Source organism: Leiobunum rupestre, chromosome 11 (assembly GCF_980474605.1).
Source record: "Leiobunum rupestre chromosome 11, qqLeiRupe1.1.hap1, whole genome shotgun sequence".
NCBI classification, from domain to species: domain Eukaryota; kingdom Metazoa; phylum Arthropoda; class Arachnida; order Opiliones; family Sclerosomatidae; genus Leiobunum; species Leiobunum rupestre.
Window position 1 is genome coordinate 17,021,166 of NC_143394.1, and position 144,179 is coordinate 17,165,344.

The 144,179-nt window shown below is 35.6% G+C and overlaps 3 protein-coding genes across 7 annotated transcripts; 1 reads left to right on the top strand and 2 right to left on the bottom strand.

Moving 5' to 3' along the window:
• Positions 1 to 23,700: 23,700 nt before the first annotated feature.
• Positions 23,701 to 26,631, top strand: LOC149921860 (metaxin-2-like). The gene is made up of 8 exons (XM_090162925.1): positions 23,701 to 23,893; positions 23,966 to 24,013; positions 24,073 to 24,192; positions 24,254 to 24,330; positions 24,389 to 24,520; positions 24,585 to 24,710; positions 26,217 to 26,293; positions 26,354 to 26,631. The coding sequence occupies exons 1-8, from the start codon at positions 23,848 to 23,850 to the stop codon at positions 26,532 to 26,534; spliced, it is 807 nt and encodes a 268-aa protein (XP_090019051.1). The 5' UTR covers positions 23,701 to 23,847; the 3' UTR covers positions 26,535 to 26,631.
• Positions 26,632 to 29,115: 2,484 nt separating this feature from the next.
• On the bottom strand, positions 29,116 to 79,027 carry LOC149921861 (cuticlin-1-like). 2 transcript variants are annotated; one of them, XM_090163514.1, is made up of 10 exons: positions 78,797 to 79,027; positions 65,624 to 65,706; positions 61,817 to 61,868; positions 40,535 to 40,740; positions 38,697 to 38,833; positions 33,288 to 33,436; positions 33,141 to 33,222; positions 32,646 to 32,808; positions 32,398 to 32,575; positions 29,116 to 31,905 (listed from the first exon to the last, which is right to left on the bottom strand). In XM_090163514.1, the coding sequence occupies exons 2-10, from the start codon at positions 65,666 to 65,668 to the stop codon at positions 31,682 to 31,684; spliced, it is 1,236 nt and encodes a 411-aa protein (XP_090019640.1). In that variant the 5' UTR covers positions 65,669 to 65,706; positions 78,797 to 79,027; the 3' UTR covers positions 29,116 to 31,681. The 2 variants fall into 2 exon arrangements, with proteins under 2 accessions (XP_090019640.1, XP_090019641.1); XM_090163515.1 differs by lacking the exon at positions 78,797 to 79,027 and adding an exon at positions 66,234 to 66,270.
• A 21,548-nt stretch (positions 79,028 to 100,575) lies between these two features.
• LOC149921862 (uncharacterized) lies at positions 100,576 to 102,572 on the bottom strand. Of its 4 annotated transcripts, none has more exons than XM_090162774.1 (4): positions 102,496 to 102,572; positions 102,103 to 102,255; positions 101,484 to 102,028; positions 100,577 to 101,413 (listed from the first exon to the last, which is right to left on the bottom strand). In XM_090162774.1, the coding sequence occupies exons 2-4, from the start codon at positions 102,253 to 102,255 to the stop codon at positions 101,053 to 101,055; spliced, it is 1,059 nt and encodes a 352-aa protein (XP_090018900.1). In that variant the 5' UTR covers positions 102,496 to 102,572; the 3' UTR covers positions 100,577 to 101,052. The 4 variants fall into 4 exon arrangements, with proteins under 4 accessions (XP_090018898.1, XP_090018900.1, XP_090018899.1 ...); XM_090162773.1 differs by having other exon boundaries at positions 102,429 to 102,539; XM_090162775.1 differs by lacking the exon at positions 102,496 to 102,572 and adding an exon at positions 102,313 to 102,417.
• Between the last annotated feature and the right edge of the window lie 41,607 nt (positions 102,573 to 144,179).

A 144,179-nucleotide genomic window follows, 5' to 3' on the forward strand; every position in this document is an offset into this window, starting at 1 on the left:
GGTTGGATGAGAGACCATGTATTTCGAATTCTAGGATTGATTTGGTTGGATGAGAGAGCATGTATTTTGAATTCTAGGATCGATTTGGTTTTATGAGAGAGCATGTATTTCGAATTCTAGGATCGATTTGGTTGGATGAGAGAGCATGTATTTCGGATCCTACGATCGATTTGGTTGGATGAGAGAGCATGTATTTCGTATCCTACGATCGATTTGGTTGGATGAGAGAGCTTGTACTTCGGATCCTACGATCGATTTGGTTGGATGAGAGAGCATGTATTTCGGATCCTACGATCGATTTGGTTGGATGAGAGAGCATGTATTTCGGATCCTACGATCGATTTGGTTGGATGAGAGAGCATGTACTTCGGATCCTACGATCGATTTGATTGGATGAGAGAGCATGTATTTCGAATTCTAGGATCGATTTGGTTGGATGAGAGAGCATGTACTTCGGATCCTACGATCGATATGGTTGGATGAGAGAGCATGTATTTCGAATTCTAGGATCGATTTGGTTGGATGAGAGAGCATGTATTTTGAATTCTAGGATCGATTTGGTTTTATGAGAGAGCATGTATTTCGAATTCTAGGATCGATTTGGTTGGATGAGAGAGCATGTATTTCGGATCCTACGATCGATTTGGTTGGATGAGAGAGCATGTATTTCAGATCCTACGATCGATTTGGTTGGATGAGAGAGCATGTACTTCGGATCCTACGATCGATTTGGTTGGATGAGAGAGCATGTATTTCGGATCCTACGATCGATTTGGTTGGATGAGAGAGCATGTATTTCAGATCCTACGATCGATTTGGTTGGATGAGAGAGCATGTACTTCGGATCCTACGATCGAATTGGTTGGATGAGAGAGCATGTATTTCGGATCCTACGATCGATTTGGTTGGATGAGAGAGCATGTGTTTCGAATTCTAGGATCGATTTGATTGGATGAGAGAGCATGTATTTCGAATTCTAGGATCGATTTGGTTGAATGAGAGAGCATGTATTTCGAATTCTAGGATCGATTTGGTTGGATGAGAGAGCATGTATTTCGGATCCTACGATCAATTTGGCTGGATGAGAGAGCATATATTTCGGATCCTACGATCAATTTGGCTGGATGAGAGAGCATGTATTTCAAATTCTAGGATCAATTTGGTTGGATGAGAGAGCATGTATTTCGAATTCTAGGATCGATTTGGTTGGATGAGAGAGCATGTATTTCGAATTCTAGGATCGATTTGGTTTAATGAGAGAGCATGTATTTCAAATTCTAGGATCAATTTGGTTGGATGAGAGAGCATGTATTTCAAATTCTAGGATCAATTTGGTTGGATGAGAGAGCATGTATTTCGAATTCTAGGATCGATTTGGTTGGATGAGAGAGCATGTATTTCGAATTCTAGGATCGATTTGGTTGGATGAGAGAGCATGTATTTCGAATTCTAGGATCGATTTGGTTGGATGAGAGAGCATGTATTTCGAATTCTAGGATCGATTTGGTTGGATGAGAGAGCATGTATTTCGAATTCTAGGATCGATTTGGTTGGATGAGAGAGCATGTATTTCGAATTCTAGGATCGATTTGGTTGGATGAGAGAGCATGTATTTCGAATTCTAGGATCAATTTGGTTGGATGAGAGAGCATGTATTTCGAATTCTAGGATCGATTTGGTTGGATGAGAGAGCATGTATTTCGAATTCTAGGATCGATTTGGTTGGTAGAGAGAGCATGTATTTCGAATTCTAGGATAGATTTGGCAGGATGATAGAGCATATATTTTGGATCCTAGGATCGATTTGGCTGGATGATAGAGCATATATTTCGGATCCTACGATCAATTTGGCTGGATGAGAGAGCATGTATTTCGAATTCTAGGATCGATTTGGTTGGATGAGAGAGCATTATTTCGAATTCTAGGATCGATTTGGTTGGATGAGAGAGCATGTATTTCGAATTCTAGGATCGATTTGGTTGGATGAGAGAGCATGTATTTCGGATCCTAGGATCGATTTGGTTGGATGAGAGAGCATGTATTTCGAATTCTAGGATCGATTTGGTTGGATGAGAGAGTATGGACTTCGGATCCTACGATCGATTTGGTTGGATGAGAGAGCATGTATTTCGGATCCTACGATCGACTTGTTTGGTTGAGAGAGCATGTATTTCGAATTCTAGGATCGATTTGGTTGGATGAGAGAGCATGTACTTCGGATCCTACGATCGATTTGGTTGGATGAGAGAGCATGTATTTTTTGATCCTACGATCGATTTGGTGGGATGAGAGAGCATGTACTTCGGATCCTAGGATCGATTTGGTTGGATGAGAGAGCATGTATTTCGGATTCTAGGATTGATTTGGTTGGATGAGAGAGCATGTATTTTGGATCCTAGGATCGATTTGGCTGGATGAGAGAGCATGTATTTAGAATTCTAGGATTGATTTGGTTGGACGAGAGAGCATGTATTTCGGATCCTACGATCGATTAGGTTGGATGAGAGAGCATGTATTTCGGATCCTACGATCGATTTGGTTGGATGAGAGAGCATGTACTTCGGATCCTACGATCGATTTGATTGGATGAGAGAGCATGTATTTCGAATTCTAGGATCGATTTGGTTCGATGAGAGAGCATGTACTTCGGATCCTACGATCGATATGGTTGGATGAGAGAGCATGTATTTCGAATTCTAGGATCGATTTGGTTGGATGAGAGAGCATGTATTTTGAATTCTAGGATCGATTTGGTTTTATGAGAGAGCATGTATTTCGAATTCTAGGATCGATTTGGTTGGATGAGAGAGCATGTATTTCGGATCCTACGATCGATTTGGTTGGATGAGAGAGCATGTATTTCAGATCCTACGATCGATTTGGTTGGATGAGAGAGCATGTACTTCGGATCCTACGATCGATTTGGTTGGATGAGAGAGCATGTATTTCGGATCCTACGATCGATTTGGTTGGATGAGAGAGCATGTATTTCAGATCCTACGATCGATTTGGTTGGATGAGAGAGCATGTACTTCGGATCCTACGATCGAATTGGTTGGATGAGAGAGCATGTATTTCGGATCCTACGATCGATTTGGTTGGATGAGAGAGCATGTGTTTCGAATTCTTGGATCGATTTGATTGGATGAGAGAGCATGTATTTCGAATTCTAGGATCGATTTGGTTGAATGAGAGAGCATGTATTTCGAATTCTAGGATCGATTTGGTTGGATGAGAGAGCATGTATTTCGGATCCTACGATCAATTTGGCTGGATGAGAGAGCATATATTTCGGATCCTACGATCAATTTGGCTGGATGAGAGAGCATGTATTTCAAATTCTAGGATCAATTTGGTTGGATGAGAGAGCATGTATTTCGAATTCTAGGATCGATTTGGTTGGATGAGAGAGCATGTATTTCGAATTCTAGGATCGATTTGGTTTAATGAGAGAGCATGTATTTCAAATTCTAGGATCAATTTGGTTGGATGAGAGAGCATGTATTTCAAATTCTAGGATCAATTTGGTTGGATGAGAGAGCATGTATTTCGAATTCTAGGATCGATTTGGTTGGATGAGAGAGCATGTATTTCGAATTCTAGGATCGATTTGGTTGGATGAGAGAGCATGTATTTCGAATTCTAGGATCGATTTGGTTGGATGAGAGAGCATGTATTTCGAATTCTAGGATCGATTTGGTTGGATGAGAGAGCATGTATTTCGAATTCTAGGATCAATTTTTTTGGATGAGAGAGCATGTATTTCGAATTCTAGGATCGATTTGGTTGGATGAGAGAGCATGTATTTCGAATTCTAGGATCGATTTGGTTGGATGAGAGAGCATGTATTTCGAATTCTAGGATCGATTTGGTTGGATGAGAGAGCATGTATTTCGAATTCTAGGATCGATTTGGTTGGATGAGAGAGCATGTATTTCGAATTCTAGGATCGATTTGGTTGGATGAGAGAGCATGTATTTCGAATTCTAGGGTCGATTTGGTTGGATGAGAGAGCATGTATTTCGAATTCAAGGATCGATTTGGTTGGATGAGAGAGCATGTATTTCGAATTCTAGGATCAATTTGGTTGGATGAGAGAGCATGTATTTCGAATTCTAGGATCAATTTGGTTGGATGAGAGAGCATGTATTTCGAATTCTAGGATCGATTTGGTTGAATGAGAGAACATGTTTTTCGAATTCTAGGATCGATTTGGTTGGATGAGAGAGCATGTATTTCGAATTCTAGGATCAATTTGGTTGGATGAGAGAGCATGTATTTCGAATTCTAGGATCAATTTGGTTGGATGAGAGAGCATGTATTTCGAATTCTAGGATCGATTTGGTTGAATGAGAGAGCATGTTTTTCGAATTCTAGGATCGATTTGGTTGGATGAGAGAGCATGTATTTCGAATTCTAGGATCGATTTGGTTGAATGAGAGAGCATGTATTTCGAATTCTAGGATCGATTTGGTTGGATGAGAGAGCATGTATTTCGAATTCTAGAATCAATTTGGTTGGATGAGAGAGCATGTATTTCGAATTCTAGGATCGATTTGGTTGAATGAGAGAGCATGTATTTCGAATTCTAGGATCGATTTGGTTGAATGAGAGAGCATGTATTTCGAATTCTAGGATCGATTTGGTTGGATGAGAGAGCATGTATTTCGAATTCTAGGATCAATTTGGTTGGATGAGAGAGCATGTATTTCGAATTCTAGGATCGATTTGGTTGAATGAGAGAGCATGTATTTCGAATTCTAGGATCGATTTGTTTGGATGAGAGAGCATGTATTTCGAATTCTAGGATCGATTTGGTTGGATGAGAGAGCATGTATTTCGAATTCTAGGATCGATTTGGTTGAATGAGAGAGCATGTATTTCGAATTCTAGGATCGATTTGGTTGAATGAGAGAGCATGTATTTCGAATTCTAGGATCGATTTGGTTGGATGAGAGAGCATGTATTTCGAATTCTAGGATCGATTTGGTTGGATGAGAGAGCATGTATTTCGAATTCTAGGATCGATTTGGTTGAATGAGAGAGCATGTATTTCGAATTCTAGGATCGATTTGGTTGAATGAGAGAGCATGTATTTCGAATTCTAGGATCGATTTGGTTGGATGAGAGAGCATGTATTTCGAATTCTAGGATCAATTTGGTTGGATGAGAGAGCATGTATTTCGAATTCTAGGATCGATTTGGTTGAATGAGAGAGCATGTATTTCGAATTCTAGGATCGATTTGGTTGGATGAGAGAGCATGTATTTCGAATTCTAGGATCAATTTGGTTGGATGAGAGAGCATGTATTTCGAATTCTAGGATCGATTTGGTTGAATGAGAGAGCATGTATTTCGAATTCTAGGATCAATTTGGTTGGATGAGAGAGCATGTATTTCGAATTCTAGGATCAATTTGGTTGGATGAGAGAGCATGTATTTCGAATTCTAGGATCGATTTGGTTGAATGAGAGAGCATGTATTTCGAATTCTAGGATCGATTTGGTTGGATGAGAGAGCATGTATTTCGAATTCTAGGATCAATTTGGTTGGATGAGAGAGCATGTATTTCGAATTCTAGGATCGATTTGGTTGAATGAGAGAGCATGTATTTCGAATTCTGGGATCGATTTGGTTGGATGAGAGAGCATGTATTTCGAATTCTAGGATCAATTTGGTTGGATGAGAGAGCATGTATTTCGAATTCTAGGATCGATTTGGTTGAATGAGAGAGCATGTATTTCGAATTCTAGGATCAATTTGGTTGGATGAGAGAGCATGTATTTCGAATTCTAGGATCAATTTGGTTGGATGAGAGAGCATGTATTTCGAATTCTAGGATCGATTTGGTTGAATGAGAGAGCATGTATTTCGAATTCAGGATCGATTTGGTTGGATGAGAGAGCATGTATTTCGAATTCTAGGATCAATTTGGTTGGATGAGAGAGCATGTATTTCGAATTCTAGGATCGATTTGGTTGAATGAGAGAGCATGTATTTCGAATTCTAGGATCGATTTGGTTGGATGAGAGAGCATGTATTTCGAATTCTAGGATCAATTTGGTTGAATGAGAGAGCATGTATTTCGAATTCTAGGATCGATTTGGTTGAATGAGAGAGCATGTATTTCGAATTCTAGGATCGATTTGGTTGGATGAGAGAGCATGTATTTCGAATTCTAGGATCAATTTGGTTGGATGAGAGAGCATGTATTTCGAATTCTAGGATCGATTTGGTTGAATGAGAGAGCATGTATTTCGAATTCTAGGATCAATTTGGTTGGATGAGAGAGCATGTATTTCGAATTCTAGGATCAATTTGGTTGGATGAGAGAGCATGTATTTCGAATTCTAGGATCGATTTGGTTGAATGAGAGAGCATGTATTTCGAATTCTAGGATCGATTTGGTTGGATGAGAGAGCATGTATTTCGAATTCTAGGATCAATTTGGTTGGATGAGAGAGCATGTATTTCGAATTCTAGTATTGATTTTTTTGAATGAGAGAGCATGTATTTCGAATTCTATGATCGATTTGGTTGGATGAGAGAGCATGTATTTCGAATTCTAGGATCGATTTGGTTGAATGAGAGAGCATGTATTTCGAATTCTAGGATCAATTTGGTTGGATGAGAGAGCATGTATTTCGAATTCTAGGATCAATTTGGTTGGATGAGAGAGCATGTATTTCGAATTCTAGGATCGATTTGGTTGAATGAGAGAGCATGTATTTCGAATTCTAGGATCGATTTGGTTGGATGAGAGAGCATGTATTTCGAATTCTAGGATCAATTTGGTTGGATGAGAGAGCATGTATTTCGAATTCTAGGATCGATTTGGTTGAATGAGAGAGCATGTATTTCGAATTCTAAGATCGATTTGGTTGGATGAGAGATCATGTTTTTCGAATTCTAGGATCGATTTGGTTGAATGAGAGAGCATGTATTTCGAATTCTAGGATCGATTTGGTTGGATGAGAGAACATGTATTTCGAATTCTAGGATCAATTTGGTTGGATGAGAGAGCATGTATTTCGAATTCTAGGATCGATTTGGTTGAATGAGAGAGCATGTATTTCGAATTCTAGGATCGATTTGGTTGGATGAGAGAGCATGTATTTCGAATTCTAGGATCAATTTGGTTGAATGAGAGAGCATGTATTTCGAATTCTAGGATCAATTTGGTTGGATGAGAGATCATGTTTTTCGAATTCTAGGATCGATTTGGTTGAATGAGAGAGCATGTATTTCGAATTCTAGGATCGATTTGGTTGGATGAGAGAACATGTATTTCGAATTCTAGGATCAATTTGGTTGGATGAGAGAGCATGTATTTCGAATTCTAGGATCGATTTGGTTGAATGAGAGAGCATGTATTTCGAATTCTAGGATCGATTTGGTTGGATGAGAGAGCATGTATTTCGAATTCTAGGATCAATTTGGTTGGATGAGAGAGCATGTATTTCGAATTCTAGGATCGATTTGGTTGAATGAGAGAGCATGTATTTCGAATTCTAGGATCAATTTGGTTGGATGAGAGAGCATGTATTTCGAATTCTAGGATCGATTTGGTTGGATGAGAGAGCATGTATTTCGAATTCTAGGATCAATTTGGTTGGATGAGAGAGCATGTATTTCGAATTCTAGGATCGATTTGGTTGGATGAGAGAGCATGTATTTCGAATTCTAGGATCAATTTGGTTGGATGAGAGAGCATGTATTTCGAATTCTAGGATCGATTTGGTTGGATGAGAGAGCATGTATTTCGAATTCTAGGATCGATTTGGTTGAATGAGAGAGCATGTATTTCGAATTCTAGGATTGATTTGGATGGATGAGAGAGCATGTATTTCGAATTCTAGGATCAATTTGGTTGGATGAGAGAGCATGTATTTCGAATTCTAGGATCGATTTGGTTGGATGAGAGAGCATGTATTTCGAATTCTAGGATCAATTTGGTTGGATGAGAGAGCATGTATTTCGAATTCTAGGATCGATTTGGTTGGATGAGAGAGCATGTATTTCGAATTCTAGGATCAATTTGGTTGGATGAGAGAGCATGTATTTCGAATTCTAGGATCGATTTGGTTGGATGAGAGAGCATGTATTTCGAATTCTAGGATCAATTTGGTTGGATGAGAGAGCATGTATTTCGAATTCTAGGATCGATTTGGTTGAATGAGAGAGCATGTATTTCGAATTCTAGGATCGATTTGGTTGGATGAGAGAGCATGTATTTCGAATTCTAGGATCAATTTGGTTGGATGAGAGAGCATGTATTTCGAATTCTAGGATCGATTTGGTTGGATGAGAGAGCATGTATTTCGAATTCTAGGATCGATTTGGTTGGATGAGAGAGCATGTATTTCGAATTCTAGGATCAATTTGGTTGGATGAGAGAGCATGTATTTAGAATTCTAGGATCAATTTGGTTGGATGAGAGAGCATGTATTTTGAATTCTAGGATCAATTTGGTTGGATGAGAGAGCATGTATTTCGAATTCTAGGATCAATTTGGTTGGATGAGAGAGCATGTATTTCGAATTCTAGGATCAATTTGGTTGGATGAGAGAGCATGTATTTCGAATTCTAGGATCAATTTGGTTGGATGAGAGAGCATGTATTTCGAATTCTAGGATCGATTTGGTTGGATGAGAGAACATGTATTTCGAATTCTAGGATCAATTTGGTTGGATGAGAGAGCATGTATTTCGAATTCTAGGATCAATTTGGTTGGATGAGAGAGCATGTATTTCGAATTCTAGGATCAATTTGGTTGGATGAGAGAGCATGTATTTCGAATTCTAGGATCAATTTGGTTGGATGAGAGAACATGTATTTCGAATTCTAGGATCGATTTGGTTGGATGAGAGAGCATGTATTTCGAATTCTAGGATCAATTTGGTTGGATGAGAGAGCATGTATTTCGAATTCTAGGATCGATTTGGTTGGATGAGAGAGCATGTATTTCGAATTCTAGGATCAATTTGGTTGGATGAGAGAGCATGTATTTCGAATTCTAGGATCGATTTGGTTGGATGAGAGAGCATGTATTTCGAATTCTAGGATCAATTTGGTTGGATGAGAGAGCATGTATTTCGAATTCTAGGATCAATTTGGTTGGATGAGAGAGCATGTATTTCGAATTCTAGGATCAATTTGGTTGGATGAGAGAGCATGTATTTCGAATTCTAGGATCAATTTGGTTGGATGAGAGAGCATGTATTTCGAATTCTAGGATCAATTTGGTTGGATGAGAGAGCATGTATTTCGAATTCTAGGATCAATTTGGTTGGATGAGAGAGCATGTATTTCGAATTCTAGGATCAATTTGGTTGGATGAGAGAGCATGTATTTCGAATTCTAGGATCAATTTGGTTGGATGAGAGAGCATGTATTTCGAATTCTAGGATCAATTTGGTTGGATGAGAGAGCATGTATTTCGAATTCTAGGATCAATTTGGTTGGATGAGAGAGCATGTATTTCGAATTCTAGGATCGATTTGGTTGGATGAGAGAGCATGTATTTCGAATTCTATTATCAATTTGGTTGGATGAGAGAGCATGTATTTCGAATTCTAGGATCAATTTGGTTGGATGAGAGAGCATGTATTTCGAATTCTAGGATCAATTTGGTTGGATGAGAGAGCATGTATTTCGAATTCTAGGATCAATTTGGTTGGATGAGAGAGCATGTATTTCGAATTCTAGGATCAATTTGGTTGGATGAGAGAGCATGTATTTCGAATTCTAGGATCAATTTGGTTGGATGAGAGAGCATGTATTTCGAATTCTAGGATCAATTTGGTTGGATGAGAGAGCATGTATTTCGAATTGTAGGATCAATTTGGTTGGATGAGAGAGCATGTATTTCGAATTCTAGGATCAATTTGGTTGGATGAGAGAGCATGTATTTCGAATTCTAGGATCAATTTGGTTGGATGAGAGAGCATGTATTTCGAATTCTAGGATCGATTTGGTTGGATGAGAGAGCATGTATTTCGAATTCTAGGATCAATTTGGTTGGATGAGAGAGCATGTATTTCGAATTCTAGGATCAATTTGGTTGGATGAGAGAGCATGTATTTCGAATTCTAGGATCAATTTGGTTGGATGAGAGAGCATGTATTTCGAATTCTAGGATCAATTTGGTTATCTAAGAGAGCAATCATTTCGGATAATAATATCGCTTTTCGTGTGCCATTGAAGCATTTACTTAAATTGTAGTAAAGCTTTGGGTGGATTAAAAAGTCCTGTATCGGATTCTAGGATCGCTTTGGGTGGACTTAGGAAGAATTTACTTCTTGATTCTAAGATATCTTCCTGTGCACTAAGGAAGAAATTATTTAGAATTATAGAATTTCTTTGTCTGGTCTAAGAAATGATTAATTCCGGGTAACTAGGATCGCTCAATGTGGACAGCCTCGAAACGCTTTTAAAGACGGGAGGAGGAGAAAATTAGACTTTTATTAAATAGTGACGTGTGAGAGAAATGAGAGAATTGATTTCCAAATCGGATCCCGCAAATAATAAGAATTAATATTTCAAAATTACTTTTATATTTTTCTTTCTCAGGCGTTGATGCCGCGTTGAAGAGCCGTCATATCACTCAATAATTTCAGCGTTTTTAATTTACATACTTTGGGTTTATTGCTCGAGCTGGGGTTACGCCAGAAGCCAAACATGCCGAGAAAGCGTAATTTGCAACTTTAGAACTTCGGGCTTCTCGCGATTTTCCCCTGAGACAAGTTCTTCTATTCGGAGTTGCGACGAACCGCAGGGGCAGAGATAGCATCGGTTTGAGTGAAATTAGAAGTGATTGCGATATGTTGAGGGGAGACTTTTGTGTACAAAAATGTCAACGTCGAAAGAAATTTTCCATCGCTTTTCGCTTTTAAGAAATATTTTTTTGAGTGACATATAAGGAAAGGGAAGAGTAATTATCTTTCATACCTCGGCAAAATATACAGGGTGTTGCTTTCGCTGATTTTCACTGATTTTGTTTAATTTCGGAGGATAAGTAGACCTTTATGTAACTTGAAATTTCCCGAAAGAAAAAGTTTCGACGGGCTTTAGTTTTACCATGGCAATCAAAAATGTTTTTGTTTACTTAAAATCTTCTTCAATTTATGGAAATTAACATCGAGAAATCGCAGATTTTTAGGGTTCCCCCTTTGAAAAAATTTAATATATTAAAAAATCAATTATTTAAAGAAAATTGTACATTGGGTAAATGCGTGAAAATTTGAGAAAAAAATAAGCAAATTAAGTAAATACAAGTAAATTTGATTAATATTATTTAAAATGGGTAAATGCATGTACATTTCGGTAAATATTAGTAAAATTAGGATAAATGCGTGTAAATTTGAGAAAAAAATAAGTAAATTGAGTAAATACAAGTAAATTTGATTAATATTATTTAAAATGGGTAAATGCATGTACATTTCGGTAAATATTAGTCAAATTAGGGTAAATTCTTGTAAATTTGAGAAAAAATAAGCAAATTGAGTAAATACAAGTAAATTTGATTAATATTATTTAAAATGGGTAAATGAATGTATATTTCGGTAAATATTAGTCAAATTAGGGTAAATGCGTGTAAATTTGAGAAAAAAATAAGCAAATTGTGTAACTTTTCCATTTGAGAAATTTTACGTTACATAAAAGTCTACTTATCCCCCGAATTTAAACAGTGGAAATCAGTCGTCTTCTTGCCAGTTGCCGGTTAAGAAAGGCCAAATATCTAGTGCTTTTAGCGGAAAGATACTAGCAGGAATTTCCGGTAAATCGGCGGCTGGATTTTCGAGTTTGGCCTATTTTCGGTTGAATTTCTAAATTATTCTACGAGTGTCGTGTTATATTATATTAATTAATTTTACAAATGTCTATTGCGTAAATTTTAAAGTGATCAATAAATATTTAATGTAGATTATTATTTTTAAGCTTCATTATAGCGTATTTTTAGTATTATGTTCATAAACAACCATCAAATCACATGTTTATATACGGCAACGTGGTAATCTCGGCATCACCCGTTCTATACTTACCCTGGACTCCCAAACGGAATTTATTTTGGTATGCCTCACTAAAATTAAATAATTAAAACTGTTTTTCAATTTTATCTATGTTCATTGATTAATTATTGCTTTGAATTATCACGCTATAGACAGTACTTTCCAAAATTATATAACGCGCGCAGGTATACTTAGAAATTCAATCGTAAAAAGGCCAAATTGGAAATTGCCATTCCGATTTACCGGAAATTCGTGCTAGTATCTCTCCGCCAAATGCACTGGATATTTTCGTTTATTCCCATTCGACCGAAATCCCATTCGACCGAAAGAATTTTAAAATGTAGCCCAATTGGCGGGGTGATTTGGTATTTTATTTATAAGGTATGTACTATCGAAGATCCATGTTTAGGTTAGGTTAGGTTAGGTTAGGTTAGGTTAGAGTTGGTTAAGTTTACTATTTCAGTTTTGGTTCAGTCAAATAAATGCATAGTACAAAGAGATTAAAATGGCATCGCTAAATTCATAGCAACTGCATCTAGTAGGGAGAGTGCTACTTCATTTTGAGATTTCAAAGGATTCTCGCGGTCTTTGATTGCGGTTGCATACCTTAAGTTCATTTCAGCGTATTTCTTTGACATTTGTTTTGGTGGTTTACCAACATCCAGATCCAGTTTTAAGCAGTGGTATTCGACTTGCAAATCCTGTAGTATTTGAAGAAATGGGAAAAAAGCTGGTTTTGTGTTGAATTTGTTGTTAATTTTATGGTGAAACCCTTCCAAGTGGTTGTTAGTCCTCAGCGTATACTTTGAAAAGTGATCCCACATGGAGCGGGGATGTTGGCAGCGTTCGGTCGAATGGGACACATAAAAACCGCACGTTTCGGCGGAATTCATTCGAATGGGACACCTCAAAAACCGCCTTCGGTCGAATGGGATTTCGGTCGAATGGGACTAAAGCGATATTTTGCCTGCATCTGAGTAAAGAAGGGCTTAAAGGTTCGTCTACATAGACGAAACACTATTCGCTTTACTTGTGTACCACAAAAAGTCCTTACCATACTGGCTGCCAAACGCGAATAACGCTACCTAGTTATCAACAACAACCAAAAGATGGCGTAGCGATAGTTTTCGGTCGCGAATACTTCAAGTACTGAGAACAAGAGACTCCCCGGCCACCTGAATTAACGGCTTTAAAAGTCGCTTGATGACTTAGGTGCCTTGGGTATTAGTCTAGCTGATTATTATTAACTCTCTTTGTTGGCAGAATTATTACCAGAATATTTTTAAACAAATTTCTGTTATGGCCAATGATTTTTAAATAAATTTGGGTATTGCATACGATTTGCACACGCACTTACTAAAATAACATCTGTGGTGCAATTTTATAGACTTTTGTTATTACAAAATTAATAAGTTTATATAAAAAAGGGCCGTTTTAACCGTAGCACTCTGTATAGTCTCCTAAGTCGGGGGGTCTTTAAACTTATATTAGAAATTGAATATTCATTATAGCAACTTAGAGGATGGTTTGAATTTCAAGTTCCTTTACACGATGGATAAAATGGCAGATAAGCTTCAAATCCGTTTTCCCACTTTTGAGTCATATCACATTTTCAAAGCCTGGATGGATTCAAAATAATTTTTATAATTTCCCAATAAAAGACATACCCCTACTAAAAAACGTCAGTAAAAAATACCAGTAGCTCATTAGATGTTGATGGCTCATCTCAAATGTGTTTAATCTTAGATTACTTTTAAAATTAAACCTCCTAACCACCTAGACCCCTGATATTTAAAAGTGCGGGGTGATCTGATGGGTTCGCGTACTGTCCGGGTTTCTTCGGGATTTGACAGATTTCATCGAGCGGTTGAAATGGCCAAATGGGAGGAGGCTTAGACATTTCAAGGTCGTTGCTGTGTTCTCATTATAGATGAACCTTGCCAATTTTCTTTGAAAGTAACGATGATTCCGCTTTCTAGATGGCGCTCTACGAAGATGGATCAGCCAAGCGGTTATTAATTATATTTTCACTACTATCAAAAGTAACGTATTAAGTAAGTATGATACGACCTATTCCATCAACTTAATTTTTTTTTGATAGTCTGTTGTAAATCACATTGGGGAGTGACGATTTTCAGTACTACTATAAGTAACAAAATATTATAAGTAATACACGTTCTATTCTACCAACTTTTTTTTTAAATGATAGTCTGTTACAACAATAACCATGAAAATCGTATTGTGGGCTAAAGATTTTCAGACTTATAATAATTAGTATTACACGTACTATTCTATCAACGATAATATTTAAAAAAAAACACACACACACACACACACATACTCATCATAACGTAGACTAAGTACTGTCAACTCTATCCGGTAGCTGTTACCAGTCTTTGGATACGATTTCCCAGAAATCTCCGCTGAAAGCCTTTTTTTGAGTTTTTTACCTAGCAGCCAAGGCCTATTAGAAAATTAAACGCTTTCATTAACTTGTATAGTTTTCTGTATTTCTTAGTTTTTACCTCTCCGATTGGACAAAGTCCCCTAGGAGGGGCTATAGAATCACCGTGTCCGTGTGTGGGTTTGTCTGTGTGTCTGGCCTGCGAACGCGTACGCATTTGTGTAGCAAAGTGTAATCACTGCGTACGCAGCTTCCCGGAATTTAAAGGTTGGCAAAACCACCGTGCGGCGGTTTCAACTCACAATGTCAGTTATATTGTAAATTTCGTTATTGTAAGGTTTATGTGTAGTGTGGGAATGTTGAGTTTGTGCTATTGCGGTTATGGGTGTTGAGTGTGTGTGCGTTTGCTATGTATGTCTTAGCTCCTACTTCTTATAATTGACTTTTGGGACAAACCGAGTGCTGAGCGTTATGCAACCTCTCAAGTTCCAATGGCATGGTTTCCACCAATTGTTTACGGTAATCGTCTTAGTTTCAATTTGCGATAGCATCGGGCGGGATTCGAACCCGAGCCCTCCTGCATGACAGGCGAGTGTTCTACCACAGAACCACCGATACATATTACAGTTCAAAGAAAATTATAAGCTCAGCTTAAGCAGAAGCGTTTATTACAAATTAACAGAGTATTAAATTTCGGTTTTTATTAAAATAGAACGAAATTTCGTGTTAGATTTAAATTATTGCATCGAAGATATTCTAATGTAGCGTCTTCTCTGTTGATTAAAAAGAATGCGCCGCCCAGGTTTTGAACCCGAGCCCTTCTACATGGCAGGCGAATGTTCTACCACAGAACCACCGATACATGTTACATTTTTTTGAAAATTATAAACTCAGATTAGCGGGAGAGTATATTAATGGTTTTTAAAGTCTACATTTTTTACGTATGAAATTTTAAAGGTCAAATCTTGTTTTAGCGCAGTCAGCAGAGATAAGAGGGTTAAAGGGTAGAACCTGTGGGTTTTTTGTTATTTATTTACGGGTTTTATTATCGTCTTTAAAAAAGTTGTAATAATGCAAAAGCGTTTATTTAACGTGTATTGATGTAAGAGCGGTCGTTTCGTCAAGTGGCTCTCTGTGAATTGTTGATGGTAAGGTTTTTGCTTCTTGTTAATACATTTGGTGTGGAAATTTGGATATCCACGATTCCTAAGGCAGTCATTTATTTCCTGGGTGTGCGACTCATTATATGATATTGGAAATTGGACGGCATTGGTCTTTTTCATGCGGTATGTGTCACAACGTCAACAGGAAGTCTACGAGTCGTCCACTATCAGATGTCGAATATAGCTATTCTACGGTATCTTCATGAAGGGCGAGTGTTGAAATAAAATGAGCGTTAATGATGCGGCAAGTATTTCGTAAGCGAGAAAAATAGATATAGATATAGATATTTCTTTCATTAAAATTTGCTTCGTATTATATTTAACTGATAAACTTGCAGTGGCGCCGATCCCATGGGGGCGGCGGGGCCGAAGCCCCCATTGGTAAAACCGCCGATGTTAAAGGCCGTTTACTTTTAAGCATCCGTAGCAAGAAAGTGTTGCCAGCAGCCTCATTCCAAGTTTATTAGTGAGCTTCGGCCCCCATTTACTTGTTCTGTAAATAGGGTTAAATTCAATTGTGTATTGTTTTAGTACGTCTAACTCGCTGTTGTAACTACTTAATTTATATTATTCTGAATCAATTAAACTCGGTTGTTTCGTCTCAATTATTTTAATTAAAATTAAAATTTTATACCGGGCGGGATTGAACCGGGATTACGTTTTTAGTAAATAACTCTGAATTGCGGAGATATCTTTAAGGGTTATCTCGAGAGATTAATATCACTAGGGACAATTCTTCCGGGGAGAGGTATATTTTGGCTTGCCAACTTGTTTCTTGTATACCATCATCATACTCAAGAACTTATAATTAATATTTTTTTTAAAGTGCCAAAAGCTATGCCGATCTATTATTTTTAGCGAAGCTTATAATTGAGACCGTATCGCCATCTCTAGGCGAATATAAGAATCGCGATTTAAAATGATTTTCTTGACAAGTTAATTAGAATTGTAGAATCCCACTATAATTAGTTTATTAAACATTTAACACTTTAAATTAGGCACTAGCTAAACGTAAATGAATAGATTTTACGGACGATAAATGATGGAAAAAGGAATTATTTCGTTTATTGGAGGATCTTGGGTAGTAGATCGAGTTACCGGGCCATAAAGGTAGACATTTTTTTTTAATGTAAAATACATTCTTGGCTCACACTAACATAAGAAAACAATTAGACTTTTTTGCTAAGGCTGGGTACAAGACGATGAAATATTAAGCATAAGTTATTTTAGTACAATAAGATTTTAATTTTTCTCTTACAAGTTAGTACCACCCAAACATATTTTTCTTCGTCGTGTACCGTGCTCTATCCGAGTATCCGTCAAAACTACAGAGATTCGAATTTTCATGCTATGATGGTCAAAAACCCAAACTTAACCTTATGTAATCTAACCTAATCTTTTCCCAACCTAACCTAAATACTTGTTGAGGTTAACGGTAATAGTTAGTGCAGGGAACTGTTGGCTCGCGTGGCATGTAGGGCTTTCCACCACCCTCCTACGCATTGTAACCCAGCCACCTGAATTAAAGGCTTCAAAAGTCGCTTGATGACTTTGGCCTAAGGTGGTGCCTTGGGTATTAGCCTAACTGATTATTATCTAAACTATGTTAATCAAAACTAGGCCTAGCTATCGAAAAGATACAAGATGACGTAATCCGAAGCAAATGAAATAGCGAACCATTGCCAAGTTTAGTAATATAAAAATCCTAGGTTGCAGCGTTGTCAACCTATTCTATAATTATCATTTTATACAGAAACGTTTTTCGGAAATTAACCTACTGAACTAGTATTCCTATTTGACATAATTTAAGTGACCATTGTACTTGTGAACAGTGTTAAAAAAAGTAAAATGTACAAACAAATTCTAACGATATTATATGTTTATGTATATCGCACGAGAAATATGCCAAAAATTACGATAGAGCTTGTTGGTACAAACCAACGGTTTTGAAAAATAAATTGAAATAAATTGACAACCTATTTTTTTCTCACGATGATAGAAATCGTTAAAAAAAACTGGGTAAATTAGATTGTTTTAACTGTAGCGTGTCCTTGGCTGTTGCCAGATCCCCCGACAGAAGCATATACGTGACAGAACTTTATGTAAAGTAAGTTAGTTGAACCCCTAACCCCGAGGGCCATTTCTGGGTATAATAGACCCCAGCGCTCGGGGTGTCAGGTTAAAGAAGATTTTTCCACCCGAAAAGGAATTACAAAGGCAACAGTCATGAAGGAGAGACAGCTTGAATATCGGAATTCAAAAACAGATGCGTCTCGTGTCAAAAGCGCTAAAAGTATTTCTAAAATAGATGGTTTTGTAATACCGAAAAGTGGGCACCTTTTTTGCACGTTCGTCCCCTCGAGGTAAATTTGACGCGATATCCTTTTGAGAAACTCCACGTCGCTTGTCTTGACAAACTTTTGGGGGAACTTAAAATTGAAAGGCTTTTATGCATTTGTAAAATGTCTTTTGTATATTCAGTACGTTATTCGTCGACCCCTTGTCCAAATTTCCCAGATAGGTTTGATATTGAAATTGAAAACCGATATGACATTTTTACAATAGAGCTGTAAGGTGCGAATAACTATGCAACGTTACAAGGATTGAAAATTCCTCCATAATGGTGGCACGAGTATAATGATTTGTATAGTCATGCAAATCATTTCACGAGTTTCATTTTATCGGTATAATATAGACTTTATTTCGGGTCCAAACATGGGGGCCACTAACTTACTTACGCGCTTACTAAGTAATGATTGTAGGTGGTAATTTTGATAAATTTAGATCATGCTCCTACAGCGACCAGAAAGTTTGTGAAGTGCGTATAAGCAAAATCTAAAATGACAATCACTTCTAGCTTCGGTTAAAAGTGGTGAAAAAATTAAGTGGAAAATTTGTTGATCCATCATAATTATGGGAGTTCGGATAACTTTCGTAAAAAAGACATTGTATATAGTGAAATAACGATATCTCAATGTTGTGTTATTAACTAATTATTCCATTTATAATATTTGTCTATTTTGAAAAATACGTTGGTCACCATATATTAAATATCGACTTTCTGGATGGTGAGTTAGAAAATATCAAAGGTTTAATTAAGACAGTGTTATGTTGCGATTCGATAATTTTTAACAAAAAAAAATCCCAATAGACGCTTCAATAAAACATTTTCAAGGATATTGATAAAAAGTAATATTTCCGAGAGCCAGAACTTTTAAGTTACTGTTTATATAGTGCTTGTTGAAATAATGGAAACTGTTCACTTGTACAGTTTGCAATCAGTGTTTCCTTTTAACCATATAGCTTTTTTTGACATATTAAGGCTTAGCAAAAACACGATGTTCTCTTTACAGGTGAAAAGTTTCCATTATTTCAATCAGCACCAAATAAACAGTAACTAGCAATTAATTCTTGGCGATTTCTTTGAAGATGTTTTTATTCAAGCGCCTATTACTTGAAAAGCATTTAAATTTTTAATTAACCTTAATTGGTTGTTTTATCGACGATTACCTGGCAATTGCAAAGACTTTTAAAAATAACGCATAGTTTTTAACTCTAAGCCACATAATATGTGGTCATTGGCGAAACATACTATCATTAACTCAATTAGAATAACAAGGGTCATATAATATAGGTTGATTATATTAATTATGGCATACAATCTGCATCGAGCGAATCGATTCATTAATGTATCAAATTATATTCAGTACTTTACCAGGGCTGCCAGAAAATCTTTTTGGTATGACGCCCAAATTGTTAAAAAAATCGCCCAATTTCTAGCCCAACTATAAAACAAGGAGTTTCAAACTAGCCCAAAATTCAACCCAAATAATTTTGGGAAGTAGCCCAATTTACCGCCCAAAAACGTAAATATTTTAAGAAAAAGCCAAAAGTTTAAAATTTTCGTTTAAAATTTAAGGAATATTTAGATTTAATTGAAAATATTATAAAACATTCATTTTCAACAAAGACTTGAGCGGAGCGAGCTACAAATCCAGTGGTTAATTAGGCTTAGATTAATTATACCCAAGTAGAGAAAGAAAAGCGAGATAAATAATTTAGTTTACCAAAAATTACTGTTTATTTGGTAAAGATAAAATATACAGCTAATGCTTATCTTTTTTGAAACTTGCCCTATGTGGCAATACCGCAATGGATCTTAAGCCTTTCAAGTTCTGTTTTTTAGCAGATAATCCACTCTTATTGTTAATTTTAAAAGGCGCGCAATATTTAAACCCGGGTCAAATATTATACCATCTAATGATTTAACTCGTGACCCGGCCACATACGTCATTCCAAGGGCAAGCTCCCCTTTTCCCCCAACTCCTTTGGCTTCCGACGGACAGCAATATTTTCTCTAGAGTCGCTTTCCGAAGCTCCCTTTTTCCTTTCCCCCAATGCGCGACGGACAGCCAACAGTAACTTTCCTGGCAAGTTTCCACAGTGGGTGGGGTGCATTTGGCCGACTCCTCATTTGACCGACTTTTCATTTGGCCGACTGCTCATATGTCCGAATGCCCATATGGCCAACAACTCATTTGGTTGAGTTTTCAGTCGGCCAAATGAGCTCGTTTGGCCGACTGCTCATTTCAACGACTCTTATACTCTAGCCTGTCATTATATATGTCTTTAGTGTTAGGTTGACTTATAGAACGAGCAATGTATTCTAAGTATTGGCGCCTGACGGCGCCGCGCACTCACTTCTCTCGAGCGCTGGGGGGGGGGCGGACCGGTGCCCCCCAGCCCCGTTCTTCATAACCAATCTGGGCCTTCTAAAACGCGACCTAGAGCACAGTACCTAGCCAAACGCACCTAGTATCGTCCAAATGCCAAATGAGCACTCGGCCAAATGAGAGGTCTGCCAAATGAGAAGTCGGCAAAATGAGTAGTCGGCCAAATGAGTAGTCGGAAAATTGAGCAGTCGGTCTAATGCACTGTCCATTTGTCCTACTTTTCAGTCGGACAAATGTGCAGTCGGCCAAATGGACAGTCGGCGTAACGTGTATTTTGTGGTCGGCCAAACGTAACTCTCCATCCACAGTGAGAGCTTCGTTCAATTACGAAGTAACTATTTTAGGGAGTTTTGTTTATTCAGGTTTGCCACACGTTAGAGAAATCAGAGAAAAGTCAGGGAATTTTAAGAATTTATAAAAAATCGAGGAAAAATCAGGGAATTCAATTTTCTCTTGGCATTTTTTAAAGTAATTTTACTCTAGATCTATGACAAATTTGATGATTATCATTTATTTTCTTGAAAGTTTGGCTAATTTTTAAACATTGTAATAACCTTTTCACTGAAAAATTTTGTCCTTAAAAAGTCAGGAAAAATCTCTTAAAATGGTCAGGGAATACGAATCTAAAAATTTCGGGGCAACCCTGTTATTGATGGACGAAAATACCAGATTCATCATTCGTAAATGGAACTGTTAAATTTTAATAGACTTGGTGGAGGGATAAATTGCGAATTTTTTATAACAAGTCTTGATAATCCAAACCCGACGTATAAAATGCTTTCTAACAAGTCTAATCCCATGCAATTCCTAAACTAAAAATAAAAACGAGGTAAGTCGAATACCGAAGAGATGATGACTCTTAAGTTCCAATCGCAAATATGAAAATGACCTAAAACCGTATTCGGGTCTTTCTTTATCCCCTCCCCTATTTACCAGCACCCTAGGCTATATAACTATATTAGGGTCTTTGTATGTAGAAATAAGCAATAAGGAAGGCAGTTAAGGGTAAAACTAAACACGCACCTGCACAGAAAAATGCCACTATAAAAAATGTATTATATGTATAGACCCCATGGAGAGCCGTCTAGCTAATAGGAGTAAAAACATAATTGCAGACGATAGTTTTTCAGAAAGAAATAATAAAGAAGAATAAATCAATTGCTAAAACTAAATTCTATCCCGAAGGTCAAAGTGAGGAGTCGATAGACTAGCCCAAAAAATCGCCCAATAGCCCAACGATAAATTTATCGTGAATGACTGTCGAAAGTAGCCCAATTGGGCTGGAAAACCGCCCAACTGGCAGCCCTGTACTTTACAGCAATCGATATGACTCCAGAGACAAGAACGTTTTAGTGTAGGTATCGCCATCTGGGGAACCAAATTTATAAATATCACAACATTTATCTCCAAAATGTTTTATTTATTTTAAGTCCTAAGAATAAAACAAGACTAATATTTGTAAAAAATTAAGTTTACAACTTTTAATTTGAATTGTAATTAATTAACTTCAAAACATTTCAATCGTTTTTAATAGGTAGAGCCACCATAGAATATAAGTTTCAATTAGTCAACTCTATTAAATTTAATTAATTATTGATGTAAGCTTGTCTAATAAGAAAATGATAATATTTCCTTTAAATTACACGCATGAACTTTCCAATAATGGCAAAAGGTGGCAGCTAAAACTAACTAAGTGCATTTCAGGGGGAGATTTGAATTTTAAAACGACAATAGCCTTCAATTTACAAAGCGCCACGAAGCGGCAAACGTGATAATCTCATAAACTATAATTGTATTTTGTGCTTTATGGTAACCAGTTACAAAGATTTTGTAAACTAAAATCATAAGTTCATATGTCAAATAATACTGTTATAAGAACTCAGAGTAGTATTTGATTATTTATTTATATTACTTATTTTATCTTTAATTTCTACCTGCTTAATTTAATCGCTTATAATATCTAAACCGTTTACCGAATTAAAAAAAATCGGGTGTTCAATAGATTTCGAGTTGGCAAAAAAAAATATTTGAAAATTGAAAGTACCGAAATTCTGGCCGAATTTGCTAGAATTAAGGTATATTGAAAATAAATGTAGATCTACGATAACTTTAATAAAACAAGAAATTTATATTCTCATATTTATAATTGAGAGGTTTTTTTGTATTTTAATTTGATCGAATATGAGCAGTACTTCTAAAAAACTGAAAGGTCGCGTATCAGCAGACGCAACTAGCTGTCAAAACGATGGGGAAAGCAATTGTGGGATACAAAAAACGTTGCTCAAAGCGTGAGTCGTGACCAGGGCATGAAATAAGCACAGGACACTGGACATTGTCCGATAAATTTTGCAAATGTCCGATAACTTTTCAAAATTTTAGGGGGGTCATTGGACATTTGTGCGATAACTTTTTCAATAAACTGGTAATGTTTTTTTTCTAAAAAATAAAAATATTAACAATTATTTTACAAAAAATATGAGGAAGTTCAGAGTTACTGAAGATGATATTTGATAGTTTATTCTGTAACTGTGAGTCTGTGCTGTGGCTGTGCTAAATAGAGAGGGATGGCCACCTGGCGGGTAGTGGCGGCCCGGGGATCCGGTGACCAGGGAAGATGTGTTGAAGCCTCAAGTGCAGAAGCAGAAAGAGGCTTCAGCATTATGAGTAATATAAAAACCAATAAGCGCGTTAGTATTTAAGTCAATGTATGACTATTATTTGGCATGGTCCTTCCATAACAGATTTTCAGTCAGAAAAATTTATTACACAGTGGTACAAAGAAAAAGGAAGAAGACTTGCTTGTAAAAATTAGTTCCTATATTTATCAAAACTAACTTCGCATAGATCTCATTTTAAATAAATATTGAAATTGTTTTTCAAGTGTTTTTACTAATTTTTTTAGGGGGGGGGGGTGTCATTGGACAATGTCCGATAAAATTTTTTAAATGAGGGGGGGTCACTGGACAAATGTTCGATAACTTTAATTTCTTATTTCCTGCCCTGGTCGTGACAACGTAGTTTAGCCATGGGCAAACTACATCCTAGGAGGTGCAGCGCCACCTAGATTCGTTTCTATCGCCAATCAATTTTATTAGATTAAAAAAGATTGCTTATTGCATTAATTTGGTTGGTTACGTTCGAGTCTGAATTAAACGTGAAAGACTGAGTTTTAATAGTGAATAAAATATTGGTTTAAATTCCCAAATTTCTATTCATTGGTATTATTAATATAAGGATAGCGAAGAGTTGTACAGTCATGTTTATATTTTATTTTGATTAAACACCTATTATTTCGACTAACTGACACACTTGTGTGAAATGTAATTATAGACTTATGGAACACGTTCGACTGTCAGCCCAAAGAAAAACTATAAATAATCACGCTAGATGGCAACAATTTATGTCTTCTGACTCTTCTCTCCTCCAAGATTGGACGAGTTTTAGTGGCAATCCTAGGACCTGGACCTATATACACAAATCTCGACCAATTTTTAAGATATTAAATTAAAAATAACTACCTTACTACTTAAATAACCATGCCAAGTGTTCTTTTGACTGAATCAATAGCAGTTGAACTTGGAGGTAATGTCTAAATACTATTAATTAATTTGATATTAGGCTATTATAAAATTTCAATGACAATGTATATTACAGTATCAGAACCATGGCCAGATGACGCCCAACTTTATCAACCCTTGGAAGGTTTCTGATATTTCAATAAATTTTATTAAAATGAATGTAAATAAACGTTTTTCTTTTAGCCGAACAGATTTTGCTTCCAGATCGTTCAGTTTGTTTGAGTGTGCAAGCATTTCTTAAAATGTGTTCCCTTAACTTTAGAGTTGAAATGAGGGCTAACTCGGAGGAAATGTCTCCGTCTGGTATGGATTATTTAAATACTGACTCTCAAAATTTAGATAACTTATGCGTTAATTGTATTAGGAAAGGTTCCTTTTATGAAATGTGGAAAGTTCGTTATTGCGGAAATGGATCCCATTGTGGCTTTTGTAAAACATAAAGTACAAAATGAATTTTAAATTCTTAACTAACAATTGTAAATAGAACTTATAATTTTAGGGAATTTTATTGAGCAATCACCTAGATTCTTCTCAAGGGGCCGATATGCGGGCATATATGTCTCTAATTAACGCAGTTTTGCACAACGCTGAGCTTTACATCACATGGAATCATAAAGAAACTTATAACGAAGTATTTTTAATTAGCGACATTGCAAATGTATTTACATTTTACTAATCTTATTTTGATTTTTAAGATCACGAAAATGCGGCATGGTTCAGTATATCCTTGGCCTTTACGTCAATTTTTACGTTGGAGGAAACTTTATCTTGTTAGATCTCAACTAGCTTGCTTAGATTGGCTAAAGAAAAGCACTGACGAGGCTAGTATAATTTTATGTATATTTTACTATTTTGGGGGAAATTTCAGCTTAGAAATGAGACACATTCTAAATTATTATGACATATTAGAGTTAATAAATCTCGTACAGTATTTGTGTAAAATTCCAAAATAGTAGCTCTTTAGTAAGGTCGTAAAGAAAATAGTTTGTTAATAAATACCAAATAGATTACGCCAAAAACCAAATGTTTAATCCCAAAAATTCAGGTGTAAATAGCCATTGGTTGCAATTGAAAACGGCTATTTCATTACCAAAATTTAAAAACATTGTAACTCTAACCAAAGTTAATGTAGAGCTTTTACCCTAGATTCGAAATCACTGCCTTGAGTATAGTCTGTAGCGTTTACCTATTTCTTGCTGTAACTCAGAGTAAATTAGCTTCATAGTTACCATGCCCATTACAGCATCTATAGAAGCTGATTTTTCGGAGGTGTTTGAGTGGAAATGGATAATAAGTTCGTTTCGAAACTGACAATCAGAAAAAACTGTTTTCGAATCTTGGGTACAAGGTATAAATCTGTTTCAAACATTTTCTTATGTATAAAGGGATGATCTATCTGTGGCTGCGTTCAGTAACTCTCAACGAAGTAACTGAAAAACTATTTTTGTTGAGACCGTTGCTAACGTGATGTAGGATTTTGTTAAACACTTTTTACGCTTCTGCGACGTCACGTGATCGAGGAGCAATGGAAAAACCTGCTCTTACAGCCAATGACTTTGTTGCTCAATGGACGGGCAACGTGATGACAAAACCGGAAGTCAAAAAACCCCTTCAGCATTAAACCTCTGACTGTTGAGCTCAGCGCTGTGCTTTTTTAGAGTTACTGAATGCAGCCTATAATTAACTCTTATTTTATCATACTGATAATAGATTTAGTGATTTTAAAGAGAATATGTATACAGTAATTTGTCTTAAAAAAATATTTTGATTTAAAAATATTGTAACCTCAAATTGTTTTTTAAAGTTACGATATTTTTTATTTTAAAAAGTAGAGTAATTTGGAAGTAACCATATTTTTAAATGAAAATTTCAAAAGTGAAAATATAGATATTTGGTATTTTTAAATTATGGGAAATTGTTTATAATACCCCTCTTAATTATTTGAAATGTTAATTTAATTAATTTGCGGTATTCCAAAATTTTTTAAAAGGCTGCAAAACATCAAGGTTCATTTTCTCGAAACTTGAGTGACTACTTTTTTACTCTTGAGTAACGATTTATACCTGAAGTTTCAAACATAAAATATTAACATAAAAGTAGAATGAAAATTATGAAATTTAACAAAAATTAAGAGTTAAAATAGGCTACATTGTTTAATGTTAAATTTGGATAGAAATAGACTGATATTTGAACTTAAAATTCAAAAGGAAGTAAACTGATATTTGAACTTAAAATTCAAATGAAAAGAAACTGATATTTCAACATAAAATTTCAATGAAAATAGAGCAAAATAATAAACTTTTTAATTTAAAATTCTTTCATTCTAGGTTTATACCGAAGTTGATATGTGTTGTCACGCCTTATCAGAGCGTCTTGGATCACAAAATTATTTTTTTGGTGACAGGTAAATTAATTTATGAAATTACGATAAAATTTTAATTTTAAAACAAGTTTATCCTCACAGACCGACCGAACTTGATGCCCTGGTTTTTGGCCATTTATTTACACTACTTCAAACGCCACTACCCGACAACTCTCTATCACGAATTGTGGAGCGTTATGACAATCTAGTCAAATTATGTGCCAAAATTGAGCAAACCTACTTTCAGCATAGCATATTTGATTTAGAGTCCGAAGAACGGTAGAAAAGAAAAAAACTATTATGTAGATCTGTATTAAGTGTATATTCTAGTAGTGAAGGACCAAGTATTGAATTTTAGTCTTATTCCAGGAATATATTAAAATATACTTTGTCAAAATTTATTTCTTGACTGCCTATTTAATGAAGTGCTAAGTTGTGCTGTAAGAAATAACAGCTTTAAATAAATAAAAGTTGTTATTAGGATAAACCCTCTCAACATAAGCTGATTTACAGAGAGGTCCGCTATATTTTAACTATCCAAACATTTCTTTTAGGATTTTTGTCTAATAGTAATTTATTTTACATGAGCTTCTCTACAATACTTTATAGTATACTTTATTTCAAAGGGTAGTTTATTTCATCGGCGACAATTTTCTACTGTAAAACTATATTAGTTCTCAGAGCCTAAAATGATGGGTAGTTCTGGCAGATTTGGGCTGTGTAAAATAATTGTAACTACTACCTAGTTTCTTTATGCAGCTATTGTTGTTTCATTTAAAAAGTTGTTAAAATATAAAATAATTCCAAGGTTCCAACTGCTTTTATAGCTCATTGAAATTATGTTTTGGAGATTTAGTTTGTATACATTTTTTTGGCAGTTCTAAAAAATCCCTATTTGAGCCCCTGTTAGTTCTATATTCTAATATTTTTTTGATATTTGTAATGGTAAAAGAGTGCACTAATAGACCAAATACATACATAGACTGGAAGGCTCTATGGAGTAGAAAGTTTTGTTTAGTTTTAGTGGCCGCCTTGTTTTCGAGGCGTGAATTTTCTGAAACAAGACGTTGAGTCGTTGATTTTACTAGGTTGCGCGTGAAACCGGATTAGTTAGTTTCTGGGTCAGTGGCGTAGCCAGGATTTTGGTTGGGGGGGGGGACACATCATTGAAAAAATATATATATTTGTACATACGACCATACGTTTCGGGGGGTGCCCCCCTGGCTATGCCACTGTTCTGGGTAAATGTTAAAATGGGTAGGGAGCCTTCGACTCGACGTACACATTATTGCGCTTATAAATCCTGTAAAAATGCTAAGGCTAAACAAATAGTTCTTTTTATAAAATAACCTTGGCCAACTTGTTGAAATGTTGCCTCCCCGCTTCAGCTGTGGATCCGTTTTCTCTCCCACTAAAGAGTTTAGGAACTCATTCTTAGGCATTGGCTGAACTATTCCAGGGCAACATTTCAACAAGTTGTAAGCGTAAAGACATTTTACAAAATCAACTATTGGAGTTGGGTTTTTCAAGTTTTCAAAAGAAAAAGAAGGGTAATTCAAAATAAAATTTGGTTTTAGTTTTATAGGCTGCGCTGAAATCCACGTAAATTTCTTTCAGGTGTAATATTTTGAAATTATTTAAAGATTCCCTTAATGTTTTTAGTATTAAATAATTTTAGTTATTTTTTTCATCGAAAAACTTGATTGACACCTTAAGAAAACCCTTTTCTTGGTTCCGAAATTATATAGTACTGTGTGACCAGCTTGTTATTTCACGCCTCGAAAACAAGACGTCGCGTACAAAACCTGTTAACAACCTTCACTGATAGCTTTCCAGTCTATGTATGTAATTTGTCTATGAGTGTACTTTTACGAGCGTATTATTATTGCAATTTAAGGGTCCCGTCACTGGCACCTCTTAAAATAATTAAAGCGTCCCCTAACTTCGGTTGGCAAATACGGACATGCAATCACGATTTGTCATGAGTTCCTGAAACTGTCTATTTCATGAAAACATCTATTACTGAAAGTGAAAGTCCATACGAAATCCCATTGGGATAATTTTTTTTTATATTTACAATGTGGTGTCGGCCCGAGGCCTTAGACACCATCCCATTGGGAGAACTATGTAAGCTTAGTAACGTTTCATAGGGTTAAATCCAGGTTCTGATCATAGATATAGGAAACGTATATAAATGTCTAGATAAAATATTTCAAAGGGAGTGAATACGGAGGTGACAGCTAGCAGAAACGCGTAATTTCTGCAGGCTATCCTTATAAGGCGCTATCTATCGGTAAGAAAGCTCGTGCTATCGTCGCGAGAGCCATTGTCTCCTGCTTAAAAATTATACTAAAAGTCACCAACAGATGGTGTCTAAAAACAACGGCCTGCGGAAAGGTCAAGCACTTAGTACTAAAATGCTGAGAGAGCTCGCGCTCTTGGTCACGTGCCTTCCTCGGTGTCTGCTAGGTGTCAATTCCGTATTTTATGTTAGGCTTAGACGCCCCGAAATTTATCTAGACCTTTATATACATTTATTATATCTATGGTTCTGACATGACTAAAAATTTATCATTTTCGTTTTTTAAATGTTCTTCAAAACTTGATTTTTGGATTTGGTTTTCCATGTTACCTAGCAAGTTATAATAACCGCACCGCCATCTATCACCTTTAAAAAAAACTATTAGGATGGTACAAAGGGAAGCCAAATCTGACATCATGATCATAGGTCACCGACGTCACGCTAAGTACCATTCTCGTCTGCTTGTCAGCATACTTATGTTAATTGTGCTCCTAGGGTAAAAAGAGTTAATCGCAATTTAGATGAATATAAATACTGAAAAATCACTAAACAAAATGTTAATAATAGATTATTTTTATTGTTACAGAGCAACGGTTTCGCAATTGAAAATTGAAATTAAAGTAACAAATGATAATTACGTTCAAATAATTAAGAGCTATATTTAATTTTCACTGGGTCATTAAAAGTAAAGTTTGAAAACTAGAAAAAAATGGCAGTAAAATGTGGCAGTGACAATTTTTTTCTTTAAGCCTGACCCTGTTTGAATGTCCTCATTATCATAAATTAATTGGTTCTAGTCTATGGCAGAAATATTGTATAAAAAAGCGCGCGATTTTTAAAAATTAGGCGAAAACGTGCAATTGGTTAAATAGTTAAAATAAATTAACGTACATGAAAAAAAAAACGTTTAACACAACCAAAAAAATTGTTTTAGTTTTAAAACTCTCCCACATTTTGGGCACATTATCCTAGGCCTAAATCCCTTTTTTTGGAAAAAAAATGGACGGTAGAGCATTCTGGCGAAAAATTTCGATTTCGCGTCACAAACACAAGGCAAAATGACAATATATTTCGCTACCAGTAAATTAATCTATGAACAAAATTAAACAAAAAAATGGATTGTGGGGAATTATTACAATATTTCAACCTAATAGCTGCCTCATTGGGCTTGTTCTACTTCAAAATAGTAGGACTTGTGATTGATTTAATCATAAAAAAATATACAAATATTAGCGAATGTTAAATTAAAAAGAGATAATAGAAAGGCCTTCTCACTATCCATTGTCTGATTTGTTTTTGTGATCACCACCCAAATGACTCAGCGTGTCCATGGACTACTAGCTGTTTTGTAGTTTCTGGACACTTCAAAACAGACTTTCGTTTTAAATTGCTGTTAGTGTAGTTATTTGACTTGGTTTTTGGTGTTATAAACGTAAAATCACATTCTTAACAAAATACAAATTAATGATTTCAGATAAGTTGGTTTGATACAAAACGATCCAATTGATATCGGTGTTCTGTTAAAAGGGGAAGGTTGACAACTATTCAACATTGTAAAATGTAGACCACTAATCCTGTCTAGTGATTTTAAACAATACGATGCCACAGACGATATCCACCTTTTTTAACAGGGCTTCCAGGAAATACAAAACGCCTAAATATCAACCAAATAATTTTGCATCCTTAAAACCATAAGTAAATGAACCAAAGTTATTAAATGTTTTTCCCCTAAAAACTGGGAAGGTTAATTCCCGGCTGACAGTACTTTTTGTCACCGAAACATTCCACTAGATAATTTTTTAAATTTTCGTAAAATTTCTATCTAACAGGACGAGAAATAGGGTAGTACGAAGTTTCTCATAGATTTGCACTGGTGCTGTGGACATTTATTTAAGGTTTACGGTTTTTTACTAAGGGGAAACTACAGACTTTATAGTCCCGGTAGATAGAAGGTTTATGGTAATTTCACGCTGCCATCTGTTCGAATAATTTTGGATTATTTACATTTGACATCATTTAAACTAATCAAATTTAAATAACAGCAATATAAAACGAAGAGTCTGCATTTGTTTTGTTTCAATCGGAAGTATTTTGAAAATTCATAATATAGCGGAGTTATCAATTCAACTCATTAATTTTAAGCACCGGTAAAACCTCAAACTTAGCAAAACTGACAAAGGTTTTAGTTTATAATTATCACCATCGCGTTAATCGACTTTTTTTAGGAATTATGTAAAACTTTCAAAAGAGAAGAATTTGATTAAAAAACCTTTTTTGCAAAGAACTTTTTTTAGTAAAGTTTTGATTTGATACATAAACGAGTAAAAATAATAACGCGAGAATGAACATTGATATTTTTGTCTTGGCACCAAAGGAGTTTCTACGAACAGGCAGTCACGAGATCAGAATCACTATAAAATGTGTAGTTTTCCTCCGAAATTAATTTTCATTAAATGGAATGAACCAACAAACCGCGTTCGAAAAGCCAGGAAGAATATTCCTAACTGGCACACGTGGAATTTTGAAAATAACGCAGATGACCAGGTTATTATCGAACTGTTGGTTATCATAGTCGAATTATAATTAGGGGCTATTAACCTGCGTCAGCTGACGTCACGATACAAAATGGCATTCCTATTTTAATTAGTGACTGCCCATTTCAAAACTATTACGTTTTTTAGCTGACAGAGCTGTACATTCGTGTGAAAAGCAACGCGCTGATGGTCTGTCAAATTAAACAATCAGTTAACAAAATTGTGAATATTTAATTGGTGTTTAACCTCTTGCCAGTAGTAGAATGTTGTATGTCTCCGTAGAACATTAAATCGATTTAAGTAGAAAATGTCTCAGTCCACAAACTCCTCGGTATTTCGATTTTTTTCTCAAAAATTGCACTTTTATATGTTATTATACTTTTATATTAATATTAAAAATATTCGCTTCGCAAAATCGTTGACGCAAAAAAAACCGGGGAGTAACTATTACACGCACCAACTTAATTTTTTTTTCGTTTTCCATTGTCGTATCGTTTGAGCTCTTTCGCGGAGAGTCTTAAGAGAACGACATTTGTCCATAGTCTGTCATAACTCCGAACAATTAAAAAACAAGGAGCGGTAAGGGGAAAACTACTAATCTCGACTGTAGGCGTGGTTGGAGTAGGGACCGGAGTAGATGGAACTACCGGAAGAACTGGCACCCTTCCTTCTGCGACGCCTGTGAAGTATGCAAGCTACTAGCAACATCACCGCCAACATCAACAGGACCCCGGCAATGGCAATACCGATGGCGAACTTCTTCGTTGAGACGCAAAAGTCGTCGTCGGACTGTTTAGTTTTCGAAGTGACTGCTTCTTCTACACAAAAATTAAAATCAGATTTGTGGAAATGGTTGTGATAGTAATCGAACCAAGCCAGGATATGTAACTAATTATTCTTTGGTTTACATAAATTCGACTTATGTTCAGTCTTTTTGTTTGTAGGTTTTAAAGCGCCAGGTAGAAGGTCGGTTTTTTGAATATAGTTAAGGGAACCTATGTGAGCTGAGTATTTTTCAAAATACAGCAATGTTATAAATATAACAATATTGTAATCAACGGGATATAGTTATTTCACTGTAAACAATGGTTTAGTTAAAATTTTTACTGATAACTGATTCCCTGGTTCAAGAAAAATGTGGTTCAACCGTCATATATTCAAACTCAAAACAGGGAGTAATTTATAGAATGGTCTACTGAATTATAGATAACCATCTCAGAAAAATTAAAATGGGAAAGAATTGTATTTGAAACTTCTAAGTACCAGCAGAAAAGACAGAAGTCGAATATAAAAACTAATTGAGCACTCACCCTCTCCTTCGGAATTCTCAGCTTCGTTGACGTAAAGTCCGGAATAGACCTCAATACTTAAGTCCTTAACGTCCTGGTCAAGATCCCTGAGTTCCTTTAAGTTACCGTCCTTTTCAACGTCTCCGGCCTGACGTTTTCGCCTTCTGAGGTTCACTCCGTTGGTGTCGCAGTCCGGAGGCTAAGGAATCAAACCGTGGGTTACAATTCAGCTAGGAACTGAATTGTGTTTTCATAAAAACTGTACTAACCACATCGTCGCAACCTCCGCCGGCCTTGAGACACAGTTTAACATTGCACTGGTAGTAAACTGAGGCAGTGTAGGGAAATTTGTGGGCCTGAAAGGAAACTGTAGCCAAGGTTTTGTTGTGGCTGTACGAAAACGGCCCGAGAATGTCCTGATCAACTGGACACCTACGGAATTAAATATTATATTTATCAATTTCCATACATTCGGCCACAATTAAAATTGATTCAAAGGAAACATTCCACGGTTAAGAAAATAACAATAGGGAAATAATTAACAATTAAGGGGAGGAAATGAAACTTCATTCAAGACAGCAAACATTAACCCAATAATTCAAGACATCAGACATCAACCCGACAATTCAGACATCAGACATCAAACCTATCATTCAAGACTGCAGATATCAACTCGACTATTCAGACATCAGACCCCAAACCGATAATTCAGACACAAAACACTAACCCGACAAATAGAGACAATTATAGTAAAAATTACATACCCATCAGTATTGATGAGTGGTTGTTCACCCCAGTTCAAACCATCTCGAACCATACAGTTTGTCACCTTCATCCCATAAACCTCTGAAGAGATATATCAAAAATTAATTAGATTAATTACAAACTTGAGGATTTCATAATAATCTAACCTTGATAATCAATTTGAATGGACAGGGTCAACTGATCTCCAATTTTCACATTCTCGGCCACATAACCGTCGTCAGCTGAACCAATGACTATCTTCATGACGCAAGATGGCATGGGCGCAGTGGCTACCAATGGCGTCGTTCCTAACATACTGTTCAAAACAAAAAAATAATCGACCATAAGCAACGCAAGTTTATACGACAGTTAACCGTTTTAAAATTAGCTTACAGGTAAACAACCATTTAGAGCGAAGCCCTTAACGGTTCGATTTTAAGGCTATTATTTATACCAGATGGCGCCAATTTAAACATTTGGAGGGTAAGGGAATAAATACGACATTTTATGTAACAACCATAAAATTCGCCATAATAAGAAACCCAAAAAAAAATACATTTCGCGAATATTAGATAATTTAAAATATCTACGTTTCAGTCTGTTGGTGCCATCTAGTAAAACATAGGGTATTTAAAAATCGACCTCTTATGGCGTTACTCCTGAGAAAGGCTTTTCTCACTTGTCACATCCGTAAAGGTCTATTACGACTTCTTAAATAAAAATGTAAGTTGCTATACACTCAAAACTCAAACCTAATAATTGCAGGTCATTCCACCATATGGGTGGACGACGAAAGAACTACAGGAAACAATTTCACGAAAAAATTCCGTTTTAAAGAGCAGTCACAGATATTATTCAAATTCCTATTGTTTGTAACGCGTTACGATTCAATGCTCCAACGAAATTTTCCAAACAGTAAACGACAATGTTTTGTTGTTGTCAGGGTACATTGCCGACATTTGAACTTAAGACAGTACCGGTTTCATTTACCGTTTAGCGGAAGTAAATTATTGTTTACACACGACGCCAAAAAAAACCCGCAACTTGGTAAAAGCTTTAATGAAACACTCTTTAAAAAATTTCAAAGTGACATTTTTTTGTACAAAAAAATTCTATTAACAACGGTACATTTCTAACCCTGAGACTGTCAAGTACATAATCCCTTGGATTGGAGACGTTTTTCAACTTTCCGAAGATTCGAACCGAAAGTACTATTACCAGTCACCCGAGACGGTAATGGATAGGAAGAGAGAAACCAGTTTAAAATAAAATTACAAAAATCCCGCAAAGACCTTCACTGAACTTTCCTTCACTCTGGGTCGGCCACCGAGTCTCGAAGACCCGCGATTTGACCAAAAAAAAGGATTAAAAATTTTACATTCCGCGAAGGATTTAAAAAATATAAAGTTCCCCAATTTAATTTAAAACGACTTTTGGAAAAATACTTTTAATCAACTCAAAGAAAGTTGAAAACGCACGACTGCATCGGGCACAAAATATGCCGGTATCAGGACATTTAGTCTAAATTATGACTGAAAATATAATCTTAACCTGAAAGGGAAGTTAAACCATTTTGGTGGTCACTGTTTTTAGAAATAAATGCTTTTAGATTTTTCGGTTATATTATTTTGTAACATTTATAATAACTGTTTACGAACATAATTTTTGATCTAGCGAATCAATATATAACCAAGTAACTAAGACCAGAAGTATCCATTAGTGAAATATTCGGAGGTTCGATGTACATTCGAATTTCACTGTGCAAGCAGACACAGAAATACGTGTGCATATTTTGGCGATGTAAAATGTGAAACATTGAGTAAGGATATTTACTTATTTATATAAATGACGTATTTATCCAAAACGCTTTTATTACATTTTCACGAAGGTACATCAAGCGATTAATATTAGTAGTCTTAGGAAATGGATACTTATTTCATAAAATATATATTACTCTTCTGCTAAGAGTAATATATTTTACTGTCTAGTGCATAGAAAATGGGATTTATAAGCAGAAACCTTTGCCAATAATGGCCTAACGGAGCTAGAGGTCCTCTAAATATCAACAATATACTAAAACTATACCAATGGAATAAAACTTGTTGACCAGACTACTGATGAAATAAATACTTTTTGTCAAGACTACTGATGGAATAAATACTTTTTGTCAAGACTACTGATGTTATAAATACTTTTTGTCAAGACTACTGATGGAATAAATACTTTTTGTCAAGACTACTGATGGAATAAATACTTTTTGTCAAGACTACTGATGGAATAGATACTTTGTGTCAAGACTACTGATGGAATAAATACGTTTTGTCAAGGCTAACCGATGGAATAAATACTTTTTGTCAAGGCTAACTGATGTAATAAATACTTGTTATTAAAACTACCAATGGAATAAAATTCAATAAATAATTGTTGTTAAAACTACCAATGGAATAAAATTCAATAAATACTTGTTGTTAAAACTACCAATGGAATAAAATTTAATAAATACTTGTTGTTAAAACTACCAATGGAATAAATACTTGTTGTTAAAACTACCAATGGAATAAATACTTGTTGTTAAAACTACCAATGGAATAAAATTCAATAAATACTTGTTGTTAAAACAACCAATGGAATAAATACTTGTTGTTAAAACAACAAATGGAATAAATTCTTGTTGTTAAAACTACCAATGGAATAAATATTTCTTATTAAAACTACCAATGGAATAAATACTTGTTATTAAAACTACCAATGGAATAAATACTTGTCGTTAAAACTACCAATGGAATAAATACTTGTCGTTAAAACTACCAATAGGTATTAGCCTAGAAAAAAATTAAATAAATGTACTGTTAAAACTACCAATTGAATAAATACTTGTCAAGACTACTGATTTAATAAATACTTGTCAAGACTACTGATTTAATAAATACTTGTCAAGACTACTGATTTAATAAATACTTGTCAAGACTACTGATGGAATAACTTGTCAAGACTATTGATGGAATAAATACTTATCAAGACTACCGATGGAATTTATTTGTTGTCAAGGTTACCAATGGAATTTATACTATTTGTCAAAGACTACCTTCCAATGGAATAAATACTTTTTGTCAGGACTACCTTCTAATGGAATAAATACTTGTTGTCTGCTTGACCTCTAATAATCAAGCGACTTCTGCGTGGGTCACGACGCCACTAGTGGCGAAAGTTTGTTCTTGAATCCAGTTTAAACTTTGTCCAATTTCGTATCGTCGAAAATCTATCAACATTTGGTTCACCATAATGAAAGGTGTATAAAATAAGTTACGCAAAAGCTTCTGTAAAAGTTTTAAATAAGCCACCTTCAATTTTCGCACCCATTTCGGCCCCACCACAGATCACCATTTGAAAACATTCCGGTGGAATCAGTTTTGACTGACCGTGGCTTTTAAAGACCGAAAATGGGAAATACCTCATTCGCTCACTTTGTTGTTAGCTGCACAGATTTGTTAGGGGAAAAGATTTTCCCCTCTCAAGAAGTTAATGTGAGTGAACTCAGAGCGAACGACTCTTCTGGGCTTTTACAAAATTTACAAGGATGTTCGGTGGATATTCTTCAAGGACGTCCGAGGTAAAATTCATTGGGAATACAAAACAACCTTGAGGGATAGAAAAAAGCAACTGGTAGGGCCTGTGAGACTGTCGGGATTTTTTTGATAGCTGGGAACTCGCGATGCGCATTATCCTTTATGTTGTGTCTGTCTAGTCTAGAGTGCTTAATTTTCTATGAAAATGCAATACTTCTTAAAGAATGAGATTCATTTTAAGAAATTCTACGTTTTTACTTTAAATAAAAAATATTTACGCTTAAAATGCTAGTCGTTAGCTGAAATATTTATAATTAATATATATATATAAATATTTTCAGTTTGATTTTTACTTAAGTTTTGAAACTAATTATATTCATTTTTATCTGAGCTAAGAAAAATTGATAAACTACAACACTCATTGATCTGAGCAAAGGCAGTGATGTATTAAAATACATTCATTTCTATCTTAACTAAGCAAAATTAATAAACCTAATCTCTTCTTTGATTTTTGATAGAAGTTATATGTAATAATTATATCGTTTGATATTAAATATGATAATTATATAATTTAATAGTAGCTAATATGGTAATTATACACTTTGATCTTAGCCGAAGATAGATATCATAATTCTGCACATTGATATTAGCCGAAGATAGATATCATAATTCTGCACATTGATATTAGCCGAAGATAGATATCATAATTATGCACATTGATATTAGCCGAAGATATATATAATAATTCTGCACATTGATATTAGCTGAAGATAGCATAATTTTGCCCTTTGATATTAGCCGAAGATAGATATCATAATTCTGCACATTGATATTAGCCGAAGATAAATATCATAATTCTACACATTGATATTAGCTGAAGATAGCATAATTTTGCATTTTGATATTAGCTGAAGATGGCATTATTCTGCGCATTGATATTAGCTGAATATAGCATAATTTTGCACATTGAGCTAAAAGGTTTTACGAATGAAATGCAAAGAAAAAATACGAGTACTTTCACTATGAATTTAACCAAAAGAAATGTGATCTAAAAATGCGTGTATTTTTGGTTTTATTCCAGCTAATAAAAAGGCCTATTCACGAATAAAATATGGTAGATCTAAATTATTGAATCACACTGAACATGTCGAAATATTCCAACAGCCGGATACGTGCTCCAAAGAAGTTCTTGAAAATCGAAATTGATAAATTCAAATGAATATTTATTGGAATCAACCACTCCGTACATCCGGGTGTGCGAGAAACGTAGTGGGCAACGGAGCGAGATGACGTCACCTTCACGTCCTACTATTTTAGTATCTTTTCTTCGCGCGACTACCTACATTACTCACCACCTACTAGTAAAGTCGAAGGCAAATCGAAACACCGCCAAAAACTGTATAAAATATCCGATGACTAGTCAATGTTAAATTTCCCATTTTTGAGTAGGCGGCGCTAACAAAATGGCTTCCACAATCGACCAAGGCTTATAAGAGTTACGATACAAAACGTAGGAGTAATTTATAAAAGAAGTCTCGCTGGATCTTTTCAAAATAAAAACCAGTTATAGTCTTCAATTCGAATCATCTATCTTTTATAGTCTCACCAAAACATTCCTGCTGGAATTTCTATCGCTATTTCGAAGAGGTCCGATAGACTAGCGTCTCCTCCGGGACAGTATAGAACCGCAAATTCCGCCCCCCTTTCCTCTATCTATCATTTAAAACTCCCCCCCCCCTTACCCCCTTCGCCGAAATTCGCTTGATGTTAAATCCAATAAAAGTAAATAAAAAACACTATGTACGAAAATGAACAGAAGGATTTCGCTTTAGAAATTGGGTTGCATTCCCCTTCAGCTCCCCCTCGCTGCTGCCATTTTACAAATACTTTTAAATAAAATATCGACGAAGAAATTTCTAAAGGGGAAATTCCCAGCTTTTTCTAAACAAAAAAACTATTATTGCGCCCGAGAAATTCCACAAAAAGCGGATATTATTTTAGAACGCTTACCTAACGTTAAAATTGTTCGTGATGGTCTTCTCTTTCGTTTGGTAGCGACATCTGATGTGATAACCGCGACCTTGGTTGGTTACCAATTTCCTGTGTGGCTGGATTACGACCGTGTTGAAATATTCCACACCATCATCCTAAAACAAAAACAAAAATCAATTTAACTTCGCTACCATTCGAAAAGTTATCATTACAGTGCGGAATCTTCTTCGCTAGCTAATTTTCACTGAAGGCCAAAGCGTTTTTAAAAACTAAAATTATCCGGTGAAATAAGTACAAATTGTGAAATCGGAACTATTAGTATTATTTACAAATACTACTATTAACAATTTTACTATTTACTGATGCGTTTCCATCGGCGGGAATTTCGAATTTGACCGGTTTATGGTTGAGCTACAAAGTATATTCGCGAGCGTTATAAATTTCTTGAAAATACCGACTATTGTGTTATATTTCAAAGTGATAATTAATTAATTAACATAGATAAGATTTAAAAACAGTTGTAATAATTTATAATTAATACTCCAAGTGAGGCATTCCTAAAAAAAATCCGTTTGACCAGTCCAAGGTAAGTATAGAACGGGTAATGCCGAGATTACCTCGTTGACGTACATAAACGTGCGGTTTTATGATCAATTTTTTTGAGAATAATACTAAAAATAAGCTATAATTAACCTTCTAAATATAAATCTACATTAAATATTTATTGATCGCTTTGAAATTTACGCAAGAGACATTTCTAAAATGGATTAATTAATATAACACGAAACACGTTACACGTGTACTAATCTTTAGGAATTCAACAGAAAATAGGCGAAATTCGAAATTACCGCAGCCCGTTTATCGGAAATTCGTGCTAGTATTTTTCCGCCAAATGTACTAGATGTTTGGCCTTTCTTAATCAGCAACTTTGAATAATTGAAAACGATTCACTCAAGAATATTTTGGCTTTGATTGTAAAAAGGATTAGAAATTAATCTACTGGTCTCTACAATATTCAAAACTCTTAAGTACTTTTAAAGATTTTTCATTTGGGAGTAGTCACTTACGTATAATCAAAAAAATAAATTAAGTGTTCAAATCGGATGTAGTGATGACCAAAATGACAGAAAATCACGTAAAATTTGTGTTGGTTCATTACAAACACTTCTCAGGGTTTCCACAATATTTTCAGATTCTAATTCCCTGACTATTCCCTGTTTTCACTGACCATTTTAAGAGATTTTCCCTAACTTTCTAATCACAAAATTAGACTTTTAAGCTTTATATTTACTTCTATCAGTAATTAATTAATGTATATTTACTTATATTTCAGTACAAAGGTTATTGCAACGTTAAAAAACCTTTCATAAACAAAATTTGTCCCAGATGTACAGTAAAAATACCTTCAAAAAGCGTCAATAGAAAACTGAATCCCCTGACTTAATACAAATTCTTAAAATTCCCTGACCTTTCCCTGACTTTTTAGGCTCATTTTTTAATGCCCTGACTTTTCCCTGATTTCCCTGACGTGTGGCAACCCTGCTTATTGCTTTTCGAAAATGAATAAACAAAGGTACAAAAGGTTTAAAAGTGAAAAGTCCCTGGCATCTAGGAGCAAGGAGAACGCTACCCGTCAAAAGTCGTGGATTTTCTTGTGTACATTTTTCATTGGCTAGAAGCTTTAGCGCCTGCTACCGTTGGAAGGGGAAAATTCGGAAATTGTCTTCCCCCCGCCCGTAAAACGTTCAGCGTAAAGGCTCGTGACGCTCGTCCAATGAAATTCGTGTTTGTTGCTCCAGCTGGCATTTTTCGTGCAAAATAAAATGTCTTTCCCATCGGGATCTTCGGGCACTTACCACGTCTGTGCTCATGGTGTTGCACGACCTCAGAGGCAGGGTGTAAGTGACGTGGGACCCCGCGTCCCTGTACTCGACCATGCAAGTGGAGTTCTTGGAAAGGCCTTTCGGATAAATCATGCCGTTGAAATTGGCCGGAGTGTTGACTGTGACCTCGATGTTGTTGCTGTTGCAGTCGATGTTGATGTCGTTCACCATCTGGTGTTCTGTAAAAGAAAAGAAAGGAACCGTTCATTAGTATTGCTTTCGATATATTTTCCGTTAAAAAATATTTAGTATAATCAAAGTATGCAGGGGCGTAGGAACGTTCTAGAAGTTGGAGGGGGCAAGGAAAAACGAAAAGGGGTCTGGAGAATGGTTTTGAATTTTTAATGGAGTGTAGCTTCTCCGAATGCATGTGTACTTTTTACTACTTTGTAAATTGGCGGGAAAAGACTGAAATTTAAACACAGTTGAGGTTTTATAAGCTTTATATGCTTTTAATGTGAGAATTTGAGCCTTTTGAAGATTTCAACTGACCAAAAAGTTGGAGGGAACAATAACACTAGTTGCCCCTCCCTGCAAAATTCTAGGGATGGGCATTGCCCCCCCCCCCCGTTCCTACGCCCCTGGAAGTGATTTCTTCCTAACACTCGCATCATTGACAAATCACTAGTACCAGAAGCATAAGTTATCTTAAAAAAAAAACTTCAGACAAATTATCATTTGGTAAGAGATATATTAGTGGCACGAAGTTCTGATATTGTTTGGTGTAGTTGCGAAAGATTAATACATTTAAAAAATGAAATGGAGCTTCTACAATGGGGAGCGCTTTTAATGGTTAACTATTCTAAATCGGAAAATCGTCCGCTAACACGCGCTACAACTTGTTGAGAACGTAACTAGCACCAGTTACCCTTAGCTTCTGTTAACCCTGGTGGCAGATATGTAAATTTAAGTGATCAAACATAAATATGCTTAAAAATCATTTAATTGAACTTTAATTACATGTAAATTTAAACAAGTTCCCCAAATTTCTAGAATAGTTTTTCTAATAAGACCAAGTCCAAAGAAGGTGGTTCTAAAGATGACCTCTTAGAGGTCGGCAATTATTTAAAAGTGTCCCGACCAAACAATACCAGTTTCCTTAAATGGCGTAAACAAAGATTAAAATAATTTCGCTTTGAATTTAGTGAATATTGTGTCTGGGAATTTAGCCTTCGCGAAAACGCGGTCAAAGACTATTAAAAGACGGACTGAAACGAGAGAAATTCTAGTCAGTGGATTCCGAGAAGACGAATGGAGATTCGCGAAAAGTTACAAAACTGAGATCCCCAAAGGCGAAGCGGATAAATCTTGGCAAACATTGGAGAACTCTGGAAAGGTCATTACCATTCGCTCATATCCCGGATTCTCGCGTAATTACGTAATGAGCGAAACAAACTATTAAATTCATTATTCAATTATCAGGCTTGAGGGGATACGCTTGTTTTTGCCTCGGAAAAGGTAACCTTGCTCGGCGCTGGGGGAAACTAAGAAGGAAGTTAGCCGACTTCCCCATTACCAGTTCCTCGCTACTTATCAAATAAAACAAAAAGGAAAAGTCAAAGGTCATCGGAGAAACGGAAATTGTGTTTAAGAACCTACTACGAGAGGTGATGTAAGTCCTTAACGAAGACGTGGTGGCGTTTGCGATAATCATTAATGCGCGAATCGTTTAATTTAGGTTAGTTTAGAAAGACTAAACTAATTTTTACCGAACTAAAAGCTTACGTTTTACTTAGAATGACTATAATAATGTTAATTACATAAATTACAAATATTTCAAGCTATTTAAATATTGCTACAAAATTAAATAAATGTATTATTTAGGTTAGTTAAAAATAACTAATTTAATTTTTACTTAACTAAAGTGTATTGCTTATTTAGAATGTTTTTTAACTGCATTATACAGTAGTGATTAGTTAAACATATTTCAGGTTATTTAAATTTGGTCAAAGTTTTCATCATCTTCTAATAATACTCGATTTTTAATTAAATTTCTATAAATTAAGTTTAAATATTACAATTGGTAATCAAATTTAATCACTATAATTCAAGGATGCCCGAATCGGCGATCTTTAGTAAAAGACGATTTTGATCTTCAAAATGACAATATTGACCATCTAAATGTTTATCTCGAAAATATACTAAATTCTTATAATACAAAAATAATAATAAAAGGGCGATCTCGAATTCTCGACCTTCAAAATGGATATTTATTAAATTCGAGATTTGGGCAGTGTAAAAACAATAAACGATTAAATACGTTATTAAATTTAATTTAAAAATTACGTTTCTATAATATATTTCAAATTTAAATAAAAATATATAAAATTTGAGAAGATTTCAGTAATTTTAGTAATTAAATATCTTAGGACAAAATTTTTTTAAGTCTTGTTTATTACGTTTTCTAATATTACACTTCAATGAACTTAACAAACGAGTATTTTTAAATGATAACGATAAACAAAAACCACCTTTTCCGTGAAATTAACCTTAACAACATCCACATTGCGATCTAATACCCCAGTACCCACAAAAAGACAAACTTAACCTCGGTAACTTCGTGAACTTTAAAGAACTACTAACTTATAAACTTTGACGATATTTTATTATATTGAAATAACTCTGGTACTATAAAGCTTCAGATAAAATAACGCAATTTAGAAGGTTTAATACTAAAATGTGACACTATCTTATTTTCCGGAAAAAAAATTGAGATAAAAAACACGCTCTAGGCCTAATCTGTATTTGATGGCTATCCTAAGAGATGTTGAGCCATGACAGCGGCTCTTTGGGATAACTTGACCCGTACAAGGAACTTTGTTCGCTATGATCCGAAAAAAAAAAGGATTTTTTTTCTGCCCACAAAATTACAGTATTGGTTGCCTCTGCCATAAACGCGAAACGACGATCTAGCGAATGGGGCAAACCGGTAAACCTCTAAGTGGCAGAAATGAGCCGAGCTGCACGTTACAGTCTACATTTCACGGTTTAGGGAATTTTAAAACCAAAATATATGTATTTTCTTAGGTGGTTTGTGGGATGCTTTATCTAATTTATATTTCATCTTTAAGACTTCATGAGTCAAAACTAGTAATTAAATTAGGATAAAATAATTATAGGTTTATATAATTTATGGGTGATGTTGCGTGATAAATTTATACATCTGACGATGGAATTTTGTCTATTAAAAGTAATTAACGAATAAGTAATTAGGAATTATCACAGAACCTATTATTACTGATAATTAATAAAAGAAAGAAGTATTGTAATTTGTGTTTAATTGATTCACCCGAGGGTATAGCTATTTTAATAAAGTCAGCAAAAGTTATCAAAGGCTACTTTGTTAGAGAAGATTTATGGATACTTCTATCCAAATATCTGCTTAAGCATTTGCCAAGGCCTAACTCACTAGGGCGAGGAGACACTGAAACTAGTTTTGGGGGAATATACAATTAAACAGTAAAGAGTTCAAGTGCACCATAATGGCGGAATAGAACATGGCTGAGCCAAGTAAAAGCTACAAAAAAGAGTGTATTTAACTTTCACAATATTGATGCAGTACTTTACGTTCGTAAACCACGATATTATTGCACTAATGCCACTTGGATGGCTGGAACCAAAAACTAAAAAAAGGCTTCTACTGCGTACATCTTACGTGGGTAAAGCGTGATACCAAAAATTGCATAATAAGTCACGATATCATTTTTTTTTACCACAAGTTACGACGCGCAAAGTTGTACTTTCGAAGACCATTAATTTATAAAAAAAAAATATTTTCTTTTACAGATTTTGCCCTAACCCGGTAAAATATATTTTCTTTTAAAGCGAATATTTATTCAACTAGAAAGGTTAAGTTTTTTTTGAGAGAAAATGAATTTTGGGCTCCCTGATGTGACCGTGATCTGTATCTGCACCAAGACCTACCCTCCACCGAAGATTCCTAACTTGTGATATTGTTTTCCCGCTAGTCACCCGGAACGAAATCACCAGACTTGCTGTTGAACAGCGCGAGTTCTTGTTCGTGTCAAAAGGACCTACTATAGTGCCTTCTCTACCGGCATTAGCCGAAATTAATCACATTCATTCAAAGTTATTTCCCATATTTATCAATAAAACAAAATTTCCGGCGAAAACTAAGAGTTCACGACCCAGTTATTTTAAAAATACATATACGACGCCCTAAACGTTTTATATTATGCCCTTTTGATTAAGTGCAAGAACGTACGGTGACGGGGAAAACTACGTGTCATAATCTGCTCAAACTGAAATAGAGAAATGGTGGTATTATCTTGTTCAAAGGAAGTTCACCGGGGGGCGTTCTACCTTGGAGGTACTAGCTTCAATGTCACGCTGCAGTTTAAGCAGAATCTGCCACGTAGTTTTTCCCACACCATTTAATTTGGAAACAGTGGCGTAGCAAGGCGGGGGTGGCACTTTTTCGGGGCGGTTTTTTCATATGAGCTATCCCTGGAAATAGGTAAATGAAATCTGGTGTACCTTGAGAGGGGCGGCACACTTTGGGAAATTGAAAGTTACAAATGTACTGAATTATTAGCAGAAGTTATTCTTGGTGCCATTAAAATCAGGTTTCTAAATTTAAGTCTTGGAATCAAATTCAAATGTTTTCCATTCAAATACATTTGAGACATGAAACATTGATTTACGATGGCATAAAACATTTACATCTCTAAAGTGAACTTATATTTTTCGTTACTAAGATGATTTTATGGAAAGAACTATTTTACCATTTTTTTAATCTTAGGTAATCACGTCATAATTTTACTTGAAAAAGCTTTTTAGATATTTATGTTATTTCGTATATCCTAAAAATCCCTCACATTTTTCGCTAGCAACAATTCCTCGGGCCGTGCCACATTCCACAAGTCGATCTTGGAAGTTTTTATCCTAAAGACCTAAACTGTATAACACCAAAAATAACCCCATCTTTTGATACAGCCAGACTATATTGTAGTTTAGCGAACTCTTCCAAATAAGATATTTATATTAATGGGTATATGGTAAATCGTACTAAAAAGAGCATACTAGCATCACATTTCGGTTCCTTTCTTTTCTCCTTGGCTACATCATTTTAGAGAATAACAACTATTGTTATACCATACGATATAAAACCACCTGAAAAAATCGGTAACTACTAAAAGGCTCAAAATCGTTTTTCCAAATTACCCAAGAAAGCCCCTGCCCTCTCCATCTTTTAAATTTCCCTGGATTTGAAATCGTGAGTAATTTCTCTAAGCGGAAACGATTTGCCCATTTTCTAAGCCAAACATTTCTAGCGACAAAGAATCGTTGAAAAAGAGCAGTCAAAGCTTGAAGCGATGTTATGAAAATGATATCGAATGAGCTATCTTGTTTTAGGGAGACAATGGAAATCGTAATAGTAACTTTCCCCGCTTACAAATGACTTCCCGTTCGAGTGGAATAGTTCTTTTTATAAAATAACCTTGGCCATCTTGTTGAAATGTTGCCTCCCCGCTTCAGCTGTGGATCCGTTTTCTCTCCCACTAAAGAGTTTATGAACTCATTCTTAGGCATTGGCTGAACTATTCCAGGGCAAAATTTCAACAAGTTGGGCAAGCGTAAAGACATTTTATAAAATCAACTATTGTCTTTCTGACGTTTCCAAGAACGGAGAGATCAGGGCCGTTTTGGTTTTGAAGAAGAGAAAGTTGTCTCTTTAAAAAGGCGAATAGCAAGTCCAGTGCTTTGGGTTTTACGTATTTTAAGAGAGTGATTTCCACAAAAACAAAATTATTTATGGTAACCAAAACCTGAACGTCATGGAACGTTAACCGTTTTTGAATGAGTTGCGAATAAACGCTGAATGCTTTTTTGTTTTATGGAGCTGTTATGTTTCAAATCGTCTCATTTTATGGAAATCATTTGTAACGATATTACGGTTGCATTAAATTCAAATTGCTTTTAGGGTTCAATTCTAAGGGTACTTATAGTTTAAATGAAGGTTTTTGTTACAGGCAACCAACCAATTATTTTGTTTACTATGGGTAAAAGCATAAGTCTATAATATTTTTATATAAGTGTGACACTTCCTATTCTTCATATGGAAAAGTTTTACTTAGAGCTATTCGCAAGACAGACTGCATTACGGGCTTCGTCGCGGTTTTGCGTCCGCTTGCTAAGCGTCACACGTAGCCTTTGACAGCGCCTCGCTAGGGGGAGATTTTCTTCTTGTGATGACATCACTCCGTTACTAGCTCTCAGTAAAATATTCCCCAAAGTGACAAACTTATAGAATAATATTATAGACTTATGGTAAAAGTCTTTAAATAGTGGAGCTAAATTTATTTCCAAAATAAATATCAGCTCGGCTAATACCCAAGGCACCACCCTACGCCTAAGTCACCAAGCGACTTTTGAAGCCCTTAATTCAGGTGGCCGGGTTACAATGCGTAGGAGGGTGGTGGCAAGCCCTGCATGCCACGAGATCGAGCCAACAGCTCCCTACACTAACTATTACCGTTAACCTAGACAAGTTTTTATGGAAGGGGAAACCGAAGAACTCGGGGGAAAACCCCTTAAACCAGTGGGGAGAGAACTTGCAAACTCAACGCAGAAGGAGTTGTTCCGAGTTTTCACCCAGTGCCACAAGCTGGGATCGAACCCGGCTCCTCTTGCTGCGAGGCGAAAGTGCTAACCACTCCGCCACCCCACATCTTAAATCAGTTAGGCCATTAATTTTAGTGGCCTGACTTTAACCGGTGCCTATAAGTTGCAAGATGACTTAATTTTGTACGACAGAATTTTTTTCGAAATAAATTGAAATTGAATTGAGTAAGAAACATTAATTTATTTATTTTTCAATTTACGTTATTGCACTATTTATAGGAAAGCAACATTCTTGCCAAACATTATTCGCTAAAACAGTTGCACAACGAGTTGCTCGGTTATGACCGACGCTAAACGCCATTATTTAAAATCTAATAATTCTCGTACATATCCTTTGCATTGAACAAAACCTAAATGAAAAAAAATTAATAATAACATCATTTATGAACATAATTTGACCGTAGAGGCATTTTTCAGAATTACGGGCAAGAATTGGATTTAAATGGAAAAATAATAAGTACAAATTAGTAACGTACTCCACATTCATTGTTATATTTATTAAATGTTTCGATTACTTAAGAAATATTCCAATATAAATAGCTCGAAAAAACTTCCTTATTAAGATTAGAAAAAGAACCTTCGCAAAAAACCGCCCCTGACAGCTGAGAGGCTCATCATTCTAAATTAGAGTAATTAGCTTTTTCTCTTTTCCGAGATCTTAAACACTTCGCGGTTCACTATAAAAAATCCTCAAGAAAAACACTTCCATTTTAAGAAGTTAGTAATCTATCCGTCAGTGAAAGCTAAACCCACCGACGTTACTAAAGAAGATATTTTTAAAAAAGGGTATTTTTATAATAGCAGCGAGTAAGCCCTAAATGGCATAAGCATAAAATAAAAAACCGTTATAACAAAGCGTGATATATTTAAGGGGAAATAATTCGCATTTCCTTAGATAATAAAAAGATACGTAATGGGGGGGGGGGGGTATAGGGGTAGAATATAAAAACAAAAGATTTTAGAGATGAGAGATATTTCTCAATTTTTTCCATATCCAAGTTTGGGCAGTACAATGAACCTCGCCTAGTTGGTATCCGCCACCCGACTGTGCGGACGAAACCAGTGAGCCGGGTAGCTAATACCCAGCCTCAGTTCTCAGGTGACTTTAAAAGCTGGAGCGAGTACTGAGGCAGGCTCTCCGATCCATGGCCTAAGGGTCCTTTCACTTACCACCTTGGAACATTTCGTCACGCAAGCTTGCAAACAACAGTACGCGCCGTCACACCCCGAGCGAAACTAAATATGCGCGCGGACCGAGGCTTATCCCGCTATAGTGCACGCCCTGCTACCACGATTAATGAAACCGAAATTCCTTTCGATCTCGTTTGCCGGATTGATATCTTTTGTTGATGTTACGCCGAAAGTTTTTTTTTACGGTTCCGATTGGACACTTTTAACAGCGGTCAAGGGCCTGCCCGCTTAATGGAGATTACGAACGTAAACCGTTGGAACCTATCCAAATACTAATAGACCTAAAAGTAAGAAAATGCCCTATTCCTACCATTAGTTACACCCGGCGAAATAATTCGGATTCTTAGGTTCCAAACGGAGTAAAACCAATCGATTTGACCGCGTATCAACCTCTCTATAACATTAATCGCGATAATTGGGGTTCAGATCCCCATACCACGCAAACATGAAGCCTTCCATATCCATTACTATTTTACGTACAATGCCCTCCTTGTCAAGTAGACAATTTGTCTACAAATTTAACTTCAGCAAGCGTAGTTGAGACGAAGATATATTGCTTTGGAAATAGACCGTTTTGAACCTCCGAAAACCAAAATGAACAGCTTTCAGAAGCCCACAAATCGTTACATAATTTGTAACATCATTAAAATATATTCGCGTGTTTCATATTTACGATACATTATTACTTTAGGGGTAAGACTACAGTGGTCATTGTCTACTTTCGCGCTATTTCAAGCTGAACTCTTTTAATTTTGTATTTTAACTTATAAAATTAATATTTAAGTGTAGAACAGCCTCTTGTTTAGTGACTAAAATAATTTTGTCAACTTTAAATTTAAAAGTAATTAAGTTATTACGTTTTACTTCGGACCCCCGGAGCTAAACAAGTTGGGCAAGCGCCCAAACTACCCTTTAGTTAGAACCTTATATCTCGTTAACTATTAATATTAGAATTATCAAAATTATTTTAAGCACTAGAAGAAGGTTCAGCCTAATAAGAAAAATATAATTCAATTATGTAATTGCTAAAACAGAAACGTTCAGCTTGAACGAAAAAGAGACTTTTATTGTATTCTTCCCCCTTAAATTATTTAGTTCGTTAAAAAACCCAAACAAAGTGTAAAAATTAACAAAATAAAATAAAAATATATTCTAATTTAAATTAGTTCATTACATTACCAGTGAAATAACTGAATATAAATATAAATTACCCAAATCAAACTAAATTATATATTTAGTTTTGCCCAAATGAACTATTAAATACATATTCTGTAAAATCACTAGTTTAGCTGCACTTTAAAAAATTAAAAACGTTGATATATCCTTATAGCGTTGCTAAGAAATGAATGAATGAACTCGGGAGTTTGAAATGCGATATAGTAACCTGGCGACATTCTAGCCCCCAAATTAAGAAGATGACTAAGACGAAACGAGCCCGGTTGACGCGTTTATTTAACGTAACAGGAAACTCAAACTGATTAAATCAAAAACCCGCATTTATTAAGTCTTAAGCCTCGGCCCAGTAGTCAAAGGTTACGATTCTTAACAGGGGATCATAACAAACGTACCGGTTTCCGCCAAATGAAATGCCGGGACGCGAAAAAAATAATAATCAATTCCCCCCTCCCCAACTTCCACTTTCCCGCATTATACTTTGAAGGGCAATCACTGAAAGGGGATTCGAGCGGGAAGTCGTAGCCGAGGCTTATAACTCCGATACCATTAGTTCGGGGCTTCAAGATCACGTAAGATTACTTCGGTCGCTTCCGTAGCGTCACTCGATTAGCTCTATAATTAAATTATCTCCGTTCTTTCTATCCGTTATGTAATAGATGGATTGGCCCAGGAGAGAGCGGCGAAGAATCGGAAGTTTTTCATTTTCTTTCTACGGGAGATAGAGCAGTTTCCAGGCGCCGGTTGTGCCAGGTCATTGCCTTCGGGAAACTCGGCGCGTCTTCGGACTCCAGAGTCCGCGGCGCGCGTAGTGGGGGAATGCGAAGGCAATTTAGCAAATAAGCCTCAAACATATCGAGCCCACTTTTTTACTTGTACCGGCGAATCTTTCCATTTCATTTTGATCGGTCTTACTCCCGATACTCTCCATCCCATCTTCACTTCACTAAAAGCGATCATGTTAGCCATTATTGACCCTTTTTTTAGGACGACTGAGGCTTAGAGCCCGACAGCCCGTATACGATTTTATCAATATTTTAGACTGCTCTCTCGCGTTTCATTCGAAATAAATTGAAGTATGAATGATGCCTACATCGATACGTTAGAGACAATTTTGAAACTATGTAATAAAATTTTCAACTACTAATGTAAGGTGAAAACTCCTGTTTAATATTATAGTTTCGGTGCGAATTTTTACATACGCGACCGTTAGAATAACCTGATCAATTTTCTGGTGATTATGATAAAAGATAAAATCAAATCGGTCAACGAATTTAAAAATCATCAAGTTATTAATAAATAAACTAAAACTATAGTTCATGGGTTTAGTAACGCTGTGGTTAAAAAAAGTGAAATTTGCCACTCAAATACGCTATAGAATATACGTTAAAATTTCACGTATATTTGTAATAGTTTAAAGAGAATCGAAAGTAATGTTGTAGGAAAGAATGTTTTAGTTCAAAGAGTCCGCCTGTCACAGTGCAGTTTGAGCAGATCCAAATAGATTTCTCTATAGCCACCTAGTGTTGGCCTTTTAATACGATCTAGTCGTGCAAGGATTCTGGAATCGAAAGAAATTTGAGGCCGGAAAAATGGCTTAAAGTTGCATCTAGATTTTACAAACAAAATTAATTTCTGCAATGCCCTTTGATCCAATTAATTGGGCGTTAAATAACAAATAAACTAATTAAATTGGGCACTTTTAAAGTAACCAGAAGAGTAATTTCAATACCTTAAACTAGAGGGCGCTCTTCAAACTTTCTTTTGAGTAAAACACGCGTACAAAAGAATGCTTCAAAGTATTTCTCCTTCTCCATTAGATGGAGTTATATTAGCTCCAAAAATTTCAACCCTTCAAGCACCTGAACAAGAGTTTCTTCTTTTTGGGAGATTGAAATAAAAAGGAGAAAAGTTTAAGCGTCGACCGAACGAATGATGTAGGAGGGTACCAGGCCTTTTTTATACATACGTGGGAGAACTTCAAAGGATGACGAATTTCGTTGAGATTCCGAAATGGAAAAAAAATATATGTATAAAAAAGGTCAAATACGAGGAGTGGCTTTTACCCACCGTTTCTCCGTCACTCGAAAAAGATAGAAAAACAAGAGGGGCCAAAGCCACTTGTATGTCTCTCACTCTGAAATTGCTGCACTTCTTCAAAAGGAGTGTGTACTTCCATATTAATGATGTATCAACGAATTACACATTTCTGCCACCAGGTTTAACAGAAGCTAAAGGACAGTTGCCTTTTTGGCCACAGGATTGTCCATACATGGGAGCGAAAGTTTAGGATTTTGGATTTATGGATTTTTAGCCGCATTTTCTGGGGGATTTTGTGAAATATCTGACCAGGGTTCATAGTACGTACAGCTAATGACAGCCCCGATTTTTCTGATATTTCCAGGGTTTCCCACTAATATTTCCCAGATACTTCCAGGTTTTCCCACGAATATTTCCCGGTTTTCCCACTAATATTTCCCTGATACTTCCAGGTTTTCACACGAATATTTCCCGGTTTACCCACTAATATTTCCAAGTTTCCCCACTAATATTTCCCTGATATTTCCCGGATTTGCCACTAATATTTCCCTGATAATTCCAGGTTTTCCCCACTAATATTTCCCGGTTTTCCCACTAATATTTCCATGTTTTCCCACAAATATATCCCCGGTTTTCCCACTAATATTTCCCTGATTTTTCCAGGTGCCAGATAACCACAATTAAAACAAATAAAAGATTTCCAGAGTTAATAATTTCATGATTATCATTTAAGCTAAATTGGTTGCATGATATTATTATATTAAAGGTGTAATAAATTCAAATATTATTATTATTTGTGCAAAAAGGTAGATACATTTTGTATAAGAAAACTTATTGATGTAAATTTATATTTATTAGGGAAAACATTTTAAACACTCATAAATTTCCCTAATTTTTATAAAAAAAAATTGAATTTCCCAGATATTTCCCTGACTTTTCTGTCGACAATCAAATTCCCTGGTATTTCCAGGTTTTTATGGTTTTCCAGGTCTGTATGAACCCTGTTTGACATCTCGGATCTGACCAATCATTTTCTGGCATTTTTTAGTGCTATTTATAGGTATCGATTGGGAGGTTTAAGAAAATTCAAACCCGCGAGTGGCCCTTTAAAGGGAGCATAAAGTTGTTTTGCCTCTAGTGGCGCGTTTAGGGTACAGACATTAAAAGGCCTTCACTATAGGTGTCAAATCCAGACGCTTCGCACAGCACCAAAATGGGTTAGTCTTAAACACAGAAGAATGTTTTCCATCTTCTATTTTGGAACTTCGACGCTTCAATAGCTTTCTATAAAATATATTATTTCTAAGCACCTACGCGTTGTCTACTATGACGTCAATAAGTAAATAATACTTACGCGAATCGAATGGAATATAAATGTTCAAAATAAAAGAGCTCTTTTCCCAGCATTGTCCTTTAAGAGGTGAAACTATAAATCTCAAATATTCTATTTCACAATAAACAAATACTGAGATAGTATAAAAATAACAATATCTGGAAAATTAATTTTCAAAGTGAAAACTCTAAGAAGATTAAACAATAAGAGACAAAAAAGTATAGAAACATTTAGTGGACAAAATACTACCCATACTCTATCTATAGTAGGGAAATACTACCCATACTCTATCTATAGTAGGGAAATACTACCCATACTCTATCTATAGTAGGGAAATACTACCCATACTCTATCTATAGTAGGGAAATACTACCCATACTCTATCTATAGTAGGGAAATACTACCCATACTCTATCTATAGTAGGGAAATACTACCCATACTCTATCTATAGTAGGGAAATACTACCCATACTCTATCTATAGTAGGAAAATACCACCCATACTCTATCTTTGGTAGGGAAATACCACCCATACTCTATCTTTGGTAGGGAAATACCACCCATACTCTATCTTTGGTAGGGAAATACCACCCATACTCTATCTTTGGTAGGGAAATACCACCCATACTCTATCTTTGGTAGGGAAATACCACCCATACTCTATATTTGGTAGGGAAATACCACCCATACTCTATATTTGGTAGGGAAATACCACCCATACTCTATCTTTGGTAGGGAAATACCACCCATACTCTATCTTTGGTAGGGAAATACCACCCATACTCTATCTTTGGTAGGAAAATACTACCCATACTCTATCTTTGGTAGGAAAATACTACCCATACTCTATCTTTGGTAGGAAAATACTACACATACTATATCTTTGGTAGGAAAATACTACCCATACTCTTATCTTTAGTAGGAAAATACTACTCATACTCTTATCTTTAGTAGTGAAATACTAAAAATCCTATATCTTTAGTAGGGAAATACTAAAAAATCCTATATCTTTAGTAGGGAAATACTAAAAATCCTATATCTTTAGTAGGGAAATACTAAAAATCCTATATCTTTAGTAGGGAAATACTAAAAATCCTATATCTTTAGTAGGGAAATACTAAAAAATACTATATCTTAGTAGGGAAATACTAAAAATACTATATCTTAGTAGGGAAATACTAAAAATACTATATCTTAGTAGGGAAATACTAAAAATACTATATCTTAGTAGGGAAATACTAAAAATACTATATCTTTAGAAGGGAAATACTAAAAATACTATATCTTTGGAAGGGAAATACTAAAGTACTCTATCTTTAATTGGAAAATACTTCCGTAGTGTGAATAATACTGCCGTATTCTACATGTTAAGGAAAATACTACCGTGGTGTGAATAATACTACCGTATTCTACATGTTAAGTAAAATACTTCCGTAGTGTGAATAATACTACCGTATTCTACATGTTAAGTAAAATACTACCGTAGTGTGAATAATACTACCGTATTCTACATGTTAAGGAAAATACTACCGTACTTTACCATTAAAAGGGAAAAATACAAGTTTTCGAAAATAACAATTTTAATTGGTAAAAACACGTTAGCGAAATCTATTTTGTCTCGACCACTTTAAATTGTATCGATTTTAGATAAAACAAGGCTTAGAAAGGCTACAATTTAAAAGGCTGCTTTAGTACAAAGGTTCATTTATGTATAAAAAAATTGTCGGCAAGTTTATTTTAAAATCCGTCTTTAAAGATAGAAAAGAAAGGCGATTTTCTCGAGTTTATTTCGTAGCTTCGTAACGACTGATAAAAAGCGAACTTCCTACAAGAAAATGTCCCCATAACCTGAACTTCTACTTTTACCTCCTACTGCGTTGAAAAACCCAGTGTCAGCACGTACATTTCAGACGCCAAAATGTTTTCTAGGGATTAAAGTTGCTTTTTTTGGTGAAATGGAATTTAATTCCAGGAGGGAATTTAAAAAATTAAACTGGTACCCTGTCATTATAAAATGCACAGAAAATAGATTAATAGAATTAATGGAATTTCCAAATTAGTATAATTATAATCCCTCATTTAATGACATTTTAAAATTAATACAACAAAAACCCAATTTTAAAACCCCAAATTAAAAACCTTTTGGTTTATTAATTAAACCCTTAAAATAATAAAATTCTAAACGGTTCATTACCCGTAATTTAAAATTACATTCATTACTTACGAATACTTAATTTCGAATTAATACCTCTTTTACCATTAACACAAAATTTCCTGTGTATTCCCAAATTTTTGGTTTACTCCCAAATTTCACGTTCACTCCCTAATATCCCGTTTATTCCCTGCTAATTTCAAAACTTCCGCTAATTTAAAATTTCTCGTTTATTCCCAAATTCCCTGCTAATTTCACATTTCCCGTTTATTCCCAAATCCCCTGCTAATTTCACATTTCCCGTTTATTCCCAAATCCCCCACTAATTTCTAATTTCCCGTTTATTCCCAAATTCCCTGCTAATTTCACATTTCCCGTTTATTCCCAAATCCCCTGCTAATTTCACATTTCCCGTTTATTCCCAAATCCCCCACTAATTTCTAATTTCCCGTTTATTCCCAAATTCCCTGCTAATTTCTAATTTCCCGTTTGTTCCCAAATTCCCTCCTAATTTCCAATTTCCCGTTTATTCCCAAATTCCCTGCTAATTTAAAATTTTCCGTTATTTCCGTTATTTCCTGCTCATTTCAAATTTTCCGTTTACTCCGAAATTCTTGCTAGTTTCATATTTCCCGTTTACTCCCAAATTCCCAGCTAATTAAAAAATTTCCGTTTATTCCTAAATTTCCTGCTAATTTCAAATTTTCCGTTTACTCCCAAATTCCCTGCTAATTTAAAATTTTCCGTTTAATCCCCAATTCCCTGCTAATTTCATATTTCCCGTTTATTCCCAAATTCCCTGCTAATTTCAAATTTTCCGTTTACTCCCAAATTCCCTGCTAATTTCAAATTTTCCGTTTACTCCCAAATTCCCTGCTAAATTCAAATTTTCCGTTTACTCCCAAATTCTTGCTAGTTTCATATATCCCGTTTACTCCCAAAGTCCCAGCTAATTAAAAATTTTCCGTTTATTCCTAAATTTACTGCTAATTTCAAATTTTCCGTTTACTCCCAAATTCCCTGCTAATTTTAAATTTTCCGTTTAATCCCAAATTCTTGCTAGTTTCATATATCCCGTTTACTCCCAAAGTCCCAGCTAATTAAAAAATTTCCGTTTATTCCTAAATTTACTGCTAATTTCAAATTTTCCGTTTACTCCCAAATTCCCTGCTAAATTCAAATTTTTCGTTTACTCCCAAATTCTTGCTAGTTTCAAATTTTCTGCTCATTCCCAATTAATGCCTAATTCCCTATAAATACGGCTCACCTAATTCCTCATTAATACCGGATTCTACATTAATTACTAATTTCTTACTAATGTAACCCCCAAATTCATGAAATTATTAACTCTTAAATAATGAAACTCGAATGTCAATAAAATTTTCACCTCCCACCAACCCAAGCCACGACTACAACATCCTAATTAACAAATCCATTACCAGAAATAAATAAGAACTCTAAATATACAATATAATAAAAAGTGCTTTAATTCAAGGTGTCGTAGGAATAGCGACGGTAAAAATAAAGTTTCGAGTCGAGAGAAAAAAAGAAACAGCGTAAAAAGACAATGGATTATTTCGCCTTTGAGTATCGAAAACGAAACACAATGAAACGCTTAATTACCTTCCTAATATCACTCCTTGAGGCTATTCTATCCCCCATCAAAACAAAATCTCTTGCCATGGGCGCTATCAGACAACTACGGGAAAAATCATTCTTAAATGAGCTCTCGAACTAATACTCTCAACAGATGGCAGTAGCTCCAACCTTATGGAAAAGCCCATACATAAAGCATGGGCAAACCCAGGCATAAAGGATGATTTCCTCCTAGTATGGTAATCGAGAAAGTGATTTAGCCTCCGGGCTCACGGACAAGAGGGAACTGCCCAAGGCTGAATTCCAAAACTACACGTTATCCTCCATCTTGAACAACGAAAAATGCATGGGAAAATTTAAGATTTTCTAACAAATGGTTTATCTTATAATCTAACCGGATATTAGCTTGTCCAGTTAAAGATGGACTAAAGTTAAATAGCCAATTAGACATTTATTCAATTAGACAACTTGTCATGGAGGGACAAAAACTTTCCTTTTAAGTGGTTTTAGCCTTTGGCGTAATAAAACTTAATTTATTACCGTCGTAATCAAAATGGCTAAAGCTTTTTTTAGCGTCGGGGTTTCTAGTGCATTTGTTAAAGCATTTTTTTCTTATGTATCCTTTATAGTTGAATTTGGTCTTGAACTTTAATTGATGTAGGCATATCGTTAATTCTGAATTTAGGAATTTGATTGGGGTTTCGTTAATTCGGAATTTAAGAATTTGAGTGGGGTTTCGTTATTTAGGAATTTAAGAATTTGATTGGGGTTTCATGAATTCTGAATTAAAGAATTTGATTGGGGTTTCATGAATTCTGAATTAAAGAATTTGATTGGGGTTTCGTGAATTTTAAATTCAAGAATTCGATTGGTGTTTCATTAATTCGGGATTTAAGAATTGGTTTGGAGTTTCGTTAATACTGAATTTAAGAATTTGATTGGGGTTTCGTGAATTTGGAAGCTAAGAATGTGATTGATTTTGGATTAAATAATTTAAGGTTTAGAATTTTATCAATTCAGAATTAAAACTTTTAATTGATTGATTAATTAATTTAATGAAATTACGTTGAATTGTATTCGTTTAAGTGAACCTATTGAAAATCGAAAAATCGTCTGTTTTTAAAGTAATTAGTCTCAATTATTTAAATCTTTCGTTAAACCTGGTGGAAGAAATGTTAAATATGGTCTTGAAAAACTACAATATTCAATATTACTTTAATATTATATAATAGTAATGGCCAAATTTGGTTATATTAGAACCTTATTCCAGCAAAGCAAATCAACAATTTAACATACTCTAAAACGAATATGTACTTTAAACTAACTTAGTAATAATTTCTCACAACAGGGGTCACGCACGAGTAGCGATTTCACCGTACGTCCTCGGAACGAAAGAGGTTTGTCCTTGGCGAAAACTAAGTTCGAATTGTCTCAACCGAGGGTCAACGTATATTTAATTTATTAAACACAAAAACATCGTCTCAAGCTGCGCGAGAGGAACCGAAAAAAATATCTCTTCATTGTTAAAAAAAAAGGGTGACAGTGAATGTTTCCCATAGCTACCAAGTTTCATCCCCCAACAGTGAAAAAGTCACCTTTTTAGCGTAATGGCATGGCGAATGTTCTTTTAATTAACATCTTCGAAAGCGGTAAACCCTGACTTCCCGTTTTTTACAGAAAAATATGAGTCACGTTTTTCTGACGGCGAAGATGGTCCGGGAACAGGTGAGTGTAAATAATTCGAGGAGACATCCATCAACTTCTTCGGAGGATGGACAAAAGAGAAGAGTCTTTTTCGGAGGGATCAGATTTGTTTTCGTTCCTTTATGCAACTTTCAATGTCACACAACATAATAGAATATGACCCCGTGATAACCCGTCTCGACTAGTAGAACGTGTTCCAGACGGTTCATTTTCTCATGCTTTAGATTATAACGTAAGTAACATAATCATATAGGCTAGGAGCAACAAACACATGGAGAACGCAGCTAGCCTTAAACACGCTAAGGCAGTGTTGTGTACAAATTTCATTGGACGAGCCTTTATACGCTGCACGTTTTACGGGCGGGGGCGGGAAGATAATTTCCGAATTTTCCCCTTCCGGCGGCAGCAGGCGCTAAAGCGTCTAACCAATGAAAACTGTACGCAAGAAAATGCAAACTCATATTCAGAGTTATAGCGCAAATAAGGTTTAGTCAACATATTGCCAAGGCGAAATATACTACTACTACCAAGGACGATAATCTACTACTCAGTTTGGTTGCAAGTCCAAGTCAGTGTTGAAATAGGCTTGTTCAGAAAATTAGCATTAAAACAACAGGATAACTCATTGATATTATGTTATTTGTGAAAATAGTCATGTTTGTTTCAAAACAAGCCAACTAACTAAACTAAACTATCGTAATAATTTTGCATAGAAAGTGCCGAGCCTTACCGACTTTTGGTATAACATAGTCGTCAGTTACCAAAGCTTCTGTTAAACCTGGGGGCAGAAATATGAAATTAAGTGGTCCACCATTAATATAGAAGTTCAGACTCCCTTTAATATCATATTACTTTTTCAAAGGATTTTAGGTAAACAACCTTTATCCTAAGAGTTTTATTTATATGTAATTTCGGGATTTTAAGCTAAGGTATGTCCCAATTTATAAGTTATTTAGGGATTTAGAGCTAAGATATTTCCAAATTTATATGTTATTAAGGGATTTAGAGCTAAGATATTTCACAATTTATATGTTATTTAGGGATTTTAAGCTGAGACATTTTCATAATTATTTGTAGGGATTTTAAGCTAAGATATATACAAAGTTATATGTTATTAGGTGAATTTAAGCTAAGCTATCTTAAAAGTTATATGCTATTTAGTGGTTTTAAGCTAAGTTATCTTACAAGTTATATATTATTTAGTGATTTTAAGCTAAGCTATCTTACAAGTTATGTGTTATTAGGTGATTTAAGCTAAGCTATATTACCATTAATATTATTAGGTGATTTTAAGCTAAGCTATTTTACAATTAATATTATTAGGTGATTTTAAGCTAAGCTATATCATAAGTTGTATGTTATTAGGGGATTTAAAGCTAAGATATTTCCATAAGTCGTTTTCCCAGAAATTTCTGAGTTTTTTTATTTTCCCTTTCATGAAAATAGATGTCTCAATTTCTTTGTTAAATTCGAAAATCCGGCTACAAAAATATTACAAAGCTGGTGGTTTTTAGAAGAGTACATAGTACGCGAATACGTGGAATCTGTGTGGTCTAAACAGTAAAAGTAAAGGGCATGCGGGTAATAATGGCGAGACCTTGGCTCGGAGACCTAACAATAGCCTCAAATTAGCGGAAAGACATCGCTTCGAATAACCCTCGCGTTCTATTCACTACGATCATCGCATAGTTGTAAAAATAACCTTTCTACCAGGAAGTCATCACGTGCAAAAGGAAATAGGCTTGGCGAATTGCCGAATTTAATTTATGGGCTATTTTGCCTGTTGATTTTATCAAAAAGTTACTCTTATAAAGTCACGACTTTGGAAATTTGGAACTGTTTACGACTAAGCCCAAGAAGGACGCCGCCATTTTGAATTTTCCTAGCTTTCCGCGATACATTTCCTCTGACAATGGCCGCCTCCAGGATCGAACGTTCTGGCCAAAGAAAGGTCAATGCTTTTGTAAATCCATTAAAATAGTTTCAAAAAACTTCGTTTGATCAAAATCATCCTTTCATACACGCGTGTGGCGGCCTAATACGTTAACAAATACTCCGTAGTAAAACTACAGATAGGGTACGGTTTGCATTGTCAACGTTATATAAAAAGAACCGGTTACGCGTAGCTGTAGGTTTAATAAAGATTTCGATTTCTAAAAGGTGAACTGTCTGATGAAGTTGTTCCTTCTCGTCAAACTACCCGAGATAATACTTGTCATATAAGCGGTATTTTAAATATATATACGAATATGTATGTTGCTACACAAACATAGAGTCAATTATGTTTACAAAGGGTCCCCCTGTGCTTTCAATCTCTTTAATAGTGGTAGTGGTATTTCGAGTTTACGAATTATTTAAGCTCTGTCAATCCGGTATATTTTATGATGAGTGGCTCAAAAATGAACCAGAAACTAGGAACCACAAACACTGGAAACAATAGTATTTGTAATTAATCAACGTTATTGTTTCGCTATTTTGAATTTTAGCTTCTTTTGCCATTAATAGATGGCACCACGCTCTCCACTAAAGTAACTTTTTCGAAGAATCGGATAGATTCATAGCCATCTCTAATAACAAAGGCCTTATCATAATACAGGTGGCAATGATAGAGCCGATAGTTGCTTTAAACAGCTAGGCTAATACCCAAGGCACCACCTTAGTTATTAAGCGACTTTTGAAGCCATTAATTCAGTTAAAAGTATAAAATTAAGCGTAAAAAACAATAAAAAAATTATTTTTGGGGTTTTTTATGTTTTAAAATTTCCAATGTTCAGAATGCTGGCGCCATCTAGAAAATCTTCAGTTATTTAAAATTCGTTTCCCCTCTGTAAGGGTTTCCTTTCTCGTGAAAATGTGTATTAATGTATTTTGTAAAGTGTAACACTAGTTCTACACATTATTCGAAAAACTGAAAATCTACACTGACGATATTTTTTTAGATGCAAAATGGTGACTTTCAAAACGATAACTTTATCCCTAAAAAATTTGAATAGCATTTTTTTACCAATTTAAATTATATAGCTTCACGGTTAATGAACCGTAAAAGGTAAATGAAGCAGTTAGCTTACATCCCAATTTTCGCTACTTACGGTATTTCTAACCGAAATTTAAACAAAATAAAAGCTAAGCCTTGGCTATAATTGCACTGAAATATCGTGGGAAAGTAATTACTACTTTACAATATCAGATACACCGTATAGCCGAAGTGTAGCAAATAGTTTTGACTATATCATTTACAGCATTAAATAAATTAATTAACGATTCTATTAAAATATTACTTATTGTTAAAACGTTACCTAAAAACATTAAACTGTTTACAACCTAAACCCCTAGAGTTTATCTGGATTTTTATGCAAACTGTTAACGGCGTGAAATTTTAGAAATTATACTTTCACGATTATAATAATAAATTTTCTGCTTACCTTGTTTGGCTAGTAGTTGTTGTGAATTGCTGAGAGGCAAGCAAAGCGCCACCTATGGAGAATAAAATCGTTAATTCGAATGCTCTTACAACATAGATAAATTATTATCAAGTTGGGCAAGCCAAAATAAAGCCATTCTTTAAAAAAATAGAGATATACACTACACAATAAGTGGTGCAAATAGTTACACATTGCAATATATCCAGGACCACCGAGGGTAGGCGACTAAAATTCCAAAGCTGAAACTGATAGAGGGAAAACGAATAGAATTTAACCACTAATAGGGTAAATGCGACTAGAATACCAACGCTGATAGGAGAAAATCTACTAGAATTCAAAAGCTGATAGAAGCAAAGCGACTAGAATTCGAAACCTGATAGAGAAAAAGTGCCTAACATTCAAAAGCTATTAAGGAGAAAGCGAGAGCGACTAATATTCCAACGCCGATAGGGAGAAAGCTACTGAAATTCCAAATCTGATAGAAGGAAAGCGATTTGTATTCAAACGCCGATAGGGGAAAATTCACTGGAATTAAAGGCTGATAGAAGAAAAACGGCTAAAATTCAAAACCTGATAGGGAGAAAGCAACTAGAATTCAACCACTAATAGGGAAATGCGACTAAAATACCAACGGTGATTAGAGAAAATCCACTAGAATTCCAAAGCTTACAGGAGAAAAGCAACTAAAATTAAAACGTTCATGGCAGTAAGCGCCTAAAATTACAAAGCTAATAGGAGAAAAGCGACTAATATTCGAAAGCTGATAGGAGAAAAGCGACCAAAATTCAAAAACTGACGAGGATCTTTAACTAAAACTAAGAAATTTTCCTTTTAAATTATGCTTTACTAGAAAAAGTCAGAAATTAAGACCAAACTACGTCTTAATATAGCTTTAATTTTAACCCTAAAGTAAGAAATGTTCGTTGGGAATCGAAGACATTTCGGCAATAGCCAATATAAGACTACTTTCCAAGTAGCGAGGTAGTTTAAGGACGTAGTAAAACGCTTAAAAAACTGTCTAGGATTCCTTCTTTTAAGAAAATCAAAACTTTTTCTCCCCTAATTTCGCAAGATTACATCGTGACCCCAAAACATAAGCTTTTGAAGTAGCTAAGCGTCAAAATATTTCTCAAGCCATAAACATTCAACTTCTGAAAACTTCTCAAGCTTTTTTGGGGTGTAAAACTCGTTTTTGGAGAAGTAATCCCCCAACCCCCTCAAAGCGAAACGTAAGACGTCTCATAAACTAGACAAGATGATTTTTTCCTTTTCTAGGAAGACACTTTTCCAGACGGTTAAAAAGTTAAGTATCCCAGAAAGGGAAAAGTTTTCCACGCATATATTACTAGACGAAAACATTTCGGGCCTCCGGTATAGTTTATCACACACTTTTCATATGCAAATTCATAAAAACAATATAACGAATACTACCACTATAATAAATACATTTTGCAAATATCGAGTACCGATTGTTCTATTTTTTTTCGCCAACTAAACGAAGCTTAGATTATATCATGAATATTAATACCTAAAATTAGCATCTTCAGGAGGGAAATGGCCCCCAAAAGCTAGAAGCGATTATAAAAATTTATGACAGCAATAAGACGCCAAGGCTTAAGTGATGGCTGTCTCCGAATTAATTTGAACGTTTATATGTATCGCGTGTTGCCCTGGGATACCGAATTTCCACCGAAAGGCCTCTTGTATACAATTCCACATTCCGTAGCTTTAATTAAAACATTCTTTAGCATCATCAAGCTGGATGAAATCGAAGACGGTGCAATTTAATGATTCGTCAATGAAAATGGCTTCGTGGAATCGACGCGTCGCTAACCTAGGAGGCGCCTGCGTCGGGTAATTATCCGATTGTTCGATTTAAGGGGAATTGTCATCAAAACTAAAATTTACGAGGTTTTTTTACAGAATGATAGAAAATATATTAATAATTATGTCTCTGAAATTTTATAGTTATTGGAAAAGTATTTAAACAGTTACGCTACTTTTTCCGTAACCTACATCAAACGGCTTCAAAAATTTCAGAAATCGCGGTTGAACCTACGTGCAGCGCCAAAAGAATGAAGCGGCAAAAATTTGAGAAAGGGCGGCGTGTATGGCATTTTAATAACACGATAAACTACAATTTACGAATATAACTCGGTTAAAAAGCCAAAGAGAATGTCGTAGGAGACGACAGTTCCGACCGACAAACGATAAAACCAGAGTAAACAATATTTCGTTCACGAGATGGCGCTGCAGGTAGGTTCAACCACGAAATTTGGTTGCTAATAATAAATCAAATACTGGAAATATTAACGTGAAATTTTTTGTATAACCATTTTCGGGCGTCCTCTGTCCATTTAAATGGTTTTTAATCAATTTTAGGGTGGTGACAATTCCCCTTTAATGATTCGTCAATGAAAATGGCTTCGTGGAATCGATGCGTCGCTAACCTAAGAGGCCCCTGCGTCGGGTAATTATCCGATAGAAATAACTAAATATTTTGATAAAAATGGATTAACTCTTTATCATGGACGCCATTTTATATTAAATAATATGGTAGCCATTAACGTTCATAAAGCGCTATAAAAGGCGGATCCGACTCGTAATGGTGGCGTCCGGGAAGGATCATTTGAAATTGGCGTATTTAGATGTTATCTATCGGATACGATCAAATGAATTATGGATGGATTTTCTCAGAGGTACCAAAAAATATATAATGTCGCATTCGATTTGGAGATGACTAACTGTCGAGTTCACTTTCAAAGACCAAAATGAATTTTTCATGGCAACGGCGGTGTTTGGTGAATCATTTGTCGGCGAGGTACATTATTCCGTTTTCTTGCGCCCTTAGAATACTTGATGATTGGCCTACAGACATTCGGCAAAAACCTTCCGAGATTAGCAATACGCCCGTAATCAGCGTGGGGATATAATGAGCTCAGTTCCCCTCGAGGTAAGACCACGCATTCCAGGAAATGGCCTGATGGGACACGGACTTTGGAATCAACTGGATTGGCTAACTTAAACCACGATTTCAATCGAGTTGTTTTTTAAACTTATTGATTTAAATCACATAATAACGAAAAAAAGGTTGTAATACAATTAAAATTCAAAGCAAATTTAAGTCAAATTGAGTAGTAAATGTTAATCAAATTTAATTACGAATGAGCGGTTCCTAGCTATTACACTCTATCAAGAGCGTTAATGACTTTGCAATTAGATATGAATATGGAAATTAATATTAATTTTTAAGCGAAATATGTGAGCAAATGGCAAATAAATGTTAATCGAATTTGTGGCCTTTGATCTGAAACCGAATCTTTGACAAACCTCGTAAAATTGCAACCATTACTTGACGCCATAACGACGCTGAAACCTCATTCTTGGCCCTAACGACACTGAAACGCCATCCTTTGCCATAACGATACTGAAGCTTCATCATAACGTCGCTAACACCTCATCTGTCGTCATACCGAGGCTACACCGATTGTTATAAACACGAAAAAGCCTCATCCTTTGACATATCGACGCTAATATCTCATAATATTTCTCTTATTTAAAACCAAAACAATCTAAACAAAATTCCTTTGGGTCTATAGGTTTGCACGCGAAAGTATCTTCATTTCAACAGCTCCATTTTGAGGCCCAGTCTTAGGTCTCTAACACCAAATATAGAGTAGAGTAATTAAGATCGACGGGTCGGAAGACGCCCTATTCCCGATCGCGGCTCAACAATAACTCGTTCGAGCCATTAAAAGGGCCCCTCGTAATAGCTGGTCTACGTTAAATCTATTCGCCAAGGCTTACCAGCAAGAGTGTTAGTTTCGACATCCAGGAAAGGTAATCGTCCATCTTGGCCGGTTAAGCGGAGAAACTGGAGGAAGCGTCTGCTACAAAAAGAGAAAATGACGAAACATTAGAAGACGTCACTACCCAAATGCGAAACTACACTAACTCGAAATTTTTACAAAATTCAAGACTTCTATGTATCTATCGTTTTGTCTAGCTATATTTTATTTGCTTATTGTACTCGGGTGTACCAATAAAAATAAAATATATGCCATCACTTCGTGATTACAGGTGATAAGTATTAATAACTGGTTTGCATTTTACCTAACTAATCTCACCGATATTACATTTACAAATTGAGAAAACACTATTTTACTCAGTAAAATACTCCCTTAAAGAGCCTATCCCATTACTTAGGTTGTTAAAATATAGTAGAGATTCCACCTAGAGTAATTCTTGTCTTAGCAGACGAAATGTAATAACACTACCGCCATCTTAAGACGAAAGTTTCTAGAATACGGAATTAATAGTTCAACAATGAAATTATTTATCTATTTTACCAAACTTACTGCATGATTTAAAGAAATTAATTTGAAAAGTTAAATATAAATTAGTAAAAATTTCTTACGAATATTGACACACGGTAATTAGCAAATAATTGGATACACATTGTCGTTAAATTTCGAAAGACATAGAAATTATACAAAAGACAGTTTTAGAAACCCTAAAAAATGTTTCAACGTAATCAAATTTTTGCTGGCTTTTGAGACTAATAAGTAAAAAGTTGAATGACAGACAATCTCCATTTTAAACAAATTGATACACTAATATTTATTTCGTTAAAGAGGAACACACGACGACGAAATTAATGTTTGGACAGTAGTATATTAACGTGTTGTCCTTTTCGTCATCGTGTACCTGTTTCACCAAAATGATACTAAATATCAGTCAAAACGTTTTTTGCATATGAGGTTACAACAGCTACTTGCTAAATATTTAAGAATTAAATTCCATAAATTCAGCGACGTTTGTGTTAATATAATTTCGTGAGATACTAACACTGATTATTGCATTTTTGGGCTTTTAATTAGTTAAAATAAAACTATAGAGTTACTATATTTTTGCGCGTTTAAAAAAAGTAGGTCACGTAGAACTCGCGACCGTGATATAATTCGTGCTGAAATTATTGAACGTTTTACTCTTACAAAATACCCAAAAACTGGCTTCCTTGTCTACGTCACCGATCAAGGTAGCTTCGTGGGCGGTTTAGCGAAGCCCCCAAAAATTACTGGTTTCCGAAATACACTCTTAAAATGCTCCACCCCAAAAAGATTTACGTCTTAATCGCGTGAGTTTTAGGGGAAAATGCTTTATTGCTAAACACCATTATACGTTATTTTACAAAACCATTGCGGTTAATTTTAAAGTAAAGGGCACAATTAGTTTGACCAGAAGTGTATAAATATATATGTTTCGAGATAAGTATGCATCTAAATATCATAAATACTAAACATTCATTACTCTGCTTTAACATGTAACATAGTACGGCATACTGATAGTTACTGAATACTAATTATAAAAATATATTTTTTTCTAGGCAAGAAACATCATAGATACTTTTTCTTCAAATAATAAGAGATCTTAATTTCAAAAGCAGCTAGACCAATAAATAGTGTTGTAAGTTTCCGTATTTTTCCGATAAAAATAAAAAAAAGTTTTCATTCCATGATTAATAGATTGTTTGCGAATTTAAATAAAGCGGCATTTTCACCTCATTTTTTTCGAATCTAAAAGTAAAACTAGACATCTAGACTAGTTTAAACTGGTTAACAATGTAACACTATTAATGTTTTGTAGTATGTCTATTGATATTAGACATTTTATATCGATAAAAAGATAAAAAAATGAAAAACCCTTAAAAAGGTAATTTACGTTTCAATTTGTTATTTTTCCGATTTGCGGAAAATTTTCCTCATTTCATTTTTCCGGGAAATTAACAACCCTACCAATCAACCAATAACATTACTAACATGGACCATCCCTTTTTAAAGAGATAAAATATGATATACTTCTGGTGAAATCGAAATCAAAACTAACACTTCCCACAAAATAATAGAAAAATGAAGGGAGTGGTTAAACTATATAATCTCAAACTTTATGGGAACAACTTGAAGTGGACTTTCTCTAAGCTATAATGCGTTAATAAAATATTCAACGAAGACCAGACTCTAGGTAGGTGGCAAGGGCGTCAGCGTGGCTAAGACCCATGGTTAAGAACCGCACCAGCCTAAATAGGACAAGAAAAAGGTTTCGCCGATATTTAAAAAAAAAGGCCGTTTGTACCTTCCAACGGCGGGTCTAACTTTCTTTAGAAATCCGACAGAGACGTTTGTCTCGGGACTCGCGACGAAAGAATTATAATTATCCAATAAACTTGTCACCGGGAGTCTCCGAAGAAGAGCGCGCTTTTCTGAAGAGGAATCTAAATAATAGGTTTCGCCAAAACGACATCTTTCTTCAAAATCACAGACTAGCTCGATACAAAAATATATAACTGACATCTTCCGGAGATATGGGACGCCCATCCACGATAACACTCCATGCTTGAGCTCACTCGTTTTACAAAGGCCTATATTTACACAGCGCGCAGTATTAGGCGTAAAATATTTGTTAAAACCACTTTCCTTTGGTAAATAATCTATAAACGAAAAATTAAATAAATTAATTTGGGTATTAATGAATTTCAGTTGTAACTGATATAAGCCTTAAAGCTCCACAAAATCCTTTGAAAAATTCGGGAAGAATTTCACGTAGCGCGTCCTCTTTGGTCACGTGTCTATGGTATATCTTCTCGCTCCACCCTTGAAATTTAAACAATGCTGTGGTAATTTAACTGATGTTTGCTTCAGTAATATATTAAATTTAGTGTTCACAAAATTTCCAATTTTGTACTAACAAATATTATTGCTATTATTAAGATTTCTATAAGTTAATTTTGAAATATCTACTTTAATAAATATTAAACTGTTCATAATTTTGAATATTATTGCTATAGTATAAGTACTGATTTTTGTCATGGTAGAATATAATAAAATATTTATTTATTAAACTTTATTTTATTAAATTTTAAATATTACAATCACCTCATGAGTCTTCCGTAATAAATAAATATTGTTGCTAGTAATTCAACGTAAGTTTGAAATATTTCATTAGTATATGTCAAACTGCATATGGTAAGTTCTAAAACGTCGGGAAGTTATCCAAACAAAAAGCTTAAGACAATACGGAACCTGTGAAGATAAAAAATATATATTTTTACCATGGTAAATCATAAAACCTAAAATTTTTATATTTTTTAAACATTATATTCCTGGGCGATTTAAAACCGGCGTGCGGTTCTCAAATTTAATTATTCACTTCTTATATAAACGTGAAAACGAATAAGAATAATTTAATAAATCTGTTCATATACCTACAAATTGTTCAAACGCATCTGCCATAATACAATCTTCATAAATAAACCACAAAATACCAAGCAGCTGGCGTCTAATTTTTGCGTCAAATATTGAAAAAAAAATTCCAAGCCAGCCAAGGCCTAGCTTCAAAAAGCACCTCCTACAAATGGCGTGTAGGTATTCGTAAGGACATTTAATTCTAAGATAGAATTGGCCATAAAGTAAAGAGGAACCAGCGACGGAGATAAATCCAACACGCTACGGCAATAAAGATAGAGCTACGTTATTTTTTTTGCGGGTAAAAACAGGAAAAACCACCCTGGGTCTCTTGCCAAAGGCCGCACCTGTATACTATAGGGATCTTAATACCCGAGAAAAAGCAGTCAAAATGGTTTTTGTAAGGCAATTAAATCGCTTACGTAGAGAAAGCCCCGAGGGCGGACTGGAAACGCGAAATTGTAATAATATCTGTAGTCGGAGTATGACGACCTTCAAAATATTAATTCAACACGCTAACGGGAAAAATTCATTTTTTATTCCGGATCGGTAGCAATGAGTTCTGATTTTTTATTTTACTTTTGCTGGAGGGAGATTTGTTGACAGATGAGTTCAATTATGCATCGATTTGATGGATTACTATAGGTGGACGTTTCATAGAATACGAATATACGGGAAGACGACTATACGGATAAAAATCGTATATTACAGATATTTAATCTAAAATTAGTTTTACAAGATGTAAAATTATCCATTTTTTTTTCAAGAAACAATTGTGTTGTGGGAAATACATCGTACAGGGATTTTCTACAGAGGGAAAAGGATTTTGGCTTAAGCAGTGGAATTTTTAAATTTTACATTTTTAGGCGGAGTAATACGCCCGGTATAATTTGAGACGTGATTCCGTGTATGCTTCCGCGGTTTGACGGGAAATTCGTACTCATCAAAAAGTCCTTCGAGCCTGCGAAATAATATATTGGTAGCTTCTGGTTCAACCGAGCGTTATTTAGCTACAACTAAAAAGTACTTTTCTAGTATAACTGTAAACCATCTTTCTATAAGTTCAATTCACCGGCGGTTAACGTTTTTGAAAGTCACGACGTACAATCGAACCCATTACAAAGTTCTTTCTTACAAATTTGTATTCCAGTATTATTAGACGACCACTATTATTATCGATCTGTCAAAAGCTAATAGTAGCTTTACATGGATTTGATCCGAGTTTGATGGAGAAGAATTCTAAGCACCACCCTTTTACAACCTCGCCAAGTTAGGGGTAAAGTATAAAGTTGACGTTCGAAATTCACGTTTTGCCGCTAGGAGCGTTGTTGATGTGTTTTTTTTAAAGACGAGAAGCCTGTAGGAGCCTCTATTCCTACCGCGTTATGCAAAATTCGGACGCGTGCGCCTTTCTCAAGCGCGTTAATCCTAGCTTAGTGGAAGATGATTCGTTCAAAGAAGATTCTACTAAACAACTCAAGGTATAATCAAGAATGTATTTATTTATTCTCAGGGATAATGAATATGTCGATATTATTTTTAGCGTTTCTCCAATTCCACCCGTTGTGCCCCCCGGTATGCTCCTCCGTTTTAATAAAATCAAATAATACTGCAATCTCATTGGTTCTTAAAAATGACGTTTTTTCACGCGTTTAGCGCTGCTGCGAGGACGCAAAAATTAAGACCGCCTCCTTTTTCTCCCCCCCCCCCTCTAGCGTGACGGGGGTAGGGCCTCAACGTGTCCGTCGATCGTCTCAACATATTTATTCTCCCTGAGAATAAATAAATACATTCTTGATTCTTGGTATAATCTTGGAGAAAATGCTATTGTGAAATACTGCGGTGCAGATTTCGTTGAGGGTGAAAAAAGGATTTGAAAATAAAAATTTCCGCCTCCAATTTGCAAAACACATGGTATATTTTGTAAAAGAAAGTCTAAGGCCCTTTTCCAAAAGATAAACCTTGAACCCTACTAGGGGTCGCTTACAAGCCATCGTTAGAAGTTATTCACCGCAGAAACTTCTAGTAATAAATACGTCACGGTACGTTTCATATTGTATCAGTACGCGGTTACCACACACTAATTAAAAACAACTGTTTTTTCCACTTTCTCCGATTGTGTGTTATTGTACCGTATAAATTTCTTATCTTAAAAGTTCGTCGTTCAAAATATGAATAACATTTTTTGGCAGGAATTCCAAATTAGTCGCGCCGTTTCGACTCTCAAACATTTTTCGAAATATTATATATAATATTATATTTTTTTCACCAGACGGTTTTTATGTTGTTGGATTTTTACGACTTTTGAATACGCGATATTACTTTCAAAACAGGTTGTTTGTATTCCTCTTGGCGTTGTGATATTGGGTAAAGGAGAAGCTTTCGCCAGAAATTTCCGTAAGATGGCAGCCCAGGCTTCAAGGCGGAATTTAAAGGGGGGCAGAGGGGGCTGACGTTAGGCTTCAGCTGTCAGACAGGATGATGATTCTTTAATACTTTTTTCATTTTCGTTGTACCCATCCAGTTATATAGTGGTACTTTACCGGTTAAGCCACAATTTTGAGGGATTATTTTAACACCTTTTTGGTGACCGAAAAGTGATTTAAACCCGAATGACGCCCTTGTAATTGGCAGGAGACTAACCCTCTCCGTGGCCCGCCAAACCTGCATTCTGTATTCTTTGAATTACCGCCACTCTATAGGTGTGTATTGAGCTTCAGTTTGGAGTGTAAAAAGGGTTGTTCGCTGTTTTTAACGGGTAAAACTTGATCTTAGAAATATTTTAAAAGTTCCTCTTAAATACCAAATCGGTGAAATATATTTTGAAAAAACGAGTTTTGTAAAATGTCCCTAAAACGATTTTTGTAAATTGTCCCTAAAACGATTTTGTAAAACTTTCCTAAAACGATTTTTGTAAAATGTCCCTAAACGTTTTTTGTAAAATGTCCCAAAACGTTTTTTGTAAAATGTTATGTAAATATTTCCGTAAAATATATAGTTAAGTCCCAATAAGATTTTATTTATCCGAAACTTTTTCTTAAGATTTAAAAATGTGATTTTATTTTCAATTTAATTGAAATGTCTTAACGTTCCATTTCATGAACTTCAAATACTTCATAATTTGAATGGTATAATATAATCAAGATTTGGTTCGTATAAATAGTCTCTTGGGTTTTATTTTCTGAACGCAATCGTCGAGCAAGGAAGGAAAGACAATTTTTGCGATTACCGTTAAATCCTATATATCTGACGTCGACAAAAAATGTACCGTGTAGATACCACACATTCTCTCGAATATGCCAAGTACGTGTAGACTATCAACTATTATGTTCTACGGCTAGCACAAGTTGCACAACGCAATCATATTTTCGCCAAAATGCAATTACGAGTGTATAAGAAAGTACAACGTCTTCCATAGACCGTGGAAATAAACATTTAGTGAGGAAAAAATTTACGTTTTTGAGGGAAAGTTCATCGGAAGCAGAGATGAGAACCGACGATAATTCCGAGAAAACAGTAAAGAAAGGGAATGTTTTCCAAGAACAATGCTTCCTTCTTTTTCGCTCTCGAAATTCCACGTCCACTTTCTAGCGTAGAAAAGGGGAAGGTACCGAATTTATTCCGACATCGAGAGTAACTGTATTCGAATGGTATGGAAAAATAACTCCCCGAAATTCGGCCATCCAGAAAATATGGCCGTGAACGACGAGTTAATTTCCCGACATGACTGTCATCTCTTAAGTTATTGCATAACTCTTTACACAGAATTCTGCTAATGTAACAAATTGAGTTATTTATTCTAGGGGAATTTTGTAATGGCACTTTGTTCATTGTTTTTATCTAAATTATAGTCTTTTATTTGGAAGAGAAAGTTGAATTAGAAATTCGAACGCAGTCTTACGATATCAAGTTTCGCCAGAATATTGTAAACTAACGACCTTATTTTCTGGATACGTTCGGACACGCGAGGCATTAAGCATTCTTTTCCAGCTTTGTAGACTATATTGAGAATTATAATATTTATATTATAGTGTTTGATAATAAAAAAAAAGTTATATTCATGAATATTAGAATTTACTCTGTTTAAAACTAAGCTTAATTTTTTTTATTTAATGCTGGATTGTTCTAATATACGCATGATTTTATTTTAAGTGGAGTTTTTTCGAACAACGTATAACCGGACTCGTTGTAAACTACAGATATTACTTCATTCATTGAAGTATGCCATTTTAATGACTATTTTTGAATACGGCTGAACAAACTTTCTCACGTTTTACGAATGCAGTTACTTTTAAAATCACCGTTGAAAATTGAAAATTTATTTCTTATTCATCTACATGAATCGCGCACCGTAAAATTCACTATTTCCAGATTTCTTTTATCGGTCTAAAAATATGTTTGAGTCAGTTAAGCTTTGGCATAACTAACAACTATACAATTAGCCACGGCTTCAAAGTTATAGAAACTATTTAAAGGTCTTCATGCTCAGTTTTTATATTTCAATCTCTATTTCAGTGTCTGTGCATTTGGAAAAGCTACAGAAAATTGAACCAAATATTCTAACGCCTTTAAGTTTCTTACGTTATTAGTAAACAGTTTTAGCACCCGAAGAAAATTTACAAAAGCTTCGTTTTCAAAATAGTTTATCAAATAGCTGATGTAACCCCATAGTCAAGTGAAAATATTTACTGAGCTGTAGTATCATTTTGGTAAAGTAGGGTATGTGACGACGAAACTAACGACATGGCATTTTTTGATCAATTCATCTTAACTACTATTACAATTAATTAATTAACAAGATAATAAATTTTATAGACATTTTTTTTCAACAAAAAGGTTCAATAGACTTCGTATTTCCTTTTCTTAATCGTTATCTTTATCAAAATGTTACTAAAGTTCAGCTAATATTTTCTTTGAACGTATGATGTTCCAACAGTTCTTTGATAAACATTTTAGAGTAATAAACGTGTAGAAACTTCCAGACGTTTGCTAAAACTATCTAATAAGCTTTATGTATGCCCAATCTCAAACGCAACACGGAACTTAAAAAAATGAGTTATGTGACGTAGAGTGCGGCCGGTATCCTGAAACCTGAATATCTCTAAATGTTTAGACCATAACGTCATCGATGTATGCTAAAATCACGCATCGAATTTACGAATCTATTTGATATGATTGACTTGTTTACGGCTTGTTGGAATAAGAATTGGCAGGTGCTGGTGGCTACGATTGTAAGATGACAAAGTGAAGCTAGACTCACGACGCGGAAAGGAAAGAATATTTTCAGATGCACGTTTTCATTTTCCGTGGAACAATGCGAATGGATTATTTTTGCGGAATTCTATGGCCGGACACGACTGGCTAGAGCCTCTAATTGGGGATCCTTGGATATCTCTATGACAGCTTAATAATAAGAGTTTGTAGAGAAAGACTATTTTTGCCATTCCAATTTTTACAATGCGATAAGATTATCACCTCACGGGTCCCACGGTTCACGAGAGTTTCGTCTAAGTTTACTTTCGCAAATATACCTCTTTGCCATCACGCAACGAGTAAAATTATGACAAAATGACCCGTCAACCGACGTGGAAACTTTAATTTGATTCTATTCAAAACCTGAAGCTCGTTTGGAAAAGGTGTTGGTGAGATTGTTTAAGGCGTTTTTAAAGGGAATATAACCTGCAAAGCAATCTTTATGGAAGACCCCTTCAATTTTTTAAATTACCCTGTACAGGGGCGCCAAACATTTCTAAAGCCAAGGCCAGTGCGGCTAGAGCTGCAAACGTTGGTGTTCCACACCAAATACCTGAGGTTATATTCCCTTTAAAGACGTACTCGAGTTCCCTATAAGGAATTTTTGAAGTGATAGAGAAGCACAAATAACGCGTTTTTCTTTGGGGGGTGTTGACTAGAAGAAGGCGTATTTAAAAAAGACTTGGATTAACTTAAGGCTTATTTAAAAAAGACATGGATTAACTTAAGGCTTATTTAAAAAAGACATGGATTAACTTGAGGCGTATTTAAAAAAGACATGGATTAACTTGAGGCGTATTTAAAAAAGACATGGATTAACTTGAGGCGTATTTAAAAAGGCGGGCAATGGCTTAGAGATGTTTTTAAACCACGTAGAGTAGCATAAGGCGTTTTGAAAATGCCGGCAGTAGCATAAGGCGTTTTAAAGATGCGAGGAGTAGCAATGCGGAATTTTTGAAAATGCGGAGAAATGCCATAAGGCGTTTAGAAAGGCATGGAATAGCATAAGTATTTACAATAGATGGGAGTATTACAAGCCCTTTTTCAAAAGGCGAGGAGTAATACAAGGCATTTTTAAAAATCATGAAATTGCATAGGACGTTAGAAAGGCGTGGAATAGCATAAGGTATTTACAATAGATGGGAGTATTACAAGACCTTTTTCAAAAGGCGAGGAGTAATACAAGGCATTTTTAAAAATCATGAAATTGCATAGGGCGTTAGAAAGGCGTGGAATAGCATAAGGTATTTACAATAGATGGGAGTATTACAAGACCTTTTTCAATGAAATTTCATAAGGCATTTATAAAAGGATTACGTAGTATTATCCCTTTTTCAAACGCCGGGGAGTAGCATAAGGCGTTTATAAAAGGTGTGGAATAGCTTAAAGCTTTTTTAAAAGGCGTTGTGGAATAAAGCTTTATTAAATACGATGAGTAATATAAGGCGTTTCTGAAAGTCGTGGAATACCATAAGGCATTTTTTAAAGGCGGGGAGTAGCATAAGGCGTTTTTAAAGGCGGGGAGTAGCATAGGGCTATTGGAATGGAAGTTTTAACGAGCTAACACGTATTTTCTTAAAACGAAGAGTTCAAGACATTTCTAAAAGAAAAACATTCAAACCCAGTATTCGAATATCTGATATGATAAAACGAATTTACTAACTCTCAGTGTATAGTATATAATCATAACAAATATCCTACAGGCTTCTTAACATACCTTCCTTTTTGGGTTTTAATCCGTGATTACAAAACGGAAGCGAATCTATTTTAAAGAAGCGACAAACTGCAGCCACAACGTGCCCCCTTCCCCCTTATAAAAACGCCTCCAGAATGGCACGGCGAAAAACAGCTGGGAGCGAATCTAACTCACTTCCTAGCTAATTAACCCCCCGGCGAGAAGTTGGAGCATCTTCGTCACTGAATCACATCAGACCAGATTTTTAACCCTATATAAGAAAGCGAGGGGCCCCTCCAATTCATCTCAGCCAAGGACCGAGTCTTACTTAATACCCCCCGTAGGGTGTAAGGGGCGACAATAAAGAAGTCCCATCCGTAACAAGCGACACTAGCGCCAAAGACGGACGTGTCGTAGAATGAAAGCGAGATGCTGGAGTCTAGTGAAAATCGCTGCGTATATAGTGAGAGTAGATCGGGAAAGGCAATTTGTAACTTCCCCCATTATAGTACTTTTCCCCCTACTTTTCTCGAGATGACGGATCAGACGGACGCCACATAGGGGCTACCTCGGGGTGCTCTCGCCTCGTTGGAACCGTAGGTAGAACATGCTTTGATATAAATACCGGTATATGCCCCTTTTTTCACCGACAAAAAATGGCATCCTTCGGTCGAGTCCGAGGTTGGCTAGAGGCCCGAAATCCCCGAATCGCATGAGCGGACATTCACTATCTTCTGTGAGGTTACGAACGCGGGCTATTTTTTGTGTTGGGAAAATAAATTTGCGTAGGTTGTATTTAAAAATCGTTACACAGATATTAACAGATATACGCGGAAACTTTTGTAAAAAGAATTGGTTTTTCTTGCAATATTCTTACTTAAAAATAATTAGTTATTGAAAGAATTCTTGCCGACTTGACGTACCCATTATATCCGGTGTTTTTACGTCATTAACAACGTCACATGGGGTGTTGGTTTAAAGAGATTAAATGGAAGAGTGACACCGAACCCACGAACCGTGAATTTCTGTTTACGCATTAAGTGTTATTACAATTTTTAAGATAATTTTATAATTAACTGTAGCTTAGATAACACAAGGAAATGTAGGCAAAATATAGTTAATAATAATATAAACCTGGTTACTAACATATACGGGTTCGTTTTGACGAAAATACCGAGAAACGCAAATTAGGAGATAATTTGAATGCAGCTATTCACGTGACGACGGGGAAAAGAACGAAGATAGCCGGTACTACGTCTGCAGGAGGGAAGAACGTTGGAGTCGCGTTTCCTGGTTACAAATTGATATTTAATCAAGGATGCGCACAGTTAAATTTGGAAAGCGCTTCTGGGTGAAATCGAAAACGCATGTGTTGAAACAGTGTAAACAAACATTTAAGGCATTCTACCCGGGGGGTTTAACTAAATTAAAGCAACAGCACAACAAATTTCGTAAAAACGCGCAGTTGAAAAGGTTGAAGACATTTCATCCGAGTTCGTCGTACATGAAACACCCACAAACTAACCACCTCGCAAGAAAAAATATATAAAATTACTACGTAATCCTTTGACGTGGGATAGCCAGATTTCTTAAGAATTTGTGGGCAGATAGGAAATATTTCAAGACGTTATGCTATGGATATTTCATTTTTAGGTTACCGGTAATAGTAAGTGTAGGGAGCTGTTTCTGTTAGCTTGCGGGACATACCCTCCTACGTAATTGGAACCTGATGTTTTGATTGATTAAAGATTACGTTATAACATTTTACTCCAATATGGTCCGATAAACCTTTACCTTCAAAGGGGCAACACAACCGTGCTATTAGAACTTTGAAAATGTTAACATTTTCTCCAAACCAAATAATTGAAGTTTTTTCTTATTATATAGCGATTTCTATTATAGCAAATCTTGTTTAAGTTCTGGAACGGTTCAAGATTAAAAATGGTATTACGATTTCTAGCAACAGTAATGAATCAACCAACGTCATACTCGTGACCCCAAACGTTCCAGCAATACTTACAATACAAACGCGTGTTACGGGAAACACTCGATAATCGAAGGGGCACCTTATATTACTGTAAATTCGTTAATTTATCTGATCACACCTCGTAATCGAGGTACTTAAATTATTAGGTAACTGATTATACAATTAACATTACATTATATACTTATAATTATTAAAATTATTTTTAGACATAATTTTAAACTATTAACACTAAGCCTTGGCTATAATACCGCAATTTTAAATATACTTGTCTAAATCATGAAGTTGTAGGGCAAACAGTACAACCCTGTTATGAATAAATAATTCAAATAAACGGTATCGTCATAAGATGGATTTAGTCCTACGCAAATTATATGAACGCGAAATAATTTGAACGACTCGAAACTAGACAGTGTGGCAAGAAAAAAATACCGAGACAAAAATCGTAAACGCCTCTTTATATTATGTGAACGGGGTTTTGTCCCACTTGTAATGCCCAACCTCAATTGAAACAAAGTACAAAGTAAGAAATCTAGGTCTCTCCCTACAATGTTCCCGTACGGGAAAATTGAGAATAACTTCAAAGCCTGCCGGTCTCCCAGAAACAAAAAGGTGGCACGCAACCGGAGTTCTAATTTAAATTTAGACCCAATCCATTTTAAATATAAAATTATAGTCCTACGCATCTCAGACAACCGTTAATATCAAATCCTATCAATAAAACGTTAAGACTTGGCAAACATTCCACCAGCGAAAACTCAAACGATTACAAAATCCAAAACTTAACGCTAAGCCTTGTTAATAAGAACCATATGAATGTAACTTACCGTTAAATTTGGCTACAATTTCGTCCCCAAACCGAGCGAATTGGCCGCTATTACGAGTCCAAATACGTCAAAATGCCGAAAGTTCTAGCGAGACACGAGTTAGCGGAAATTAACGCGTTTTCAATCGACGTCCGTCGTCGGAAACTGGCTAAAACTTCGACAGCAAGCGCAACACCGGCCCTAACTTCTGCTCACAAGCCACCCGAATCCACAACTAACTTCCCCGAAAACTCGTTCTGAAACTGTGACCTCACGTAGGGGTCGGACCCGTTTTATACAACCCACGTTATCACGTGACCATTCTCGACGTAGTACACCTGCCGGCACGCTGGTTCTACTTGAGAGGTTCTCCAAAAAATCACCCGTATCGTTAGTCAACGGACAAACTGGTTTCGCGTCGAGGAATGGGTGAAAACTACGTAGTCCTAGCTGAGATTCAACTTCCCGGTGATGGCGTCTTGAATCTGGTACCTGTTTAAAGTTTCCTTTCCCCCCGGTCTACGGCGCTAGGAGAATTTGTAATAGAATAGGCGAGGTAATAAAAAAATATATATACAGTTTGAAGATGGGAAATTTTAAAAGTGAAATTGACTTCGCTTTTTTTAGAAATGAAAAAATGGTAAACTATGAAGTATCGGACATGAAGACGCCAATGATTCTTGAAAGTGTAAGTAATGTTTGATCTGTTGATGATACCATTTGCGGTAATAGTGTGGGCATTGCCGCATTGGCATCGTCCAGCAACCAATGGTAAAGCGGATGGTGGTTGATGATACTTGTGATTACCCGACTTGATGGTCCTAAAAGAATCTTAACCATTAATTTTATTTTTTAAATTACGGTACCGTGGTTAGTTATTGTCACAGTTTAGCGTTTGCTAGAAGTTTAACTTCAACCGATGTCTAGCATTCCAAGGAACCCGGTTTTCCGGTGTTATCGGGTTAAGAATGTTACAAGATTACTGGACTCGAATAGAGAGATTGAGATTGGCCATAAAACCTTTTAGGTGGTTCCTCATTTATTTCAAATAATCTCAGGTTCTCGATGTAATGCCTAGTAAACCATTATCATATATCACTCCCATCCCATTTCACCCAAAACGTTTCTTTCACGAACACTTTACTTAAAATTGTTTATCCAAAGAACATTTCACAGAATCTCTTTTATTCCAAGAGCGTTTCACAGAAACTCTATTATTTTAAAAGCGTTTCACAAAAACTCTTTTATTCCAAGAGCGTTTCACAGAAACTCTTTTATTCCAAGAGCGTTCCACAGAAACTCCATTATTCCAAGAGCGTTTCACAGAAACTCTTTCATTCCAAGAGTATTTCACAGAAACTATTTTATTCCAAGAGTATTTCGCAGAAACTCTTTTATTCCAAGACCGTTTCACAGAAACTCTATTATTCCAAGAGCGTTTCACAGAAACTCTATTATCCAAAGAGCATTTCACAGAATGTCTTTTATTCCAAGAGCGTTTCACAGAAACTCTATTATTCCAAGAGCGTTTCACAGAAACTCTTTTATTCCAAGAGCGTTTCACAGACACTCTTTTATTCCAAGAGCGTTTCACAGAAACTCTTTTATTCCAAGAGCGTTTCACAGACACTCTTTTATTCCAAGAGCGTTTCACAGAAACTCTTTTATTCCAAGAGTGTTTCACAGAAACTCTATTATTCCAAGAGCGTTTCACAGAAACTCTTTTATTCGAAGAGTGTTTCACAGAAACTCTTTTATTCCAAGAGCGTTTCACAGAAACTCTTTTATTCCAAGAGCGTTTCACAGAAACTATTATTCCAAGAGCATTTCATCGACACTTATTTGTCCAAACATAATTTCACCGAAACCTATTTATTCCAAGATAATTTCATCGAAGTGTATTTATTCCAAGATAATTTCACCGAAACCTATTTATTCCAAGATAATTTCATCGAAGTGTATTTATTCCAAGATAATTTCACCGAAACCTATTTATTTCAAGATAATTTCACCGAAACCTATTTATTCCAAGATAATTTCAGTGAAGTGTATTTATTCCAAGATAATTTCACCGAAACCTATTTATTCCAAGATAATTTCATCGAAGTGTATTTATTCCAAGATAATTTCACCGAAACCTATTTATTCCAAGATAATTTCATCGAAGTGTATTTATTCCAAGATAATTTCACCGAATTGTATTTATCCCAAGATAATTTGACTTTAAACTATTCATCCCAAAAGCATTCACCAAAATTGTTTATCCCAAAATTATTTTTTCCAAGAGCATGTCATCGAAACTTATTTGCCCCAACAGAATTTCACTGAAATTTATTTATCCCAGGAGTATTTCATCGAAACTTATTTATCCCAGGAGTATTTCCTCGAAACTTATTTATACCAGGAGTATTTCCTCGAAACTTATTTATCCCAGGAGTATTTCCTCGAAACTTATTTATACCAGAAGTATTTCCTCGAAACTTATGTATCCCAGGAGCACTTTATCGAAACTTATTTGTCCAAACAGAATTTCACTGAAATTTATTTATCCCAGGAGTATTTCCTCGAAACTTATTTATCCCAGGAGTATTTCCTCGAAACTTATTTATACCAGGAGTATTTCCTCGAAACTTATGTATCCCAGGAGCACTTTATCGAAACTTATTTGTCCAAACAGAATTTCACTGAAATTTATTTATCCCAGGAGTATTTCCTCGAAACTTATTTATCCCAGGAGTATTTCCTCGAAACTTATTTATACCAGGAGTATTTCCTCGAAACTTATGTATCCCAGGAGCACTTTATCGAAACTTTATTGTCCAAACAGAATTTCACTGAAATTTGTTTATCTTAAGAAGAGTTTACCCCAAAATATATTTCGCAAATATTACATTTTAATTCATGTTTTGTTTTTCAAAGGGATATTAGGTTTCACCCGAAAACTATACCAAGAATTGCCACAAGCTCATGTCACTACTTCAAACCTTTCCAGACATAATAGGGGTCGAGTTAAAAATTCGTAATCTCCAATACTGTATCTCGAAAACGGATGGATGGATCTTTATGAACCATAAAAATAAATTTTGAGCTAAGTATAACCTATTTTGCTCATTTTTTTTATTAAGAGCTATTTGTCCCTAGTTGGACTCAGGCTTACCTCATACTTTTAGGTAAAAGATTTTTGAGTGTTTCTTTGGACGACACTCGAATTGGTTTTGTTCTTTTACATTTTCGGCTCACATAGAGCTTATCCATAGCTAGGGATTTTAACATTTTACAGCGCGTTCACAAGCTCGTTCTAAGCTACGACAAAATCACGTCACATGTGTGTACAAGACTCAGCTGAGGCTCAATATTATTTTACACGTTTAGTAGACTCAGCTCGCACTCCATATCGTTTTACATATTTTTAGTGTACTCGGCTCAGGCTTACATATGTTTATTAGCCTCCGCTCAGGATCAATATTGTTTAACACATGTTTAGCGGACTCAGCTCGGATCTTCGGTCTCAATATTACTTTACATATTTTTAGGCTCAATATTTAATAAAACACCAGGGAGACTCCGCGTCTCAGTTGCATGATTCTTCACAGATATTTCAAGTACTCTGTCTCAAACTTCTCGTGAGGTCTCAAATTTGAGGCGATCCCGTGCAGCTATGTTTTCGTCAATAGCTTTTCAAGTTCTAATAAAACAAAAAGCGCAATCGCTTTCTTTCAGGTAGCGAAAAACTCCGATCTAGTTTTTCAAGGGTGCAAAATTACGAGCAAGAAGGGGGATAAAAATAAGCTCCATTGTTCATTTTATGGTTTTAGTGACCCTAACTCAATAACTCCCGGACGACTAGAGAGGAATGTGTTCTGAGAACACGAACGCGTTTTCACCATGTTCTCGTACTTGTGCTAAGTGAAAAAACACTTTGCGAATTTTTCAACGGCTACTGGTTTATTTGTTTTCTTATGTCTTCGAGTTTACCACAATGTTGACGGATAATAAATAGCATAGTAAAAGTAAATAGATATTAATGGTTGTTTGTATGAAGATAAGGGAACATAAATTGAACTGCCAATATTATGAACAGAATTCAGAAATATGCTCGAAAAATGAGAAATGTAACTTGGGGAAACTAGAATAAAATAAATTATTTGATTAATCTATAGATATATTAAAACTAATCTAGCCATTTGATTAATAATCAAATTAAAATAGAACCATTAAAAACTTAAGAACTAAATATTTAGTAACCGTAACTCCTGGGCTGAAGCTTACAAGACCTACGAGTTAATGCACGTCTGATTTAAACAAATGAATAACTATAATATATAAGTAACAACGCATCGAGGGGCTAACCAGTAAGAATTTGCCTGTGCACCGATTACGTAATCATTAATGAGTACAGATGATTACGATGAGTACAGAATAATTACGATGAGTACAGAACGATTACGATGAGTACAGAATGATTACGATGCGTACACAGGCAACAAAAACTTTAAAATAATTACAGATGAGTAATTGAGTACGGGAGAATTCCAATGAATACGCGTGATTACAGATGATTACGCGCTATTACAAATGATTACACGTGATTACAGATGAGTACGCGTGATTTCATAATGATTACGGATGATTACAGATGAGTACAAAGATTACAAATGATTACGGGATTACGAATGAGTACAAAAGATTACAGAAGATTACGTAATCATTACAGTTAGGGTGTACACCGATTACGGGAAGTGGTTAGCCCCTCGCAAAGCATTAATTTGATCTATAACAATACAATAAATGGACTAAGCCTACAAGTTTATAAATTTGCTTCTTAGGTGAATCTTTGCGAAACATTTTACTGAAAACTATTCACGAAATGACGTGAAATTGTCCCCCTAGCGGACGTACAAAAAAGAAAGTATATATTCATATGAAGAATATGAAGTGTCATACTTATGAAAACGATAATATAGACTAATGCTACAAAGTAGGTTTTCCTATATTTAATATTAAAACTGAAAGAACACAAACTAAATTCAAAATTATACTTAGAATCAATATCAAGCTTCGGTCCCATTCGGCCGACGGCGATTTTGGGTTCGTCCCATTCAACCGAAAGTAGCCCAAATGAGCGATTTTTAATTAAATATTTTGTAGTCCCATTCGACCGAAATTCCATTCAACCAAACCCAATCTAGGAAGTTCTATACTTCTGCCCCGAGATAGAGCAGGACCAAATGTATTTTTGGTGTGTACTAAGGAGAAACACTAGAAAAGAAAGTTTTAGTAGTAGAAGATTACATGACGCAGAAATACGTGTGTAGACTATACTAATGTAAACATATCTTATAAGTATTGTGGATCTATTTTATAGCAGTATATTTTCAACCCACCATCTAACGGGACCAAGCGGAGAAAATAGCGGTCGCATGAAGACTTGGCCCTCGAATATCTAAAATAAATTGACTCCATAATTAAAAAATATTTGAATTTAATGTTTTTAACTTTTTATCGATATAAAATGTCTAATATCAGTAAACATACTACCAAACATAAATAGTGTTACATTATTAATCAGTTTTAACTTGTCTAGAGGTTTAGTTTTACTTTTAGGTTCGAAAAAATGAGGCGAAAATGCCGCTTTATTTAAATTTGCAAACAATGTATTAGACTAATCATGGAATGAAAACTTTTTTTATTTTTTCGGAAAATTTTCCGCGGAAAGTTTCCGACTTACAACACTATGTTAAAATAAAACCCACGTGTAATAGATCCGAACACAACCATTTCAGTACAAGTAAAGGAATATTTGTAGAATCTTCAAACTGAGTGAAAACGAAAGTTAATTAAGCAAAGCGTGTCCGAAAAAATTAAGTCTCTTTCGCGAAAGTTAAATAATAGAACGTGTAAAAAGACTAAAACGTGGTAAATCTGAAGACGGAAATAATTCAGACTGCTTTGTTGGTGATATATGAAAGGAAATAACCATAAGTCCAAATGCTCCAACACCGCCCTAAAAACTACAGTTCTTCCAAAAGTTATTTTCATTTCGGCGGCTCAGCTAATTAGTCAGGCCTATTCATCGCACCCAAGAAAATTCTCGCCGGAAGATGCTGACATAATGCGATGCCAGATAAAAACCTAATCCTTTACGTAGAACGTTGTTCAGCTGACAGTTTAGTTATAACGCGTGAGCGGGGTTAACGCTGTACTTTCTAAAGGTTGTAGGAGTTTCCGGGGTGAAAGGATTTTAACTTTTTAAGATAGTGGTAAAAGAAAGCTGACTACAAGTTCAATTATACGTTTTAACAAAAGCCGATAAGAAAACTACTTTTTTCACACTTATCGCTACACGAAGTTGTTTTTTTCTCGGTTCTTTCCCGAGATACAATTAAGATTGACAAGTTAAACTTTAAGGGTGAGCGCCTTTTTCTTTTAAGCCTTTGCAGGGTCCAATTTTTTCCTTTGTGGTTGTTTTTCATATCACGTATAACCAGTGTTTCCTTAAATTTAATTTTAAATAAGTCTATTAAGTGTAAAGGCGTCACAAGAATGCTCCGTATAGGTGATATCAAAAATGTATTAATACCTGTTTTAGCAGAGAGGTATGTACCTTCAGGCCTCGTAGGTTTGAGAAACTTTTTAATTATTATTATAACTTATTATATTATCCAGGAATCCATACTTCTACTTGGAATGGTTATCGCGGCGGATTTTCGTCACGATGTGGCTGACGGGTTTTTTGACGTCACTATGTTAACTTAACAAACAACAACGTGAGAGGGGAGCGCGCGCAAAGAGGACTTTTTTATCGTAGGCGGGGTCAAAGCCGTCAGAGTGATCTTACCATACGCGATACGGCAGGATAAGCATTCCAAGTAGAACTATGGATTCCTGATATTACTCATTGGCTAAATTTAAATTCAATACCTAAAGAAATTAAAGGAACTTAAGTGCTAAAGCATAGAAATATACAAAATTATATGAACAAAATAAAAATATGTATAACTAAGCATAAATTATCTGGAGTTTGCAAAACTATAATATTTTTGCTAATGAATTTTTTTGGAAGCTACGTTTCGAAAACAAAATATATTTACTCTAAAATTTTATGAACATGTTTTCATTTTTTTTAAATTACTCTTGAAAACATTTCAACGCTAATTATTATAAACCCGTTTCGGGTACAACGTTCAAACTGCGATTCCGCAAAAACTATGGCTCGCACCGAAATATTACCTACAACCGTTTTTGCAGGAAATAGCGAGGCCCTTATTTTCGTAATTGAGTTTATGGCCGTAAACACAATACAAACGGAGATAGTAGTCAAAACCCATTTTTGTGCGCCTATTTCGCGCCATAACAAATTGTGCTGACAACCAAATGATGGACTTTCAACATTTTATAAATTATAGCTAAATTAAGGTGCCTGCGAAAATTCAGCCTATTAGCAATTTTTCCGAAGTTTGGCCAAAATGTTTACTAATTATTTACTAATTATTATTATTATCAACTTAGCTGATCGAAACTTAGTAAGACTTAGGCTTAGACTTATTTATAAAAAAATATATGCAAATTTAACGAAATATTTTATTTCAAAAACTTTCACCACGCATATAGAATTGCTAACTAACTAATATTTCAAATTGTTTTATGATATGCCACTTTTTTTTACCATTTTTATCGATATGATATTTTTATGATGAATTTTTACGCACTATTTTTCTTTCGATTAATTTTAGTAGTCAGAGCATTTATTTTAGAAGTAAAATGCCGTGACTAGTGCCTTATGTCCAACCTTGACCTTGTAACGAAGATATAATGGGCTTGCAAAATGAACTTACTACACCTCAAATTCGTCATATTGAACGGTTTAAATTCCTTGCTGTTATAAGATTTAGATGATAAAAATTGTTATGATTAATATTTTCTTTTTGGAAATAATATTAATAATATGTAACACGCTGTCAAAATCGTGCTGTGGTAGTTTATGTTATCCCAAATTTCGAAAACATTCTTATTTATAATTCTTAAATTCTAGATAATTTCCATTGGAATTTAACGTATGGTAAATCTTTCGATTGAAACTTCGAGAGAACGTCAGACCGCCCACATTTGAAAAGTTTTCTGTGTGAGAAAAACCCAAGTTAGGCTAGCTTCCTGGTTCAATTTTATTGGGAAAGTTTCAATGCTTAACAAAAGAGCATCTATCGAATGATGCCGTTTCATCAAGATACCGGTGTAACATTCACTTTTTTCAAGGTATTTTCAAATACCTGTAATAAACAACAACTTTGGACGAAAATACGACCTCAGATATTTCCCAGTTGTTTTAAATGTTTTGACGGAATTAAATATGTATAATTTATTAAGCTTCTGTCGTCTTCGTGAATTAATTATAGTTAACAATCTCGAGAAGTTTGAAACGTACAAACATCCAGACTTTGTCTAAGAATTATAAATTTATTATAATTAGCTAAAATTACATTCACAGACGTGTTGGGTAAATAAAGACAAATACTCGGTTGAGAATTTCGAATTCTAATTAAAGTTCCAGAGGGATTATCTTCAGTTGAGGTAAATTATTTAACTTTAAATTGTAATGTCATCATAATTACAAATTATTTTATCATAGAGTGCCTATTTTGAGGGTTTGCGCATTTCGTAATAATCACTCGCATCCACTAATTTTACAAGCGAATACCAAATTCAGTTCGTCGTTATATCGAAACTAATTTTACAACCGAACACAAAATTTATTCGGTCGTTATAGTTATTTAACACCTAAGAAAGTAAGAAAAACTTAATCTTGTTTTGTATCGTTTCGCACCAAGGCTTATTTACAAAATATTTTTCTATATTTATGTTTCCGGATTAACCAAAATTTAAATACGAAAAAAATCGCTATTAACATAAATAAATATTTAGTGTAATATTTATTATTTTTTAAAACAATTTCAATAAACTATATCCCATGGTTTATTTTCTCAAAATAATTACCGTGTGAAAGATAAAGTTTATCACTATTTAAGTGTTTGGTACCACCAGGTTTATTTAACTTTTAGGAGGTTGGATTACGACGCTATACCAGTTATATAAACATCTTGTGTCAGACTTTTCCCCTCCTGAGTGAAGGAGGGGAATTTTATGTTGATTTGTCAATAGCACTCTCTATTATAATAGAGATAATAAATAGAAACTCATGAGAAAAAGTAAACAATGATGGGGTCCCTTTATCATAAAAATCTTTGAATAACATGTATTTACTTTCATAACTTAAAAAATAAACAATAATTTTCGGTAAATATTTATTTTAAATTGTTAGCGCTCTCGTGTTATACCGATAAAAGGGGGAAAGTTGGGGAAGGAAGTCGGACTTATGGGCACCTTCTGGAAGCTTCCGTAATCTAACCTCCAAAAGTTAAATAATCCTGTTTTCATATGCTCCGTTTATGCCATTTTGAAAAGCTATATGACTTTTTCTGGTTAAATAGATGTAATACAACAGACTTTAAAAAAGCAGATGAAAACATCACGAATTAAAGCATAATTAGCTGGGGATTACAACGTGATGAAATGATTAAAATTCTCGCGCTCAAGGTTGAAAGTGAAACGTTCCTGTAAAAAAAAAATACAACAAAACATTTTCACATGAATAACTCTTGATGAAAACGCGTTCACTTTTGATATATCATTATCCGAAGCGAGAGATAAAAAAACGGAAAAAATAAAAAAAGCAATCTAGATAAGTTATATTTTATAGGCTGACCCGTGAACAACCTCGTAACAGCATTAAAGCCCGGTAAAGCCGAACCCACGACGTCGAGTTTTACGAAGCGACCACAGTAAGGTCGATATCCCACAGGAAAAAGTTTTTTTGTTTTCAATATATCGAATGAACGAACACAAAAAATTGAAATTGATTGTGTTTGTTTCCGTTTTGTTCGGTGATACAAAATATATTTGTACTTTCATCTTTTTTTTTTGTAATCGCGATACCGTTGATAGCCAATTTTTTTATCAGGTAAGAATTTGTATTTCTACGCAATGTTGGTTTCCATTATTTGATAATGATTTTATTAGGTTTTAATATTGGTAGATACACCTTGATTTAGGCTATAATTGCCTTTCTACGTCATGGTCGTGGTTTTAATTACAAAATAATTTCATTTAAACTATTTTTATTTCATTGATTTTAAAACATACGCATTCTTTACCCGTCATTGTTTTCGCCTATCAGTAAAATTTTAATTAATTTTAATCCATATTCGTAATTTATTTGCTTTGAATTGCCATTTTAGTTTTCATAAATTAATCGGTTTAAATTAACGATTTCTTTTTACAAAAAAGGTTTCAATCATATTTAATTATTTAAATCAATCAACCCTGATTCGTGTTGTTTAACTTCTCGCGGTTTCTTGTTGTGTTCTAAGATATCGTTGGTACCATACCACACGTTCTAAGTACGGACAATATGGTTAGATTGAACTAAATCCACTTTCATTAAAGTCTACGACCAATAAAATGAAATAAATCGATATTTCCGCCAGATCAATTCCGTTTCTATAATTGAATAAACTGGCCATACAATGGGACAGAAAGGGGCATTATAACGTACAATCATCAAGGAATTATATTAAAATTTGGCCCGGATTAAAAAATAGATAAGATCAACGCTAGAGAATGAGACAGAGAGAGAAATTCATCGTCTAGATCGGGCATCTAAATGAAACTTTCCAATTCCGAAAACAAAGCGGTGCGAGTCCTAGCGGAGGACAAAGCGCCAAGTCCTAGCGAAAACACATTAAACGGAAGAGTTAATTTGGAGGCTGAAGCGGACCCCACTTTAATTAAATCTTTCGATTAAGCCAAGAACCCTCGCTCTAAATACTTCAAAGATATTATACATATCATAAAGTGTCCTCATCTACGCGCCTACGCCTTTAATTTAATAATCTAATTTCTAAATAACCGTTTTGGCGGGATGAATTTATACTAAGCCTAATTTCGTTATGGAATTTCGCCGTTTATAGTTTTAGCTTTTGGCGTTTTCGAATGCATTTTCTTGAGTCCAGTCTATTCACGTCTTTTCATCTTTCGCGACTCTGCGATACTTTAACCTTCGTTTGAAAGATTCGTTGAGTTTGAATGATTTTCTAGCCCGCCTTTATTTGATCAACCCCGTTTTAACGGTTTCTTCAGTTTTACAGAAAAGGCCCGTGGTCTTTTATTTCATTTTTATGAATGTGAAAAGCTAGGATTGCATTTTTTATATTGAAACAGTGTTGAAAGTCTCCGTTTGACTAAAATCCGTCATGCACCATTTTGAGTTTTTATGTCAGTTTCTGGGGTGGCCCTAACACGCGGAATGTAACAACATAGTGTTTTCAGAAAATTTTAGCTATAATAGGGCTACACTTTCACCTAATGTTGCGCCGTGGAACTCTGACTAATCAATAATGTCTAGGTGGTTCTGAGCTACACTGGAAACTACGGTTGATATTTTTACAGATAAAATTATTGTTACAGTATTTTTGGGCCGTGGTACACTCTTCTGATTATTATTATTATTATTATAGAGTGGGGCAAAATGGGTGCTTTCCAATCATTTAAAAATGTTTGTTTTTTGCGTTTTTACCCTACGTAAACTAAGTTTATTAATTATCCGAAAAAGGTAAACAAAGTAGTTAGCTATAAACAAAGTTCAAACAGAAATTAGACCAAAACAAAGTAGTTAGCTATAAACAAAGTTCAAACAGAAATTAGACCAAAACAAAGCAGTGGCTATAATTACATTGAAAAAGAGAACTGAACTATTTACGTTAGTAGGGTGTACTACACCCACATAAAATAAACAAGGAAAACTTCATTTTCTAATAAACTGACTAGCCCTAATGTAAAAAATAGTTTTCACTAGATGTGTCGTTGTAGAGTTTATATTATATAAACATGAATGTAAGTTACACTTATTAACTTAAACTGAAATACATACAGACCATTACATTTACAAGTGCACAGTGAGTCAGAACTGCAATACATATCAGCCCAGCCATTTTGTAACTGCTAAACTTATCAGATCAACCATTTTATAACTGCAAAAGGTTTTAGACCACCCAAAGTGAAAAATACCACCTTATTTAAATTTGCCAAAAGTATAAAATCAGACCCTTTGTTAAATGCAAAACGAGCACAATGATTGTTACAAAAAAAACTAGAAAAAACAATTTTAATATTAAAGGGCTAAATTTATACCGATCAAATGCCTTAAAAAATACACTGTTTTTTCGGCAAAAAATTCTTAATTAGACAATTTAAAAAAATATATTTATTGAAAACTCGTCCTTCAATGATAACCGAAAAATAAAACAGCTTTCGTAAGGTAAATTATATTACCTAGAATTATATTAAACCTCTCCAATTATTTTAATGATATCACGTTTGTCCAAAAACTAACATCTGATTAACCATATACCGTTCTCCCATTGTTAAAGGTCGTAACAAAGGCTTAAACGCAAATAAACAATTTCTTAAAATCTTGTAAGCGTAGCGATCTTTTGCGGTACACTTTCCCCAAAGAACAAAAACCATAATTTATAATTTTCTTAAAATAAAGCGTAAGTGATATAGAGGATTAGTCTGAAAATATTAAATATAAACTCGTCGCGGTATCGCCTTCGCTTCGTAAAAAGCCTATAACTCTCACTGGCAAGCCAGGAAGCTAGAGTAAAAAAAATTGAAAAGAAACCGTTGACTTCTTTGTTTTGGAAGTAGCTTGCTCTAATTATTTTTTATGGTTTTTTTGTGTGTCCTCCCCGAAGTTTCCAATTAGTTACCTATTGTTAATTAGGATTAAAATTATCATAAAAGGGACTACGCGCGAATTTACAGTTGAATTTCATTAACCCTTCCGGGTTTTTTAGAGTTTTTTTCATTATTATTTAATATTTTATTTAGGCGGAACAGTGAAGAAATTAAGTTTATCGAGATTTTTTTTTTAATTGTTTCTAATATTGAGGCAAAAATCCGTGGCCCTTTTGTAGAATTTTTGAAATAAACCAATTTGTATTTTATATTACAAAAGTTCACTTTCGGTACCAATTTTGCTATTATTAGGGTATAGTCTTTGTTTACGCGATTCAGTTATAAAGAAAATTAAAATAAAACCTAAATGAACACGGTTGAAAACCCGAAAGCCTTCTCAAGAATGCGCAATAATCTTTTCATGTTAGTCGCTATAGAAATCACGGGATAATCATTAATTATTTCTAGTTGGTAACGATTATTCATACTTTTACGCTAGCCCATTTTTTGAAAAACAACCAAGGCTTAGATCCAAATATTTCAATTATATTATTTTCATACTAATTTTTTGTATTGAACAAAACTATATGAAAATATTAATATTACAAGCTTTTGTTGATAGAAATTGACATATTTTGTAGTAGTAGAGGTATTTTGCCAAGAAAACGAATTATTTGTTATGCCGGTTAACGTGCGAAATATCGCGAAGCCAACTTTGATCACGCGCCACGCTCGGTTTCTATATTGGCTTCAATGTAAAAGCTATTAAAAAAATAATAATCCGCTAGGGGCGCTCACGTCATACACATCTTTTGCTCATAGGTTAACACAGAAAAGTCAACGAAAGAGATGGCCGCTGTAGCGCGAGAGATCAAAGTTGGCCGTGGTTTAACGAAATCGAGTGGAAAACTGAAATGGCCAAAATTTTAGGCTTCAGTCTTCGATCATTCGCAAAAGAAGAAAACAAATTTTACCCTTACAGCAATTATTTGCAATACTTTGTCAAAATAGCAATGCATTTTTAAATTATAACATAAACTTGATCTTAAAAACACTCACTTCGTACGTCTTTCGATATAATATTTTTGTAATTTCAGATTTAAATGCGTTTTGTGTGTGTTTATCAACCGACATTTTCCGAGTATTAAATGAGTGGATTATGGATTTATTAATCCTTCTACTAATTTATTATTGGTGAAGAAATGAAGTAATTTTTTTTATCAATGGATATGCCTACAAATATCTTACTTCGGTTGTTATGGTACTTATTTTACAACGTAAAAAGTCGTGATGAACAACTGCGGCAAAGTGTCGCTAAAATACTCCCGACTACAAATGGATAAAACCATATCGAGCGTTAGAATCCACACAAAAGACTAGTAAATTCGCCGAAATTGAATCTACAATTTATATCTGATAAGTAAAGCGTATAATGCTAGTGAACCCATATATTACAATAGAAAAAAAGCCATATAGTATTTCATTTCCATACAGAAGGTCACTCACTCTGAGATACACGCAGGCTATGAAGTTCACTTTCAACGCGGCTGCCGTATATCTTTAAATGGAAATTAGCAGACGATCTACGCGGCCAACCAAATGTTTACTTAGAAAAAAATAAGCAAAGAACATTTGGATCATCATTTGATAAGCTGTTAGGGTGGATATTTCGGTTCCGCTATAGTTAGAAGATATATAGCACTATCTCCAGCAAAGTTGAAAGTTCTCTTAGGGATATTAGATGCTATTCTTTCCTTATGCCCCCCCCCCCCGTGCCTCACCGCCAAGTCCGAATTCAATGATATCGGGATAGGGCGAGACAGAGGACCAGCATCTTGCGTTTGGATCCGCAAGACCGCCAAAAGAGAAAAGGTAACCGCGCGCGCCAAGAAGGGTCAGTTACCTTAACCCTCGGCGAAGGCCCTCGTGATCTTTGTTATTACCGAGCAGTTTTCTCCCCGTAATTGCTCGGTTATTTACGTACCCTGTATTTCTGTAAAGGCCGGTCCCTATTATGTTGTATTGCGGGTTCTTTCCATGCTAATGCGAAAATAAATTCACCTCGAATAGGGGATTATATTTCAACGGATTTTTTTTTACATATTTAAAATTTAAAAAAAAAAGTGTTTTTCGCGCAATAACCTTTTGGGATCAGACCCCTAATACCGTAAATTTGAATTATTTAATTATACGTAATATAATCACTCATATGTATCTTTAAAACGGTTTTCGAAAGTACAAATTGTAAAGTTTTGCTGTCGAATGTACTTATCTTATGGCTATTAATAAAGTTGACACCGAAAATGTTCAATTTTAACTTTCGAAACCGTTTAAAAACGGTTCCAAAGTGTCTAGTGTGAACACGGCTAATTAGTAATGGAAATCAACATATTTTGTAGCAGTAGAGGTATTTTCCTAAGAAAAACGATTAATTTGTTATGCCGGTATATGACAGCTAGGAGCAACAAACACAAGGAGATCGCAGCTAGTCTTTAACCACGCTAAGGCAGTTGTGTACTAATTTCATTGGACGAACCTTTACGCTGAACGTTTTACGGGCGGGGGGGAAGACAATTTCCGAATTTTCCCCTTCCGACGGCAGGAGACGCTAAAGCGTCTGGCCAATGAAAAATGTACACAAGAAAATTCTTGACTTTTGACGGGTTGCGTTCTCCTTGTGTGGGGTGTTGTGTTTGTTGCTCCTAGATGACAGCTAGGAGCAACAAACACAACACCTAGATGACAGTAAATTAAACACTATTGAAAATGTAACAAAATTTCGTGATCGCGAGGCACGAGCTAAATTACAAATAGTCAAAGCCAGAAACGTGCGAGGAATTCTGCGCGTTTTCAATATTCGCTTCACTAACTTGCGTTTCCCATCCATTAAAGAACAAACCACTATGGCTTATTTATGAGAAATACTGAAGCCAAGTAAGCTAGCTAATAAACCTTCAATCGCTCTTCCGATTGGCGAGATCGGGAGTTCGGCATTGATCTTGCGGATGCTTCGTGATTCGCCTCCAATTGATCTTACGGTTGCCGAGATGGATGACAACGTAGAATGACTGTGCTCTAGTAGTGTGCCTAGAAATCACTACGCGTCATTTTGTTAGTACATTCAAGAACACAAGTGGCATTACAAAAATAAAATGTTCAACGGACCAACCGACCAACACAGGAAAACAGATGCACTTAACGTAATACCGTATTACAACGAATTGAATGTAATTTATGGTTCGCGCAGGTCTTCGGTAGGTCTAGCTCAAGGGGGTCTCGATCAAGAAGATGTTTGAAAAAATTTCTGTACGAGTTAAAATTGATGACCTCACCCAGATGAGCCTCCGTTGATTTTCAATACGATCTCATCTGGCTGACGTCACGATTTTACCTAGCAACGCAAAAGCCGTAATATTTTGATAAAAAAACATGCGATCGAGGCAACCTTATAGTTCCCTTTTTTACGAACCTTGGGTCTAGCTATGGTCAAGTTTGTATTTAAAATTAAACGTTACTATGCCTACGATGAAAACTAATGAATTTCAATCTGATAATTCAATAATATACCTCTTACGTGAGAAGTATTCATCAAAATGAAACAATGAGGCCATTTTCAATGAGAGGGAGTGTATTTGGTCTGACACATGTTCTTAGTGATGATCAGCGGGAGGCTGCGGAGACACATGATTCACTTGTAAGAGATATATTAAATATTTCGGGTAAAAGTTATAAAATCATAAGCGCATTCTAAGTGGAATAAAACCACACCGTAGACCAGCAAATAAGGGACGCTGATTTAGCTTAGAGCAACGCCTGATACCAGCGTTGTAGCGGTGGTCTACTCAACTGAAACTATATGATAAATCTGCAAAACATTAAATTTGATAGTCCTTTTACAAAGTTCCTTAAATTTAATATGTTAATCTAGCTTATATATCACTAGGGTTATAGAGAAAGGTTATAAATGTACATCTCAAGTTCAATTTGTAAAACTAGAGATTTTTCTAACATGGTATTATATCTAAACTAGAAATTCTTCCCAAAGTATTTTATATCTATACTAGATATTTTTTCAACAGGATCTTAGCTCTAAACTAGATTCCCCCCCAACAGGATATTAGCTCTAAACTAGATTTTTTTTCTAACCTAAAGATTTTTCCAACATTTGTCCTACAGGATCTTAGCTCTAACCTAAAGATTTTTCCAACATTTTTCCTACAGGATCTTAGCTCTAACCTACAGATTTTTCCAACATTTGTCCTACAGGATCTTAGCTCTAACCTACAGATTTTACCAACATTTTTCCTACAGGATCTTAGCTCTAATCCATAATTTCTTTCATAACTGGATGTTAGCTCCGCATATAGGTATCAAGTGACACATGAGTCTGACGCAAGAGATAGCGTTTGTAACGCGTTGGCATTTAGATTTTAGAAAAGCCGGCTTAACATTACGTGCTAGTGAAATCATATGCAAGATAATAACCTTAATTTTGACACGTGTAGCCTTGTCCTTGCATTTTTTCGTTATAATTTTGTAGAACATTTCTGTCAAACTGGGTTTATAATGGTTTATTAAATTATCATACATAAGCAGTGAAAGTCCATTGACAAATAGAAGGATTAGTTAAGCCATAATTAGACAATTTAGTAGTCTACTATAGTGTTTGTGGTTTACTATTTTCTTATTGGTCAAATCCACTGACAAATAGAAGAATTAGGTAATCCATAAGCATACATTTTAGTAGTTTTTGTTTTACAATTTTCTTATTGGTCAAATTTAAATTCAGAAACGCCGATACAATACTCGTAAGTAATATATCTTTTTATAAAGTAACTTGGCCTTCTTGTTTAAATGTTGCTTTTACGTCACAGTCTCTTACTTTTACAAGTCTTCGAGCGCGCGCTACAGTCGCCAGAGGAGAATAGCTTTGGCTAGCGCGCGTGCAAATCGCTCGTGCGAAGAATACACTAATAAAGCTGTGTCTTGTGACGTAGGAGCAAATCTTTTAACAAGTTGGGAAAGACCATTTTTTATTTTATAAAATCAACTATTGTTGTAAGTATCTCTGTAGACGAAGCGAGTAGCTTTAATAATTAATTTATTGTTTCGATTCAATAATTTATCTTTATTTTACTGATGTAAGGACAGATTTACCCAAGTGTTCCAGTAATTCCGCAAATTTGGTATCTAGAGTTTGGAGTTATTTTGATCGTGAAACTGATAGCGTTTTTTGCGATATAGGCGATTGTACGAAATTTTTACCTTGAACCCTGGACGTGGAGACTTCATTTTGGAGATTAGAGTAGAGAACCTTTGACTTATCAGCACATTTTAACAATTTTAAGAGTTTGAAATGTTTGACCTTTGGCCCGGTGAAAAACAATATTTGTTTTCGGAAGCTACGAGGTATGCCTTTGTCACGTTACGGAAGGGGAGGAGCTACCTGAAATTCGACCCAAATTGTTCCAACGATTATGTGGACCTTTAATCCGAAACTGTTGAAAATAATATTTCATTTTCACATTTTTGACAGTTTTGTCTCAAAAAATGTAATTTGAAAGTTTTGTATCAAAAACTGTATATTTCAAAGTTTAACTCAAAAAATGTATATTTGAAAGTTTTATTTCAAAAAATGTATGTTTGAAAGTTTTATCTCCAAAAATGTATGTTTGAAAGTTTTGTCTCAAAAAATGTATATTTAAAAAATTTGTCTCAAAAAAATGAATGAAGTGGAGTAGTGGCTACCGAAACAACTAATTTTTAAGAAACTAAAAATAATAACCACAACAATTGATGGATTTTGACAACTTATGACCAATAATAAATTTACCAATTAAATATGATTTTTGACGGGTCAAAAGTTAAATATTTTAAACCATTAAAAATTATTATTAAATTGAGGTTATTAAAAAATATATGAGTCATTTTACGTCAAATCGACAACTAATGCAGCCATACGTCAACAGATTCAAAAAGATTTTGAAATTTGATATTTTTCCAAAGTGTGTGGTATTTTAAATTTCAACAATATCATTAACTGATAATCGAAATAACTTATTTTATAACCTTTTTGAATATGTTCAAAAATACAATATTTCAGATATTAATTGTTTTTAAATTTTTAAAAATATTAAAATTTATCTACAGCACATTTCCATGAAATTTTAAAAAAATTAGACATGTAATGTTGTACATCGATTTAAAGCTCAGATTAAAAGCAATTCAGCAATATTTTAACATCGGGAATCAAACTTAGCACTTTGGATGATATACGCCCTCAAATAAACACATCACGGAAACAATTCCAAGAGAATGGTTTTATAAGCAGAATTTTTTTAATTGAAGTCATGTGCTACCCTAAGTGGGAAATTGTGACTAGAATCGACTTAATAGGTGGTTTTTTTTCGCCTGTCCGAGGACAAAAAGTGTAAACTTTTTACCCTAAAACGTTTTATTCGCCTGTTCTCGGGGTAAGATTTACCCTGTCCCGAATTTTGTTCGCTTGTTCCAGAGCTCAAACGTTACACTTTTTACTCCTCCTAGAAAGGAGGTGTAGAGGGAGTAATCTAGCTTATATAGAAAATTCGTCTGCTTAAATTTCGTTTCACGAAAACATAACGGGTTTTGAACATCTTCACATGTGGAAAGCTTTTAATAACGAATATCCAATTGTTAAATGCTATTTAATGACTTTAAAAGTTGCTTGATGACTTAGACCTAAGGTGGTGTCTTGGGTATAAGCCTAGCTGATTATTATTATTATTAAGGAAATAAGAAAAATGAGTCCTATATTGATGATCTCCCCACCGGTCGCCATTTTAAAAACAAAACAAATATATAACCTTTAACCTCTAACTACTCCCTTCTTACTCCAACTCGTTTTTTTTCGTCAAGATAGAATTGGAGTAAAATGACGTCATAGGGCTACACTTTTGAACCTGCTCAAAAAACCCAGAACGGGCGAAAAAAAACCACCTATTATAGTTCGTTTTATTCGAAGAAATGTTTAGGGGCACGAAAATAAATTAATTGGTGACTGAAAAGGCTCTAGTTTCACAAACGCTTACGGCATTTCGTTAAAAAATATATATCTGAATATAATTTTGTTCGACATCATATCTTCTTTACCTACAAAATAAAATATACTAGCTCGCGTCTCTACGTCAAATCAATTAAAGGGCCACGCAAGTGGCTATGCAGGGGTAAATTATTTTATAAAAAGTACGACTGTGCATGCGCTATCCGCCATAGCCTTTCCCTCTGTAAAAAAAGCAGAACCATAGTTGCCGAATTTATTTTGTATAAATGTGCCTCTCGCGGTTCTTATGCGATAGCAAAATCCATACATTCCGAGGAAAGTGAAGTTTTCGAGGTTACCAACAAATCGAATCCTTTATACAAATGTTATAAAACAAAGATAGATATTCTGTCGGGGTATAATGATTTGGAAATTGTTGAGGGCCAAGTGTGATGCTAGCGGCATAGATATACCGCGTCCCAGGCCTAATGTTTCAACCTCCGTAATTGAAAATATTCAATTGGCCAATAATATTCTCCAAAACATTTTTAAATCGAAAATATCAACGTCAAACTCTCGGGAACTAACTTAGTTCTATTCTCCATAATAAATAAATTGAGCTAAGCCTAAAATCCTCGGTTCATTGGTGTTGAGCAAAAGAAAATTGAAAAATTCGTGAAATGGAACCACGTGGCTATACCAAGGAGAATACGATTTCCGCGCGGTATAAAATCCTCTTTGGAAAACCACCTAACGACTTGTAGAAGAAAACATAGTTCCGAATCAAGCGCCCCCCCCCCCCTACATGGCCACTTGGGTTGCCCTTTAAGGGATACACTGGCGGTCACAATAGGATCTAGGTCAAATTTTTTAAATCGTCTATACCACTGAATGCATTGTTCATAACATCGGAAATTTGGTTTCTGCGGTTGAAATAACCTTAGAAAGAAATTTTGGATAGCTCGTAACGTGAATAAACAGTCGTGTAATTTCCCGAAAACGGAAAGTTTACATGAAAAGCGATTTTTTTTTTCGGGATTGCAACGTGTGGGACAATTCAGTCCGCTCGTCCACCTGCTTAATCAGGGCGATATATTGCAACGGCCACGCCAACGGGGGGATACGTAGGGACCGGTGTGGGGACACCCGTGGCGGAAGTGTTCCAACCACCCGTTGGTGGATTGGTGGTCGTCCTCACACGGCCATCCACAAACACTGCCTCCGAGACGCTTGGGATTACAGGAGTACGCCATGGCGATTTAATTTAAAGTAGATTTAGCCTTAAATGGTACCACAATGAGTAGGTAGTGCTTATTTTTTTTTGCGCCACTCTCAAGAAAATAAGTAGTAGAATATTTACCCCATGTGCCGTTACTTATGATGTCGAACGGATGGAAGACTATTATTATTTCAACTACCACTAATTAAAATCAACAATTTGCGTCATATTTAAGTGGATGAAAACTTGCTAAATACATTTCCGCCACCGTCAGCGCCAAAAAAACTATATTTCCGCAGCCATCAGGGCAAATAAACAACATTAACATCAGCGCTAAAAAATTACATTTCCGCCGACGTATCCACTAAACTATAATTACACCATCATCTGCGCTAACAATTTCAACTTCCGCCACAAGCGCTAAAAAACTACATATCCGCCTCCATCAATGCTGAAAAAAATTTCCGCCAACATGTGAACTAAATGAGTTACATTTCCGCTCCCACCTGTGCTAAAACATTCTGCCATCTGCGTTAAAAAAACATACATTTCCGCCAACCTGCTAAACTACATTTCTGCTTCCACCATTGCTAAAACAAATTTCCGTCACCATCTGCGATAAAAAATTACGTTTCAGACCAACTACATTTCTGCTTACACCAGTGCTAAAAACCTTTCCGAACTAAAAAAACGTCACCGCCAACAGAACAAAACAAATCTAAGTCCAAGAAGATAAATATTTATACAATGATAGATAGTCAATATTCAAGAGGGTATAGCAACGAACAAATTTCACGCAGACCATCTGCAACGAGTGTATGGAAGGGTCCGCCTCTAGAAATAAATTTGCATTGAAAAAATAGCAAACAACAATCATTTATGAATATATTTCCATAAAATCAATTTTATTACACGAGAGGAGAAGGGTTCAATTCTTAAAAGAATTTTATATCTTGTAAATATTTGACTTTTTTGAAAAGTAAGACTAAATCATTTTAAGTCATTGACTCGCACGTTCCATATAATTCCATTGTCCATATGTTAACTTTCCGTACTGGCAAACATCATTGGCAAAAATAAATAAGTATTTTTTTGCGACTCAAACTAGTCCTGAAAACGCCAATCAAAATAATATTTATCTGTACAAAATAATTATATACAAAAATGAGACGGATTTCTTTATGGAACATTACTTTGCTATACACAAGAAATAACTAAGCCATCCCGAAATAATTATAATCTCAATTAAACTTGTTCGAGTGGTCGTGCATACTGACCCCAAACAATCGTCAAAAAAAGTCCAGAGAGCCCTAACAGCGCAATTGTGGAGGACGCGTTGAAATATTCTTTATACTGAAAATACAGCATCCATACAATGCCAAGCAAGACCCCCAATAAAGGCCAGAAAAACTGTCCCAAATCAAGTTCCGAATCCGATTGGCTTTCTGTCAAGGGCGTATTTAGATTGGGATTGGATATCTGCACGTGCACCACGCACCCGTCACTTATATTATACCCGCCAAATGTCTGTTGATCTTGTAAAACCTGCCCGTTGTATATCAAACGTACAATTTTACCACTAGCAACATCCGCAGCAAAATATTCCCTAAAAAATATGAATCTTTAAGCATGCAAATAAAATTATTTCAAAAATTAATATATATAATAGTTCGAACCTTTTGAACACTCTAATCAGCTGATCAGCCTTCCCTCGTACTAATCGTTCAGTATCATCTAGAGATTTCAACCTGATATTGAAGTAACCCTGCGCAGCTTCAGCCGAGTTAACCCTGTTAGTCACATCACTGTCACCTCTAACATTGTGCATGTGACCATTTGCAACTGGACTAGATGTATCGCGCTTAATATTAGGCTCTTCTTTAGTGACTGGAGCCTTATTTTTACTGGAAGAGGGCTCGCTATCGTTAGTCGCACTCTTACTGGGCTGTTTGTTAAAGAACTCTAATCGTTTTAGTCGTAGAGCCTCAGGGTCATCAGCACTCGGTTCATCAGAGTCTGTCAAAGGTTTTTCCGTTTGTGCATCGCTCTTATTGTTTTCTATATTTTCATTTGTGCTTTGCGGAGGTTCAGGCGTTACAGAGCTATTTGATTCAACATCTTCGTTTAACTCCTGTATAGTTTCACGTCCTACATTAAAATCTCTTTGCGTTGCTGTTGTGGGTCTACTTTCATTAGAAGTAACATCATCGTCCCTTAATTCCTATACAAATGAATGGACATCAAGTTATCAGACTACTTTAATATTATTATTTACGTTTTTAAGTTGGTTCTTACAGATTCAGGTCTGCTAGTATTATCATGAATTTGATTTAAGGGTGCGAAGCTACGGAAGAAGTCTGTACCCCATATAAATAAGATGATAATAAGTAGAATACCAAGAACGAAACTAAGTAACACTTCATCTCCAACGCCTTCAACTAAAGCCATCTGAAACATATCAGTAAATGTTACTTCATGTAAACGTGATGTACATCGATCACATACATAAATGTGAAAGGCTTAAATTCAAACTTTACAAGCACCAATATAAATGCATCATAATATAAAACTAAGAAATATTACATTCGGTCAAGCTTCACTACTTTAATGACAAATCTTACCTTTAATTTTAAAATAATAAATTAACTTAATTTCCGGGTAATATTTATTGCGACATAAATTACATACATTTATACTCTAGGGTACGTTTCGTCTGCTTCAAACAAGTTTTTTTTATATGGACACAGTGCAGCCATCTAGAGGCGAAAAAGGAAAGCACTAGTGAGATATATTTTGTTTCTCAGTATGCTATCGCCATCTGAAATTAGAAACGAGTAATTTCGAAAGTTTTCGATTTTAAAGGTGCCAAATTTCATTTAATTATCTAATATGGCCGGGAGTAGTGGCTCACTCCTGTAATCCCAGGCGTCCGGAAGGCAGAGTTTGTGGAAGGCCGTGTGAGGACGACCACTAATCCCCCAACGGGTGGTTGTCATACTTCCGCCACGGGTGTCCCAACCCTATCCCCAAGTATCCCCCCGTTGGCGTGGCCGTAACTCATATCTCGCACCTGATTAATCAAATGGACGAGCGGATTGTATTGTCCCACCCGTCACAATGGCTCATAACGAGCTTCTAAAAAAAAATAAAAAATTATCTAATATCAAAAGTTAAAAATATTTACTTTTTGGGGGAAGTATTCGTTATTCGTACATTTAACTTTATAAATTCTGACACTGGCATTTTAATATAATTTTGGCATCATTTGCTTATATTTTATTTAAGACTCGTTTCGGTATCGAATTCATCTTTATTAAATACCGTTACGTGTAAAATCGTTTTTATTTCAAATTGTAATGGCTAAAGAAATAACTTCAAGAGAACGAAATTAAATTAAATGAGACCTCAAACGGTTTTAAAATTCACAATTTATTTATTTAAAAAATCCAACGTTTCGGAGGAACTCTTCCTCCTTCTTAAGGGATTTTTACAAGTCTAAATAAATAAATTGTGAATTTTAAAACCGTTTAAAGTCTCTTTTAATTTAGTTTTTTTCACAATATGCTTCTCTTCACTTCCATTCAAGAAAACGGACTAACCATTCCCGTAGTAATGCTCATTGTTGACCTAGAAAGCTTACATACACCTGTCCACCACAATATAGTAGTATCACCTCGTAGCTTTGGCCATGGCCGCCATTTTAGGCGCGTATTTTTCTCTATAGGAAAAAGCATGGGTGACGTTGCGTGATGTAGCACTGACACTACTCTAATAGAGAAATTCCCTTTTATCGACGGATATACGATACGCAATAGTTTTTTTTATGTTTTTCTCTTTTTTTAAACGTGCACGTCTGCAAGGACCGCAAGTCATAGCCTGTCCAAAGGAAGTTACTAGGAAAACGTGTAGTTAAGGGGTTTATTGCAAATATTTGCCCATTAAAATCTCACCCAATAGGCGCTTCGATCAAATCGTGAACGACTGCCGCGTCACCCATCCCCTACGAGCAGCATGCCTGCAAGGAGCCTTGATGCCAGAGAGAAAAGATCTCAGCTTCTAGTAAAAGTTTAAAGTACTCACTAAGCCTATTCCTACAAGCTGAAGTTTATTGTAAACCCCTTTCAACTAGACTAGACGTTTTATGTGTAACATCGTTTTGAGAAGACGTGACTCGCTGACGTGCCAATGTCACTTTGAATTTCTTAAAATGCGTCAAAAATCCCGTATTGTTCAGTCTTTTCCTTGAAATAATTTCTTATGTCAGTGCCCTCAAAAAGACATTAAGACAGACATTACTTTCGCGCCGAAATAGAGACGGCGCCATTTTGGAACACTGGCTGGAAACACTGCTATCATGATTACTTATTTGTAGACAGTAAATATTATTTGTATCTACTTACCTCGAAAAACTACCACATGGGCCATGTAGTCGGAAAAGGGCCCACAAGCAAACTTCTCAGGGCCCAATATGATAGAGCTCAGCGCAGAGCCTACGAACCCCCCCCCCCGCGCATCCTTGAAATTTTCAGTCATAAGGGCCTGCGATTACATGACTTGCTATAGGGCCCAATATTTATCTGCACGACCATAAAAAACCACTTCATTATTATACCTGGTACTTTCTAAATCGTGTTATGTTTATTAATATAAATTTGTTAGTACAAATTAATTAATTAATTAATTTTTTAAACAATCAACTAATTGAAATGTTAGACATATTTTAAGATGGGCGAAGCAAAACTACTTTTATTTATAATATCAGTATGTTTTTAGATAATTAAACTGCTGTAACACAAATTTGTTAATTTTATTTGATTAAATAAAATACTAAATTTATAAAGTTGAGCTTTAAATATTACATGGAAGCCAAACTACCAAAGTTAAGTTGGGAAAACTAAGTTGCAGAATCTGCTCAAATTGCACCTTGGAGCTTATACGTCTAGTCAGGGTTGGACTTAAGGATATTTTTTTTGGTAGTCAGCCTGACTAGTGAGCCTCCTATCTTAATTTATTTTAGTAGTCACTGACTAGTGGGGGTAAAAATGGGGTATAAAAACCAGAAGGACAGCCAACATTTTAACCAATTAAAGTAGGAGGCTATTATCACTTGAGTAACATGACTTTTGTCGATCACAATTTAGACTTAGAGACACTTTATTCATTTTGATTCGGATACTTTCGTCTAGATAGCCTTGATTGAGTAGAGCTCTTGGTTTGAAATGCTAAAACCTCTTTCAGCTTCCTCTGACGATGGAGTGATTATAAGACGGAATTTCAAAAATGGTAGATATCACCGGAAAACGTGGTAAATTTTCACTAGTAAAATTGACCCAATAAATTACAAAAATTTCAAATGTAACTGAAATTGTCGACGTTTATTACATACTTAATGTAATATTATTTTTTAAATAAAAAATTACAATTATTATAAATTTATAATTATAAAACTTAAATATGAAAATATTGAAATAATTCTTTTGCACTAAGGGAAACTGCATTACTTGAACATATTCTACGGGTAAGACATATCTCGATGCAATTCCATATCAGGTTTTAATTGTTACTATGACACGCATCACCACAAATTTCATAACTTTACCACCTTTACCACCCGAGATACACGAGATTTACCATTTTTTATTCGTAAAGTTGTGAAGACACGGTGCAATATAGAATAATATATTTTAAAAACAAAAACAAACGAAGATGCGCGTCATCGGCAACAAGTTTAGAAACTTTTTTCCAGTAGGGTTTTTTGAAAAATAAAAATTAGGCAGTTTTATATCACTTTTCATAGCTGTATACCAATTTCGAACCATTCGGGTGTTTTTTGTAACCTTGCGCTCTCACTATAGTAGTCAGAGCATTTATTTTAGTAGTCAAATGCCGTGACTAGTGCCTTATGTCCAATTCTGCTTCTATTGTTCACGACAGCGCCACAGGTGGACTCCTTAGAACTAAGTCTGCCACAGTTTCCATCTTTACACAGTGCCACGTTGCCGTTTTAGCAACTTCTGCCACGTAGGTTTCCCCTGGACTTATCAGTGTTACGCAAAGGAAAGTCTATTTCAACGGCCATTCTAGTCTCACACGGTAAAAATGATTTGTAGTTCCGCATAATACGCGCGTTGTCTCTTACGAGAGCTAGACGAGAGCAGCATCCATCTACGCCGTAAAAATGAAACTTGTACATTCGCTGATTCGCAGGCCCGTGGGCTTTTCAATTGGCGCGCTTTTTTTCAGTCGAATCGCGGAAGAATACACCGCATCACGTATTTATTACTCTGCCTAACGATGGAAAATGTAAAAACTACTCTTCGTGGGAGTATTTATTTATTTATAAACCATATTTTTTCAAGGTGAGAGTTTTAGAAAGTCCTTCTAATGACGAACTTCTCATCGTACTGTTGTTGTTGGTTGACGTATCTTGAGAAGAAAGAAACGGCAAAAATTAAAATAGTAATTTAAAACCGAACATAAAGAAACCTGTGGTTTCGTGTCGGTTTACCTTTTGTATGGATCGATGTTAACGGTAGATGGCGTATTTAACTTCCGGAATTGAATAACATGAGGGTAACAAAATGGAGTTGTTTAGTTTTATATCGAAGAAAACTGGAAGACCTGTTAAGAACAAACCCAAACATTTATATGGTATATATTTAATTCTTGGACTAATTAATAAAGGGGTAGTTTAGGAAATAAAATGTAAATGTGATAAAAATATGTAGGTCAATCAAAACGAAAAGTAAAAACACGCCAAAATAAACATAAAAACTGTGTAAAAAAAGGTAATTAAAGGGAATATAAGCTCAGGTATTTGGTGTGGAACACCAACATTTGCAGCTCTAGCCGCTCTTGCCTTTGGCTTTAGAAATGTTTGGCGCCACTATACGGGAAATTTGAAAAATTGTAGGGTCTTCCATAAAGATTGCTTTGCGGGTTATATTCCCTTGAAAATAATGGTTTGGCAAGGCTTATACAGAAGGAGAATGAACACGAAATTGATTGGAATTCAGGTGGAGTCTGAATTTTGACAACGGAACGATAAATGTATTTGGTTGGGGTGGTTTTAAGTAAAAAATAAAAAAATTAAATCGACGGGGTATATTGTACAACTTTTAATATATAAAATTTTTAAATATTCAGAACGATATAGGATTGGCTCAATATTTTTGAAAAAGAATAAAATAATCCATGAAGTAGCAGTCTTTTTTTCATGAATATTTTACTATGTAAATTTACCATGGAACGGAATTTTAACATTTATAAATAATAAAGGGTCGTAAAACACTGTTCGGCTGATTCCTCTAGCGTCTAGAAAATGCGTAACGCACTCGGCGCATGTGCGAATGTATCACAACAGGAATCCATATCTCTACTTGGAATGCTAATCGCGGCAGATTTTCGCCTCGATGTGGCTGACGGTTTTTTTGGCGTCATTATACTAACTTAACAAACAACAACGTGAGAGGGGAGCGCGCGTAGAGGGGATTTTTTTTTTATCGTAGGCGGGGCCAAAGCCGTCAGCGTGATCTTACCATACGCGATACGGCAGGATAAGCATTCCAAGTACAGGTATGGATATCTGATCACAATGATACTTATTGTTAAAGGGACTCCAAAGTTCAGTGGCCAAAAAAAAAGAAAATTGAGCATGCTTTTCCTTCTCCCAACCCCCACTCGGCCTTGGCAAAGGCGGGCAGAGTCAACCGTAAATTTCGCACTTTACTGACTTTACACACATTTTGCCACCGAACTTTGGAGCCCCTTTAAAGGCTTTAATATGTTAGATATCATAAGATATGGTCCCTATAATAATTAGTCCATAGCGAATGACAGTGTTTCAACATAATATAAAAAGATGAATTAAGAAAAATTTTATATACTTCTGAGATCCCCAAAGGGATTTATTATAAACGTCTACAATAAGGTTGTTTAAGCCCCGCAAAATCCCACTGATAAAATATGCATCCAACGTTCTTAAAAGAAAACAGAAAAACAAGCTTAGAACACAGACCATGTAGGACACTCACCAAAGAAAAGACCAAACTATACCAAACCGATAGCAGTTTTTTCTCTTTCCGAGCTAAATTGTTGGTTTTTATGATTATCAAGACTCCAAGGATTACCCGTAGCGGGAGACCAAAAGATCTAAAAATCAAACAAACCAGAAACCTGGCAAATCCCTAAATTTTCCTCCGTAGGCTAGGGTTCAAAGTAACCAACGCCACTCCGCAGTGCCCTAAAAAACTAAAAAAATAGATGGAAGGAGAAAGTATCTCCAGGCCCCAACCTTTCCTTTCTTGTTATCCTACTTTTTATACTTTTTATTTTTTCAAGAAATATTGACGCAGCACCAAAAAAAAATGACGCAAAAAAAATTCGACGAGGGTGGAGAAAGAACGTACCAAGAAAAATATGTAAGAAGCACGAGCCTTTGAGTTAGTTCCTCTTCCAGAGTATAGGTGGCGGTATATACCTTCTATTATCGTCTCTGCCTAGTTTTTTTGACGTCCCTCCCAAATTGTCGGAGCGCAAAGAGTCATCGTACGAGGCCTTGGCCTAGCGACGAAGCCCGTACGAGTCGTACGTAATGTCCGCGTGCCGTATTGTCAGAGTAAACCCAGTAAAACCGTCAGACCGCGAAATGTTATTAAGTCAAAGGCAACGAGCGAGAAAAGGGCCGGAGATATTCACGCCATCTTGAGGCGGCTGTGAGGGAAACTGCACCCTGGAAGCGCCATCTGCCGCGCTACTAAGTAACCTTAACGCGTCCGCTGTATCTCGAGCCGGAGCTAGTCGGTAGAATTCTCATTTTTCGTCCCTTTCTTTCGCTCAAACCATCATACGATGATCTGTTGGGCCCGAGAATTCATCTCCGCGTCACTCTCCGTATTTTACGCCAGAAGAGACCGTACCAAGTTTCTATTATAACCCCTGCGCATGGCAGGCCTGTGTTAGCAGACAGGCACAACAGTGAAGATAAACGGTTTATGACAACGTAAAAATAATATCTTTTTTCTGTGGTAATTCTCAATTTTAACTTAGTTCAGCTTCCAATGGGGGCCAGTGATGCCAGGTCGAGAAAATGGAATTTCCCTATCCGATCCTTGAAATTTCCCTTTTTGGACTTAAACTTTCCTAGTTTTTCAAAAATCTAAAAAGAATGCTATTTAAGTAAAACAATTACTTGGGCCGTTTTAAAACGAAAATAACAAATGTCTTGGAAAATAATACTTTTATTTTCATCTCGCAATGTATAAAAACTAGGAACAATTTTACCAGTACAAAACGTCTTTCGAACTCGTTCCTGTGGGCTAGTTATTTAGCAGACGACCATAAAAAAATTGCATAGGACAAAATTCTTATGATTGTATTGACTCTTTCATATTAAGTGAAGGTTTGCCATTTTCATGTTAGCTTTGATTAAAATATTTTTCCTCTCGAATTTGCCTAGATTTAGCTAATTTTTGTTCGGATTTCCCTTCAATTCAATTCAATTCCATTCCATTCAATTATTTTATATTTTATTTAAGTTTTCCTTTTTACAGTTTTTAGGGGTCAAAATTTCCCTAGACGTGGAAAATTTCCCTCAATCTGGCATCACTGTTGGGGCTATCATTTTCAAAATTATATTCATGACCGAAACGAATCTAGATGGCGCTTCTGCGCCAAAACGATCTTGTCTGCTGTATTGTTCTACCTTTTTATATCGTCTGCTTGACACCGAAACCTGAAAACTTCGACCATAGACTAAGGAAGGTCCTTTGTCTATGCTTCGACAGTCGTAAATTTATATTTTTATAAGGCTATAATTCTAAAGGAATTATTTTTTTTCTTCTAAATCAATAAATTATATAGGTTAACTTTCCAAAAAAAATCACCAATAACATTTTCTTAAATAAAATCAGTAATGAGATTTCTACAGGATAATTATTTTAAAAAATCAATAATCAGATTTCAATGGGGTTTTTGTTAAAAATAGAATAAGTAATAGGATTCCTTTGGGGGATATTTTTTTAAATATACTAGTCAAATTTCTACGGGGATATTCATTATAAATAAAATTGCTTCAGATTTTAATGGTATAATATATGAAATATATAAACACTAACAAGATTGAAATGCGGTTATACATTAAAATATAACAAATATTTAAATTTAATAATAATAATAATAATAATCATAATAATAATCAGCTAAGCTAATACCCAAGTCATCTAGCGACTTTTAATGCCTTTTAATAATCAGCTAGGCTAATAATCAAGGTAATATTTATAAAAATTAAGATTTCAACTTACAAGGAGACTACCCGAGGTGTAACTCACCGATTTTCTTTAAATTCAGGGATTAAGTAGACCTTCACGTAACTTAAAAAACCCCAAAGGGAAAAAAAGCGACGGGCTTTAGTTTTACCATGGCAACCGAAAACGTTTTTGACAACTAAAATATTCTATGTGAATTAACATAGGAAAATTGAAGATTCCTAAATTATTCAATTTTTTTTTACAAAGGTGGTTAATTGTGGGTAAATATCAAATTGTGGGTAAGTATCAAATTTGATATTTACCCAAAATTAACCAAATTGGTTTAAAAAAAAATTTGAATAATTTCATAACGGGGGACCCTTAGAATCTTCGATTTTCCTATGTTAATTTACATAGATAAATATAATATTTTAGTTGTCAAAAACATTTTCGGTTGCCATGGTAAAACTAAAGCCCATCGCATTTTTTCCCTTTGGGGGTTTGTTACGTGAAGGTCTACTTAATCCCTGAATTTAAACAAAATCGGTGAGTTACACCTCGGGTAGTCTCCTTGTTAGTTATAACCAAGAATATGGTTATAACTAGATTTGAAATCAGAGAGTCGGACACTGAATCCCTGACGTATATTGGGATTCCTACGAGAACGCTATATCTAAATATGAAATAGGATTTTTTTTTGTATTCCTTATAGGTATCTATAGTTCGAAAAAATTTTCTTTGTTAAAAAAAGTTCATAAATATATTCCTTTAAGCCCATAGTAATAAATACATTTTAAATGAGTCATTCTATTTTATCTCCCAAGGCCCATCAACAAACGACAAATAAATATCCCGAAGAATTACCGGGTTAGTCTCAGAGGGCTTATGAATGGTTTAAAGAAGCCATTTTTGAAAATACAAGCCTTCTTAAGAATTATGTAGGTTATATTTTAAGTTATCCGTTATCTCCACCAAAGGAAGTAGTTAAGAAGCCGCCGTCGTCTTTGGCTCCCTCGACGCCGCGTAAAACACCCACTAGAGGGCGCGCGAAGTAAGTAGTAACGTCTTAACGGAAGGTTTCCATAAGGCCGCGCCACGCAGTCCCGGCCAGCGTGGGAGTTCGCTAAGCTACTAAACTAAACTACCTGGCATAACGGAGACGGGGAGAGACATAAGGGTGAAGATACACTGTACCGTTCCGCCGCTCTTCTTAACAAGCTAGAGCAGATAAAGGGAAATTAACAAAAGCGGAATAATGTATTTGGAGGCTTTAATTACCCAAGAGACAATCCGGCCTCCGGGCTCAAACGACTCAAACTCTGTGAAAAGGCATTTTTCTTTTAACCTATTCTAGCAAACGCGGGGATTGGGGCGGCCTGGAAATTCTTTAAAAAAGAGCCCCATTCTCGGGGCTATTCTTTTACCATTTTACTACCGTAAAAATGCAAATTCGCTACGGTACGAGGCTCCATCTTTCGGCGGGTGAAAGACGCAAAAAAATCACTAGTTGCGTTTAACGTCATAATGATAAGACTATTCTGGATTCACCTTTTGGTGAATGAGGAGCCGAGATGGAGTACGAAATGAGAAAATATATCGGCGCGAAATCCTTATTCTTTGCCTCTTCTGGAACGGGCGAAACCTCGGCTGATGCATTTAGGCCAAGATTGCGCTGGAATAAATCTATTCGCGTCTCTGGAAGAAAAAAAAATATGAAAAGATATGACTATGATCGTTGTAGGAAGGCGGAAAAGCCTTCGGGAGGGGGTTGTCGCGGAAGAAATACGGCGCGGACCTAATAGAAGCGGAGATTAGGGGAAGGATACACCTTGAAAGGCTTAATCGCGACAAGCCGGATACGCTCCAATGAACCCGGGACCTCTTCAAATAAGCCGTCTTCTACATTAAATCCGAAAGTCCAAAGAACCATTCGTAGAATATGGTCGGCACAAGCGTAAGTATATTTTAATTTTATTAGATAAAAAATTAACTTACGGTTTCATACAAAGTTGAATCTCGACATACTCGCTAAATCGAAAAGTGAAGATGGGCTTCCGTTTCAATTAGCGACGACTACCGGGCTACCTTTCACGAGCTGCACTTAGGTTGATCCCTCAAACTAGGCTGTGCCTGAATTTCCTTAATTCAGCGTAGATCGGAGCTCTGCGGTTATATTACTAAATAAAAGCTCTTAACACGCGTCGACTAAATAAGCGAAAATTACGCAACATTGCGATTTAAGGCTGCGTCCGTTAACTGCCAGGCAGAAAGTTTGGTAATTTAAAAACAAAATCTTCTACCTAGCAAATTTTCCAATCATCATTTATAATTGCCGTGCTAGAATAGAACCAAAGCAAGGTTATAAAATGAACTAAAAAGGGGCCCCTTGGAACTCCGCCCCCCCCGCAACGCGGGGGCGTGGGGGCCCTATTTACGCCACATTGGTCGGAAAAGTTGTAAGAGCCAGTTTGTTTGTAGGAAAACCAAAGTTCAAGGCCCTCATTAAGAACGAACATAAATAAATTCAAAGTCCAAATACGCTCCATTTCATATTAACGGAAATTCTGAATAGAATGCCTCGTGATCTTAATAGACCCTCGACCAAAAATGCTAAGACAATTAGAGAGTCCCCGTTGCAAAACTAAGGCCCTGAAGTTCAAAGGGAATCTTTTGTAAAATAAAGTCACAAAGTCCAAAAAAACGCCTTCCGTTCTGTAAAAGAGAAATACAAAGTTCAAAAGCTGGTGGAGTGGTTAGCGCTTTCGCATGGCAGCAAGTGGAGCCGGGTTCGATCCAAACTTGTGGAACTTTGTGAAAACTCGAAACCATTCCTTTTGCGTTGAGTTCTCTTCCCACTGGTTTCCCCTACCATAAAAACTTGTAGAGGTTAACGGTATTATTAAGTGTAGGGAGCTGTTGGCTCGCGTGGAGTTAAGGGCTTGCCACCACCCTCCAATTCATTGTAACCCGGCCAACTGAATTAATGGCTTTAAAATGCGCTAAATGACTTGGGCGTAAGGTGGTGCCTTGGGTATTAGCCTAGCTGTTTATTATTATTGTTATTTACGAAAAGATCTGCAAAGTTCAAAAAGTTACTTCTTTCTTTAACAAAATTCGCGAAGTTCAAGAAACACCTCGTTGTTTATAAAGGAAAGCACCAAGTTCAAAATTCACATTCTTATTTACTAAAGAAATTCTCAAAGTCCAAAAAGCGCTTTAAAAAGAAACAAAATGAAAAAATATCGCTTTCAAAAGATTAAGTTTTTAGGCCCCAAAGTACATAATTACATTACCGAAATTAACACAGCCAAAAACATTCGCGAAGGGGTTTCTACTACGCCGACTACATTCTCGAAGAGGTTTCTACTACGCCGATTACATTCTCGAAGGAGTTTCTACTACGCCGATTACATTCTCGAAGGGGTTTCTACTACGCCGATTACATTCTCGAAGGGGTTTCTACTACGCCGATTACAAGGGTCGTGACTTTGATAACATCCAACCGTGAAAAATTAACGATTTAAAGGATAAATTGAAGTTTGGTGGATAAAAAAAATGAAAAGGTCGATGAGGTTAGAGGGGTTTCGATGTGCAGGACGGAGGTAGGAGGTAACCGCGCTCGTGTCAAGCGGCTAAAAAGTATATAGTTCCCCCCCCCCACCCATTGTTCGCCAGCGGGGAAGAAAGTGACCCGCCCATCGGAACTTCGGATAACGAGATTCAAATTTATTCAAACTAAAAGGATCGTTACTGGCTTTCACTCTTTTTGAAAGAACTCGCATTAAAAGGTCGGCTACATTCAAGACCATTCGAAACGCCGCTACGGGCCCACTGTGTCACTAGAAGAACACAGACCGCGGATTTACTCAAAAGACTAAAACTATAGAAAGTCCTTTCCTTTTCGCTCTAGCCCAGTATTGTTCGAAATACGAAGATCAGATCATTAGAAGAAACCTTTTCCGTTTGTTTAAAAAAAAGCCTAGCTATTAAGCGCCCACTCGTGAGTCCCGCTGCATTTTTTTTATATATTTTTATACCCGTTACGGGAAAAGGATTTCTTCGCTCATACCTGCATATTGTCAGAAGTTTATAATACATCACCTTTTAGTTTAGCTGAAAGCATGGAGGAATAGTAGAGGAGGGGAAAGGAAAGAAGCCGCTAAATCCGACAGCGTAGTGCCAGTTCGAGGCGGGGGGGAAAAAGGTGGGAAAGTCGAGGTAGGCTTTTTAAAGAATTCAAACCCTAACCGGTAGATCGCGCCATGATCGCGCTGCCTGTGTTGGAATGTATGAAAACATGGAGGAATAGATAAAAGTCTACCTCAACATACCCCCCGTTTCTACATCCCCCTTTACGCGATTTCTGAAGAGGAACGTAAGTGCTTAGCGCAATCAGAACTATCAATTACCACTCCAGGGCTATTCCTCTATGCTGAAAGGTACGAACCACATGTTTTCTTGGTAACATACTACGTCACATTTGAAATGACTAAAAAACGTTTAAAAAAATAGTCGCTAAATGGGCATTTTCCCTAACGTGAGAAGGATGTAAATTTTGACTATTATACCTTTCTCAGGCGAGGCTTATAAAACCAGTGTTATTTTTCATACATATTGCAATATCTAAAGCTAACTTTGGTTTTGTAACCCTGGTTGTCTAAGCATCGTCTGAAAAGCGTACTATGCTTTTATTCATAAGTCCGTTTTCGGATTTCTTTAGTCATTGCCTTAAAAAGATGTTATTCGTTTCTAGATACTTCCTTTAGATTGTAAACTTCTGCTATTACGAATCATATTATCCGTTACTTTTATTTGTTGCAAACTAGTAGCCTATATAAACTACATCTTGAATGTAAAAAATGATGGATTATTTTTTTCTGAATATAATAAAAGAATTTCAACAAGAAAAAAATATGGAAATCAATTCGGGAAGTAGCGTATCACCAGCTTAACATAATTCTCCAAAAATACGCGCAGAGTTGCCAGATCATATTTTCCCAAATTGTCTCACTTCTTATAAATTAAAATCGCCCAAAATATATTATAATGTAATTATGAATCACGAATTGTCCAGGTCATACGCAATTTCTTAATGAACTATTTAAATTCGAAAATTCATTAACATCAACTATACCGTCAAAACCGCCCAATTGCGCGATAAAAATAATATAAAACATAGCACGTGTTTATTACATAGATGGCATTAATGTAAAATAGTGAGGTAAAAAATGTACGATTTTACTTTAATCATGGTGACAAATAACCAATAAAATTGATCAGTTACGCTTCTATAATTGACATGACTGCCAACTCCGTTTAATAATAAAATAAGAAAATCGCTAACATATCAATCAAACCCGCCCAATTGGGCTTTATAATATCCGAGAGCCATATCCTTAAACCGGCATAAATATATATAAAGGAACGCGCGAAACTTTTAATAAAGCAAGTTCAATCAATCACAAAGACGACGCGCGAATAGAGGAGGGGTTAGTTTGGGTCACAAACGTCACCCCAACCTTTAAATATCCCGGGGAATCGCGGCCTCCCCAAAGAGGGGCTGGAAAGGAGACATATCGAGAATTAATGTCCCTTCGATGGAAACTGATTTCGAACTTAAAAGGGCGCTTCTGAGAGGCCTGGCGCACATAGCCGCCGTGGATCGATTTGACCCCTTTGAATATTTCAATGGCTATAATTAAAAGGCGAGCGGCAAACCCGCCTTGAATTGTAGATCAAAAGCCTCGTATAAATTTCCGTCCAAGGCTTAGCATACTTTATTCAAAACAGGCGCCTAGGTTGCGCTCATTTAACGGACTCGTGTTCACATGGTTCTTCGGCCGAGAAAACCCTTCACCTAAAATACTTAACTTTAATAATATAATTTAATATAAACAGATAAGGGTTTTATTTAGTAAAAGTTCAGTTCATAAAATATCAGTTCATAAATGTAATAAAGATGGTGCCTGCGTATATTTATCTGAAGCGCTTATTGTTTTATCTATATGCAAGGACCGTATGTTCGTTTTAGCTAGGAGCAACACACGCAAGGAGAACGCAGCTAACCTTTAAACATGCTAACGCAGTGTTGTGTACAAATTTTATTGGACGAGCCTTTACGCTGAACATTTTACGGGCAGGGGGGAAGACAATTTCCGAATTTTCCCCATCCGATGGCAGTGGGCGATAAAGCGTTTAACCAATGAAAAATGTACGCCAGAGAATGCACGACTTTTGACTGGTTGCGTTTTCCTTGTGTGTGGTGCTGTGTTTGTTGCTCCTAGGTTTTAGATTTTTTGAAAGGTTGCTTAAATTGAGAATGCATTCAGCTAAATTGGTTGAAATAGCTTTGACAGTCTATTTAGTGAAAATCGTTGAATTAGCTTTGACAGTCTATTTAGTGAAAATCGTTGAATTATCTTTGACAGTCTATTTAGTGAAAATCGTTGAAATAGTTTTGACAGTCTATTTAGTGAAAATCGTTGAATTAGCTTTGACAGTCTATTTAGTGAAAATGGTTGCATTAGCTTTGACAGTCTATTTAGTGAAAATGGTTGAATTAGTTTTGACAGTCTATTTAGTGAAAATGGTTGAATTAGTTTTGACAGTCTATTTAGTGAAAATGGTGGAATTAGCTTTGACAGTATATTTAGTGAAAATCGTTGAATTAGCTTTGACAGTATTTAGTGAAAATGGTTGAAATAGTTTTGACAGTCTATTTAGTGAAAATGGTTGAATTAGCTTTGGCAGTCTCTTTAGTGAAAATGGTTGAATTAGCTTTGACAGTCTATTAAGTGAAAATAGTTGAATTAGCTTTGACAGTCTATTTAGTAAAATCGTTGAATTAGCTTTGACAGTATTTAGTGAAAATGGTTGAAATAGTTAATAGTTTTGACAGTCTATTTAGTGAAAATAGTTGAATTAGCTTTGACAGTCTATTTAGTAAAATCGTTGAATTAGCTTTGACAGTATTTAGTGAAAATGGTTGAAATAGTTAATAGTTTTGACAGTCTATTTAGTGAAAATGGTTGAATTAGTTTTGACAGTCGCCCTAGTGAAAATGGTTGAATTAGCTTTGACAGTCTATTAAGTGAAAATGGTTGAATTAGCTTTGACAGTCTATTTAGTGAAAATGGTTGAATTAGCTTTGACAGTCTATTTAGTGAAAATCGTTGAATTAGCTTTGACAGTCTATTTAGTGAAAATGGTTGAATTAGGTTTGACCACACCACCGGAGGTCCATCTACAAATGCCCTACGCCAGCGTCCACACGCCCGGACAGGTGACAAAACCAGCATGGGTAGCAGAACCCTACTACTGATGGTCGCACCCTCGACGCAAGCCGCTCAACCCAGCAGAAGGTGCAGCAATGGGCCGACCAACGCGCCACTTCGCACACAGCAGTGGGAATGAGAGTGGATGCTCTGGCAACGCCAGCCGACACCCTACCTAGAAAGGTAGAGAGCCAAGCCCTTTGGAGAGAGCGCCTAAAGGGGAACAGCGGGCACACAGCAGCCCGCATAACCCGGCACAGCTGGCACCGGATATCCCGGTGGAACCCCAAAAGGCCGGGAGATGGGTCCGCCGTGCCCTCATACGGAGGGTCGCAGCCCCACAGCAGGCAACGCAATCCGCCGAGACGGCCAGTTTGCCCGGCCCCTCTCCGTTAGCCTGGGCCGAAGCCCAGTTACCAGCCCACACCGGACCGAAGTCGGAGGTGGAGATAGGACCATGTGGACGGAGCTAACATCTCCCACCGCCCGTGCTGGGTTACAAGAGCCGGACCCCAACTCCCCGGTAAAGCCACCAGTTATTGCACACTCCGACCCCTCGTAATTAGCTTTGACAGTCTATTTAGTGACAATGGTTGAATTAGCTTTGACACCTCAGCATACTTTGTAGCGTAATTTCATCTGCTCTTTAATGACACTACGCAGTGGCGTAGCCATGGGGGGCACAGGGGGCACATGCGAAACGTATGGTCGTACGTACAAATATTTTTATTTTTTTACTTATTTTTTAATGGCGTGCCCCTCTCCCCAAACACTGACACTACGTAAACATAGATGGCGATTGTTTGTGTCGAAGAGGGTCACGTAAATTGAAAAGCAGACGAACTTTGTGGGGTTTAGAATCCTTGCAGTCTAATTTTCCTACGTAACTCATTTCTTTCTAGCTAGGGCATTTGACAAAACATTCAACTAGATTGTCTGAAAGAGCATTTGACAAAACATTCAACTAGATTGTCTGAAATAGCATTTGACAAAACATTCAACTAGATTTTCTGAAAGAGCATTTGACAAGGCATTTAACTAGATTGTCTGAAAGGGCATTTGACAAAAAATATAACTAGATGGTCTGAAAGGGCATTTGACCAAACATTTAACTAGGTTGCCTGAAAGAACATTTGACAAAACATTCAACTAGATTTTCTGAAAGAACATTTGACAAAACATTCCACTAGATTGTCTGAAAGAGCATTTGACAAGGCATTTAACTAGATTATCGGAAAGGGCACTTGACAAAAAATATTACTAGATCGTCTGAAAGGGCATTTGACCAAACATTCAACTAGATTGTCTGAAAGGGCTTTGACAAACTATTTAACTAGATTGTCTGAAAGGGCATTTTACCAAACATTCACCTAGGTTGTCTGAAAAAGCATTTGACTAAACATTCACCTAGGTTGTCTGAAAAAGCATTTGACTAAACATTCAACTAGATTGTCTAAAAGGGCTTTGTAGTGGGGATAAAACTACACGGAATAATTTGATATGGTGGAGACCTTCAGTGTGCAGATTGTACCAAGTATTTTTTCCCAAGCTATTTTCTTGCACTCAGCTAGATGAAAAACAAACGTTTAAAAATAATACAGCTTTATTGGCTGAATGTACTATCAACGGCAGGGTCACACGATTATAGAGTTATTGCGATGTTTTGCTATTTCAAAGTAAAAAAATAATAATTTCAGTAGTTACACCTAAGCCTCGGAGCTAAAATTGCTTTTGAAAAGAGGTCGTATTCATTTAAACCTGAAAACCTTCAGAAGAAAGCTATTTTTAAGGAATTAGAAGTATTTTGTTCAAAAAAGTCAACTCCCTCTTTCGGCGGAAAGAGTCAATAGAATAAGCCTTTTTAGCCGCGATTTGGTTTTCGAAGGCTGTTGGCCTTCCACAAATGAGGATTAAAGAGCGAACTCATTAGCCTCAATTTTATTCCCAATAGGAGAACGAGAAGGCTGCAGGAATTTTTCCTTAAAATTTTTATTAACTCTCTTTTTTCCGGTGGAGGAAATGTAAAGAAAAGAAAACTAAAAACAAATTGCGAGTCAAAATATCGGAAAGGGTACTTTGAATAATAATTCTTTTCGTATTTTCCGGAGTAACAGACGGTGTAGATATAATAAATCTCGCTCGTGAATATTTGTAGCGTCGTTCTTTTATATAGTTTGGATACATACGGTTCTCCTTCGGGGGTCCGTAGTTACCCGTTTACGCTTTATTGTCAACCGAAAACGTCGCAGCGCTTCCAAGCAAACGAGAAAGACGAAAGAGGGACAGCCTATATTAACAAGATGCACGAGTGTATTTCTAAAGCTTCACACGTTCATATAAGCCTTTTCAATTAACATAAAGCCACCTAGCGGGCAAAAGGAGAAACATTTATCAAGACAAAAACATTTTAAAATGCAATTACAAGACAGATTGCGAAGTGAATAAGCTCGTGGTAGAAAATGCTCAAGTTTCATACGTTTGAAGCCGAAGCTAGTACCTTTGGCGTTGTACGGTAGCGCCACAAGTGGACTATCTTGAAACTAGATTATACCGTATTTCCCCCCTTTCGCCGGTGTCGCGGTGGATTTTGAGCAGATTCTGCAGCTTAGCTTTCCCCACGCCACTTATGTTGTTAATATGAGATCATTTATCACGGCAGATGTCGCTCGAGTAAGATCTCTACTGATAATTTTAAAGGGAGTATATAGTAGGGCGTTCGATTGTGAAAACCATATTAATGTTTTTGCCGCATAGATCGCTGCTGATCTTATTCCCCCCATGGGTTATTCAACTTTTGGTATGCTGGATTACGACGCTATACCCAAAAAGTCAGACTTCTCCCCCTTCCACCTCGATTAATTAAGGGATTTTATTTTGATACTGCTCCCTCTAATGCCGATAAATAGAAACCCCTTGAAATAATAAGTAAACAATGGTGGGGTCCAGTTATCATGAAAACCATTTAGAAACTTTTATAACTTAAAAAAATATAATATTTTTCTGTAAATATTTAACATTATTGCTATCTCTACTCAATGTAATTAACCTAGATGGCGTCCCCGTGCAATAATGAAAGAGTGAGAGTTTGGGGAAAGGTAGTCTGACTTACGGTCGCCATCTAACCTTCTAAGGTCGAATAACCGTGGTGAAAAGTCTATTTGTTTCGTGTAAAGCAAAATTCGGACGTGTGCGCCTATTCCAAAGGCATTCTTTCCAGCTTATTGATTCGTTCAAAGAAGATTCTGCTAAACCACATACTGTATCGTAGTGCAAATTCTGTTGGGCACGAAATGGGGATTTGAAATTAAATGACTGCCACGCAATTAGCCTTTTCATTTAAAATAGAGCCACCAATCAGGCAACGCTAGAAGCTCATTAGCTGCTGGATTTTGTCAGCTAAGTAAAGCTGGAAATTCAGGAAATAGGGCTGAAAAAACGCCAGATTTGATTAGTCTGATGTATTACAAGTTCACGTGAGATTTTTGAATACCACAAGACTTTTAAAGAACTCTACGACTACAACAACGCAAAGTAAATATAATAGAATCAACGCCCCATTGCGACAAGAGGGCGAAACTAGCGAGACAAAAAATAGAAATAAAAAAAGTCGAGCCCAATACCGGGTACAAATATATATTAAACTATCGTGACGTGCCAGTATTTTTCCGCAATAACGCCCTCTGGTAGCAGCGAGAGGAAATGAAGGAAAAAAACGCGAACCAGTGAAGGTCGTTTCTACACAAGAAGAGTCCGAAGAGAGTTGAGAGTGGAGAGGAAAGATTGCTGACTCGCAAACCGCGCGCGCCCCCGTCGGAGATCCGAGGATAGCGGGAGATGGGTCAGGGATCAGCTTGGCAGCCAATTGATCAAAGGTCGAACTTCCGAGGACACATCTGCGCGTGCGTCAGTCAATACGAGCCCCGCGCGACACACTTGGCGATATATCCCGGAGAGTCATACCTAACATCGCTCAAGATGACGAGGTATTATCCAACGGACGCTTTTGCTCCGGCAACCGTCCTTTCTTCAAACTTATCCGTGGGTGTACGCTACCAATCACGGCGCCATCTATGATCCCAAAAACGACATTGGAATTACCGATACTTCCCCCCTCCCTCTCTCTCTTCCTTTTACAGATAAGGAGCTATCGGACGTTAGCGGACGCGAGATAAGATAAGTTGACCCGAGCCTCGAGGAAGGACGGGTCAAGGAGGTGGCGAGTTGGGGGACATTCCACGGATAACTCACGCAATCTCCGCATGACCTACGCAACCTCTCGGACCCCCTTTGCCGATCTTGGCCCACCCTAAACAATGGCCGCGCTCAACCGAAGTCTAATTGACGTAAATTTATAGGTTTGGGTCTAAAAGAATGTTTTACATTATCTAAAATTGGAACGCATACGGTTGTCGAAAACGCGGCGCTGGGGTTAATTTTTATAAAAATGGCCGCCCTGACAGCTGATATTGGGTTAATAGGGGAGAATGGCTGTGGGCGGATACTAGACGAAGTCGAAACTAAATTGCTTAAAAAGAGCCAGCCAACTCAATCGATTAGGTTGCTAGTCCAGAAAAGCTAGACTTTGCTTTGGACGGAGGGATGCGTTACCGTTGGCTTTGAATCCAGAGAGAACGGGTTTACATAAGGCCGACGCCATCCTCAGTTGGGAGCTCGCTTTAAAATGACCCTCTACGATTGGGGTTTGTTCGCACTTCACGTCTGACATTTTATCAAGCAGTGCGAAAACACACGAGTGACCAAAGTAGTCAATGTCACTTCAACAATTTCAGTTTCGGAAGTTTAAGAACATGACATTTATAACTCGGCAAATCGTATAAAATTAGGATTGGATACCTCATCATAATACTATTAATATGCCGAAAAAATTAATGAACAAAAACAGTTTTACTTTCTGATTTGAAGATATTATGTTCTAACGTAATAATTTATACTTAGGGAAAATTACTATGTTTGAATGATCTGCAGCCATCATGTTCGAAATTTCCTCTGGCCAGAGAGAGGGAAAAGAAATACGTCATCGGAGCGTGCTTCATACGCGTCTTGAAATGAAATCATTATTGATATTACCCTACCATAAATAGATCAATAAGAAAGTTGGCCGACCAGTTGCGCGACCAAATTCGCGTAGTGCGAACATATCTTAAATTGACAAAGTAGGGAATCTATATTTTAAGGTCCCCACTGTCAAGTTACCCAATACGGATCTTCCCATTATAAACGCCGCTATCAAGTGAACCCGGTAACGCGCTGTCGCTTTTTGACTCGAGTGTCAAGTAAGTTAGCACCGAAGCTCTATTTGAAAGCGAACTGTCAAGTGACCCAACGCGAATCGACGCGTTTTGGACTTCAGCGTCAAGTGACTCCGTCCACCTTCTATAGAGCGACGAAAGTTTGGACTTTAAAATTGGGGCCGCCGGTGGAGTGACAGACGGGCAAACACAAGATAGTAAGGCCATTAGTGAAAACCGAATTCGAAAGCGCGTAGCCTATATATATACGGCCGGGCTCCCGACGCGGAAAAAAAGAAAGATGGACCTTAGAGCTTTCTAGCGCGTCGAGGCGAGCGCCTCATCCATCAACTTTTAGGTCCTATCGTCGAAAGCTCATTCTATTATTATAAGCCTGCTACGGGGACCCACTCTCGGATTCAACGTTCTCGGTTCTGAATTCTTAATATCGCCAGTCCTCCTTTATCCTACTTTTTCCTATTTCTAGCTTTAACCTTTTCCCCCTTTCTTCTTCCGCCGTCAGTGTGCAGTCCAATCTCACCACGTCCATCGTTCTGAATTTTCTAGATGTCTTCGTCGCGTGTCCAAATACACCCAACGCTAGTGTAAACAAAGCGCGCTGTTAGTAGCCCTCGTCCGTCCTTCCTCCCACCGTCTATAACCGTTGAAAATTGCTTTTCCTTGAAAATCTAGACACTACTCCGCCTTTGTCCCGTTTTTCGCCCTCTCTCTATGAGTAGTAAAGAAGCGAGAGGAAAAGAAATTCCTTCTTCTTTTTTTAAGAACCGTGTGTTCACCTACACTCCAAGCACTCAATTTCTATCTTTTTTTGTGTTAGTTTATAAAATGGGAAAATCTTGTACGTTGAAATTGATCGAGATAAGGTAATAAGTCATCATTATTAAAAACTTACTATCAAAAGGAATAAAAATCTCCCGAAATGAGAGTTTATTTATTACGTGCAACTCATCAAGTCATGACGTATGGTGTATGGTGAGTAATGTAGGAGCGATCCTAATTTTTTTGACGGAGCAACACAGCCCTTTATATTGTTTTAAGCCTTGTCAAAACGATGGAAATATTTGCCAGTTCTGGAGGAAACTTTAAATAAAACCAAGAATCTATATAAATTTAAAAATGAATTTGTTGATCTGTCATTGTCAATATAATTAGGCAAACGTAGAAAGATTCAAAAATTCAAAAGTATTTAACAAAATAAATAAAATTTTTCATTTAACGAAATCTACCTAGATCTTATTTAGGTCACTGAGAACGTTTGGGTCCCCAGCCAACGAAGTAGCTTCATCTCTTACCTAATCTCCCCTTTTAAACGGAGACCCACAATTAAGTCATTTGTAGAGAGCCATCTAGTATCGGTTGCTATTACGTTTCGAGTAATTGTGTGTAATTCGTATCGAAAATTTTGGATTTTACTCTTTAAGGAGAACTGTCACCACCCTAAAATTGGTTAAAAACCGTTTAAATGGATAGATGACGTCCGAAAATGGTTACTCAAAAAATTTCAGGTTAATATTTCCGGTATTTGATTTATTATAAGCAATCAAATTTCCTGTTTTATTCCCCCGACTCGAGAATCTCAGAACCGCTTGGTTGAACCTACCTGCAGCGCCATCTCGTGAACGAAATATTTTTTCTCCGGTTTTATCGTTTTTTCGGTCGGAAATGCCGTCTGCTACGACATTATCCTGGGCTGTTTAACGTAGTTATATTGGTAGATTGCAGTTTATCGTGTTTTTAAAATGCCTTACACGCCGATTTCTGAAATTTTTGAAGCCGTTTGATGTAGGTTGCGGGAAAAGTAGCGTAACTTTTTAAATACTTTTCCAATAACTATAAAATTTCAGGAACATAATTATTAATATATTTTCTATCTTCCTGAAAAAAAAACCTCGTAATTTTTGGTTTTGGTGACAGTTCTCCTTTAAGTGAATTCGTGCAACTTTCATAGAAGTTATATTCATCAATTTAATTCATTTTGGAACATTCGGAATATAACATACGGGATTTTTCTCTGAATTTGTGTGTGGATTGTTCAATAGGTTTGTGGATTTTTCTCTGGATTGGTTAATTGTTAAAAGGATTTGTGGATTTTTTTCTGGATTTGTGGATTTTTCTTTGGATTTGTCGATTGCTCAATGGATTTGTGGATTGCTCAATGGATTTGTGGATTTTTCAAAGAATTTGTAGCTTTTTCAATGGATTTATAACTTGGATTTTGTAGCAAAATTTTGCTAATTTGTCAAAAATCCACTTTTGGATTTTGTATTGAGAATTTGGTGGTTTTGTGCATTTTTTCGGCTTAATTTCTGGATTTGTTAAAAAATACTAAATAATTTCCGGAAATTTTCCCCTGCAGATGGCGATATGGTTTCAATGGGAGTTTTTTTCTATTAACAGTGAAGCTAGGGTCAGTAAAAAAAATTAATCCTAATTTCTTAACGGGGTTTTCGTACAATTTCAACTCGAAAAAAATAAATTAGAAAAACATGGCAACGCCGTTAAAATAGCGTCTACTTGGCTATTCTTCCCAATGAGGTAGAATAAATAGAGATCCGAACAAATCTGGGATTCGCGGGACACGTTTTATTTGAGTAGGAGAATTAGGCTTAAGTTTCAACTTTATCCAATCGTGTTGGCGCCATCTGTTTCTATAAGCAGACACTTTTGCAACATATATTAAGGTTTAGTTTTCCAATAACACGATAGATGGCGCCATTTGATTAAGTTCATTTACTAGGCCTAACTCTCCAACTCAACCAATAGTGTCCCGCGAAACGGTAGGTCCTGGAAGGCGGATTTGGATCTCTATTTATTCTACCTCATTGATTCTTCCAAGCGAATAACTCCCTTTTCAATGGAAAATTTTAGTTTAACTAGGTAGTTCTTCTTTCTCTTGTAAACCGATCAACTCATAGGTTTTCTGTAGACTAAATACGTTCCTCTTCTAAAAAGATTTTAATTTATATATATAGGCACCACCTTAGGCCTAACTCATCAAGCGACTTTTAAAGCGTTTTCTACAGGTTACGGGTTACAATGCGTAGGAGGGTCGAGGGTGGTGGCAAGCCCTTCATGCCACGCGTGCCAACAGCTCCCTACACTAACTATTACCGTTAACCTCAACAATGTTTTGGAAGGGGAAACCGAAGAGCTCGGGGGAAAACCCCTTAAACCAGTGGGGAGAGAACTTGCAAACTCAACGCGGAAGAAGTTGTTACTATACATTTTGGTTTAGAACGAGCAGGACCTATTTTTAACTAGCCCCAGTGATAACAATTTTCGTGGAAACTAAAAATGAAAACAATTCACAACAGGGTATCGTAGGAATCGCGAAGAGCGATAGTAAAAATTTTGAAGTTGAGAATTTTATTGAGTGGAAGATAAACACTTGGCCGAAATTTCGGAACAGATTTAATTCGGCGTATACAGTCCAAAAGTGGTTTTAAAATTCTCGGAAATAGCGGAACACGCGACGAAGCAGTCAAAGATACTCGAAAATCCCCGTATAAATCGTTCTCGCTCCAACCCCCCCCCCGTAAGGGATTTTTGAAGATGGGCAGGGGTATGAAATAGGGGCCGGAAAGACCAAATTACCCGTTTTATGGGCGAAGGCGCGAGCGTTGTGGAGGGGAAGAGGTAGGGTGGGCCGAATGAAAGTGGGCTTATCAGAGTAGGCTCGTATAACAGACGAATAAAGGACACACAATTTCCAGACTGGGCCACTGAAAAACAGTAAAACCAGTAAGTGCTTTTCTTTCCCCGAGTACGAAATTTCAAATCGCTGATTAAATTTGCTCTAAGCCCTAACTGCAAACAACGATCAGGCCTTTGTGTTTATTTGTCTTGCAGGTAAACAAATATTTCAAGGAATAGTCTTTCTTACGAACTTACCTGTGTTTTGGGTACGTCATACAGAAATAGCTAAGCATACCATTTTATTTCTCACACTATAAACACTTCTCACCGAAGTTTCTGAATAAAAAAGCAATAGTTCTTTTTATAAAGTAACGTGGCCTTCTTGTTGAAATGTTGCTCTTACGTCACAGTCTCTTACTTTGACAAGCCTACGAGCACGCGCTACAGTCGCGAGGAATATAGCTTTTTCTAGAGCGCGTGCAAATCGCTCGTGCGAGGAATACACTAATAAAGCTGGGTCTTGTGACGTAGGAGCAACATTTTAACAAGTTGGGCAAGACCACTTTTTATTTTATAAAATCAACTATTTCGGAATCGGATTTTAGATTACAATCTAAATTCTATGCTAGACGCTCAGGTTGAGCCAAGATATTTCATACATGTATAGCAGAGGCATTGACCTCTGTGACTCCATGACTATACGTTAATGCAGCCCTTTAAATGCATAGAAAACTGATCCAAGGTAGTGTATTCGAAGTGAGTAGAATCACAATTGTTAAGCGTCATTGAGGGTTTTTATTTAATTGACTTTCTTTCGAGCTAAATGTACGCGCCGCCATTTTGAACAGACTACGATTGGTTACGCAGCTATCATTGTTGCTTTTCAGTAGGTGGTATATTTCCTTTGTACATAATTACAGCAAGTAAAGTATAATTTTCTTCTTTCATAATTTAGTTTGTATATTCTCAACCGTCAGTCAAAGTGTATTTCTGGTATAGAGCTAATGTAACCTACGCGAAGATATTATTTTTCAAAATATAGACGTATTATAAATAGAATATCAGTATTTCACTTCTTTCAATGTTAAGTTAAAAGGACCCACCTATGGACTGCATTGTAAAGGATGATAAAATTGGCGAATAAGTAGATAAGTCCATGGACTTATCTACTTATTCGCCAATTTTATCATAACTTCTTTCAATGGTTTTTTTTTAATTATATAAGTGAGCTTTTGCTTATTTTAAAATTACAAATACAACAATTTTAGGTGATGTAATGGAAAATGCTTTAGGGTAGGAAACAAGTACGCAAATTCGGAGAAACGCAATAGTCTTAGTCGATAGCTACGCCGCAAAATTTTCGTTTTGAAAACGAAAACATTTGAGAGAGTTGGCCGTTTTCGGTCTATCGAAATCTGGCAGCTTTGCCTGCCTTCCGGCCTGTATATCCATACCGAAAATGGCCGACGATTACGCCGCCGAAAATATTTTATTAACCTGATCGGCGGCGTTTTTAACCGTTAATTTGAATTATCGACTAAGACTATGGTCTATATAAAGCGATTTCAAAATACACTTTTTGGCTCACAACACTAACTCTAACAGGTTTTTTAAATTACACTTTCAACTCTAATGGTATTTCAAGCAGAAACATATTAACGAAATAGATCGATTAAGCAGACGATCATCTCTAAGAAAGTTTTATGAAATGAGGTCGAAACGTTGCGAAATCAGTCGTCATAAAATAGCCACGGCACTAAAGCGAATTCGGTCTATTAGAAGCGAATTCTAAGTATGGGCGGGTAAAGAAGCGATATTTTAACAATTCGAGTCCTCTTCGCCGTGTCTGTCTGGCGGCGGCTTAATACGAGTTCGGCGCGGGGGTTGCGGCCAAGGCTTATGATCGCTTGACGTTGACTCGCGGTTAGCCATATCGGCGGTTTTCGCGTCTAGTTCTCTCGCTTATATGATAAATTGCAAACGATCTTTTCGATTATTTTCATCTCGAACGCGCGCGCGAACACGATATGGGAAGCCGAGGCCTAAGGCTCGAGAAACGAAGAGGCTTAAGAAGAGGCGGTTTACGGTTATAATTGACTCGAATCTCAGCCGATATTTTGTTCGCCGGGTTTAACAGGTAGACTGCACCCTGGGCTAAGCCTAGACGGGAATTATCACCTAAGCTTCGGTTTCGAAACTATAATCTATTATGGGACAGAGTTTTGTACATAGTTGGGCGCAGATGTTAGTGCGACTACATCGAATTGGTATAAGAATAGAATGACTTGGAGCAACTTTTCCCCCTATTTTACTACGTCCAGAGTAAACAGGGAAAGAATTGGAGTGCTACAATCGTAACTACCGGTACCGTTAAAGGGACACTGGTTTGAATTTCCGTTACTTTTAGAGATATTCTCCAGAATTTGATTGGTCGGATCTGGTATCACGTGGAGAAGCCATTTTTTCATTCGGTGGTCCATTACTTCACCGGTTCAGGCCTTGGTCAACTAACCGCTATACTGTTCATAGTCTAAGTTGATAATGTAAATTAAATTCCCTTAAGCGACGGTTTTTGGACAGTGGTGAAGCAGACGCCATTTCAACAGGGCTGCCACGTATTTTTTCTAGTAATTTTATCATGTCTTCTAACGACTAGAAAATAAGGTTGCCGTACATTTTCGAGGATAAATAATTAAATTATAACAAAAATGCTTGGCAACGCTGTTAAACAGGGCTGGATTAAGACCTTGTGGGGTCCTAGGCCCAAGCTAATTTTAGTGTCCCTTTCAGTGGCGAGCGAAACGAGCTAGACGCTCTCCCAATTTGTTGAAGTCCACTATATAACCCGATATAAATTTCAATGACTTCTCTGTTGTGTTATCTCCTTTATTACATGATTTATATAAAAGTTTTGAGTATACCTTAAAGATAAGAATATTTCAAAATAATAATTGAAGGTTACATTGATTAATATCTTCAATTATTACTCCCAGTGCATTTTCGATCCGTTTATTATCGCTATTTTTAGTGAACAGTTGCAAAATCAACGCTGGAGTTGTTACGAGTTTTCATCCAGTGCCACAAGCTAATGCTGAGATCGAATGCGGCTCCTCTTGCTGCGAGGTGAAAGTGCTCACCTCTACGCCACCCCACCTTATTACGAATGCAATTTTTTAAATAAATTAGCGATACCTAAGTTAATTATCTGTGGTATTTCTTTTCTTTTTAAACCTTTCACATTTTGTGTTTTGTACAATTTTATCTTTTAACATTCTATTATTTCTGGTATTATGAATACCATATATTCCAAATATGTATGTAACTTATAATTTTTTCTGACATCCGTTAACTTCAAAACGCATCGTTAGAGAAAATCTAGTTAATTTTGTCAACATTTTGAAATCCCGATCTAGTACAAAATTTAATATGTATTAATTTACCTCGAAGCTCACGCAATTAATTCGTTACAACTATTTCGAGGTATTTGGACAAGTTCGCATCCGCCACAGCGCAATAGGTCTCCCTAATTCTAACGCGATAGGCTGGAAACTTCGCTGGATTTTCGCCAAGATCCGAAACTCCTCTGGCTGTAATTAATATTCAATCGTGTTAGATCACGACCAACGTCAGTTATTGGAATAGCCCCAGTTGATACTACGCCGTTAAATATTCATTCTTACCTCCGCCTTTGGCAGGAAAACGATAGTACCCCGCCATAGTATTCACTATCCTTAAGGGTGTCCTAATAATCATGATTAAATAATTAAATGTTTAATCGTTGTTTAATTATTTAAATCGCGATTTAATGCTTTCAATCCCGATTTAAACATTCAAATCGAGATTTAATCCTTCTAATTACGATTTAATCATTCAAATCACGGTTTAATCATTCGAATCTCGATTAATCTTTCGAATCTCGATTAAATAATTCTGATCTCGATTAATCATTCAAATCGAGATTAAATCATTCTAATCACGATTTAATCATTCAAATCATGGTTTAATCATTCAAATCGAGATTTCATATTTAGTCGAATTAATCACGATATAGTTTATTTAATCATCATTTAATTAATTTAATCATTATTAAATTAATTTAATCATTATTAAATTAATTTAATAATTATTAAATTAATTAAATCATGATTTAATCATTTTGATAGTGATTTAATCGTTTAAGGGTGTCCTAATAATCATGATAGTGATCTCCCTCACGAGTCCTTCATTTTTAGTGTAATAAAATATTATGTATCTGGCAACACTACTACTTTTTATCTCTGCGTTGAAAAACATTTACCTGGCAGTGCTGTGTTTCACACCGAAAATGGCGGACTTTCGCGTTGTCGAAAATTAGGCTGGGTGTCAGCTTTTTCGACCGTTATTCTGAATTGTAACTAAGAGATAGACGTATTTGGAGCCGCTTAAATATTGCCCAGCTCGACTTGTTTCCTTAGCTCTTTTATTTTGGTTTTACAAGTCTTCCTCGTACTTTCGTATCTCTCAGCACGCTCGCTCCATCTAGCGTCCATTTGCCTCCCTACATCTCCCTCTGTTATAATAATGTCCGTGTCCGGCGCCAACCTCAAGAAGAAAAAAATGACCATTGGGGGGAGGTGGGGGGACGTGACGGGAAGATGGACGAAAGTGGAAATCCACAAAGCCCTTTTCCCCTTATTATTCTTTATTCATCCAACAGTCTTTCCCGTATAGCTCCGAGGTTTGTCTCTTTCTCTTTAAAAGCCGGGTAACGGAGGACTCGCGACGGAGGCACAAAATTCGTTTCCCAACGGCCGACTTCGTTTATTATCCCGACATTATCGGAATGGTAAAATATATACCAAAAGGAAAGGGGGGTTCGCTAGGCGGCGCTTCTGCGGTGTACGCTTAGGCCGGTGGTGACCCCAAGCGACCGACTGGCAAAAAAGCCGTTGTTGAAAATAATCACGTAGTCTAGTCGTTCATAATGGATCATCTCCGATCGGAACCGACGCTTCACTATAGCGTACAAAGGCGCTGCGTGGGAACGTTTTGGATTGTTAATCAGGGCTGCCAGCTCATATGTAATCTATCCCAATTGTGCGGTTTTTTTATTTGGTGTGCGGGGACTTAAAACTTGTAATTTTATGATAAAAAATTTTGCTTAATTGAATCGTAATGTACGCGCGAAATATATTCGAAACGACAAGAAACTAAATGCAAAGTTCTATATAAAATAATTTTAATGTAATGTAGTTTGATTGTCTCGAATTTAGCTAAAACATAGAATTTATTTATTTTGAATTTAATTAAAAGCGTATCTCGAATTTAGCTAATGACAGTTTGGCTAACCTGAACTAAGCTGAAGTAAAATTTCTTTAGCTATCAGGAATTTAGCTAGAATCAAAGCACTTTGGCTATTTCGAATTTAGCTAAAATCAAAGCACTTTGGCTATTTCGAATTTAGCTAAAATCAAAGCACTTTGGCTATTTCGAATTTAGCTAAAATCAAAGCACTTTGGCTATTTCGAATTTAGCTAAAATCAAAGCACTTTGGCTATTTCGAATTTAGCTAAAATCAAAGCACTTTGGCTATTTCGAATTTAGCTAAAATCAAAGCACTTTGGCTATTTAGAATTTAGCTAAAATCAAAGCACTTTGGCTATTTCGAATTTAGCTAAAATCAAAGCACTTTGGCTATTTCGAATTTAGCTAAAGTTCTTTAGTTATCTCGTATGTAAATCGATCTATCAATTTATATAATATATTATCCGTTTGGGGTCGCTCTAGTGTCAAGTAAAATCAGTTGGGGAAGATCCTTTTTTTTAAATTGTTAAACTTCTGTAACTTCTCAATTTCGAGACCACAAAATAAGCAACGCATTTATTTAAATATATTAAAGAAGACGTGAATCGTTTTCTTACGATCGCATTGAAAAAGTTTAACCTTACTTGAGCTTTGGTCTGGGATGTTAACCCATATTAAGTTCTAGTAACAGATGGCGCCTCTAGTTACATTTCCTTCCAGTCAAAGAATATAATAACCCCATTAAAAATTTCGCTCGTTCGCCTACGACAGAAGAAAGCACCGCCCAAATGATCCAACATGGCAGCCCTGTTACCGAATTCTTTTGTTAAACCCGGAAACGCACCAGAAAAGTACGTTACTGACCTAATTAGAAGTCATTAATAATTTAGCCTCGCCCTCCCCCTCTGGTTATTAGCGCTGAGGATATAGTTAGCGAAGTAGTCAATAATTTAAACCCCTTCCAGTTCCTTTGCTAATATAAATGGCCGCAAAGAAATATTAGTGAGAAATAAATGTACCGCGGGGGGCGTGAACTACAAATATAAATTAATGCGCTCTAGGAAGCGTACAGGGTGATTTCAATTTCGGATTCGCTTTATTTTCTCTTATTTAATTAGATTATAATGAAATGAAGCGAACGATTCATTATAAATTTAATGATATAGATTTTTTATCTTAGCTAACTTAGAGAACCTAAAAATACTTATATTATTAATTAGTCTGAGAAACTATAATTAGTCTTGATTATAATCTAAAAACGGATTAATTTTCGCTAAGTTAGAAATATTGTAGTTTTTTTTAAAGATTTTACGCAAGTCGGACAAACTACAAATGATTAGATTTCAAATAAATTCGAGAAATTAATCAGATTTAACTTTAGTTAAGAACAATAATTTATCATTACTTTTTTTGGAAAAGTTTAACATAAAAAAGTATGGCTTTTGGTAAATTAATGATAACTAAAATGGTATTCGTTTAGCAACGTTAGACTAGGTGTGCACTTTGAGTTATGATTCAAATTAAATAGACGAGTAAAGAAATTGGTTGCCAGTTTTTCTTTAATTTTCACGTGGAAGGTATTTTGAAAAAGGGGGAAGAAAATAGGGGTTATCCAGCCTAGTCACGTGGTATTTGTGATGGTAGCGACATCTTACGGCTGAGTTTTACAACTATCAACCCTTTTTGATTGGTCTATGAACGTCGGCTGCTTATGTTGTCATTTTTTGTTTACGATAATAATAAAAGACCTCTTATCGTTTTACTATTATTAAATATAATAAGTTTAAATTAATTTTGTTACATGAGTGTACATGGTGGTTCAAAGTGTTGCGTTGAAGGTTGTAGAAGCTTTCCTTTTGGTAAACTTAAATCTTAATTTAAAATCACTTTCAAAGCAGACCTACATTGAAAGATGCATTAAGCCTTAACCGAAAAACTTTTTTAAGTTCGATTTGAATATTTTCAAACCTTTTTTTCTAGTTGTAAAGTTCATCTTCAGGAACTACGGTTTTCTTATTCCAAAACCGTTTAAATCATTAAAACTTAATAATTAAATAAATTACAAATATAAAATAAATTAGTTTAAGATGTGGAACACTGAACCGCCGCTACTTGTAAAAGTGTACAAGTAGGATAATATAGGTTCTGCGCAGACTCCCGTAATAGCCAATCCGGTTCTCCTTTCCTACCCACAATTCCCTCGGAAGTTCGTTAAAAATATTTTAAATGATAAGCGGTTTTCTTTACGCGTCTATTAGAGATAGTTCAGAATAATGTAATAATAATAATCAGCTAGGCTAATACCCAAGGCACCACCTTAGGCCCAAGTCATCTAGCGAATTTTAATGCCTTTAAAAAGGTGGCCGGGTTACACTACGTGGGAGGGTGGTGGCAAGCCCTTCATTCCATGCGAGCCAACAGCTCCCTACACTAACTATTACCGTTAACCTCAACAATTTTTTATGGAAAGGGGGGTGCCTTGGGTATTAGCCTAGCTGATTAACCCCTTTAATCAGTGACGAAAGAACTTGCTTACTCTACGCAGATGGAGTTGTATTAAATTATGTTACGTAAATACAGGGTGTTTTGAATTGCTCTAACTGGGAATTTTTTTTTTCAAAAACTGCAACAGATAGAGTTGCGAAATTTTCAAGGTATTATTTCTAGTGGGGGATCGCTTTAAATGCAAAATTTCAGAAAAATTGGAAATAATTTCGGGTTTTTGTAAAAAAAATTGTTTTACCGGTAGGTGCTAGAAAAAACGGTTCAATGAGAAAGTTGTAGAGTGCTGTCGAAAATTTTCAAAGAAATTGGTTTCATTGGAAATAACACTTTTTCACGAAGATTTGAGCTGATGAAAAAAAACAAGGTGTCCATAGGGGCGAATAGCCTTTTTGTACGTAAATGTAAGAAATCACGTAAAAAAATTAAATTCCTTAAAAAAAGTACGTGTTATTTACCAATAGCGCCAAATTAGGCGTACAGTAGGCCTAAAAACGTATCAGTAGGCCAACTACGCACAAAGGTCAAGTTTTCAATTAGTATTTCATGTGAAATCTTTTTGTTTTCAACCATTCTCTAACGTTTATTGAGTGTAATCAAAATGCCACTAAATTATTCTCGTGATCAGCGTGCTTTTTGGTCGAGTTATTTTATCGTGAAGCCAATCGTAACGCGAATAGGGTTAGTGAATTGTTCACCGTTCGATATACAGATAAAAGACCAAGCCACAACACCGTTTTTGTAGCTGTTCGTGACTTTCAGACTTACGGAAACGTCAATCCCAGATTTCGTGGACCAGGTCGTCAAAACATTAACATGGAAGACACCGTTCTAGCCTATTTTGTTGCGTATCCTCGAGTAAGCGTCAGAGGTGCAAGCGAAGATTTCGGATTATCGACGAACTACGCGTGGACCACTCTTCACAATCACAACTTCCATCCGTATCGAGCAACCCTCCACCAAGCTCTGCACGAAGGAGATATGGAACGTAGATTTGATTTATGTAACTGGCTAATAACCATGTCTGATGAAAACCCAAATTTCATCAATCAAATGCTGGTGATCGACGAGTGTTCCTTTGGGAGAGATGGGCCTTTCAACCATCAAAACACCCAAATGTGGTGTGATGAAAATCCTCACTGGGGTTTTCCTCACCATCATCAACAATAACTCCGACTGAATGTTTGGGCGGGTTTGCTCGGGGCTCGAGTTATTGGCCCATTTTTCCTCCCAGCTCGTCTTAATGGACAACGCTACTTGGCGCTTTTGCAGAACGAAATAGCAGATGCTTTAGAAGATATTCCGATGGAATCTTGCAGACAGATGTGTTACAAACATGACGGCGCACCACCCCACGTACCTGGATGTGTAGTGGAGCATCTTAATAACGAGTTCCCTCCTGCGTTGGGTTGGCAGGAACGGTCACGTTCGATGGCCTGCGAGGTCTCCGGATCTAACTCCGATGGACTTTTTCTTGTGGGGGTGCATCAAAGCACAAGTTTACGTGACGTCCGTTGAGAACATCGAAGATTTGCGTCACCGAATCATTGCACTGATCATATCAGGAGTGACAAGTTCGAAGGCTGCAATCATTGCAGCCTTCGAACTTGTCACTCCTGATATGATCAGACGCTCGTTTAAAAACATGCTTCATCGTGCCCAAAAACATGTATCGCGACAAACGGAGGTATCATAGAACTTCACTTGTAAAATTCTTATGTTTATTCGAATAAAATGTTCAATTATATCTTTCAGACATTTCTTTCATTTACGTACAAAAATGCGAAGGCTATTGGACCCTATGGACAGCTTGTTTTTTTTTCCATCAGCTCATATCTTCGTGAAAAAGTGTTTCTTCTCCAATGAAACCAATTTCTTTGAACATTTTCGACAGCACTCTACAAATTTCTCATTGAAACGTTTTTTCGAGCACCTACCGGTGAAAAAAATATTTTTTACGAAAACCCGAAATTATTTCCGATTTTTCTGAAATTTAGGATTTAAAGCGATCCCAACTCTATCTCTTGCAGTCAGAGCAATTCAAAACACGCTGTATAACAAATGCAGAGATAACTACGGGAATTTAGCAATTTCAGAAATAACTACGGGAATTTAGAAAATTCAGAGATACTTACGGGAATTTAACCAATTCAGAGATAACTACGGGAATTTAACCAATTCAGAGATAACTACGGGAATTTAGCAATTTCAGAGATAGCTACGGGAATTTAGCTAATTCAGAGATAACTAGGGGAATTTAACAATTTCAGAGATAACTACGGAATTTCACAAGTTCAGAGATAACTGTGGGAATTTAACCAGTTCAGAGATAACTGTGGGAATTTAACCAGTTCAGAGATAACTTCTGGAATTTAGCAAATCCAGAGATAAATACGGGAATTTAGCAAATTCAGATAAAATTACGGGAATTTAGCAAATACAGATAAAATTACGGTAATTTAGCAAATTTAGAGATAACTACGGGAATTTAACCAGTTTAGAGATAACTACTGGAATTTAGCATATTCAGAGATAACTACGGGAATTCAACCAGTTCATAGATAACTACGGGAATTTAACCAGTTCATAGATAACTAGGGGAATTTAACCAGTTCAGAGAAAACTGTGGGAATTTAACAAATTCCGGGATAACTAAAGATATCTTAATTTTGCAACTTTCGAGACGACTAAATAGAGTTGAAATCAGAGATAACAAAAAAACCTTTTAACTTTATAATATCTAACAATCGTTTTTGTGTTAAGGGGCAATTGGCAACACCCGGTGCAGAAGTCGATCTTAGTTGGAAATGGTTCTAGCTCAAAATCGGCACGCGTGGCGGTCATTAAGTCGGTCAATTTTCGTGGCCCCGCCTCTAATAAAATCCTTCGATTTAAAGCTAAGGTCATCGTTAACACTAACGATCGTATCGCAAATTCCAGTCTGTTTATAGACAGGGGCCAATTGCCGCGGGAATTATAAATATTTTATCGAGGCTCTGAAGCGCGAGTACTTTCAACTTTTATGACATTTACAAAATTAGGTATTGGAATCTACTTAAAATCGAATGTGTGTCTTGAAATGATCAACCCTCGGACTAAGTATGCATTGCGGCTAAGTTTAATTCCAACGACTACAGTCTTATTCTTAATGGTATGTGCTATCGTGACGGATTTATTCTTAATTTAGTATACACAATTTTGAGAGTTAATGGCCCCAATCAGTTTGGAAGCAGAATCTTAAAAATTAACGACAAAACGCGCGCCATCTTGTAGCACATTTTGAAAATTTAAACTGTTATGGCGTCGTTATAAATCTAATGCGTTATTCGGTGAACGTCCTAGATAAAGAAAAATAAAAACATTTTACTAATTAGTAACGTAGAATTTAGCTTAAAGCATAAATTGTATTTGGAAATCTAATTTAAATAAAAGCAGCGGAATTAGATATATTTTAATGTTCCTTCAACTGTGCCCCTTGAGTTAAACAGGTTACTACCATTTTAGATCCAAATTTATCTAGCTTTAATTATCTTAAGGTTTGTTAGATAACTTCGTGTCTTAAGTTAAGCTCAAATTTAGATAACTTTTGGTCTTAAATTAAGCTGAAATTTAGCTAACTTCTTGTATTTAAGTATCTTAAATTAAGCTAGTCTTAAATTAAGCTAAAATTTAGATAACTTCGTGTCCTAAATTAAGCTCAAATTTAGCTAATTTCTTGTATTTAATTATCTGAAATTTAGATAATATCTTGTATTTAATTATCTTAAAGTTAGCTAACTTCTTGTATTTAATTATCTCCAATTTAGCTAACTTTTTGTATTTAATTATCTCCAATTTAGCTAACTTATTGTATTTAATTATCTACAATTTAGGTAACTTCTTGTTTTTAATTATCTCAAATTTAGCTAACTTCTTGTTTTTAATTATTGTAAATTTAGTTAACTTCGTGTATTTATTTATAAATGATATGTAACCACTTTACTTTCTAAAAAGCGCTTTTGGTTATTTTCAGATGTCGTAACGCTTACCGTTTATAATAAAACTAGACAAAAATAAACTATAACGCACTAATAAATAAAGCGTATCGCGCATTGCAACAGTTTATAGGTAGGCGGTGCCGTCTAGCGCGAAACAGAAGAACTAGTCGTTAAGGGAAACACACCGCCAGTTGTAAGAGATACAAGAATGGCTAATAGATTCTAATGCGAAGGGAAAAGTACCGGCAAAGTTAGAGCCATTCATTTAACGTTTTTGTTCTTAAGCCTTGGCGCCCGGAAATTTTCCGGGAGGGCGCCATGGTCGCGCGTAAGTTAGAGCTGTCAAAAACTTCTCTTACAGTCCAGAGCGCTTTAATATGATTAATAACGCCTTCTAGCGGGCGCTAGGTAAAAATCTTCCGAAACGCGCGTCGTCATCGCTATTAGTCCAAATGGTTTCCCCGGTTTTGTTCTTCCGCCATGTTTCTGTTTTTGCCGGATGCTCCGCTTCGAGCGCCCTCTCGATCTAAAAGCGTCTTTATTTCTTATTTATACGATGTATTCGTCAGATTCTATTCTAAGTCCTAGAAACTAAAGAGGATTAGTTGTTAGCTTACTCCGAGAAGCAAAGTGATTTAACAGAATTGACTAGCTAAGTCCTAGAAACTAAAGAGGATTAGTTGTTAGCTTACTCCGAGAAGCAAAGTGATTTAACAGAATTGACTAGCTAAGTCCTAGAAACTAAAGAGGATTAGTTGTTAGCTTACTCCGAGAAGCAAAGTGATTTAACAGAATTGACTAGCTAAGTCCTAGAAACTGAAGAGGATTAGTTGTTAGCTTACTCCGAGAAGCAAAGTGATTTAATAGAATTGACTAGCTAAGTCCTAGAAACTAAAGAGGAGTAGTTGTTAGTTAGCTTCGAGAAACTAAAATATATTGGCTTAAGATAAGTCCCAGTAACTTTAAATAACTGGTTGGCAGCTAGTCCCGAAAAACCACAGTGAATTGGCTTTAGCTAAGTTCCAAACTAAAGAGGATTAGTTATTAGCTATAGTCCCCTATAAAAAATGCCAATTGGCAGTAGATAACTCATAGAAAATAAAAGTTTAATTGTTAGCCAGCCGCAAAAAAAAAGGAAATTGACTTCAGCTAAGTCTCAGAAACTGGAAATAGCTGGTTGTTAGCTAGCCATGAGAAACAAAAGTAAATTGGCTTTAGCTAAGTCCCAGAAACTAAAAAAGAATAGTTGTTAGTTAGCTCCGAGAAACTATTAACTAGCGATAATTTACTCCCAGAAAATAAAAGATTAGTTGATAGCTAGCTCAGACAATTAAAAGTAAATTTACTTAAATGAAGTCCAGAAACTGAATATTACTGGTTGTTAGCTATCCCCGAGAAACAAAAGTAAATTTACTTAAGCGAAGTCCAGAAACTGAAAATTACTGGTTGTTAGCTAGCCCGGAGAAACCAAATTGAATTTAGTTTCTGGGACTTTGCTAAAGTGAAGAGGATTAGTTGTTAGCTGGTTACGAGTGAAACCAAATCGGAGTTGAAGTATCTTCAGCTTAAAGCAAGTGGTGGCTCCGAAGAAACCCCTTTCGTATGCTTTGCCGTATTAGAACAAGAGACCCCGAAAAGTATCGCCCCCTATCGTAGCAACTAGGAGCAACAAACACAACACCCTACACCAGGAGAACGCAACCCGTCCAAAGTTGTGCACTTTCTTGTGTACAGTTTTCATTGGTTAGAAAATTTTGAAATTGTCTTCCCCCCGCCCGTAAAACGTTCATCGCAAAATTTCGTCCAATGAAATTTGTACATAACACTGCGTTAGCGTGTTTTAAGGTGAGCTGCGTTCTCCTTGTGTTTGTTGCTCCTAGGTAGCAACATCACGAAATATTAACATTTATCACCAGCCGTGAAATTCCACCGATTTCTCAGTTTAAGTTCTTTAACTGGCAAAAATGTTCGTCGTAATTTTTTAAAAATACTTAATCTACTACAACGTTCACTGACAAAAAAAAATTAGGAGTGTACCTTATCATATTTTAACTTAATATTATTGAATTGAAAAGATGTTTAATTATCTAAGACGGTTACTTACGTATAAGGTAAATAAAGAAAAATTAAAAACCACTTAGTTTACGTAATACAAATTTTAATTAAAAACAAATTAAAATCGACGACTAGTTTCGCTCTCTATACAGAGGCATCATCAGGTTTATTATAGGCCTAATTTAAAAACATAAAATTGACTCTAAGCCTCAGTTATAAGACGGTGAACGTCTTCGATTCTAGAGACTAGGACTTTGGAAATTTCAAGCATTCGGAGCTAATACACTAGTGACTAGGTTGTAACGAGCTGCCGAAAACGAACTCTATCATAAAATCCACGGGGTTACGTACTACACTACAGCCTCCACTTACTTTAAGCCAACAAAACAAATTAGTTTTGGTTCTAATTTAAATAAGGCAATATAATTACTTACGTCTTAGCCAAAACATTACGAAATTTAATACTAACTTAGCAGCTTCGATTTGCTCATGCTAGGGAGGAGAAAAATTCGCTTAAAATTTCTGGTCAGTTTTGGACCCAAAATTAACACACTTAGGCTTGGATATTTGTTTCGACAATGACATTTTCTGAAAGAAAACTTCCGGGGCTTCAAAACAAGCCCTCTTTCATTCGATTTTAATACTATCGACTTTTCGTGCAACCAACACTTTAATTATAAATAATTATAAATATTATTATTATAAATAATAGTTTATTTCTTGAAAACAACTGATCTATGCCAAGTTAAATATCAAAACGGTAACTAATTTTTGATTGAAAAAACTCCCCACAACTTAAAAAAAATATTTACTAAAGTCAAAAATTAATTAAATAACTCAAGTAAATCAGGAATTTCAATATTTCGTAAACAAAATGAAAAACATTATCTGCGAAAACAATGATTTAGCGGTGTGGGTTCCTTTCCAATCTTGTTAATTCCATACACCTCAATTTTATATATTACTTGGGAAGTTCAGGAGGAGTTTCGCATCAGCGGGAGTACCGCCGGAAGATGGCGCCAGGGAACATTAATCTAGAAAACCGCGGCATCTTCTCTCCACTATTTCCTTCCCCCTCCGCCCCGCGCCAAATTCTTTACTGTACTTCGGCATCATTCTCGCCCTTTAGGCCCAGTTTATACCCGCCCCACTTAAAATAAAACGCCATCTATCGGCGGTGCGGGAACGACGCAGCTTTTACCTAAGCCTCGGCATTGCGCGCGGGGAGACGAGTCAAGTATGTGGCGCCACCCTTTAGCCAAGGTATAAAACTTCGAAAAGACGCCTATCCCAACTTTCTCCAATTTGATATTAACTTCGTAATCGCGTAAGGCTCGAAGACTTCTTTCAGCCTTCGCTGCCACCGGATTGTGGGCTGCGACTGAGCGAGCCAAGAATTTAGTCTCGCTTCTTGCCATAATTATTTTCAGCCCCCCCCCTCCTGGCTGGGTGGCTGCAAAATTAACTATACTCTGCTTTTAGAGACCCTTGGCCCCTTTTACCGTAAGGTAAGGTGATATCCGCGCCCCTTCCGGGAATTAGGATCGAAGAGCGGAACCAAAATCACTAAGTGTAATAATTAAATTTACTTCGCCAGCTAATTTGAACCTTTTTTACGCGCTATTTCTAATTTACTGAACTCTGGGTACTCACGGGGGATTTCACGAAATCATTTATTGCATTTGGGGGTTGTACTTATTAAGAGCTTTAAGAAAAATAAATGATGTTCGGTATGATATTAATGAACTAATTATTAAAATAATTAAACATTTAATTTAATTAATTATTTAATTTAATTAATTATTTAATTTAATTAATTATTTAATTTAATTAATTATTTAATTTAATTAATTATTTAATTTAATTAATTATTTAATTTAATTAATTATTTAATTTAATTAATTATTTAATTTAATTAATTATTTAATTTAATTAATTATTTAATTTAATTAATTATTTAATTTAATTAATTATTTAATTTAATTAATTATTTAATTTAATTAATTATTTAATTTAATTAATTATTTAATTTAATTAATTATTTAATTTAATTAATTATTTAATTTAATTAATTATTTAATTTAATTAATTATTTAATTTAATTAATTATTTAATTTAATTAATTATTTAATTTAATTTCTTATTTAATTTAATTAAGTAATTACTTAATTAAAATAATTAATAAATTAAATTAATTAATTAAAAAATTAAATTAATTAATTAAAAAATTAAATTAATTAATTAAAAAATTAAATTAATTAATTAAAAAATTAAATTAATTAATTAAAAAATTAAATTAATTAATTAAAAAATTAAATTAATTAATTAAAAAATTAAATTAATTAATATTTTTTATTGAATTAATTAATTATTTTATTAAATTGATTAATTAATAAATTAAATTAATTAATTATTTAATTTAATTTATTTATTTAATTCATTAATTAAATTATTAAATTAAATTAAATTAATTATTTATTTATATAATTAAATTAATTATTTATTTTTTAATTAAATTAAATTAAATTAAATTAATTCTTTATTTATATAATTAAATTAATTATTTATTTATATAATTAAATTATTTATTTATTTATTTATTTATTCAATTTAATTAACTTATTTATTTACTTAATTAAATTAATTATTTATTTATTAAATTAAATTAAATATTTATTTATTTATTTATTTAAATTAAATATTTATTTATTTATTTAATTAAATTAATTATTTATTTAATTAAATTAATTAATTATTTAGCCACCGCCTTCCTACGCATTGTAACCCGACCACCTGAATTAAGGGCTTTCAAAGTCGCTTGATGGCTTAGGCGTAAGGTGGTGCCAAGGGTATTAGCTTAGCTTATTATTACCCACGTTTAAATTAATTTTTATAAAAATTCTTACTTCTCACTTAAAACTATTAAATCGAAATTAAAAAAAACCTACATTACCATCAATAATGTTTTTATTTATACCTAAGGAGAAAGATTTATTTTTTTAGATTTAATATGGTTTAACTATTAAAATGTGTATGCCGACGATTCATTATTCCTCTACGTTGTGTATTTAAGGGGGAATAATACAGTAAAAGCCTCTTTTTCGTTCAAGCTGAACGTTTCTGTTTTAACAATTACACGATTAAATTATATTTTTCTTATTAGGCTGAACCTTCTTCTAGTGCTTAAAATAATTTTGATAATTCTAAAATTAATAGTTAATGAGATATAAGGTCCTGACTAAAGGGTAGTTTGGGCGCTTGCCAACTTGTTTAGCTCCGGGGGTCCGAATTAAAACGTAATAAATTAATTACTTTTAAATTTAAAATTGTCAAAATATTTTAGTCCCTAAACAAGAGGCTGTTCTACACTTAAATACTAATTTTATAAGCTAAAATACAAAATTAAAAGAATCCAGATTGAAATAGCGCGAAAGTAGACAATGCCTTAATGCCAGAAATATAAAATTTATCTCCATAATTTAAGATCCTTAGACAGTAATTTTAAATTTGTCGTAGTTAGACAGACCTAATTTCTTTCGTTAAATTTTCAAAATGATGTCGTGTTTGACGAAACATTTATATTTATGGTATATATTGGTTTTAAAATAAACGTTTAACGTTTTTTAAAATTAATAATTCAAATTTTTATATCCAACTAAATGATAAATTTAATTACATTAATAATTACTTTATCCAAATCTTAATTTAATCATAAACATAATAATTAAAAATTAATTTAGAAGACCTGTAATTCCATTAAAAAAACCTTTATTTTAACAACCTTGTGACTAAAAGTTAAAAAAAGTAGGACCTACTTCCTTTTAGAACTATTATATAGACAAATATAAGCAATAAAATCTATAATCCTATCTAGAAATAACCCGTAAAGTATATAGAAAATTAAAAATATGTACTTAGCTATAATATCATTTTGGTCCAATAAAGTCCCACGCAAAAAAAAATGAAATATTAAAAAATATAGTAGTTAGTCTTACGTCATTGTCATTATAAGGCCGCTTAACTGCTACTTTTAAAAATGACCCAGTCGCGCGCTTAGGCTATTAAATCCGAAAATACCGCGTTAAATCAACTTTACGACCCGCAGGCCGCCCTAGAAGAAAAATGACC

What these genes read in the sequence shown, in the direction of transcription:
- LOC149921860 (XM_090162925.1), top strand. Translation starts at nt 23,848, where the DNA reads ATGCCAAGTGTTCTTTTGACTGAATCAATAGCAGTTGAACTTGGAG. An exon ending in ACTTTATCAACCCTTGGAAG is followed by an intron (nt 24,014 to 24,072) that starts GTTTCTGATATT and finishes TTTTTCTTTTAG; the next exon opens with CCGAACAGATTTTGCTTCCA. An exon ending in GGAGGAAATGTCTCCGTCTG is followed by an intron (nt 24,193 to 24,253) that starts GTATGGATTATT and finishes TAATTGTATTAG; the next exon opens with GAAAGGTTCCTTTTATGAAA.
- LOC149921861 (XM_090163514.1), bottom strand. Translation starts at nt 65,668, where the DNA reads ATGGACGATTACCTTTCCTGGATGTCGAAACTAACACTCTTGCTG. An exon ending in ACGAACAATTTTAACGTTAG is followed by an intron (nt 33,437 to 38,696) that starts GTAAGCGTTCTA and finishes TGTTTTGAACAG; the next exon opens with TATGTTAGGAACGACGCCAT. An exon ending in TGAGAATTCCGAAGGAGAGG is followed by an intron (nt 31,906 to 32,397) that starts GTGAGTGCTCAA and finishes ATTTTTGTGTAG; the next exon opens with AAGAAGCAGTCACTTCGAAA.
- LOC149921862 (XM_090162772.1), bottom strand. Translation starts at nt 102,264, where the DNA reads ATGTTTCAGATGGCTTTAGTTGAAGGCGTTGGAGATGAAGTGTTACTT. An exon ending in ATACTAGCAGACCTGAATCT is followed by an intron (nt 102,029 to 102,102) that starts GTAAGAACCAAC and finishes TCATTTGTATAG; the next exon opens with GAATTAAGGGACGATGATGT. An exon ending in CTGATTAGAGTGTTCAAAAG is followed by an intron (nt 101,414 to 101,483) that starts GTTCGAACTATT and finishes CATATTTTTTAG; the next exon opens with GGAATATTTTGCTGCGGATG.